Raw genomic sequence first — 144,179 nt, forward strand, 5'->3', positions numbered from 1 at the left:
AGCTTCATAAGCCTAAAGCTCTATGGGAACCCCCCCCAGTTTATGCTGGTTCTCCTGTGTTCTTAACTAACTCCTCTCTGTACCAGATGTGAGCTGGAAAGGATGTCCCTACCCTAGGGATGGAGATAGATACATTCTGGGCATCCCACATTAACCCCACTAATAATAACAATACGTGATAGTAAGATCTACATTTTTTAGACCAGTTATCGCTGGAACTAAGAATTTCTACACTGAAATGAACAAACAGTTCAAGCATGAAAAATGTTGGAAACCTGCTTAACCTCCTACCTCTTCGATTAAGTTCCCTTTCTAACTCAAATTTCTTTCTTTCACAAAGGTTATAAATTTGAATTCATCTGTACATTCACATACTTTTAAGTAAAAATAAAACATAGCACCTTCACAGTTCCACATGTTCCCAGAACTTCTGCTAAACTCAGTGCTGTCAGTAAGGCTCGCTAAGAAGCAGTTCATTGACCCTGTAGGGCAGGAGTAAAGTTATCACTCAAGTTTTTTGTTAAGCAAACATCACTCAAGGTCAGTACAAAAATATTTATTGATAAAAAATGAACTTGTACTTCAGTAACTTCTTGAAAGTTCCAGGAGCTTTTCTGTTGTCACTAAATTAAGCCCTTGATTTTTCACATTAAGGAGGGAAAGAAAAGAAGCTCAGCATGTTAGTTGAAGCAGTTTCCTCCCAATCACGATCACATTATGGATCCCACGCATGAAGAATACGTGGAGCTGTCCAGTTGGAGTCTTTGGTTCTGAGAGAGGTACTCTATGGGCTGCTGCATTGAGGACGATTTGCAATTTTCATCCAACACCTTTGCATTGAGTGGTCTTGCTGTGAAAAAGAAAATACCTTATTTTCAGTTTAAATAGGACCATTCAAGGATACAACAATTATGTGAACTGTTTTTAAAACCGAGATGCAAACTTCCTTGTGCACTCTAAAAGGACAGTGAAGATACATTTTGTTACAAATCAGTATTCTGTATCGTAAAAGTACTTCCTGTATCTTAATGCTTGCTTGCTTTTAAATGGACAACTACAATCCCACCTCATGACAAAACAGAGGAAAGGTAAAATAACGTGGCCTCCATATTAAACCTGAATATTCATTTGGAGAGTTATGTTCAGTTGCACACTTGATGTTTATAGTTTATTAATAAATTGGCATATAAAAATCAAAGATTCTCCTGATCAGTGCCTAAAATTACGATGGGATTCTTCAAATATGAATACAGTTGTCCCTCAGTATCCATGGGGGATTGGTTCCTGGACCCCCAAGGATACCCAAATCCATGGATACTCAAGTCCCTTATATGAAATGGCGTAGTATTTACATATATTTTAAATCATCTCTAGATTACTTACAATACCCAATACAGTGTAAATACTATGTAAACAGTTACAAATACAACATAAGTTCTATGTAAGTAGTTGCTGGCACATGGCAAATTCAAGTTTTGCTTTTGGAACTCTAGATTTTTTTTTTTTTTCCCTGAATATTTTAGATCTGAGGTTGGTTGAATCCATGGATGTGGAACTCGCCAACCGTATACAGACATAACCATCCTATCTGGAGGTTCAGTAAGTGTTCACTTCAACAGTATACTTTTGTATAAATACTCAGTTTTTTAGATACATATGTGTTATCTCTAAAGGCTTGGGATTTTAAGAAAAGAACCCTTACCTTTCTTTGAGTGCTCGTAACTGATGTGTAATCTCTCAGTTGTACTATTTCCCTCTCTAGTAATCAAGATGCTTCTTTTTTTTTTTTTTTTTTTTTATCCTTCATATTGTTTCACTTTATTCATAGCACTCATCACCATTTGGTATATTATGTACTCTTTTGTGTGCACGTGCCACACACACACACACACACACACACACACACACACACACACCCCCCATACCTAGTAGAATAGAAATTCCATGAGACCAAGAGCTTTGGCAATCCCCAAACCTAGAAGAGGGTCTGGCACATGATACATATCTGTTGAATCAAAGAATGACCCTAATAAGAGCACACATTCCCTCTTGTTCTCTTTTTTTCCCTCAATTTCATGCCCAGAATTCCCATTGGGTAAGAGTAAGTGGCTACTGAATGACACAGCTTGTTCTGCAAGAAAATCACTGCCCTCCCGCCCCACAAGTTACTCCTCCTATTAGCCTTCATCTGGGTAAAGGGCACCATCACCGAGAATGCAGAGTCACCTATGACTCCTCTTTTCTCCTCATCCCCTTTGTCAGTGTATCAGCAAGTCCTAGAGTAGCAACCTCTTGGACACATATTACTATCCCCTTCTCCAGACTAAACCCTGATTCTCTTTCACCTCGTCTCCTAACCTATCTCTTCTCTTCATCTCTTGACCCATCCCCACTTCCCATCCTTTTCGTACACAGTAACCAGAGAGGGCTTTTTAAATCTACCTAAGATCATATAACTACCCTAAAAGCCCTTCAGTGTCTCTACAAGCTTCCTGTTATGGGCCCCAGAATTCTGCATGATCCAGCCCTGCTCACTTTTATACTCATCCTTTGTCACTCTCCTTTGCTCACTTTGCTCCAGACCTCCTGGTTTTCAGACTTTTTGAGGAGCCCAAGTTGATTCTGGCCTGAAACTTTCTTACTTGCTTCTTCCTGCTCCTTTGTGAATGGCTGGTTCCTGAAGATCATTGTTTACATCTCAGCCCGAATGTCACCTTTTTAGAGGGGCCTCAACAGACCAGTCTGTCTGCAGCAGGGCTCCTCAAGCTATTCTCTGCCACACCACCCCGCTGAACACCTCATAATTAGCAATAATTTTATTTAGTTGTCCGTGGGACAATTCTTTCGACTGGACCCTGAGAAGTAACTCTGTTGGTAATGGTAACACAAGATGCTTCTTTTAGTTTAGCTTTGAGCCAATATTAGAGGCGAAACCCTCCACCTCCCTCCTATTTGGTACCCTCTCCTCCTGTTCCCCTTTCAGCTTAAAGGAACTGATTTCAAGCCCCTTTTCCAGAGCAGCGCTAAGCTCTCCTTCCCCCACCTCTTCTCTTATGCTCCCTCATAGCAGAAGAGGTAGGAAAATAAAGTTCTGAAGCACTTTCTCCTGCTATTAAATGAACTGAAGACAGGATGAGGCATCAACAGATAATAATTAGTGAAATTTTACACAAAACGGGAAAAAAACAGGCTGAAAACAGTCACATTTAGCAAATACTTAAAAAACCACAACCATATCAAGCTTTCTGTTTTTTCCATACCTTTATATTAAAAACTTGAGATTTATTCTCGACTTCCAAGGTTTGTGCATCACTTTCTTTGCAGTAACTTTCTGCTCCAACCGTATCCATAATATTGCTTCCACAAGTCTGTGTATTATAGCCACTATCCATCTGACAGGAATGAGAAGGAGAGAGAGAAGAAAAACCACCACAGGTAACATTGCAAAGTGGAATTCACTTGACCACAAAATTTATTTTGAGGAACTTTCATGTTTAAATAAGTAAATTTATTTTAAAATATTTATATAAACTATGTTATATATGTGTAAGATATGGCTTATGCAATTATATATAAAGACAATATTTTAAAACATTTAAATGAATCACTATATACTATCATTCACAACTGAATGACACAATTTAATATTGTATTAACAATACAATTTAATATTGATCATATTGAATGAATTTTAAAAGTAAACATAAAATTGCTTGTTCTTCAAAGTAGTTACTACAATTCCTTCTAATAAAACATATCTTGGGGCTTCCCTGGTGGCGCAGTGGTTGAGAATCTGCCTGCTAATGCAGGGGACACGGGTTCGAGCCCTGGTCTGGGAAGATCCCACATGCCACGGAGCAGCTGGGCCCGTGAGCCACAATTGCTGAGCCTGCGCGTCTGGAGCCTGTGCCCCGCAACGGGAGGGGCCGCGATAGAGAAAGGCCCGCGCACCGCGATGAAGAGCGGTCCCCGCACCGCGATGAGGAGTGGCCCCCGCTTGCCGCAACTTGAGAAAGCCCTCGCACGAACCGAAGACCCAACACAGCCAAAAATAAATAAATAAATAAATAAATAAGAAAATCCTTAAAAAAAAAAAAAAAACATATCTTGTAATTTTCTTTATTTTTTTAAAATTCTAGGCTATTTTATTTATTTTTTGGCTGCGCCACACAGCATATGGAATCTTAGTTCCTAGACCAGGGATCGAACCTGCGCCCCCTGCAGTGGAAGTGCAGAGTCTTAACCACTGGACCACCAGGGAAGTCCCTGTAATTTTCTTGAAAGTCAGTGTACAAGGCACTAAGAACATACTTCCCTGTTACTTTGTGCTCACACCCAGTAGATGAAAATAAAGATTACAATCAACTTCTTCCACCTCATTTACCAAGCTTGTCTTAAATGGCTTACTTGCATCTCTAAATAAAATTTACCTAAATGGCAAGCTACCGTTAAGAGGATTCAAAACAATACACATTTTTTAAAAGGTGGCTTACATTATACTCATACCCATCGTTGAAATAAAAATCTTACCTTCATAATAATACCACGTATATAATGGCTCTAGATGTTAGCTCAGCTTTTCATTTTAATTAAAATTGTAGCATTCTACCACACACTGTTACAGCCCAAAAGAGCAAAAGAAAACAAGGGACTAGCAAACTTCAGTTTTGGTACAAATATGACAAATATTTATTTCATGAGGGCCTAAAAAAGCACCAGCCCTGTATGGCGCTCCATGTAATATTCTTATGTTCTCCTTGCAGCACCCTATTAACTTCCCAAATAGGGCTAAGGCTCAGAAAGGGTAACTTTCACAGTGTCGGAATGAGATGACGAAGAGCTGAGGCCCCACTGCCCCTGCCCACTCACTGCACACTCCACACTTACGTGCACAGTGACGAACACCAAACAACACAACCCACAATGCAGTCATCTCGCACTGACGCCCTTTTATGCAAATTATGACCAGCGAAGGGAAGACTACATCTGCCCCCAACACAAACAAGAATAGCCTAGAAAGTGCATTCTATCATCATCTTAAGAAAAATGTTCCCAGTTTTCGGGAATGGATGCATACTTGTTTACTCCTGGGAGCGATGTTCCATTTGAACAAAACCCTTGTGGTGCAGGGAGTACGGTACACAGGGGGTCTGTCCCACTCTCTAGGAAGAGAAGGATCATGGGTGCCCCTAACATAACACGGTGGCTTACCACACTGGCTCCCATCCAGACCACTACTAATGTCAGTGCCTACTATGTGCCAACCAGACAACACAGGTCAACTCGTTACCCGCCACAGGCGTCAAGGGAGACAACATGGTATTCCAAACTCTGGAAAGCCAATGTGACTGAAACAGAGAAGGCAGGGAAACAAAATGAGGCTGGAGAGTAAGGGAAAGGCCAGACCATGCAACGCTTTGCCAGCCACTCTACAGATTTTTAAATTAATACCAAAAGCAAAACAAACAAACAACAAAGCTTACAAATTTTAAGATGCAGAAATAAAAACTCAATGGAAGGGTTATTGTATGAAGTTGAGCAAATTTCCCAAAAATTAGAAGAAAAGGGAGTTAAAAAAGCTGTGAAAAGATTTTTTTAAATTGGAGAATCAAAAGGAGTTCCAAAGAACGGTGAAAACGATAGAGGAGAAATCTAAGATATTATTCAAGAAAAGATCCAAGAAGTGAAGGGCATGAGTTTACAGATCATATGGGCCCTCTGAGTGCCCAGTACAACTGATGAAAAGGAACCCACACCAAAGAATCACTGAAATTTCAGGATCCTTTACTTCAGAAAGGATTAAAAAGAGACCATATGCAAAAGATTAAGTATTAAAATGGTTTCAGATCTCTCACCAGCAACACTGAAAACAGAATCAACGAAACAAAGTCTGAAGGAAAATTATTTACAAACTCAAATGTGAGAGAATAAAGAACATGTGATTAGACGTGCAGTATCTTGAAAAAGGTACTCTTCCTCAGAAAGCTACTGGAAAATGTGTTCCAGTCAAGTGAGAAGTAAACCAGGAAACAGAAGAACGGGGTACAGAACATGCGAGAGGTTAAGGGAATTCTCAGGATGATGAAGGGATACTCCAGGAATACAGCTGTGTACAATGCTTGGAGGCCAACCCGTCACAGTAAAGCAAGTCAAAAGGCCCTGGGAAAATGTGACTGTCTTTGAATGTTTGGAGCTACCCCTGTGGTAGGAAAGAATGTATAGAAAACATTTTTAAACTACAAAATGTTCTGCAAACAGTACACATTATTATGATAGGACCCAAAGGATAAAACTGAAACTGACTGGTAGATACCACAGAGAGAACCATAGTTCAGCTTGCTAGGGAAGAGGCTTGTAAATGGTGAGAGAAGTCCTCTAAGATAGGCTGGGATACCCCTGCAGGTACTCAGGCAGAGAGTGATGGCAATTTATAATGAGACAGGCTTCCAAGGGGTAGTTGGACTAGATGATGAATGTGTATTTCCATCTAAGTATTCTACAATGATTCTATAGATGCTCTGAAAAAAAGAGGCAGTAAGAAAAAAGGAGAGCAAAAAAGTTAACAATACCTTTAAGGCGAAGTTTGACTGGATGTGCTTCTTAGGAACCAAATTTAGAAGCTGGACTATGTAAAAGTGATTCTAGTGTACTTTTTTGAGCAACAATCCTAGAAGTCAGGATAGACAACATAGGCATAAAATATGAGCAAAAGATTATATGTAATTTGGGATCATTTAAAATCCCTCCATGAGTTTTACACTTTAGCATGTCAAAACTGACAGCACTAAAGCATTATAGAGTTGTTGTGAGAATTAGATGAATTAGTATCTATAAAGAGGTTAGAAGAGCGTCTGGCACACTGGAAGACTGTGTAGTATTAACTATTACTATGGGCCAGTATAAACTTGGATTAAAGAACATGGAATCCAGACTGCCAGGATTTGAATCTTTTGACTCCACCACTTACTAGCTAGACAGCCAATTGACCGAACCTCTCTGACCCTCGGTTTTCTCATCTGTAAAATGTGGATGATAGTATACCTATTTCACAGGACCGTTGTGAAGATTAAACAAATTAACATGTGTAAAGTACTTGGAATAATGCCTGACATATTGTAAAAGCTACGTAAGTGTTAGATATTGTTACTATGAAATGGCAGGTAGAACTGCCTTTCTAGTTTAAAGTTCTTTCAAAACTCTCAACTCAAAGAATATGACAATTAGTGGAACAAACGTCTGTCTGAAAGTAAGTGCTAGCTGTGAAGTGTATTTGTCAAATGAATCATGCTTTCCTGTTGCCAGATACTGCAAAATTGGAAATGTACGATTACATGAAAAATGGTGGTTACAAATCACATTTTTTTAAAAGTCCAAAAGAAATATACATAAAAGTGCTCTAAACTGCTTTTCCTAAATTATATAAAGGAAAAACCAAAACTACTGTATTTTTAGAATACAAACACTACACCAGAAACTGAATTCTTTTGGAACTAGCTCCACAGGAAAGAGAGGTGAACCCTGAGAAGTTGCCGGATTCTAGCAGTTTGTAAAAAACAGAGCAGCTTGATTTCTTTTCTGCTCTCTTATTTTCCTACTCCAAATAAATATCAGTGAATGTGAATATTAAATATATGCATCATCAGTCCAAGTTAAAAGAACTAACCCTCTTGATATCACTTAGTACTGATTAAAAATACATAGGTAATGCCGTAAGTCTCACATACAACCCATTTTCTTTCTCACTATTATCTTACAAAAGAAAGGATGAAGAACACCAAGGGACCAAGGAAAGGACTCTAGAATATTCAACTACCTTACCTGAATGTTACTGCTTTCACAAGGAATGACACTGCTTTCTGCGAGAGGTGACATGCACATGTGAGAGTTTTCAATACTGAAGGCGATCCCACTCACAAAGTCAGTCATGGGTAAACTCCTATTATCAACGGGCTCCTTCATCCAAGTGGTCTCATCTGCTATCTCTATGGGATCGACCATATCCACAGTGTTATTCTCCTTCTCACTTTCCACGTCCTGCAGCAGTGCCAATTCTTTCTCAGAAGCACCGGACTGGTTCTGGGTAATAGACATGGCGGTCACTACCAAGTGCGTGCCGTGTGGACAAACGTCACCATCCAGCTGCGGCAGGTGGACTCCAGCCGTGCCCGTGGCGAGGGAGGAGGCGTCTGTGGAAGGAACATCTGCCTTGTCTCCTTCATCTTCGCTGTGAGCCTCGAGAGCAAAAGGTACCCGAATCAGTGCGGGCCGATACTTAGCACCCCCTGTACACATCTCAAGTCTCATAGGAGACCAATTTTTAATTGGTGAGCAGCCATCTATATAAGGACTTCTGATACACGGATTGGTAATTCCATGAGAATTTGTTCCAGACGAAGCATCAGGAGAATGGAAAGTTAACTTCCTTTGCTCTAAAAGATGGGGAGTGGGAAAAAAAAGATTGGGAAGGAAAAATCACATCATGAAAATATGGACATGGGAAAGCCATTACTAAATGGTCATCATCATGTTTCATGCCAGAAAAACTGGATTTCTCTAACAGTGGTGTTGTTTCCTGAAGTGAAATTTTGGTGTTAAAAATAATAGCACAAATGAATGTGTATCCATAAATAGGGTGAGGCTCTTCAAAAATAATTCCTCTGGCACTTTCCCTTTTTCAGTTAAACAAAATATCTTATTCCCTGAGAATTATTTCTTCACAAGCATATTGCTACTATAACAATGTTGTTCACATCCAAGATAATAGAACAAACCAGCTGATAGCTGCAAATTAACAGCTGTACCTGGTAAATGAAATATGTAATAATCTATTTGTGTTTATGTAAAATACTATAAGCAACATTAAAAGGCAAACAAAAAACTGCAAAATAATATTTGCAACAATAAAGAGCTTAACAATGGTAAACGAAATGATCAAAATGCCTTAAAAGTTAATAATTTTTATAGCTTCGTTAGCTTAATAAAAACAAAAGTTTTAAAAAATGGGCAAAAGCATATAAACAATCCTCCCAATGGTAAATGAACATATGAAGTGTTTGGCCACACAAATAATAAAAAATACGGAAATTAAAGCAATGAGAGACCATTTGTTGAACAAAAACACTGAAGTCTGAACTAATAATCCCCCCAAACAAATGACCCATAAACATTTGGAAAAAGTTCAACATTGTAATAACCAAAGACAAGAAAATTAAAGCAGTAAGAGACCTTTTTGTAATGTACCAAATTAACAAACATCAAAAAGAATGGTAAGACCAGTGTTGCTAGATGGGGAAAAAAATGACTTTTCAGACACCACTGATGAAAATTTCAATTGGTACAACTTCTTATGAAAAAAATTTGATAAAATTCCTCAAGAGCCTTAAAAACAGTCATCCCTTTTCACCAAATAATTCCACTAACCTAAAGAAATAAATATGTACAATACAATGTACATACAAGGAAAAATTAGAAATAATTTAAATGTTTATCAGTGATTGAAAACAAAAGATACATCTGTGAAATGGAACATCATATAGTGATTCAAAATCATGGTTTCAAACAATAATAAATGACTTGAACGACCTACAAAAATACTCCTAATAGAATGCTTTGTGAAAAAAGCAGGATATAGAACTATGTGTGTGTGTGTGTGTGTGTGTGTGTGTGTTCATATATGTGTGGAGATATATACACACGTACACATGTACATATATAAAAGGAAGACTAACAAAAATAGTTTTCAGTTTTCCAATTTTATTTACTATGAATAGGTTTTGTAAACTGAATAATTTTCAAGAAGTGCTGTAATTTTTTTCAAGGAAAAACTGACATATTGCAAAGAAAAATATGTAAATTCCCACACACTACCTAAAAACTTTACTCAAGCAAATATATCTTTACACAATATCAATATGAATATCTGATTACCAAAGTCTGAACCTACACACTGGAAGGCATACCGAAACCAACTTATCTCTACGACAGCCATCTTTCTTTGATTCTGCTTGTAAGATGTTTGGTATAAATACTGCTAGTCAAATTACCTGTATCTGACATGACAGCAGAACTTTGCTGAGAATTTCAGTCTTTGAAAGTAAATTGTTCCTTTTGTTAAAAAAAAAAAAAAAAAAATCCAAGTTTCTAAATTTTAAAAGGGTGAGTGGTCATTTGGAGCTCTGTAGTTAGAACAAGCTAAAAAGAGACTCTTTAATAACAAATACTGACAATATAAAATTTTAATTGGGAGTTGTATTACAAGACATACCTGAGAGTGGTGTCTTTCCTATTTGAAATTCAATTGGTGAGAAAGTGGGTGAAGAAATAGGTGAAGGACTGGTTATGCTTCCCAAACTGTATTTTTTTGCACTACCCTGAATAGGGCTAGAAGAAAACTGCCCCTGTGATAAAAATAAATAAATAAAATTACACGGTTCTCTTCCTTAGCTCTGTTACACCAAGTGCTATTTATCTTTATTTTTGAAACACATTCATAAACTAGGTTGTATAACTTTGGTTATTCACCAGAAAGCAAGATGCCACCTTTGCTCTGTGGCAAAAGGCAAGACACCAAAAGGCAGGCCCACAGACACAGGAAACAAACTTATGGTTACCAAAGGGGAAGGTGGGGAGGGATAAATTAGGAGTTTGAGATTAACATATACACACTACTATATATAAAATAGATAATCAACAAGGACCTACTGTATAGCACAGGGAACTCAGTATTTTGTAATAACCTATAAGGGGTAAGAATCTGAACAAAATGGATATATATGGATGTATAACTGAATCGCTTTGCTGTACACTTGAAACTAATAAAACATTGTAAGTCAACTATACTTTAATAAGAAAAAAAAGGTAAAAACAAAAAATAAAACAAAAAATACACGCCAAAAGGCAAGGCATCTTGTAACGAGGATAGTTAAGAAGACTGTTCCAAAAATTCTGAAATAGAATATACTAGATAAGATAAAATATAAATGCACCGTATTTACACAAACCAAGTAGCAGTCTATGAAAAATTTTAAGTTAGTCCACTAACACCAATCTAGTTGTGTTATACTGAAAATCTTCTGTAATTCAGTAAGTACCTTACCCTGAAATTCCTTGAGACTCATTTACCTCTAAATACAAAATTGGAGGGTCTGACCAAAAACATTCCGATACCTAATGGCAAAACGTGAACTAGGCTAATCCGCATGAAATATAAAACCCAAAAGACAATCATTCCTCCTGACAGCAATAGGAGCATCTGGGTCCAAGATGCCTAGAGCCAACCAACCAGCCACTTGGTCCACTTCTTACCGAACTCGGGGTCTGCACAGGGCTCCTACACTGCACAGGAGATAAATCTATTGAATAAAAAACCTCAAGTGATGCTTCAGCACCACTACGAGGACTTCTGGGAGAAGCTGGAGGTAAGGAGTCAGAGATACTTCCGTTGCCATCTAAAAAGAGCTTTCTTCTGAGGGATGAAGAACTGAGGTTTCCAGGAGATTGATCTGCAAATTCATCAGCTCTAAAATAGTCACCTATATTTAATATTAACAGAATAAAAGGCAGAGCTAGTCATTTGGAAGAGCAATTATATTTCAGTTGTCTGATGTTTTAAAAACCAGTCTATATGTTTGAATTGTTTTCCAAAAAGAGGGCAAAGTTTAACTGCACAGGTGCTGCTTGAAATCTGAAACGATTCCTTCTTTTTTTAGTGCCTCTTTATTAGTATGGGTAGTGCCAATAAGATGTGCTCATGAATCGTTTATGTCTATAGTTAAGTTCACTATGATAAAAAGGCTAATTCAGGCCATATTAAAGAAAAATGAGAAATTTCAGGACGGCTTCCGCACTTCTTTAGAAAGAGGCATTGCCACAGATTCCCATTTACAAAAAGCCATTAAAACAAAACCTTTTATTTAAGTTATTAAAGGTTTAAACAAATACAATACTTACCTAATACCTTTTCTAAATTAAAATCCACAGGAAGAGACAGCAATGTCTGGCAAGCAGCTGGAAGCAAGCAGATAAACACAAACATGGTTAAATCAATGCAAGTGTATCCCAGGCAGTTTAGCATGTGCTTTCCCATCAACCGTCTCCCCATGATGCTCCAGACAAACTGAATTATTTACTTTACGCATCCCTTTCCGTAACATGCCACCTTCCTGTTTCCCACACTTTCCAGCACTGATGTAAACCTGTTAATGGTAAAAGTTAACTCCTGGTTTTGCTGCTGGCACTTGTATCAAAAAAGAAGCCAGCCTATATATATTTGGGGATAGATTTCCCAATATTAACAAATTTTCAGAAGAATGCCTTCCAAAACCAAAATTCCATTCACATGATTTGAACCACAAAATAACACACCATTGCCACTTCTCAAACATGGCTGGATATATCTATTCTAACTGTTTCTCAAGGTCAGCTCTCATATAGCTTATTCATAAAAAGTAAACAACTTCAATTCCAGAGTGAAGTGTTATCACATGTACTGAAATTAACATCAAATGTCGCTCAATATGGAACATACTTCTTTTCCAAGTTACATTCGTACTCACCGTTGCTTGTCTCAGAATGTATGGTCAGCTTTCTTCCAATTGGAGATTCATTATTGATGTTAATACCTGTAAATCATTTTAGGTGAAAAATCTTACATTTTCTGTTCTTCATTTACTTTAGGGTTACTTTTTCCAGAGTAAAAAAATGAAGTGTGGAAACTTTTACATTTAAAAAATAAATGTCTGCATAGGTAAGTATATAACTTGGCATGTTTCTGCTAAGTTTGTTTGTTTGTTTATTGATTGATTGATTGACTGTCAGCTTTGAGGAAGCATAAGGATAAGACTTAAGGATTACCACAGCAAGTAAGGCGGCACCAAGAGAGACTTTTTAGGGAAAGCAGCGTTGCTCTCCATGATGTCAACCTTAAAAGGTTGGGGACACATGTTAGTCAACGTCAATGTCCTCAAACAGATCCTCTGTTGCTTGATGCTTTTCCAAAATGGAAATAGATAAATTGTCGGAATTAAAGCGCCAGGCCATTCTGAAAGAAACTGAAATTTGATCAGTAAAACCGTGCTCAGTTTTTTTTTTTTTTTCCCCAAGAGAGGAGTCAAAAATATGGGTGCGAATAATTTTTTTAAAAAATCTGAAGTTAATGACTAATATTAAGCTTCTTAACTTGAAAAAGCACCAGGTAGCAAATAAATGGGTGAAAAAATAAAATAAAAAAATAGAATTCTAGATTCAAATGCCTTCTCTGCTGTAGGCAGTGTGACCTTCTAGAAGGCAAATGCAACCAAGGCGCTCTGCTGCGAAAACCCTGTAATGTCCTTGGTCTTTAGGCTGGAGTCCAAACACCTTAATGGTGTAAATAAAGCCCTTCCAAAACCTTGTCTCCGTCTCTAGCACCACTGTCTTCCAACCGAACATTATCTGAATACCTTAAAAAACAAACAGGTTCTCTCTCTCACCTCTAGGTATTTCTAATATTCTTTCCTCTCTGACGTTTCTGCCCCATTCCCCGAGTCCGGCTAACTCAAGTCTCCGCTTAAACTGTGTCTTCCATCTTAGATCAGACAGGAGCATTCTCACACCACTTTTCAACTGTATTGCAAGTGTTTTCTTGGTTGTTTCCTCTAAAAGGACTTCATAGATAACTTTAAGACCACAATCAAATGAGGAAAAATGGATGGATTTGATTACACCAAAATAAGAATTTCTAGGCAACCAAAGACATCAAAAGAAAAGTAGCACATGGGGCTTCCATGGTGGCACAGTGGTTGAGAATCTGCCTGCCAATGCAGGGGACACGGGTTCGAGCCCTGGTCTGGGAAGATCCCACATGCCGCGGAGCAACTAGGCCCGTGAGCCACAGTTACTGAGCCTGCGCGTCTGGAGCCTGTGCTCCACAACAAGAGAGGCCGCGACAGTGAGAGGCCCGCGCACCGCGATGAAGAGTGGCCCCCACTTGCCGCAACTAGAGAAAGCCCTCGCACAGAAACGAAGACCCAACACAGCCATAAAATAAATAAATTTTAAAAAAAAAGAAAAGTAGCACATATGTGACCGGAGATGACATGTGAAATGTTTAGAACTAAGATAAATTACTACAAATGTAACTACAAGGTATCTTAGAAAGAAAGAGACAACAACTCTAATAGGAAGGGATTAGAAATAGGCATCTTACAAGAGAGGAAATAAAAAGGCTGTTAATATATGAGAAATGAAAATTAAAACCATCATAGAATGTCAAACAACCCATGAGAAAGGCAAAGACGTGAGAGCCACGTACTGGCAGGGATGTGGGGATATGGGAACCCTAGGCACCGCGGGTGGCTGTGCAGACTGTAAGTCGCTCTGGCGAGCAGCCTGGCACCGCACAGTCAAATCAGAAAGCACGTAGCCTGTAACTCAGAAATCCTCAGCCTACGTATAGTTCCCAGAGAAATCCTCGTTCAAGTCCATAAATAAAAACGCAATGGGTAGTACAGTCATTGAAGCACCTTGCTGCATAAATACTGGTAACAGTAAAAATTGACAGCATAAGCTAATGTGTACAAACAAAGTCATTTTCCCCCCTGACTCACCATTGTCTTTGTTATTCTTCGGGTAAATAACACTGAGCACTTACCATGTGCTAGGTACATGATCTCCGAAGTATTATCTCATTTCATCCTTTCATAGGGAAGGAGAGTGAGGCACAGGAAAGCTAAGTAGTTCACACAGATACTAAGCTATACTGGGCACGACTCAAACCCAGACGGCATTACTCTAGAGTGAGGGTCAGCAAATGATAGCTCACGAGACAAACCGGGCTGGTTGCCTACTTTTGTAAATAAAGTTTTACTGGAACACACCCACACTCGTTCATTATCTATCATCAGGGATACACTTTCATGGTAAAGCAGCAGAGCTGACTGGTTGCAACAGAAACTGTATGGTCTGCAAAGCCTAAAATGTTTAATATTTGGTCCTTTACAGATAGAGGTTGCCAATCTCTAAGGTAGTGTTTTCCAGAACTTTTTCTGTGATGATGGAAATGTTCCATATCCGTGCGGGCCAATATGGTCACCACTAGGTGTGGCTACTGAGCACCTGAAATGTGAACGTATGACCAGGAAACTAAAATTTCAATTTTAATTTATTTAAATGTAAATAGCCACATGTGGCTAGTGGCTACCATATGTCAAGAACTGTAAAGGGTCTGACAGGTTAGCATGTCAACGTTGCATAGATGCTGGCTGAAGAAAGGAGGTTTCGGGTCACAGACAAAGGGACTTCATTATTCTCAGCACAGCAGGCAACATGAGCTGCATGTTCATGTCAGCTCCCTTTGCCCCCTCAGTCCCAAGGAAGGGACATGAAAGAGCCCAGGTGGATACAGCACACACAGAGGGTCTGTGCCCCAGCTGAAGAACCCTAAGCATGGGAAATCCCATTCTTTATAAGCTGCAAGCAAACCTGCCCCAGAGGGAGACGTTACCATTACTGTACTAGACAGCCAAACAAACCTACCCTCTGCTCCAGAGGGATACTCTGTCTCTGTTTTCCAAGGATATTCACAATACAAACATCCTTGAAAATACAGTCTGGATCAAAACCTGTCCGTGCCGCTCTTCATGAGATGTGTAGAAATGCGAGACCCAAGGAGAACCGAACTATCTCCCAACACCATCGTAGATAGCACAGGCCTGCACACCCCCTCCCACCCCCACCAATAAACCACTGTACTCTGTCGTCATGGGCTTGATGGTCACACCAAAGAGGCTGTATGTAGTATTTTTAGCATCTTCCTGATCTGCCTCACTTTAACTAAAACAGGATACTTCGAATATAAAATGATGTTATAAAAAAGATCACATAACAAGGTTGATTTACCTGTTCAAAAATCCAACATTAAAAAACAGGGGGGAAGAAACCTACTATCTATGAATACGTCACCTTGGATATAGAATTTTAGAGCTGGGAGGGATGTTAACACACAACCATCTAGTTTAACCCCTTGGTTTTACAAATGAAAAACTGAGGCCTAAAGAGATTGAAAAAGTTGATCAAGGTCACCCCTTCTGGTTTATAATACGGAAGGTCTACAACCCAGGTCTCCATCCACTACTGCATGCCACCTTTAGTTTGCAACGATTCAGAATCTGAACTGAGAAATGCTTCCTTTTAAATCCAGGTTCTGCCACTAACCTTTCTAAAACTAGATTTTCTCACTTATAAAATGAGACCAATAATAGCATCTACTTCATATGAGCTGTTGTAAGGAACACTGAAAGCACTTAACATTGTCTGGACACATGAAAAGTGCTCAATCCATTTTTTCTATATTGTGTTTTTGATAAAGAATGGAACAAATATTCCCTCTTATACTGAGAGCATAATTAATGTATGCTACACAGAAGAGAGGGCAATTCCACTGAAATGAGGGATGCATATAAACAAGTAATACTTGAACATTGCTCACAACTCAAAGGGCAGTGAGAGCAAATATAAGATAACCATTTCCTAGAGGTAGAAAAATATTTGAAAGATTACTGGCTTGCTCTTCAACTTCCTTTTTAATTTTGCAGATAATCAGCTGTATTACACTGTCCCAGAGGTCCTATAAATGCCCATCCTTCCTCTACTATTATAAGAAACCAGGAAATTAGCAAAAAGCAAAGCAATTTAAGGATTTCATTTTAAAAAATTAACCTTCAAAATCACTGCAAAAATTAACAGTTCAGCTCTATATTCAATACCAACTATTTCTGCATCTACAGATCCTCTGTAACCATCATTATAACTGATATTCACAATGATGATGAAGAGAAAGTTAAATTCAAAATAGAATGGCCAAAAAAAAAAAAGAATTTAGTAAATTTTAGTCAAGTTTTGAATCCTAACTCTTTAATAGTTAAATCCTCTGGTATCCAGAAATTTAATTTATAGCAAGCTTCCTACCAAAGCAGATAAACTGACACTCACTATATATTGTTTTACATTCATTGCTTTTTATTTTTATGATTTTTATTCAAACAATTTTTAACACACTCACATTTACTGGAATCATACTCTGAAAGCTGCTTCCCTTCATGATCAGTCCAAGGAGAGGGTACGATGACATCCTTAGTGAAAAACTAGGAAAATTAAAGTCATCAAATTAGGCATATGAAATATGAAAAGGCAGCTGTGTTAAATAGCCATCAAACATGTCACATACTGACTTTCTAGTTATATTTTAAAATGTAATACTTAAAAGCACAAATGAGCAAAGGTAAAATGGAAGAAATTTAAAGTATATATAAAGAAAAATTTTAATACTTCAAATCAACCACTTAAATTTGCAAATTAAGCTAAGGGTATTAATCGTAAAGAAAATATTTTTCATTTCTCCCCCAATTTTTTTGGAGACGAGGGGGAGGCTGACAAAAGGGAGGATGAAGAGGGAAGGAATAAATGGAGATAAATGTATACGTGGAAGCCGGTATCAATAGTGGGCTGGAGCTGGCGTCCTGACTCTCAAGATCTAATTATTAAAATTTCAGGAATTCTGTGTATCAGTTATCAAACAAAGCCAATATTAAAATTAAAATTAGGTAAACTTAAATAAACTATATTAAAAATAAAGGTAATAAAAACTCAAAATCATCATTTGCTAATTATTTTACTACATTTACCAACATCTATGCTCTTGAGGTTATGTCTTTTGTGTCTGTGTGGTAGAATGCCTACATATAATGGTGTACTGCTACATTTCTTTCCCCATTCAGCGAGGTCACATCACTAACTTGAAATTGGCCATGGTTGGAGTATTTACACTATGCACAGCAGCAATCACTAAAACTCATACTCCTCCCACAGTCAGAGGGCCTGCTGTTAATTTACCAGCACACCACTGGCCAGTATACTCAAATGGAGATACAGCATTTGGATAAATGTCTTTCCTCTTTCATTCTGGATATAAAATTAATCAAGCCTAAGACAGTAAGTAATACAGTATTTTCCCCTCCCCTCTCTATGTTTTGGAGGTAACTCAGAACATTTTCTTCATATTTTGCTATACCTATGACAAAGAACTAACTTCCTTGACTAAACTACCTATGAAAACATGAAGATGTTGAAAAAAGGAGGGGGGGAGGGGGAACAGAGATGATACAGACAATTCCCAGAAAAAAAGGAATATAAAAGACCCACAAACTCATGAAGCAAAGTATAAGTTCACTGAGAATGAAAGAGATACAAATCCAAATAACAAGATGAAAATTTTAAAGTAATAAGAGTAGCACAAATTAAGAAGTCTGATAACAGCCAATATTGCAGATATGAGAAAACAGGCAGTATCATAATGTTGCCAGGAGAGTAAATTGGTACAACCTTTTGGGAAGACAATATGACAAAATCTACCAAAAGCTGAAAACACAAACCCTCTGACTTAGCAAGTTCACAAAGATATATGTACAAGTGTGTTCACTGCAGCATTATTTGTGATAGAAAAAAACACTGAACACAACCTACACATCTGTCAATAGGGGCTGGATTAGGTTATGATACATTCATACAATGGAATACTATGTATGCTATTTACTAATAACTGGTACATGCAGATAATCAAAAAAAAAATTCTAAGAAATTATTAAGCAAAAAAGTAAGAGGCAAAACAGTATAAGAATGATGATCCTACTTATGTGCAAATATTTAAAGGACGTGCTATTATCATAAAACGAATCTGAAAGTATACTCAAGAAATTTTACAGTAATTACTTTTAAGGAGTGAGACAGGGAACAAGAGGCTCTTCATTTTCATTTTATATTTTTTCTATGCAGTTTGTTTTTGTTTTTATTATGTGCATGTATCTATTGTATTTCACATGTATACGTATGAATTTAATTTGTTGTTGATACATTAACTTCTACTACATTGGCCCTAATCTTCACTCTGAATTCATTTTATTAAGTTTTCTCCTGAATTTCCCTTTAAAATTAAGTCGAGAATTCGAAAGAGAAAGCATACTTCCCAAAATGTTGGGAAATGGGAAAGAGTCTGAGAATATTCAACTGGGGAGGAATCAAGTGACTGGATTAGAATGAAAATTTTGAAGTTATTAGATAGATTAAGAAGTAGATAACGTTTGTCAGGAGTAAAGCATATGAAAGGATTTCCTAAGAAACAGGCTATATCTGAAATATGGGGGCCAGCACATCACTGGATCTCTGAACATGCCATAGCTGAAGTCTTTTGGGGTGCAGAAGATCCAAGTGCAGCTAAGGAATAGAGGTGGGCGGGGGGGGGGGCTAGTGAGGGAAAAAGGAAAAACAAAAAATGCTGCCATGACATGAAGACTTTTGAGCAAATATCTAGATAGACAACCTTTATACTCTAAGAGTTCAGCACACAAAGAAAGCAAAAAGTGAAAAACTAAGTTCATTAGTTTTATTTAAAAAAAAAAAATCTACCTTTGGGATATACTTTTTCTATGTAGCAGTATATTATATTTCATGAAATATATTCTATGTCTTAAAAATTCGAAGAACTAACAAGAACAGAAGATAAAACTGTTACTGAGGCCAATCTAGACTTTCAAGGCTTGAAAATATTCAACTTGTTCTACGTAAACTCCAACTTGAAACAATGGTTTGTGCTCATTCAAGGCACAAGGAAGACCAACTGTGCTAGGCCGTGAGAATGAAAAGATGAACAAGCACACTACTGGCCAAATAAGAATTCAGTCTGGGGGAGAAAAGCACTCAACCGGTCATTACAATGAGAGGCGCTGGGACAGCTCAAAAACACTGGTCTTAGAGGAGCTCTGAGAGGGACTGGGGACGGGGAGGCTGGTGTGGGAGCCGGGACAGGACAGGATCTGAAGGAAGTCTTCCTCTCTTAGAGGTGCTGTGCACGCAGAATCGATGCTTAACTAGCTTCGTGATCAGTAACAGTTTTAAGTTACCTCTTCAATGGCTTTTTGTCTTTGGTCTTCCACATCTTTATCTATTCTATACAGAGATAAAGAAGAAAAATAACCATGCCATTACTTCAGCAGATTGAACATTCAAAATAATAACCTTTCAAAGAAATCGTTTCTTTCCCTGTTGGAAACTGGCAAATGTTAAGCTCATTTTACAAGAAAAATTGGGACCTTATCACATTTCGTAAATGACAGTATTTAGATATTCATTCAGCCTTGTGCTGTTAGGCCTACCTCTCCCCCCCCTTTCCATTCACAGCTGGAATGGAATAATATTTTCTTTTAAAAGGCTTACATTGATACAATTTTTAAATTACTATTAACAACGTAAAGAAAGTAATTTGAATAAACTTTGCCCTTTAATCACCACAAATTAAGAAGTATGTCACTCCACAGAAATCTAAAAATTGTCCAAATTCTTTTTCTTCAATTATAGCAAGTTTATCATAGTTGTAATTTTAGAATCAACTCTTACTCTGAAATAAAAGGAAAAGAAACTATCATCCTTACAGTTCTAAATAAACAGGCAAAATTATTAATTCTGAAATATCAACAATATAAAATTTGAAATATAAAATATAAAACTTTGTCCAAACAAATTCTTTTTTTCCCACTTTGATACATTATGCAATAATAGCACCCCAAATTTATCAGCTGTAAGATTTAATATAAATTGTCGGGTCTCAAGCACAAGGCATACACTTGCCAAGGACTCAGCAGTTAGCCTTGTAGGACCACTTCTTTTTTTTTTTTTTTTTTTGGCCAAGCAGCCGTGCAGTTTGTGGGATCTTAGTTCCCTGACCAGGGATTGAACCTGGGCCCTCAGCAGTGAAAGCACGGAGTACTAACCACTGGACCTCCAGGGAATTCCCAGGGCCCACTTCTTTAATCTGTTCCCAGAAAGAATATTTGCTTACCATCAATAAGTTGGTAAGACACTTTTTTCTCTCCAAATTTTTTCATGTATAACTTGCAGCTTAACAAAGCTTATAATAATGTACGTGTATTAGAAATTAAAATCAAGCGGATCTCTCAAATAAGGGAATTGTGAGAAAACAGACTGCAGTGATAATCCACATATCTCAGCTTGAACAGCCAGTTTGAGATGACTAACTCAGTTCTCTTCATCTTATTGTGGACATAAACAGGTCAAAATGACAGGGCATAACAATAACAGCGTACAGTATTAGTAAGCTCTGATCTAGCAATACTTCCGCTGCTTCATCAGAGGACTGTAACAACCTGAAATATTCAAGTGATGGCTAGAAGCAGGGAAAATCAGTTTGGCCAAACACTGTAGAGCCTGATCACGGAAGGTTCTAAGGAGTCATATAGGGCAGGGTATCCTGACCAGCATGATGCACGCAGGGTCCAGTATTACAGGTATGCCCTGAATGGACCCTTGGTGGGCAAGGCAGGGAGGAGCTTTCAGGACTGTTCACCTCCTGTATGGACAGACTCATTTGTTTACACCAGGATGATCTGCAGTTCTCATTTTTATGTGTAGCATGGCGTGAAAAAGGTGGAAAGCACTGAAAGAGGGAACTTGGGTTAGAGAGGAAGAGACACTGGAAGCCTTTGCTTATTTCTAAGAATGAATCAACATGTTTTAAGAGTATACTCACTATCCTTGGTAGAAGCCCTAACCATTCACTGAATTACATGAGGAAGTTAAATTCAATCAGGGTCTTTCCCCCTCTTCTACGTTACAGGTCTATCTACTGAAGTACACCAAGATTCTTTTCATAAACCTGCTCAAACAATACAGGATTTACTAGTAAGTACAGAAATGCTGTGTCACAACTTTGTTGACCACAGGGCAGGAAGAACCTCCTGTACTGCTTCAGTGCTCCCTACGGCGCCTCCCAGTGTTCAACGAATCTCTCTTGACTGTCCATGGTTCAATATACTGAAGAGAGGAGGCGAAATATAGCATACGGTTTGTGTGAAACAAAAAATTCGTGACACATTTGCTTTCAGGTATTCTTTTCACCTTCTCTCTCAAAGGTATTATCTAGTGTGAAGTTAAAATCTTTCATGCTCTATCCCCATTCTAGTCCCTTTCTACAGCACTTTGGATGTGCATTAATTAATTATGAGGGGATGGTCATCAAGCTACCAAGCCAAAAGAGGAAGGGGTAGAAAAGCCAGATGAATATTTGCAAGAGCATCTCAATACGTGTACATCTTTGTGCGATTAAATTCTAGTTAAAGGGAAAAGAATTATTCATTATCTTAGACCGATAACACGTGTACCTTAGTACCAAAAATTAAAAGCTGATCATATCAGGATTTGATTGTTTCAAATATAAAAAAAAAATCAAACTATAAAACTGACATCAACAAAAGAGTCCCTCAAACTATTACTGACTACTGCTATCTGTAATTTGTAATTACAGATGACTGCAGTTGGTAATCAAAAAGTATGCATGTTCCCCCAAAGAAGTGTATGGTCTCACTACATTAGGTATCATTAAGTAACAGGAGTCTAAGACACACTAGTACTTGGAAATCTACACAACACATCAACAAAAGCATTAGTTAGGGCTCCTCTGACTACTAGGCTGATAATGTAAATCAGATCCCCAAGTGTCAAAGCTGGATGATGTCTAGAAAAGCTCTCTCTGTTGATAATGGATACTCTTCCATTCAACGTGTCCTAATTTGGTAAAGGGACTTTCAGCTTCCCTAAATGTAGGTGGTAATAAAACAGCAGCATTTTACTCTATCCCATACCACCAAAAAGGAAAACAAAACAAAAATTCAATGGCAGAAGTCACAATCATGTACAAAGATACAGATTTCAAAATGCCCTTCCTTCTACCAAGGGCTGGGGAAGCGAAGGTGTCCCATAAGTGGCAGAGGGAGGAAATTGTCTCTAAAAGAAAAGGACTCCTACCCAGATCTGGAACTGTTAGCAAGGGAGTCTTGCTGGATGCAGTTCTTTGAGCTCACTCTTTATTTAGATAAGATAAATCTGTATCATAATTTTTCCTCCCTGATTTCTTTACAAATAAAAATATTCAACCTTGGAATTTCCTATCTCTCTTTACTTGAGAGTACATTATTACACTTAGGTGTGAAAAAGGAAAACTTACCGAGAACGACTTAAGTATAAAGCTTGACGATGAATGTCTTCTGGGTCTATTTCTACAGGATTTATTACGGCTAGTTGATCAATAGACCATCTAAATTCCCCTGGAGTCTTAACAAAAGAAAGCAATCTTATGAGTAAAAGTATACTAAAATAGTTCATCAAAACTAACTTCAAAACTAAGCTAACTTCAAATGTCAGCTTCAAAAATTAATGTGATTGGTTATAATATAAAAATATCTTACAGCTCATATTTTAAAATTTGACTTTACTACTAAATTAAATGGCAAATGGTAACCAAATCACAGTAAATCAACTGACTTGACTGTATCTCTTTAAAATATCCAAGTCTTCCCTCTGGGTGATTGTTTAAATTACATAATAATAGAAAAGTCACAGAGTATTAAAGGTATAGAAATTGCACAATTAACACTCAAGAGTGACGCAACATGACCAAGTAAAACTAAAAATCTCTTAGAGTTATCAAGTCTTTATTTTCACCAAGAATGAACTGAAATTAAACAAAGTCCTAACTACAGAAGTGCCTGCAAAAGCTCATAAAATAGGTGATCCTCAAAATAATTATGAGTGGTAACCAGTGCTGCTTTTCTATATTCAACTACCCAATAAACCAAAAAACTTATCCAAATCCTAATCTGTAAATTCAGAATATATTTTTGAAAAATCAGGCTTAAAAACCCAAGATGTCATGCATTCTTGCTTTGAGGATTAAGTTGCAGTCATTCTGTTATTTTTATTAAGACTAACTAAAATTTAATACTATTCAATTTAAAATCATGAGGTCAGATAATGACTCAGTATAAAGTGTATCACTGTAAAACTTTCCTCTAGTGCATAACTAGCTTCATGCTGATATGAATGTGTAGCTAGCATTAACAGCCACCCAGTTTAGTTTCCTAGATAATTTACTAAGTTAGAAGATCAGACTTCAGGGAGATCAGCTCGGTGCTTTGTGACCACCTAGAGGGGTGGGATAGGCAGGGTGGGAGGGAGGGAGATGCAAGAGGGAAGAGATATGGGAACATATGTATAGCTGATTCACTTTGTTATAAAGCAGAAACTAACACACCATTGTAAAGCAATTATACTCCAATAAAGATATTAAAAAAAAAAAGATCAGACTTCAAAAGAACTTCTCCACTGTAGCCAATAACAGTAAAAATAAGCTAAAGAGATGAAGCCTTCCCTAATCTCCTAAAGAGCACGTTCCCTTCCATATCATCCTTGTGTTATAGCACATAACATATTCTCTTGAAGTTGCCAGTTTAACTGAGTCTATCCCATTAGAGTAGAGGTTGACTTCTTTTTAAACAATCTGCAAGCTAAGAATGAATGGGTGACAAAAATCCAAAAGAATATTAGTCATTTACAACATGTGAAAATTAAATGAAATTCAAATGTCACTGTCCATAAATAAAGCTTTATTGGAACACAGTCACATTTATTGTTTACATACTACCTACGGCCGCTTCTACAATACAAGGCAGAGGTGACTAGTTGTAACAGCAACCAGATGAGTTGCAAAGCCTGAAATATTTACTATCTGGCCCTTGACAGAAAAAGTTTGCTCACCCCTGGATGAGAGTATAAGCTCTGTGAGAATTTGTGTTTTATGACCCTGACTTGTTCAAGGTGTAACCTCTATAGCTAAGAACTGTACCTGACAAATAGCACTCAAATAATGTTTGTTGAATACGGAAGAATAATTAGATGACATAGTTTCTTCTTTATTATGCATTAGTACACATATCATCAACCATATTAACTAGCAGCACCCACAGCTGTAGGAAGCTAACATGCTATCTGTTGAATAAAATAAAAAGAAATGCTAACTAAAAAAAAAAAAAATCTGGCTAAGTTATTTTTAGCCCAACCACTACATTATAAGGAACATTACAATTAAAAAGAACATTCCAGATATGTATGCTCCATGATAAATTTCCCATTTATCTTGTAAAGAAAGATAATTACATTTAAAGTTGTTTGGAAACACTAGTTAAGAATAACTTACTGGTAATTTTGTCGATTTAAAAACAGAAGGACTGGAGACAGTTTGTTCGTGGAGATTAGAATAATCACCAGGACTTTCAAAAGGATTTAAAACAGGAATTCTTCCTGGAGTTTCAGGTGTTATTTGCATTTTTGATTCTTTGACATCTCCCATAGCACAGAGAGAAAACTAAAAAGAAATCAGAAGTATGTATAATAAAAGTACAAAGTTCCATAGTCATTCATTTTGACAACTAAAAGGTATTCAACAAACACACATTTCACAAAAAGAATTAACTCAAAACCTAAGGCTCCTGGGCTTTTTAAAATAAGTTTATACAAATGTGATCCTCTAAATAACCTTGAGAGCTAGAGAGGTAAAGTACTAGTGATATAATTTTGCAGGAGAATTAACAAGTTCAGAGAAGTTAAGTGGCTTGTAAGTAGCAGTCAACCAAAGGTGAATGAGTTCAGGTCCGCCTTCGAGACAACTAAATGTTCCAATAGGCACAAAACCTTTTTCCACTAAAGAATTTATACCTACAGTTTTTTATTCATTATCTTAAGTCTCTACACACTTTGAACATAATTCGGATAGCCCAGCAATTCTCTAACAAACTGCAGTTACTAAACAATTATGAATAGCGAGCAAACAAGAGACCAGGAAGTCTCTGGTCTCTCTGTGCACGGGTGCCTTTCTTGCACGTTAGCCCCCGTCAGAAAAGAATGACCGATTAGGGCTAGGAAATTAACCGCTTTGGGTTGCCTCTTCTCAAACACCCTTAGCGAAAGGCTAAGACCCCCAGGATAGAAGGCGAGACTGCATTATTTCCCGTCAAGGGGGGCTACGACTAGAGAAAAAGAACCCACTCCTTGGAAGGCTGACGCTGCAGCTGGCCTCCTCAAGTGAAGAACAGAAGAGGACACTCACGCCGGTGTCATCCCCAACCCTACTCGATCACTCTTTCTTGGCGCCCCCTCTTCCGCACCTACTCCCTGGCAGCTTCCACTCATCCCGAGGCGAGTGTGCACGCCGGTCCGGAGCCGGGCTACGTGAGCTCTCCAATTCGAGACAGGAGGAAAGTCCAGGAACTACAAAGAACATACCTAGTGGTGTGTACAAATAGGAAGCCCCCCAAAGGGACTCCAAGGCGCTTCCGAGGTGCCAGTCCAGCTCCCACGACAGGCACAGACTCTTTAACTCCCCGCTTCCGCGCTTAGGCCAACCAGAGCACGGGCCTTGCGCTCGACTGGCCAATCGCGTCTCACCGCTGTCCGCGAACCAGCCAATCGCATCGAGGCCGCGTAGTAAATTCGAATGACAACTCCTCGCTTCGCATTCCTCCCGGAGTAACCAGGCTCCAAATTCAAATCAACGCAGCCTCACGCTGGCGAGGTGCGCCAGGGGCGGAGCCTGCCCGGCGTGAGCTGGGGACGCGCAGTGTGATTGCCCAGGAGAAAGGAAGGCGCTCCACTTCCGGGTCAGGCCCTTCGCTCGCCCCCCCCCCCCCCCCGTTGGCCTCAGCCATGGCGAGTAGCAGCGGCGTCGGGGCGGCGGCGGCGAATCTGAATGCGGTGAGGGAGACCATGGACGGTGAGTGCCCGTGTCGCCCCCTTTACCTTGCCTCGGTTCCCCGGAGCCCAGGCCCTCGGGCGGGGGTGGGCCCACAAGGACTTCTGATCCACCTCCTGCCTAGATCGGCATCTTTGGAGATCCTCCCAAGGGACCCGCCAGGGCCGCAGTGCTGATGGCCCCATCCTTGGAGAGTCGTCTCTTCGCTCCTGGGTAGTTTGTCGCGAGTACGGCGTTGCGGACCCACGTCAGCCCGGCGAGCGCTCCGTCCCTCCCGCGGCAAACCCCGTGCGCCGCGCACATCCCGCGCCCCCTCCCCGTGGTACGCCCACCTCCCCGCGTCCTTCCTCCAGCGCGCTCATTCCACGCCCCCTCCCGCACCCTGCGCGCCACGCCCCCCTCCCGCGCAGGGTCCCCGCGTCCCTCCTTTGGTACCGGCCTCGCGCTCCCCGCCACCCCGCGCCGCACCCAGTGCCCGGGGCGCCTCGAAAGCGCCCCAGACTGCAGGCCCTTTGCGGACAGTGGCCTCGAGTGTTTGGTCACCGCCACGGCCTTTGTCTCTTGCACTTCAGCAGACGCGTTTTAAATACCCCGTGGAGGAGCAAGTTGTCCCTTCATCAAAATTGCCCCAGTTTCGTCTTGGAGCAGGTGATGCCGGTGTCCGGGGGGCTGTGGGCGTATTTATGCGTTTCGGAGCTCGGAGCACGCGGGTAAAGCGTACCCGCAAGTAGTAGGGGAAAAAAAGCGTCTTGGAGTTATCCTCTCTCTTTCTCCTCTCTCATGCCGGCCTTGCCACTTTATACGCCTGGTGGTGGGCTTGGACAAGCTACTTAAACGTCTTTGAGCCCGCTTCTTTTTATTCTGTAAAACAAGTTTACTACCTCCCAGGGTTGTAAATATTTAAATAAGATAACCAGGTAAAAATATCTCGAAGGTGACCATTAAACGATACTTATTGTATTATTTTTCTGTATAAGACGTCATCCCACTTGCAGACGCTTTCGTTGTCCCCATTTTATTTGCATCGACCTGTATATGAGTGTTTGATAGATGGTAAACATTGGTGTTTGCACTTTCCAGGGGATACCCACATCAGCCTCTTATCTCTGTCAAAACATGGAATTCTCACTAAGCAGTGTCAGCCTTCACGTCGTGTCTCTGTCTCCGCCGTAGGCTCCACTTCCTTTTAGAGCCCCTCCTTATGGACTTTAATTAATTTATTTTTGGCTGTGGCCGGTCTTTCGTTGCAGCGCCCGGGCTTCTCTAGCTGTGGTTCACGGGCTCCAGAGCGCGCAGGCTCAGTAGTTGCCCTGCAGCATGTGGGATGTTAGTTCCCCAACCAGGGATCAAACCTGCGTTCCCTGCATTGCAAGATGGATTCTTAACCACTGGACCACCAGGGAAGTCCCCTTATGGGGACTTCTGATAAAGTTTCTGGTTTTTTCTGCCCTGGAAAAAAGTCTTTTCAAAGAATTATTTTTATTATTAGAGCCTTTGCATCTAATATTTTACTTACCAAGTATCTGCTTTGCCCTTTTTCTGAAAAATAGAATTTTGTTAATACCATATTCAGCCTGTTTTCCCATCCTCCTAGATGTATCACAGCTTATTAGTTTTATTTTGTAAGTAGATATATGTACATAGAAACTGTATGTGTACAACGTTATTGTCTTTCATCTTTGCTTGGAAGCCAGTGTGGTTTCTGAACAGGAAGGAGCATATATATGGCCGGATTTCTAGTCAATTTTCTTATGTTAGCTGTGCATAGGTTCCTTAATTATATGGCCACAGGATTCCATTTGGATAGAAAACTCTCATTTTCTCTCTGGTGGAACTCCTGTTATAGAAATGAGAACTGATCATTTGTATTGGTTGCATCATCAAGATTTTCACTGAGAGAACTTTGTGTAAAATGAAGATTATAGAGAGTGTAAGAACATGAAAAAGTGAAGAAAGACTAGGTTTTTTTTTTTTTTTAAACCAACATTGACGGAGAGAATGTGAATTAAAGAACACTGCTCCTCTACATGCAGTTTGCCCACAAACCAGAAGGTAAAAAAGAAAGGCCCCAGGTTGGCAGTGGTTCACATCTGTTAAATGTGACAGTTAGATCCTGTCGTGTCCATTGGAGCTCCAAACTTACAGAAAATCACTGCTATCATGCCATAATTGGGTCCAAAACAATCATTCACATAAAAATGTGAAGTTTAATTATCGCAAAGTTAATGAAAATATTTTCCATGCTGCCTGTAACGATTGAGGCACAATGGGAAACATAGTGCACGTGCTATTAATAATTGACCATACACTGAACTGAAAAAGTCCTAAATGCAGTCATTTCATAAACCCACCTTCCTCCACCCTCATTCTCAGAAATAGAACTTTAAATTGCCCAAGGGACTGGGCTGACCTACTCAAAAAAACCATTATTATTTGAAATTCTGTTAATGTGGGGTTTCCCTGTATTCAAATCTATCTGTCAGAGCCAATCTGAAGTGTTCAGAACTTTTTGGGTCTGAGTGCCCTCCTTCAAGATCTAGTATATTTCTCCTCATCCTCTTCTACCTGCCTCCCATCAGTATTAGAGTCAGCTAAGTGATTTAATATTTTAATTGATGTCAAATGATTTGCAGGGATTGTAGAATTCAGCTATGAATATTTGTAATTTTATTGTGAAATGAAAGGATTTTGATAAAGGTACTTTAGACAGGGGAGGAAGCAGTGGACTTTATTTATCTGCACAGATCACTCTGAAAGGAAGCTGATTGATCCTGGCCCTGATTCAGTATAGGGTCTATTGCATAAGGGCCTCCACTCTCTCTTAGTTCCTCAACATTCTCTTCCTGCATTTCCTTTTGAAAATATCAGGCTCTTGGAATTACCTTTCTCCCTCCTCTAATGTACTTAATTGCCCCTTTTGCTTTTCAGTGTTTTGAAATTTTAGATATTTTTGTTGATAGCTTCATACTTTAATTCTTATTTTCTTAAAGTTCTAGAGTTTTCCTTATGCCTCTAATTTTTTACTACTAGTAATTATGTTTTTGGCAACTGTGATTCAAATGTACCTCTTCCCTGCTAGAGGCTTCGATGTAATACAGTTGTGCCTCAGTATTTGCAGGGGAATTTGTTCCAGGACCCCACCCACCCACCCAATACCATAATCTGTGGATGCTCAAGTCCATCATATAAAGTGGCAGACTATTTGCATATAACCTCCGTACATCCTCTTGTATACTTTAAATCCTCTCTCAGTTATTTATAATTCCTAATAAATGCGAATGCTATGAAAAGAGTTGCCTGCACATACATGGCAAATTCAAGGTTTGCTTTTGGGAACTTTCTGGAATATTTTTCCCCAAATATTTTCAATCCACAGTTGCTTGAATGCAGTGTGGAACCCATGGATACGGAAGGCCATCTGTTCTACTTTATGTATCAGATAGTAAACTAGCAAAAGGAGTGAAGAGAGTCCACGGTGTACAGGGCAGTGTCAGTGAAGCAAACGTGTAGCCCATGCTCCCACCATCAATCCCGTTGCTCATGTGAGACCTCCCCTTCCTCCTCCTCTTCACTAATCTTTTTCACTTCTTCACTCATCTCAGATTTGACCACTTGTCTTAAACTCTCCCGTCCATGCCGCCCACCAGTCTTTTCTCCATAATTGCAATAACTTAGCTGGACTCCCTCTCCACACGTGTTCTTCCCCCTTCCAGGATCCATTCTATGTTTTGCAGCCAAAATCTTTAAAAAAATGAAAATCTGATCTTGTCACACTCCTGTTTTATATCTTCTAATAGCCTCCCAAAGTTCTCAAATCTTTAATAGGGCCTTAGTGGATTTTCATGTCTGCCTCATCTCATATTTTACACGTATTCAGCCCCTTTAATTACATAGTCTTCACATGAGCCTTTCAGTTTGTGAATTTACCAAGGTCTCCCGAGCGTAAGACCTCGTGCACAATCTGTTTTGTTGGCTCCCAGTCTTTGCCCTTCCTCCTGCCTCTGCATTAGTCAGGTTAATTTCTAGTCACCCTCGAAGTCTAAGCTTAATTGTCACTTCTTCAGACAAGTCTTTCCTAAGTTGTGTCCTTCACAACTAAGTAAGATGCCTTGTAATTTGTTTTGGAAGTATGCTATCCTTTTCCGTCCTTTTACTTATCATAACTGGAATCAGTTGTTGTTTTAACATATGTCTCTTTTAGACTGTACTGTCCATGAGGACTGGGACCACATCTGTCTTGTCCACAACTACATTTCCAGCAGTAGCATAGTAGGCACAAAATACATACAGGTACCAATTATACAGTAGACACTACAGAAATATTTATTGACTGATGGCAGACAGTATGTGAAGTTAGGACGTAATGATCAAAGTGACTTTTAAAAGAAAGCTTAACGGAAGAGATACTAGTACTGAGATGGCCCTGAAAGACAACATGGAGTTGTATGCAGGGAAGAGAAAAGGCAGAAGAGAAAAGCATGAACAAAGGCATGAAGTCAGGAGTAATAAAAATATAAAGTATAAAATATTTATTAAAATATAAATAAAAAGATAGCATTTATAGATGAGGGTCTACCATGAGGAGAAAACTGGAGAGAGAGGAGAATTTGAGAGAAAACTGGAGAGATGATGATACAGTTGGAATAGGGTCAGAATGTGGGTTGTAGTTGTCTGTTGCCCTGTAACAAACCACCCCAAACTTGAGGGCCTAAAACCACAACAGTTACTTTTCTCTCACAGTCCTGGGTGTTGCCCAAGCTCATCTAGATCAGGGGTCCCCAACCCCCGGGCCGTGGACCGCTACCTGTCCGCGGCCTGTTAGGAGCCGGGCCGCACAGCAAGCGAAGCTTCATCTGCCACTTCCCATCGCTCGCTTTAACGCCTGACCATCCCCCCGCCCCCCAGTGGAAAAATTGTCTTGCACAAAACCGGTCCCTGGTGCCAAAAAGGTTGGCGGCCGCTGCTCTAGGTCGTTCTCCCCGAGAGTGTCTTGTGCATTGCCATCAGACAGTGCTGAGTCTGGAGTCATCTCAGAGCTTACTCACATACCTGCTGGTTGATGCTGGCGTTAGCTGGGCCCTCAGCAGGGGTTGCTGTCTGGAACATGTGGGTTTCTTCACACTTGGAGGCTGGTTCCAAGGAGGAGTGTCTCAAGAGAGAGCCTGGAGAGAGCTCTATTGCCTTTTTAACCCAGACTCCAAAGTTGTGCAGTGTCACTATAGGGAATGCCGTCTTCCACGAGCCCTGAGCTCTGTTTGCCAAGAATGCAAGGCCCTGACTGCTCTTTCCTCCTGCTGTTTCTCAGGGTTGTGTTGACAGTGAGCAGCAATGAGGGATGAAGTAACATCTACCTCCAGATAAAAAGCAGACTTGCTACGGGCTTATTGTAAAAGTTGGGATTCCCCAAGCTCAGTGTTCTTCAGCTGTGAATGTGGTCTGTCAATAATGATGTATTCCCTCACAAGGTCAGAGGAGAAAAGCTGCCTGGTCATTTCAGTGTTTGATGAAAAGTTATCAATAAGACTCAAATTTTTTTTTTCTGATTTTAAGGTCTTAGCCAAAGAAAACTACATTTTTAACATGCTAAAGTATAGCTACATGAAACCAGCACCATCCTTAACATTAATGTTAAGTGCATTTTAAATAAAATTGAAAATACCTGCTTTCAGTACCTTTTTAAAATATTGATATGAAAGATTTGCGAATAGCACAGGATAGGGGAAAAAAGACTATCAAAAAGGACATGAAACTGATATTTGTAGGTAGAATGATTATCTGAGTAGCAAACAAAAGAGAATCAACAGAAAAACTGTTAGAAGCTTCAGTAGATTTGTTAAGGTGGCTGGCTACAAAATAAAAATAAGTAATGTCCTAGAGTATTGGCACTAACCACTCAGAATATGCATGGGTGAGGTGGAAATCCATTTATGAAAACAATCCAAACAAAAAATTAAAGAAATTGATCATTCACTATCAAAATCAATGATGATTGAGCACTTGCTGCAACTTTCTGCTCCAAGCGTATAAAAATGCCAGGAAGTAACATTAAAATACAATGGTCAGCATAACCATCTTCAAAAACGAGAAAAGGAAGTCTCCATTGATTAGAAAGAGAGAGGTTCCCCCCAAAGAACGGAGCAGATGGGAACCATAGCAGGGGGTTGGGAATGAAACCTGGGGAAGGATGCCGCCCGGCCTGACGGAAGCCGGGGGCCCAAGTTGTGCCATCTGCCAGGCCAGGGACTGAGAAGCATCGTCCAGGTATCGTGTGGGTCTGGAGTCAGGATGCTTCCAGAGGGCTGAAGCCAGTGTGAGACCACGCATCCAAGAACATCCAAGCATGTCCAAGAAAAACCTCCTGTGGAAGATGAGCTTTCCGCCAAAAGTCACAAAGCACCTAAGGCAGATGAAAAACATAAATAAACAACTAACATGAAAATGAAAAAAAAGGGAAAGAGAAAGTAGTAGTAACAGCTGACCCTTTTATTGAGCACTGTCATACGCCAAACACCATTCTAAGTGCGTCCTTCAATCCTCACAACCGTCCTATAAAGTAAGTAGTATTGTTATCCCCATTTTCTAGAACAATGAAAGAAAGGCACAGAGCAGTTACCTTGCCTAGTAAGTAATGAAAGTGGAAAATGAACCCAGGTCGTCTGCCTCTGGAGAGCACACTCTTAACCACTCTCTTTTGCTGCTTGTTTATATGTGAAGCAGAAAACAGAAATCTCAAAAATGGCTAAAGATAAGAACATGTAGCCTCCAGTAGGTAAAGGCAGAAACAACAGCCACAAAATAAGGAGTGGTTATAAATAAGCGTTTAGCTGTGAAACCAGAACATGTGATTATGGGGGGAAATAAGAAATCTTAAAATAGAGTTATTGAAATAAATTCAGCAGATAACATGAGTAACAGCCTGAATACAACTGAAAAGCAAAGTATGTTGGAATATCAAAACTAAAGAAATGAAAACGGAAAGGGCTGTCAGCTTCCAGCCAAGATAGAGTAACAGGGACTGGATTTACCTTCCTACCTGAAACAACCAACAGAATCCAGGCAAAACATGCAGAACAATGGTTTTCAAGACACTGGACATCAGCCAAGGAAGGACAGTGATTCCTGAGAGGCAGGAAACAAACGAAGTGAGCCAGATAGCTGCCCCAGCTTCCTACCTTCAGAGTTTTCAGGCCACAGTGCGGTGGGGGGAGGGGAGTGACTCAGGCAGAACCCAGGGGGCACCCTGAGTTAAGCAGAAGGAGCTTAGGGTCCAGGGAGACCAAGGCAGGTAGAGTTTTCAGGACAGAGTACCTGAGAGGAAAGAGCCCGCGCCCAAAGAGAATTCTGGAGATCCGCAGAGGGGTCTCCCTCAAGTATTCAGCATAGCATTGATCACGTGTGCAAGGAAAGTACCCCAAAAGCTGGGGAAAGAGCCATTTGAAAGGGTTAAAGGGAACAGTACATTATGCTCACACAGAACTGGGAATAGAGCCTGTGTCTACCAGCCAGAGTGGAAAACTTCATAATTCACAAGACATTGTGTGGTATTAATTAGCCCTATGCTAAATGGGGCTCTGGTCCCGACTAATGAATCTTAGAAGATCCCAAAGCATCAAACTGTTTATAACCGTATCTCATTACAAAGCTTGAGAATATGTATAGAGATACAGAAATATCCAGCACCCAACAAGGTAAAATTCACAATGTCCGGCATCCAATCAAAAATTATTAGGTGTGCAAAACAGAAGAATATGACCCATGATGAGGAGGAAATTTTAATCTGTTGAAACAGACCCACAGTTGACACAGATGTTAGGATTAGCAGATGAAGACATTAGAACGGTACTCCATGTGTTCAAAAAGTTAAGTAGAGGAATGGAAGATAAAGGTTTTTTAAAAGACTCAAATTGAACTAGAGATGAAAATGAATGTAAGGTATGAAAAAGTGGGAATGGCCCGTATCATGAATATTGTAAAAGTTTTCAGAAGGACTTAGACTTAAGTTAATGGATGGCTTAATATTATTAACTTGTTCATTCATCCCAAAATAATGTGTTGTTTTCATACAATTCAAATCAGAATCCAAATGGTATATTACTGACTGAGCAGTTCCACTTCTAGGAATTTATTCTGATAAAATTAAGTTACTATGTGCAGATACTTATTACAATATTATTTTAATGGGGGAAACATGAGACCCGTCTAACAAAATAGCAGAGTAGTTAAGTAATGTATAATGTTTCCATAAAATGGAATGTAACATGACTAATTAAATTACATTGTAAAAGAATACTAAAAAGTGGACAAATGTTCAGAATAATCTTGATTATGATATATGGATTTTAGATAGATATTAAATGAGTGGTAGAATGTAAACCAAGATGTAGAAAGCAGTTTTGTGGAGGGAGGATGTAAATTTATTTTTAAGTTTCTAGAGCTAGGTAAGGGGAAGACAGTATTACATGCCAGTTTCCAAATCTAGGGATGCTATGCTAGTTCTCTGGTATTATGCAGTATTACATGAATTAAAAACAGAAGTATTAATGTGCATGTTTTAAAATGTTATAAGATTATGTTTTTAAAATTTTCTGTCTTTTTACAGTTCTGCTTGAGATTTCAAGAATTTTGAATACTGGATTAGATATGGAAACTCTGTCTATATGTGTACGGCTCTGTGAACAAGGAATTAACCCAGAAGCTTTATCATCAGTTATTAAGGAACTTCGCAAGGCCGCTGAAGCATTAAAGGTAGAGATTCATATTAACTCTCTAAGTAAAGATGCTTTTGATTAGAAAATGATTAATGATGAAGTTATGTGAAAGATTCTAAACATGATTAAGCTAGCATCTGTCATCATCAGGAGAAATTCTGACGGCCAGGAGCTTTGTAGCATATGTTCAGATCACAAAATTTGCTGCTATCTGGACCATGTTGTATTTTCTTAGAGGTTTCCAGTTGTGTTTAGAATTCTCCTTGTATTGTGGGTACTAGTGTGTCTGCCCCCAAAAAGATATGCTTAAGTCCACCACCTGTGACTATGACCTTACTTGGAAACAGTGTATCTGTAGGTATAATCAAATTGAGGTGAGATCATAATGGATTAAAGACCAATGTTCTTATAAAGACAAGGGAAATTTGGACACATATATACAAAGCGCACACCACGTGAAGACACAGACACAGGGGAGAATGCCAGGTGATACAGAGGCAGAGACTGGAGTGATGGCGTCTAGAAGCCAAAGGAGGCCAAGGATTGTTGGCAGCCACCAGCAGCCAAGAGGCGAGGACGGATGCCCTGCTAGAGCCTTCAGAGAGAGAATGGCCGTGCTGACACCTTGATTTTGGACTTCTGCCTCCAGAACTATGAGAGAATACTTTTCTGTTGTTTTAAGCCACCCAGTTGGTGGTACTTAGTTACAGCAGCCCTAAAAATCTAATACAGATTCACTACTGGGAAGTGGAGTGCTGCTGTAAGAAATACCTAAAAATGTGGAAGTGGCTTTGGAATTGGGTAATGGAGAGAGATTGGAAAGTTTTAAGATGCCTGATAGAAAAAGCCTAGATTGCCTTGAAGAGACTGTTGCAGGTGACTGTAGGTGTTATAGGTGATTCTGGTGAGAGCTCAGAAAGAAGAGAAGAACTTCAGTCATCTCAGAGAATACATATATCATTATGCACAGAATCTTACTAGAATATGAACGTGAAAGGTGCTTCTGGTGAGGTCTCAGATGGAAATGAGGAACATTAGTTATTGGACACTGGAGGGAAGGCCATCCTCGGTATAAAGAGCACTTGGCTGAATTGTGTTCTGCTGTTGAAAGGAAAACAAAACTTGTAAGCAATGACTTCGATGTTTAGCCGAGGAAATTTCCAAAGTATGGGAAGTGCAGCCTTATTTCTCCTTGCTGCTTACAGTAAAATGTAGGAGAAATGAGAAATTGTGGAAGGAACTGATAAGCAAAAAGGAACCAGCACTTGCTTTGGGAAGTTCTCAGCTTACCCAGGTAGCACGCTCTGGAAAGAAGGCCGAGAGTGTGGCTGGACAGCCTTTTGGTGAAGAGATTAGGTTGTGTGACTCAGATGCAGTCCACCATCTCAGCACGAAACCATGCCAGCTTGGACTGAAAGGAGCCAGTACAGGATGAAATGAAGGAAAGCTGCCAGACTTCTGGGATTGCACAGGCAGGATACTGGCTTCTGGAGCTACCTGGCTGTGAATGTATGCTCATCCTTCGAGAAGAGGGGGAGTGGCTCAGAGGCCAGGAACTGCTGAGGCCAGTGGGCTGGACCGCCAACATGGACCCAGAGGACCACCGTTTTTCAAATTCACATTCACCACCTTTTAATTGCTGAGACTGGAAACAGGAAAAGCATTATGTTCCCTCTCTTGCTTGCACACACTCTGATTTTAAAATCTCACGATTTTTATTTCCATGTTTATGTAACACTCACTCACCATGAATACTGAAACTTCAAGTCAGTCCCTCTTAAACCTTGTCCAAGGACAAAGTGGCTTCTCTCTACCCTTTCTTCTTTCCTTTGAGGATGTAGGCGTATAAAACCTGTAGCTTACCCATCTCAGATTAAGTTACTCTCCAATAAGTTCCAATAATTTGGGTCATTGGTTTTGTGCTTTTCAAAACTTTTTCATTATTAAATCTGGCACAAAAAGGTAAACAAGACACATTTACAGAGCAAAAATTTATCATAAAGAGAATACCTGTACAATTCTCATTGCCAGCACCCTAGAAGTTCCCTTATGCTCCCCCATCACTAACCTCACTTTCCCACTACCCACTCCAGTAACTACTGTCCTGATTTTTATGGTGGATACTTTCTTTTAACAGTTTTACTGACTAAGCATGGATCTCTAAACACCAGTTTCATTTTGTAAAATTTTTGAACTTGATATAAATGGAATCTTGCAGCACAGTTTTCTTTTTTAAGTGTAAAATTTATCTAGATTTTAGTATATTCACAAAGTTGTACAGCCATCACAATTAACTGTAGAACATTTTAGTCACCCCCAAAAGAGACCTTACACCCATTAGCAGTCATTCTCCATTCTCCCTTTTTCTCAGCCCCTAGGAAGCATTAATCCACTTTGTCTCTATGGCTTTGTCTATTCCACACATTTCATATAATTGTGACCTTTTGTCTCTGCCTTCTGTCACTTAGCATAATGTTTTCAAGATCCCTCCATGTCGTAGCATGTATCAGTACTTTATTTCTTTTTATTGTCAAATAATATTCCATTGTATGGATATACCACATTTTATCCATTCATCAGTTGATTGGCATTTGGGTTGTTCCCACTTTTTGGCTATTATGAACAGTGCCAGCACAGTTTTTTTACTGGGTTATTTCATTTGACATTATGTTTATGAGGTTCATTTCTGTTGAGTATAGCTGGAGTGCATTCCTTTTCACTGTAATAACCATGTTTCATTGTACAAATATACTATAACTTATTTATCCTTCCTACTATGAATGGATATTAGGTTGCTTCCAGTCGGGAGCTATTGCAAATGTGCTGCTGTTAGCTTAGTTCTCCACATCTCCTGATGCATGTATGTGAGCATTTCTGTTGGGTGGGTATCTAGAAGTAAAATTGCTGGATCATAGCTTATGTGTATCTTCCACTTGAAGAGGTAATGTCAAACTATACTAAAGTAGTTGTATGAATTTATATCCCCACCAGCAGCATATGAATTTCCCTTGCTTCACATCTTTGCCAACACTTATTATTGTGAGTCTTTTTAATTTTAGTTGTTCTGGTAGGTGTTTATGAGTTTGTCATTTTATTGGCATTTCTCTGAGTACCAGTGAGGTTGAATGCGTTTTCACATGTTTTTTGGCCATTTTCTTTTGTGAGATATCGTTTCGTGTAGCTTGCCCATTTTTCTGGGTTGTCTGTCCTTTTCTTTGTGGGTAGTCTTTCTTTAAATATTTTGGAAATAAACCTTTTGTCAGATATACATGTAAGGTTTCTGATTTTTTAATCAAAAATTTTAAATAATTATAGAAACTATTCAGATTTTCTGTTTTTTAACTCACAACTGTTGCTTTCATATGACAGAAGAATAACTGAATAATACAACAAGAATAGCTAATATTTATGAGTACTTTTCCTTTTGCCAAACCCAGTGCACTAAAGGCTTTCCTTGCATTGTTTCCTCTGTAATCACAACAAGGATGTGTATTACAGCTAGTAGTAGTTTACCGCTAAGGAACCTGAAGCTATGGTGACTGACTAACTTCTCTCAGGACTTACAAGTGGTTGAGTTGGGAGTTGAACTCAGACCCTCTGACATCAGAGTTGTTAACTGTTAAGTTTCTACCTACAGTAAGTTCTAAAAAATATCTGAGCCTTCTATTTAAGAAAGGATGAAAATGGTGGTTAGAACTGGGTCAGTGGGCTATAGCCCGGGAACATTCCCTGGCTTAGTGTTGTCTCATAACCCTGTTGATAAAAATAAAAGGTATCATAGCCTTTCATCACTACATTTCTGAAATTCCAGTGGAAGAGGATTTATTTAATATACATCTTCCACAACTATAAGAATGTTTGTTCACCTATGCTGGAGTTTGAAAGAGAATAGGGAGGCAGCATAGGAAGAGATTTTTGTATGTAATGCAATTTGAATGCTACTGTTAGCCTAGCAATCAGTTCAAAAGGTAGTTCTAAGAATGTACTGCAAAAAGTGAAAACCAATGCATTATCCTGATAAAAGTTCTTTGGTATATGTGGGGGAGGAGCTGTTTGTTAATAACAGTGCAGTATTGACAAATTTATATCCATGGTGTCTCTTTTTCCGTGGTTTTATTATAATGAATCATACTTTCTTGTTCTAGGCTGCTGAAAATATGACAAGCTGACTTTCTGAAGAAATTCTGGTGAGATATGTCAAGCTCTGCAAGAGGATTGAAGATTGCATTGTAGTTAAGAATGTACAATGAAATCACTGCATGTAGCAATGTGGAAACATTGTCCTTTTTAAAAGAATTATAAAACCATAGCTTTATAAATCAGTGGAAAGTGGCTTACAGAGAAAACTATCAGTTGTGTTTACACCACATCTTATCTTTTTTTAACAGTTCTAATGTTTTGGCACTGCTGTGTTCATATTTATGTATTCCTTATTTTATAGCTCTGATAGCTTTAATTTTCTAAGCTGTCTGTCTATCAGATGTGCACATCTGCTGTGCCTGGTTGAAGTATAGTGGAACCCTTCAGTAGTAATGTTGTAGTTATGACTTGTTGACATTTCCATTATAAACTTTAATTTTGAATTGTTTATGCAGAATAACTGTGGATTTATGTTGTATTAGGCTGGAAGTTGACAATTTCGGTTACCAGTTGTGGATTTTGACTTAGATTCATTATGCATATCAGAATCTTGTTTTTTATAAGAGCATGGAAAAACATCTGTTGTAAACTGCTCTTTAACAAAGAATATTTAGTTTTTTTAAACATAAGGTTTGACTAGCAGTTAATATTGTGAAGCAGATCATATTTGTATTGATTGAAAAATGAAACTTAGAAACAGATTTTAAAAGTAATGACAGTGCTTAGCTTACTATTATTTATCATTTGAATCATTTAAATTTAGTGAGAATATTAATAGAGAATGTTTTTCTTTCTAACTTTTATACTCTGTAAATCACGGCCTTAAAAATAATAATGCATAATGAAACAATTCCAACATGAAAAGTCTTTTTTACTTTCGTAACATAAAAATAATTTGAGTGCTAACTTAATATCCCTTGAGTGGTTATCTAGTAGATCACTAAATAGATGGTATCACTCAACAAATAATGTTAATTATTTTCTGAAGGAATAAAGGTTTCCAGTCATTAAACAAAAACGAAATAATCAAGTGTTCTGTATCAGGAATTCTAAATATGCCTTTCTAAGCTCATTTTTATGTGTCATTATTTTTACCCTGAAAGTTTTAACTAATTGAAGTGATGGTTCAAAATACATTTTAGAAAACTTAGGATAGCATGGATTCTGTTCCTATAACAGAATCTCAGTGGAATATTTTTCCCAAGACTAATACAGATTTAATCTGATTTTTTAAGACTTTGTTAGCTTCCCTTTAAATGATAGTATAGGGACTCCCCCGGAAATCCGGTCCAGTGGTTAAGACTCCACCTTCCAATGCAGGGGTTGCGAGTTTGATCTCTGGTCAGGGAACTAAGATCCCACATGCGGCGGGGTGCAGCCAAAATTTTTTTTTAAAAATGATAGTACAAGCATATACTCTTTGGTAGCATTTTTTGTTCTTCAGACAAACCAAAGTGATTTTAATAAGGCTTAATAATATTTAATGGCAACCTTCTGTTCTATTTTAAAAATCTAGTCTTTTGACCACTTTGACTTTTTTAAATACACGACATCTTTACCAAGTGCGCTGAAGGTCTATTATAGGGAGAACTGGTTGGGAGACAATAAAAGTTTTGATTGTAAGTCATACGTTTAATTAAAAAACATTGCCAATACTGCACGTTGTTATTTATATATGATCAGAAAAAGGACATTCTTGTCAAGTTCCAAAATTTGTATATACTTTTAGGTCATAAGAGTTAATAGTTTTATTTATGACTTTGTAGATTATGTTATTTATGTGTGAAACAAAGCAGGAAAATATATTGAGAAGGAGTTATGTTTATAGAGGACTTTCTTAATGTGTTACATTTCTTAAATGTAAACATATTTCTAATGCATACTTAAGTAATGTTTAAGGAAACCAAAGTAATGCATTGTTGTGCATGTTGGCAGTGTCAAAAATAAAACCATTTTGGTGGTATTGGCATGTACTTCTGATTTAAAATACGCTTCTAGGAATTCAACTTGTGTTTCTACAGGTATTTGGTAAATATTTAGATGCTTATTTGTTATGTGTGATTGAAGACTGTTTAAAGGTAGGCTTTATAATTTACAATTTAAAATTAGGCTTGAGGTGGTAAAATGGAGTACTTTTCCTCTGGTAATGAAAGCAGATAGCTATAACATTTCCCCAGGCTTGAAAACAAAGTTGGCATTTCAAATATGTGAGATTATATTTTTCTATATTTCAAATAAGAACTTTACATAGTAGACATTATGAAATTTACATACATGTTTCAAACATGCTATATATTTTTAAACTTATATTTAAATTAATTAAAATAAAAAGTTTAGTTTCTCACACTAACCACATTTTTTATTGTAGTACAATATACACAACATAAATTTTTCCATTTTGACCATTTTAAATTGTACAGTTCAGTGACATTAAGAACATTCACTTTAACACCTTCCTCAACAATAGAGCCAAAATCTTTTTAGACATGGTTTAAGTGACAGTTGGGATCTCTGTCAGGAAACTTTGGGCTGAATTGTGTGTTTCCCCAAATCTCTACATTGAAACCCTAACCTCCATACTTCAGAGTGTGACATATTTGGAGGTAGGGCCTTTAAAGAGGTGATTAAGTTAAAAATAGGTCTTTAGGGTGAGAACTAATCCAAGCTGACTACAACCCTTACAAGAACAGGAAATTTGGACACACAGAGAGACACAAGGGGGTGCATGCACCCAGAAGAAACCATGTGAGGACACATCAAGAAGACAGCCATCTACAACCCAAGGAAGGGGGCTTCAGAAGAAAATAAGCTGCCCAGGAACCTGATCTGGGACTTCAGCCTCCAGAACTGTGAGAAAATAAATGTCTGTTGTTTAAGCCACCCAGTCTGTAGTTTGTGATGGCAACTGTAACAAACTAATAAAGGAACAAATATTTATAAAGTGCCTATTATCAACAAACCATTGTAGTCGGTCTATCTGGGATTGTAAGCAAAAGCTAAACAAATTGGGAAGATGAAATAGGCTTTTTTTGTAACACAGCCTTGATGGCTGCCTTACCCCATGTTGGTGGAGAGGCACCCTGTGTTTAGTCCTGCTTAAGAACTCAGCTGAAAATAGCCCAGAGACCAGCCAGCCACTTGGGAAACCTGAATCTGAAATAGGAATAATTTTGGCTGGTGATAGTTCTGAAATAATAGATTTCTTATTTTCGAGGTACACGATCCCTGTAGTTTTGAAGACTGGCACAGTTGAAGGTTACCATTTAAATTAAAAAGAATCTCTGGGAAAGTCTGCATTTTATGTGGCAGAAGTGTGTATTTCACTAGTATTGAAACCTATATAAAGTAATAGAAATCGGTTGAATCACTTACATGCAAGCAGCCTGAAGAGTCTCAAGTGGACGGTATTGCTGAGAAATCAAGATGGTAGCCCACTGTGGATTAGGACGTCACAGAAGAAAGCAGATTAATACAAAAGTGCTTTGATATTCACCAGTGGCAAGGGTGTTTTTACACAAACTACATTAAATGAACAGTTGGAGTTTTTAAATAACAAAAATAGAAGATGGGTTTGCTTTTCTAAAGACTTAATCATTTGAATCATTGAAACATTTTTAAATATAAACAACAAATGTTTCTATGTCTATTTCTAAAAGCAAATATTAACTTATTTTTACAGAAATTGCTCTCAGAGGGAATCATTGAGATAATAGGAGAGAACAGGATTTATATGTTAGGGGAGAAGGCAAACAGTCTAGAAAAAGTAGATATTGTTTGCACATTTTTGGCGGTACACTAGTTAGCTGGTAATCTGTCCTTGAGTAAGCTGAGTAAAGGCATCAATTGTGGTTAGTTTTAGATGTTCGTGAATTCTCTAGAAAACAGTGAGCCCTTCCATCAGCACGTCCACCTTGCTGAGATCAGGTCCACACCACTTCCCTCATGAGGATGTGTTACCTGGGATACTTTTAATAATTCAAATTATACAAAATTCCGTATGGAATATTAAATTTAATGAAATTTCTAACACTTTTGCAAAGAGAAAGCAAACACTAAGCAATAGAGTGTTAGAAAACGACCTAGTGTGGTGTGTAGGCACAGAGGGGGAATCCATAGAAGTAGATTATTCTGGCTGAAATGGAAAGTTATATTTAGGGGGAGGTAGGAGAGGGCTGAAAAGACAGGATGAAGCCAGATTATCAACATCCCTGAACAAGTTCGACCTTCATTTCACAGGCATCAGAGAAAGGAAGAGATGGGGTAAACTCTGTTATGGAATTTGCTTTGCAAGTGAAGTGCAGGATAAGACCAGAAGCAGGGACTGGTTAGGAGGCTGTGACAGGAGACGGTAATGCAGGCCTAAGGTTCAAATCGGTAGATTCAAGGAACAATAAAGAAGAAAAACGCATGAGATTTAATGGCACTTTAGGGGGAAAATAGAAAAACTAAAGTGACTTGAGTTTTTAACCTGGGTAGCAAAGAGAATGATTTATCAGTAAATGGAAATCAAGAAGGGAATCTAATTTTTCTGGAAATGAATTTTAGGAATATCATATTGAACATATATATGAAATCTCACCCTTGCCTACCTCCCAGTCCCCTTACCCAAATCTATTCTTTTTTCTTTTTTTCCTATTCTTTTATTCTATTCTAGCATTTATCACTCTCTAATACAGTTTACTTAGTTGTGATATTTACTGACTATTGTCTGTCTCCTTCTACCTGAAGAAGCTCCACAAGGGCAGGGATTTTGGGGGGTTTTGTTCATTGGTGTGTCTCAAGCACGTTGAACTGGCATGTAATAAGTGCTCAATAAATATATGTTAGCTGAAAGCATGGGTAAACTCAGCACCCAAGAAACAATATCCACCATGCAGTTGAAAAATAATAACTAACACATATTGAGAACTTGTTCCATGCAAGGCATTGTTTGGTGCTTTAAACTGAGGCACAGAGTGGTAAAGAAATGGCTTAATCAGGAAAGTGGCAGAGCCAGGATTCCAACCCAGGTGAACTGACTCTAGAGCCTGCACACATCATGTGCCTCTCACTATATGTCACCATCTCATGGGGTGAAGAGGCAAGATGGGAGGGGCTGAAAGAGACTCGGAGTCAGATTCCCAACCGTAGTAGCTGAAACTGGAAGCAGAAGCTGAGAATATAACAAAAGACTAATGATAGATGCTTAGCTTCTCCAGGGTTCTTTTCCTAACCAGCATGCTATTGCTGATGTTGGTGGGCTTGTGAATTTTTGTGACATCATTGTGGATCTATATTATTGCATTTCAATAACAAGTTAAAACCATTCATTCTCCAGAAGTACTGTACTTGGAGAGCCCAGTTTTAACAACAAAAATCTCTTGTTTTATGAAATTCACTATTGAGCTCATATACACCAGGTATTTTAAGTGTTGTAAAAAAAAGGTGGTACATCTGACAGCCCTAAATAGCAGCCTCAGGAAGTCTACCTCTTAAGTGATGATCCTTCTTTGCCCATTAGAATAGAACAGAATACCGGGGTATCTTGTGGGTCCCCAGGAGCTGAATGGAAATGCAGGCATGTTATATCAGAAGCAGTCCACGTTTTCACCTCTAGCTACTGAAAGCAGTAGATTGCCAGATGCACACTTGAAAAGTTACATCAAAAGCCTTTGAAGAGGTGGTTATGATAATCTTACTTTCAAGAGGTAATTTTGGAAAACTATGTCACGTGTTAAATTTTTTAGACAGTCTACCTGCTCTGCTAGAAGTAAAGGGTCTTTTTACTGTAAGAGCTACAGCTTATACTTGAATGTGCTTATTGCTATATGTTGAAATATCTAAATAATGTAAATTTTATAAAAACAAATATAAAATATCTACTTCTGACTTAAGCTGAAAGTCCCAGTCTGTCAAACGAATCTAACATACCACCCACTTCAGTTTCACACCTTTTAGCACTGGAAGAAAACTGAAACTATGTGACTGCTCCAGAAGGAGACAGAATTTTTGTCTTCTCTCATTCTAGTTTGTATGTGTAGTCAAAAGATGTCTGAAGCCCCACCAGGAAAACAGCAGTGGAAACGGACCTGCTTGTGGGGAGATCATTGTATGTTTTATAAAAGGTAAATGATCCAACAAGGACCAACTGTATAGCACAGGGAACTATATTCAATATCTTGTAATAACCTATAATGGAAACGAATGTGAAAAATATATATATATAACTGAACCACTTTGCCGTTCCTGAAACATTGTAAATCAACTATACTTCAATTAAAAAAAAAAAAAAAGGTAAATGATCATGTTTCAGCAATTCAGTAAAATTTATGTCATGGACACTTAATTACATCTCTCTAGGCCTCCTGAATTTCTTCAGTTGTATCATGTGACCTTCTTCAATTGTTTCATGTGAGTTTTAGCCTAGAATCTCCAAAGCCTTGCCCCCAAAGTCTAGATTTCTTAGGGCATCTTCATGATTTTTACCACATGTGTATACCACTGAACTATTATTTATACCCATTTTTCTTTAAATAGGCCAGCTTAAAATAATCTAAATATGTTGATTTTTAAAATAAAAATTTGCATGACTACTAAAAAGGAAAACCAGCATCATTTGCCCTAGCTAGAATGTAGCTATAAAAATAATTACAATGAAAAATAAACATAGACTTACATCTTAGTTAGGTATTGTCTTCAGAAGCTGTGATACCGAGATTGGCTCTTTCTGTGATAGAAAAGAAGATGAACAAGTTTTAGAGGCAGAGAACTGAGTTATCAAAAAGATGAAAAGAGTTGAAAAAAATGAACTTCTTCACTATGGCATTTATTGCATTTGAAATGTACTGTCCCATGTACCACCCCCTTTGACACCCATCCTACATTTTGGAAAGCCACTATCCTAGGTAATCCCCAAGATTCATTTTGGCTCTAATCATATAGTTTAGCAGAAAGCTCAAGCTTTGGGGTCAGACAGGCATGGATTCCATATGCCCTATCCAAGCCTCAGTTTCTTCATCTGTAGGATGAGGATAATAATATAGTTCACAGTGTTACGAAGATTAAGTGGAGATATGTAAAATCCATAGCTTACCACCTGGCACCTAGTAGAAGCTTCATAAATATTAATTTTCATTTTATATTTTACATTAATTGGACTTATCTAGCAACCTAATTTCAGGAGCTGTTACCGAGTCCTATTTGCCACACGACAGGCCAATAAATCGAGAGATGAGATATTGGGGCAAGGAATAGTGACTTTATTCAAAAAGTCAGCAGATCAAGAAGATGGTGGACTAAGGTCCTAGAGAACCATCTTACCCGAGGTAGAATTTAGGCTTCTTTAATACTCAAAGGGGAGGGGGTGTGGCTGTTTGTTGCAAACTTCTTGGTCTGAGGTCATGATGTCCCTGTAAACCTCCAAACAAGACACATGTTATTCTCTGTTCTGCAACTTTTTATCTCTATAGGAATAGAAAAGTGTTATACACTTAAAGGTCAGAGCCTTGAGAACGGGCTATCCTGTATATTTCAGGCTATAGGCAACATTCATAACTCGAATCAAAAGCAATAGAATACAAAGGTTAAAGTAAAAGAAACGGATCTAATATGGAGTCAGATTTGTTCCTCCATATTGCAGAGTGGTTCAGTGGTTCTGAATACACAAATTCAAAATACACTCTTTTCTCACCAGTGGAATCAGACCTGATGTTTTCATAAACTCCTGCTTTTTATTTTTAAATTTTAGTTATTTATTTTTGGCTGTGTTGGGTCTTTGTTTCTGTGCGAGGGCTTTCTCTAGTTGCGGCGAGCGGGGGCCACTCTTCATCGCGGTGCGCGGGCCCCTCACTATCGCGGCCTCTCTTGTTGCCGAGCACAGGCTCCAGACGCGCAGGCTCAGTAATTGTGGCTCACGGGCCCAGTTGCTCCACGGCATGTGGGATCTTCCCAGACCAGGGCTCGAACCCGTGTCCCCTGCATTGGCAGGCAGATTCTCAACCACTGCACCACCAGGGAAGCCCCAACTCCTGCTTTTATATACTCTTTTTGGAAACATAGACAAAATGTATATAATGTAAGCATATGCTGTGTTTGTATAGCAAGGAAAATCAAGACATCCTAGCAATAAAACCAAAAGATTAATATGTAGCTAAATTTTAATGTAAAGACTTGCATAGCTAATTAGAGAAACGAGCCCATGAGAATGAGCATGTGTTGGGAGAAGTAAGGATTATGAATAATGTTTAAATCTCTATTTTCAACATAAAAGAGCTCGTCGTTCAGTTGCTTCTGATAAGCCCAGTGGGAATATCAGTGATCTTTGTTCCTGCTGAACACTGAAAATCATCATGTAAAATAGGAGCAAATAGCTGGCTAAACAAGAGCTTCCTTGGAAATCTACTAATAGAAAACTGTGGGAGAGAAGGGGCAGCCTGGGAGAGAGAGATCTGTAAGATTTCATATTAGCCCTGGATAAACACCGTTCCGGCTTTTACCCATCTTTACCTAATAGAAATGTAAAGGGCCAAGTTCCGAGAGAAAGAAAGACACAAAAGCATTTTGTGTGGAACAAAGACAGAAGTGCTTCAATTTCACAGAAATGGCACTCTGTATCCTGATCTGTTCTTACATTGAAATGCTACTGCACAAAGACCTTGGGGGCCCTGTGGTCTTAGGAGAAACTGGTGTGGACTTGACCTTTCAAGGTAGCAGCCAGTAGCATGACTTAGAAAGGAAGAGAGCTGTTGTGATGGATTATTATGACTCCTGCACTGTCACTTTCATCAGTTCGGAGCGGTTTTGGAATGTATGTTGGGATGTAGCCATAAATCTGGTTAACAAGGGAGCCCCTAGGGAAAATGACGTGTGGAAGAGAGAAGATGCTTTCACACCTGGGATTTCTCAGCTCCTTTCTGTTCTCCCTTTCAGCATTTTGTGCCAAGATTTCTTGTTTTTCCTCACAAACTCAGATCGGAGCAAAGGAATCCAAACTAGGATTTACTGATAATGCATCTCCCCTTTCTGGGGAAAGCCAAGTCCTAGAAGGACCATTCAGCTTGAAGGAATGCAGCCAGCTAGAAGCACAGGGCAGTAGGGGAGGGGACGAGATTGGAGGGTGGAGAGTTTTCAAGGTCTTTCGAATCATTTGACTGCTGGACACAGCACTACCTGAAGCCATCCAATGGAAGACCAACTCAGCATCAGCTGAAGCCCATCTCATGATCCATGAGTAACAGAAGCTAAAGATGGAGTGCTGCTCCCTCTGGCTTTGCTTGCATACCCTTGTCCTCAGCTTCTCATTTCAAACGTAATTCACTTCTCCTCCTAGTTAGCCCCCATCACTCAGCTGTCAAGCATCATGTGCCATTTCTCACAATCTAGCCCCTTGGGTAGCTTCTTGACAAATAACTGAAATCTAGTCTGCATTGTATTGGAAACAAGATAGGAAAAAAGTACTCTAACATTATTCTTCCAGAAAAACCAACTGGAGATGCTTTTTCATATACTATTCTAATGCATCAAGCAGGCTTAACATAGTGGTTAAATTATCAAGACCCATTCCACCCCCAAATCGGGATGGTCTTTATAACACTCTTTTTTCTCTCAAAAATTATTGTTTTATTACTATTAAATATTTCAGGCATAAATATGGTCTATGATATGACAAATAATTTTTGCCCTTTCCATAGATAAAGGCAGAAATTTTAACAGCTCCCTTTTCTCCTAAAGTTCTAATTTAAGATTGTCCAATGATTCAATAATCTAATCATCCTTACATTAAATATCGTTCTTCATAGTATCTCCAAGATTCTCACACCTCTCTCTCCATCCATATGTAGATGAACATCGATACCAGCTTGTGAAAAATGAATCCCTTGTTTCCTGGGGGCCATCTCACCCTCAGTGGAATTGCTGCTCTTGATCCTGGAATCCTAGCACCTATTAAAAAATGTAACATGGAGTGAATGTTCAATAAATATTTATCAAATTAATGATTTAACAATCATACGTAGTTGTTAATAAAGTTCACATGAAATCTTCCTTCTGTGATTATTAGTATCCTTCTTTCAACATAATCCTGAAAAGCCATTGTTGACTGGTGTATGCTGTCACTGAACTCTGACATTTCTCTGTTCTTATTTTAGGTTTATGCCCCTTCTCTGTCTCAATAATTCCCTGGCTTCCTGGTCAGATGGCATTGCCATAAAACCTTGTTGAAGGTATACCTTCAACAAGTTTAGTTGATGGAAGCAAGATAATTCTATTCTCCTCTAGTTTCCCCATGAAGCAGAATGTAAGCTTTAAGAGGACAGGCATGGGGGCTTCCCTGGTGGTGCAGTGATTAAGAATCTGCCTGCCAAAGCAGGGGACACAGGTTCGAGCCCTGGTCTGGGAAGACCCACATGCCACGGAGCAACTTAGCCCTTGTGCCACAACTACTGAGCCCACGGGCCACAACTACTGAAGCCCGTGAGCCTAGAGCCTGTGCTCCTCAACAAGAGAAGCCACCGCAATGAGAAGCCCGCGCATCGCAACGAAGAGTAGCCCCCGCTCACCACAACTAGAGAAAGGCTGTGCACAGCAACGAAGACCCAACACGGCCACAAATAAAAAAATTAAAATAAATAAATTTAAAATAATAATAATAATAGATTAAATAAAAAATACCACACCCTACAACAGCCAAAAACATTCTTTAAAAAAAAAAAAAGAAGAGGACAGACACTGTGTCTAGCCTGGTGCCTGAAGCATAGTAGATGCTCAATAAAAATCTTTGCAAATTTACTGCTAAAGGCCTTTCTTCCTCCCTTTCATAATGTCAGGGCAGTCTACAGAGTCTCAAGCTATACATTCTGGGGGAAAAGAACTAACAGTTTGGCACCTTCTATGTGTCAATAACCAGGCTGATGCCATACATACATTACCTTACGTCATTTTTTACAGCAACCTTGTGAAGTAGGTATTATTTCAATCACAGAGGTAAAGAAACTGAGGCTTGGAGAGGTCTGTCATCAGATAAATATGTGCACACGAGATTCTTCTTTCTCCTAGAATATTCGTTCTCTTCCTATTACGTGATCAAATCACACCCAGCCTTCAAGAACCAAGTTAAAAATGTTGGAAAAACGTCCTCCATGGGTCTCTTGTGTTTCTGTCTATCTTCTGAGGCAAGGTCTTGACAGCTTTCGTTCTGGGCCATTTGTCAAAGATGTTTGTACAGCAAAAAGCCTTGGAACGCAGACGGGATCTCCCTTTGGGAGAGAACAGATTTGTTTTCTGACCAGGATAATAAGGGTAATGTCTCCCTCCAGGACAAAGATTGGACAGGTTTGCTGGCCGCCTCTTCAGAGGTTTGGGGTTTCCTTAGCTCAGTGTCCCTCAGCTGTAATGCAAACCCACAGAGTACGCAGCAACCTCCTTTATTGCCCCCGTGGGCTGTGGAGGACAAAGGGGACCAATGCGGACACAAAGCTCCTGCTGCCTGCTGTTCTCGGAGCAATAGAGTCCGTTGCTTCGGAGCCAGGAGTTCTGTGGCCTCTGCCAGCATCTATGAAAATGTGGCAGACTAACTTTTCAGCTTGTAAATAGCGTAAAACCTCAAACTTTCCACAGTTCTTGACAAAGACCTTCTTCCTTTGGGAAGTCTTATCTAACCATGACAGCTTACAGTGATATCTCCAAAACACATTTGGCAGGAAACCAACCTGCTGAGTAATGTGTTGTGAACATGTTTTATTATCTCACACTTGATCGTGCTCTCCTAGAGGACAGAGACAGCACTTGCACTTCTTGATGAGTGTTTAGCATTTTTTCTGCACATAGAAATTGGCTCTCATTTCATTAATAGTAATTCATTAAAATGGACTGAATGTCTATTAAGTGTAGGACATGATGGTCAGAATATTTAGGTAATTATTTTCCTCACTGGTGCATAAGCTCCTTGAAGATGGACATAATATCTAATACTTCTTTTTTCGCCATTACAGTTCTTTGTCACTCGCTCTCTCATTCGACAAACATTTATTGACCATCTGCTAGGTGCAGGTGGTAAGTTCGTTGCTGAGTATACAAATGAATGAGAGACTCCCTACTTTCAAGGATCTCATGGAACCAGATCGTGCAGTACAAGGAGGAAGTCCAGTGACAGAGGAAAGTAAAGATCATCACGGGAACATGGCAAGGGGCAATCCAATGGGCTGTTGCTTGATAGCTTTTCTACTTTCCGGTATTTTCAGAAGCATATAGTGTTTGAGAAATACTCAAATAAATTGTTGGAGTGTGGACTGATAATTCAAACTGGAAACCTTGGTCTAATACCTGCTCTGAAACTTAAAACTTATAATAGCTCATCTAAGATGTGGCTGGTCTACACATCTGATAACATCATTATCAGATGATAATACATCATTATGTATTTAAAAAGATACATGTAACCAGTGTGTTCAAGTAAATGAACATACATTCAACACCTGGAATAGCCCCGAAGGCTAGAAAAGTGCACAAGGCATGTTCCCTGCCCTCGAGATGGTCACAATCAAGTGAGACAGACACAGAGAAACATGATCTTAAACTGGGCACGATGGCGTAAGCACTGAATAGATACTGAAGTTACTATTAGACTGTGGGGATTCAGTCTGCTGGGGACCAAGAGAGTTTCTTGCAAGGGATGGCATCTGAGCTGGTATTTAAAAGGGAAAAGGATTTCCACAGGCAGAAAACAGAAAAAACAGAAAAAACTTGAGCATAGGCACATTCTTTAAAATAAATAACATCAAAAGGTCTACAAGTAATAAACGCTGGAGAGGGTGTGGAGAAAAGGAAACCTTCCTACACTGTTGGTAGGAATGTAAATTGGTGTGGCCACTATGGAGAACAGTATAGAGGTTCCTTAAAAACTAAAAATAGAGTTACCATATGATCCAGCAAATCCCACTCCCAGGCATATATCCAGAAAAGTTGAAAACTGTAAGTTGAAAAGATACATGCACCCTAATGTTCATAGCAGCACTACTTACAATAGCCAAGACATGGAAGCAACCTAAATGTCCATCGTCAGATGAATGGATAAAGAAGATGTGGTATATATATGCAATGGAATACTACTCAGCCATAAAAAAGAATGAAATAAAGCCATTTGCAGCAACATGGACGGACCTAGAAATTATCATACTAAGTAAAGGAGGTCAGACAGAGAAAGACAAATATCATATGATATTACTTATATGTGGAATCTAAAAAAATGATACAAATGAACTTACTTACAAAACAGAAATAGACTCACAGACATAGAAAACAAACATATGGTTACCAAAGGGGAAAGGGGGGAGGGATGAATTTGGAATTTGGGATTAACAGTTACATACTCCTATATCTAAAATAGGCAAACAACAAAGCACAGGGAACTATATTCAATATCTTGTAATAACCTATAATGGAAAAGAATCTGAAAAAGAATATATATATATATATATATATATATATATAAAACAGAATCACTTTGCTGTGCATCTGAAACATTGTAAATCAACTATACATAAATAAAAAGAAAAGAAGATGTGGTATACTACATATGCAGTCATAAAAAAGAATGAAATTTTGCCATTTGCAGCAACATGGATGGACTTAGAGGACATTATGCTAAATGAAAAAAGTCAGACAGAGAAAGACAAATACTGTATGATATCACTTATATGTGGAATCTAAAAATTACAACAAACTAGTGAATATAACAAAAAAGTAGACTCACAGATATACAGAACAAACTACTGGTTACCAGTGGGGAGAGGGAAGGGAGAGGGGCGATATTGGGGTAGGGAGTTAAGAGGTACAAACTATTATGTATAAAATAAGCTACAAAGGTATATAGTACAACACGGGGACTATAGCCAATATTTTATAATAACTATTAATGGAATATAACCTTTAAAAATTGTGAATCACTATATTGTACACATGTAACATAACACTACTTTACATCAACTATACTTCAATTAAAAAAAGAAAATTAAATTAAAGAAAACTAACTAATAAACGAGAGTTCAGGGAATTGTTTGTAAGATAGCAACTGGAATGGAGGGTGTACACAGGACTATACAGAGAACTGAAAGTCAGAAAGGAAATTTTGTTCAGTGCCTTTTTTTTGATACTTTTTTTTTTTTTGGTTCTTTTGTTTTGCTTTTTTGTTCAGTGACTTTTACAGATACTTATTAGGCATCTGCTGGGGCAAATATAATATGCTCAAAGAGAGACAAAGATAGAGTCCTAGCTCACAGTCTAGTGGGGGGAGCAATAATCTAATCTAAACTATTAAATGCCAACAAAGCACCGAGCAGGGAGGGTTTTGAATGCCACCCTAAGATGCTTGGGTGCTCTTCATTGGTCACGGGATGCAGTGAATGATGTCATTGACCTGTGAGGAGGAGGGAAAATCTTAGCAGCTGTGTGAAGTTTGGACCAGAGGGTTGAAAGATGGAGGTGGGGAGAGCAGTGTGGAAGCTTCTGTGACCATCCAGGGAGAAATGGGAAGGGTCTAAATCAGATGAAAAGAGGAACAAAGATATGAGACACGTTGTGATGATAGAATCCACAGAATTTGATGATTGATTCAATGAGAGAGGTGGCTATGAAAATGAATGCAAGCCTTCTATTCTTGGCGACAGAGAGCAGGATGTTAGTGATTTATAACAGTGAACATTCACCAAATAAAATATCTTTGAGAAGATCTCAAAGGTCTTTGTACTAACTAACCAATCTCTATCATCTTTTTTCATTTAACTTTTTGTCGTTTTTATTTTTAAAGCAGAGGGGGTAAACACTTAGGACTTCTCAGGAAACTCTTACCAGTGATTTTTCAATCTTCAGGACTATTAGTGGATCATGAAATCAATTTAAAAAGTTATAAAATAATACCAAAAAGTGAAATAGAATAAAGCAGAACAGAATGTGAAATATCATAGTGATCACTTATATAAAGGTTACTGCTTGTGGAAATTTGTCTTCTGTTTTATGTACCTACACTGGGTCGCAACGTCAAATACACGTCTTAGTGTGAGTTGCAGTTTAAAAAGTTTGAAAGCCATTGATCTAGACAGTGCTCAACAAAACATCTCTCTAGTCTAAACCCTCTCCTCCAGTTTATAGGATTGGAGCAGTGAGACAGGAACAAAAAGGGATGTAGGGGAAAGAGGCATCTTTCATCACTTTGACAGTGAACGACGATCACTGTCGTTACATAAAACAGTGGGTGCTAGTACCTTGTTTGGAGTCGATGGCCTCTGTGATTATTATAGAAAGCCCGAAGCATCCCCTGCATTATTCTGTTTGTAGTTCCTTTGGCAACATGGGGAATGTTCAGGATTACCCCCGTTTGGTCCACCTGCAGATCAAACCAGAACCAGGGAGAGAACACATTATTTGTTTTCTTTTCTTGATATTTCAAATAAGACCTTGCTAAATAATTTGAGACAACAGAATTAAAAATGTAAATTATGAATCCTCATAGATTTCATTTTTCCACTAGATGGCAGAAAAAGCACTTGTAATGGAAATTACAGTACCATCTCTTTAATCAGTTCCCCAGACCTTTTTTTTTTAATAAAGGGAGGTGTATTTCATTTTAATTTGAACAGTAGAATCTGATTATAAGACAACTGATTATTTTATAACTAATTTAATCATATTAAGCTTAAAATTAAGGAGAAAACTTTGAATTCGTTTATGTTTATATATGTACATATATATGCACCCATCTCAATTGATATATACGTGATGGAATTTCATTGGCTTTAGAATACTGCCATGCTCTCTTTTAATACAAATTTAAAAATAAAAGGTAGTATTTAAATACACTTTTAAATTTATACAGAAACTTTAAAAATGGTACACATGGATATAATTAGGTGTACAATTGAACTATACTTAATTATGATATATTGAAGATAATAATATTATTACAAAGATTGATGATACACTCATGGTTATAAATTCAAAATACTTTTTTTTTTTAATAAAGAAAGATAATAAAAACTATGTTGGCTAGGTAAATACAGTTCAAAAGTTAAACATGGTATGTCGTTTTCTTTCTATGCTAATAATTTTAACGTGGCTTCTATTTTTTTACCCTGATTTCGTGTATTATGTTATCATTTATCAACAATAATTCTTTAGGGGTATTTGTCATTAGAGCACTTTACTAGGCACTTGAGAATAGTTTCACAAACAGTTGTACCCTTGCTCTGGTTCATTTACCATCAAAGAGAAAATTATTTTATGGACCTACAAAGAGCAAAATAAGTGAGTTACACAAAAGAGAATGTGTTGGGAAACACAGACACAATTTGATAATGTAATATCAAATTATAAAATACAAACTAGTTCAAAGAAACTTTTGTCCCTATTCCAGTCATTGTTTTCGCTACTGTTTTTCTTACAACCGGTTTTCAAAAAGTTGAAGACTGGACCATCAAAAGAGAGCAGAAAACAAGAAAGGATGGAAAATGGGAGGTGATGGAAAGGAGTGAAGTCCAATCACTGGTGTGGTCTACGAGCATCTGAGGAGTGCTTGTTCTCGGTCAGGCACTGGGGTGGGGATGGAAACATGGCTTCTTCTTTCAAAATGAGAGCAAGTAATAGAGAGAGGAGGGGAGATGTTAGGTGAGCAAATGGGAAGAAATAAAAGAATTGATGAGATTACATAACAGTTGCCATGGTGTTGTTGAGTTACCTCAGCTCTCTCTCCCAGCCTTTGCTGACTGCCTCTTCCCCAACCAAACAAAAACAAAAGGGAGGGGCTTCCCTGGTGGCACAGTGGTTAAGAATCCGCCTGCCAATGCAAGGGACACAGGTTCGAGCCCTGGCCCGGGAAGATCCCACATGCCGCGGAGCAACTAAGCCCATGCGCCACAACTACTGAGCCTGAGCTCTAGAGCCCGCAAGCCACAACTACTGAGCCCACGTGCCACAACTACTGAAACCTGAGCGCCTAGAGCCAGTGCTCCACAGCAAGAGAAGCCACGACAATGAGAAGCCCGCACACTGCGACGAAGAGTAGCCCCTGCTCACCGCAACTAGAGAAAGCCCACGCACAGCAACGGAGACCCAACACAGCCAAACATAAAAAATAAAATAAATAAATAAATAAAAATTAAACAAACAAACAAAAAAACCAACAAAAGGGAAACTCTGGGGCATGCTGGTAATGCCCACAATCTTCAGGAACCTAGGGATGGTCTTCTGGTGGCACGAGGGGAGCAGAGGTAGGAACCATATCAGCAATGTTATCTGTGCAGAGTAAGCGATACCCAGTTTTAGAGTCTCTAGTTTAGAAAACCCTGTGCTGTGCTGTTTGTGGGCAAAGATCTTGTTTTGAGTCAAGGTGGGTAAACAACTTTCTGGGAATAAGCAGCTCGCATGGTGCAGTAAGTTAGTTTCTAGGACAATGTAATTTTATTTTATTAAAAAAAATTTTTTTAATTAAAAAAAATCTTTTTTTGACTATGCTGCATGGCTTGCAGGATCTCAGTTCCCCGACCAGGGATTGAACCCAAGGCCACGGCAGTGAAAGCCCGGAATCCTAACCACAAGGCCACCAGGGAACTCCCCTGTACTTTTCAAATAAATTGTTTCTAAATCTTATTGCGTAGAAGACTATTTTTATGTCTGTTTCTTCGTAAAGGCAACTGTGGGTTAAAAACAAAATTTATTTGAAAATAAAAGGGAATTGGATTTGGGGTACTTAGTTACTAATGAAGAAAACTTATATTAGATTTTCAGGAGTATTCCCTCACAGAACCAAATTTTAATAAGTCCCACTGGTCCAAATCCAGGCACCTTGGGTCCTGCCACCTCCTGCATGTGGGCCTCTGCCCAGTCACTGGACATTTCTGGGCCCCAGTTTCTTAAATTATATATCATCCAGCATTAGACTTTCAGCTCTAACACTCTCTGCATGAGAAGAAAAGGAACTGTAACAGCTTACTGTTTCACTGAAACAAACCAAAAAAGAATTCTGGTCCAAGGTCCCAGTGCCAACCTCCTACCACAATTAGCCCAGCTTTTTAGGTCTTTAGTTCTCCTCGTGCTCTCCAATCAAAGAAATAGAAATCTGGGCTTTCTCTATAAACTCTGTGTTCTGCCCTTCCCAATGGTATCACTGCAAATGTCCCTATAAATCTACAACCCAAGCCGTAGAGTAACTTCTATGGGCTCAGGGCTGTATGAATGGCTCTCTCTTGCTGACCCCGCTCTGAGGAGACTCTGTCCCCAGAACACTGAGTGGTTTTTGTTTTCCTGCTGAAACCAGGGGAGATTGTGGAGTGGGAGTGCTCAGAGCTTACAACCCTGTAGATCTACACTCAGCACATCTCTAATGGGCTCCACACAATGACAGCTGTGACGAACACCATGGCAATTTCCCAGATAAGATTGTATCCGAGTAGGGGCTACATTTCCTTCAAAGTTGCAGAGGCCATTATTATTCTTTGGAGAGGAATTCTGAGGAGGAAATAGCTGATTTAAATGCCTGCTGTCAGTTGCCAGAGAAATTGTTACAAAATACTGCTATAATGATGTGGAAAACTGCCCATTGCATTGGATTCCACATTTTTTGTGCTCCCTCCTGTTCATCATCCGAGATCTCCCTCTTAGCCAACTGGGTGTGTGAAGACTGGTGCTCTAAAAGCCTCGTAACTTGGAGTCTCATTCTGGGTCCTTTGTCATTTCATATTATGGTTGCTCAACCATTTCTCACGACCTCTCAAGCTTTCATGAGGTCTTCTAAAAGACTGTGCAAAGCCCAGAAATACCCACCCAGCCTATATATTAAATTTCATTCATTCAACAAGTACTTGTAGGACTTCCCTGGTGGTGCAGTGGTTAGGAATCAGCCTGCCAATGCAGGGGGCACAGGTTCGATCCCTAGTCCGGGAAGATCCCACATGCTGCGTAGCAACTAAGCCCGTGTGCCACAACTACTGAGGCTGCACTCTAGAGCCTGCAAGCCACAACTTCTGAGCCCGCGTGCTGCAGCTACTGAAGCCCTCATGCCTAGAGCCCGTGCTCTGCAACAAGAGAAGCCACCGCAATGAGAAGCTCAAGCACCATAACAAAGAGTAGCCCTGGCTCGCCACAACTAGAGAAAGCCCGCACACAGAAACGAAGACCCAACTCAGCCAAAAATTAAAAACAAACAAACAAAACAAAACAAGTACTTGTAGAATACTCATTATTTTTCCACATATGAGAAGGTGGCATAAGTTAGTGGTCCCAAGCAGAATTTCTGGAGTCAAACCTTCTAGATTCTAAGCCTGGCTCCACCAGGACTACTAGCTGTGTGACCTTGTTATGTGACAGTTGTGTGACCTAGGACAAGTTACCTAAGTTTCCACATTTGTATAAAAGGCCCAATAGTAGTACCTACCTCATAGGGTTGAAATGAGGATTAAATGAATTCATATTTGTGAGGGGCTACAGATAATAATAGCTCATAGTAAGTGTTCATTAATATGTTCATTATATCTATAAAGAAGATAACAAATTTGTAGCCTAAGAGAAGACAGGTACAAGAGTAACATAAAACAAGACAGAGTTCATCCTAGAGACGAAGCAAACTAAGAAAAAGTAAAGGTGGAAAAAGTTTGATGGTATAAAAGTTCAAACTTTCAGACAAACACAAAAATACCATAAAAATCCACAGGCAACAAAACAGAGAAAAAACACTTGCCACACCTTCGGTTGACAACTGAAGTTGAATCTAGGCAACTGGGGGTGGGGGGAGGATATATACATGTGAAACCTTAGGACAGGAGTTTCAGAGCCTCAGAGGAAGATGCTGATTGCAGGTTAAAGTGTTTGAACTAAATTTGATTGAAAAGAAAGAGGTGGCAAAGTTTTCTAGAAACGGAATTGTTCCTAAGGAAGATTAATCTGGCAGCAGCAGGTCAGGTCGGTTGGAGAGTGAAGACCAGTTGGATGCTAACAAGATCAGGTGAAAGGTGGTGTCATCCTCCTCTGGGAACTCCAAGAAGAGGATGATCATAAACATTCTCTTGGGTCAATAAGTGCTTGACAATGACTGAGGTTTTCTGAGGTTTCAGAGCCCACATAATTGGAAAAATGCTGGTTAGTAAAGTTAAGGAAGATGGGAGCAGAAATGGGTTTGGGAGGAAGACGATGGGTTTGTTTCTAAAACTACGTAAGTGTAAGGTATCCGCTTTGAAATTAGAGAAAGAGAGGTTAACACGTGGTTGGAAATGCAAGTTTAGAACTCTAAAGAAAATATAAACCAAGAGATGTAGAATTAGGATTCATCCTAAAAGAAGCTGAGGCCAGGGGCATAGTTAAGATCACAGAGTATTTCCCCTGGGTGGGAGCGGAGACCTGAGGACCACAGTGGGAAAGGGCTTATTGAAAGTACAGTTTCCTAGACCCCATTCATTCTTACTTAACCAGAATTTGGGGATAACAGTAAGTACTCTATATTTTTAACAAGTTGTTAATATTTATCTAATAAACATTAAAGTTTAAGACCCTGCTTCGGAGGGTGAAGGATGATGAGAAAAAAATCAAGGTGGTTAAAAGGTAGCAAGTAAATCTGGGTGGTAGCATTAAGGAAGAAGGAACTCATGAGGATTGGGTATCAAATCTTCAACTGGATCATAGAAAAAATGGGAAGAGGCTTTTGGTTTGTGTTTTATTAGGAAACAATCAAAGACCTTCCTTCTCCACTAGGGTGAAGGACTGAAGAGGTAGAGAGAAAGTGGAGATGACTGAAGACATCACTTTCCTGAAATTTGAAAGCAGAAGAAAGAATAAGAGAAAATGTTGGCTTGTGGCTGTAACAGAATTAAGGGTGTGACTTGTATTTAAGAGTGAGTGGGGAAAGATAGACAAGATGAAAAGGCAGAGGGTTATGGACCAGATGAAGAAACAAGATAAAACCCCAGAAAAACAACTAAATGAAGTGGAGATAGGCAACATTCCAGAAAAAGAATTCAGAATAATGATAGTGAAGATGATCCAGGACCTCGGAAAAAGAATGGAGGCAAAGATCGAGAAGATGCAAGAAATGTTTAACAAAGACCTAGAAGAATTAAAGAACAAACAAACAGAGATGAACAATACAATAACTGAAATGAAAACTACACTATAAGGAATCAATAGCAGAATAACTGAGGCAGAAGAACGGTTAAGTGGCCTGGAAGACAGAATGGTGGAATTCACTGCTGTGGAACAGAATAAAGAAAAAAGAATGAGAAGAAATGAAGACAGCCTAAGAGACCTCTGGGACAACATTAAACACAACAACATTTGCATTATAGGGGTGCCAGAAGGAGAAGAGAGAGAGAAAGGACCAGAGAAAATATTTGAGGAGATTATAGTTGAAAACTTCCCTAACATGGGAAAGGAAATAGCCACCCAACTCCAGGAGGTGCAGCGAGTCCCATACAGGATAAACCCAAGGAGGAAGATGCTGAGACACATAGTAATCAAATTGGCAAAAATTAAAGACAAAGAAAAATTATTGAAAGCAGCAAGGGAAAAATGACAAATAACATACAAGGGAACTCCCATAAGATTAACAGCTGATTTCTTAGCAGAAACTCTACAAGCCAGAAGGGAGTGGCATGATATACTTAAAGTGATGAAAGGGGAGAACCTACAACCAAGATTACTCTACCCAGCAAGGATCTCATTCAGATTTGTTGGAGAAATCAAAAGCTTTACAGACAAGCAAAAACTAACAGAATTCAGCACCACCAACCAGCTCTACAACAAATGCTAAAGGAACTTCTCTAAGTGGGAAACACAAGAGAAGAAAAGGACCTACAAAAACAAACCCAAAACAATTAAGAAAATGGTCATAGGATCATACATATCGATAATTACCTTAAACGTGAATGGATGAAATGCTCCAACCAAAAGACACAGGCTTGAGAATGGATGCAAAAACAAGACCCATATATATGCTGTCTACAAGAGACCCACTTCAGACCTTGGGACACATACAGACTGAAAATGAGGGGATGGAAAAAGATATTCCATGCAAATGGAAATCAAAAGAAAGCTGGAGTAGCAATACTCATATCAGATAAAATAGACTTTAAAATAAAGAATGTTACAAGAGACAAGGAAGGCCATTACATAATGATCAAGGGATCAATCCAAGAAGAAGATATAACAATTATAAATACATATGCACCCAACAGAGAGCACCTCAATACATAAGGCAACTGCTAACAGCTATAAAAGAGGAAATCAACCGTAACACAATAGTAGTGGGGGACTTTAACACCTCACTTACCCCAATGGACAGATCATCCAAAATGAAAATAAATAAGGAAACAGAAGCTTTAAATGACACAACAGACCAGATAGATTTAATTGATATTTATAGAACATTCCATCCAAAAACAGCAGATTACACTTTCTTCTCAAGTGTGCACGGAACATTCTCCAGGATACATCACATCTTGGGTCACAAATCAAGCCTCAGTAAATTTAAGAAAATTGAAATCATATCAAGCATCTTTTCTGACCACAACGCTATGAGATTAGAAATGAATTACATTGATAAAAACGTAAAAAATACAAACACATGGAGGCTAAACAATATGTTACTAGATAACCAAGAGATCACTGAAGAAATCAAAGGGGAAATCAAAAAAAACCTAGAGACAAATGACAATGAAAACACGACGATCCAAAACCTATGGGATGCAGCAAAAACAGTTCTCAGAGGGAAGTTTATAGCAATACAATCCTACCTCAAGAAACAAGAAAAATCTCAAATAAAAAATCTAACCTTACACCTAAAAGAACTAGAGAAAGAAGAACAAACAAAACCCAGAGTTAGCAGAAGGAAAGAAATCATAAAGATCAGAGCAGAAATAAATGAAATAGAAACAAAGAAAACAATAGCACAGATCAATAAAACTAAAAGCTGTTTCTTTGAGAAGATAAACAAAATTGATAAACCATTAGCCAGACTCATCAAGAAAAAGAGGGAGAGGACTCAAATCAATAAAATTAGAAATGAAAAAGGAGAAGTTACAACAGACACTGCAGAAATACAAAGCATCCTAAGAGACTACTACAAGCTACTCTATGCCAATAAAATGGACAACCTGGAAGAAATGGACAAATTCTTAGAAAGATATAACCTTCCAAGGCTGAACCAGGAAGAAATAGAAAATATGAACAGACCAATCACAAGTAATGAAATTGAGACTGTGATTAAAATCTTCCAACAAACAAAAGTCCAGGACTAGATGGTTTCACAGGTGGATTCTATCAAACATTTAGAGAAGAGCTAACACCCATCCTTCTCAAACTCTTCCAAGAAATTGGAGAGGAAGGAACACTCCCAAACTCATTCTATGAGGCCACTATCACCCTGATAGCAAAACCAGACAAAGATACTACAAAAAAAGAAAATTACAGACCAATGTCACTGATGAATATAGATGTAAAAATCCTCAACAAAATAGTAGCCAACATAATCCAACAGCACATTAAAAGGATCATACACCATGATCAAGTGGGATTTATCCCAGGGATGCAAGGATTCTTCTATATATGCAAATCAATCAATGTGATACACCATATTAACAAATTGAATAATAAAAACCATATGATCATCTCAATAGATGCAGAAAAAGCTTTTGACAAAATTCAACACCCATTTATGATAAAAACTCTCCAGAGAGTGGGCATAGAGGGAACCTACCTCAACGTAATAAAGGCCACATACGACAAACCCACAGCAAACATCATTCTCAATGGTGAAAAACTGAAAGCATTTCCTCTAAGATCAGGAAGGAGACAAGGATGTCCACTCTCACCACTATTATTCAACCTAGTTCTGGAAGTCCTAGCCACGGCAATCAGAGAAGAAAAAGAAATAAAAGGAAGACAAATTGGAAAAGAAGAAGTAAAACTGTCACTGTTTGCAGATGACATGATACTATACATAGAGAATCCTAAAAATGCCACCAGAAAACTACTAGAGCTAATCAATGAATTTGGTAAAGTTGCAGGATAAAACATTAATGCACAGAACTCTCTTGCATTCCTATACACTAATGATGAAAAATCTGAAAGAGAAATTAAGGAAACACTCCCATTTACCATTGCAACAAAAAGAATAAAATACCTAGGAATAAACCTACCTAGGGAGACAAAAGACCTGTATGCAGAAAACTATAAGACACTGATGAAAGAAATTAAAGATGATACCAACAGATGGAGAGATATACCATGTTCTTGGATTGGAAGAATCAATATTGTGAAAATGACTATACTACCCAAAAGAATCTACAGATTCAATGCAATCACTATCAAATTACCAATGGCATTTTTTTACAGAACTAGAACAAATAATCTTAAAATTTGTATGGAGACACAAAAGACCCCAAATAGCAAAAGCAGTCTTGAGGGAAAAAAACGGCACTGGAGGAATCAGACTCCCTGACTTCAGACTATACTACAAAGCTACAGTAATCAAGACAATATGGTACTGGCACAAAAACAGAAACATAGATCAATGGAGCAAGATAGAAAGCCCAGAGATAAACCCACACACCTATGGTCAACTAATCTATGACAAAGGAGGCAAAGATATACAATGGAGAAAAGACAGTCTCTTCAATAAGTGGTGCTGGGAAAACCGGACAGCCACATGTAAAAGAATGAAATTAGAACACTCCCTGACACCATACACAAAAATAAACTCAAAATGGACTCGAGATCTAAATGTAAGACCAGACATTATAAAACTCTTAGAGGAAAACATTGGAAGAACACTCTTTGACATAAATCACAGCAAGATCTTTTTTGATCCATCTCCTAGAGTAATGAAAATAAAAACAAAAAGAAACCAATGAGACCTAATGAAACTTCAAAGCTTTTGCACAGCAAAGGAAACCATAACAGGACGAAAAGACAACCCTCAGAGTGGGAAAAAATATCCAGAAATGAATCAACAGACAAAGGATTAATCTCCAAAATATATAAACAGCTCATGCAGTTCAATATTAAAGAAACAAACAACCCAATCCAAAAATGAGCAGAAGACCTAAATAGACATTTCTCCAAAGAAGACATACAGATGGTCAAGAAGCACATGAAAAGCTGCTCAACACCACTAATTATTAGAGAAATGCAAATCAAAAGTACAATGAGGTATCACCTCACACTGGCCAGAATGACCATCATCAGAAAATCTACAAACAACAAATGCTGGAGAAGGTGTGGAGAAAAGGGAACCCTCTTGCACTGTTGGTGGGAATGTAAATTGATACAGCCACTATGGAGAACATCATGGAGGTTCCTTAGAAAACTAAAAATAGAATTACCATATGATCCAGCAATCCCACTACTGGGCATATACCCAGAGAAAACCATAATTCAAAAAGACACATGCACCCCAATGTTCATTGCAGCACTATTTACAATAGCCAGGTCATGGAAGCAACCTAAATGCCCATCGACAGATGAATGGATAAAGAATTTGTGGTACATATATACAATGGAATATTACTCAGCCATAAAAAGGAATGAAATTGAGTCATTTGTTGAGACGTGGATGGATCTAGAGACTGTCATACAGAGTGAAGTAAGTCAGAAAGAGAAAAACAAATATCGTATATTAATGCATGTATGTGGAACCTAGAAAAATGGTACAGATGAGCCAGTTTGCAGGGCAGAAGTTGAGACACAGATGTAGAGAACAAACATATGGTCACCATACGGGGAAAATCGCAGGGGGATGGGGATGGTGGTGTGCTGAATTGGGTGATTGGTATTGACATGAATACAGTGATGTGTGTAAAATTGATGACCAGTAAGAACCTGCTGTATAAAAAAAGAAAAAAAGGAAAAACAAACAAACAAAGAAAAAAACTAATACCAAACTTTCTTTGGGTTATTTGTATGGAAATATGTTAATATAAATGTTTCAGACATTAAAAAAAAAAAAAGAGTGAGTGGGACCTAATTACACTTGAGAAAGAAGAGGATCCAATGGAAAGGAGACAGCAGATCTGGAAGAAAGAGAAGGGATGGTGGGTAGAACAAGGTCATGGGAAAAGAAGGAAGGGCTAGCCTTCAAAAAGACAAGGAACACTTCTTTCTTCCTCTTGTTTCAGACGAAGGAAAACATATTGGGATGGAAGGCAGAGAACTCGAAGGAATTCAAGCTTATGTTCTGGATATCGAAGTAAACTGGTAAAGGGTTTAGAGGTGCGAATATGAGGGCACTAGATGAGGTGAGTAAGTCACTAAAGGCATTCTGACCAATGGTAGAGAATTAGCCCGTGTTTCTGGGTCTCTCTTCCACAATCATCCCTGGAGAAACTATAGAAGCTAGAGAGGAAACATGGTTTCTAGGAACAACCACCAAACTACCAGCTAAATTACCAGCTAACAGTGAGAAATCCCTAAGGAGAGAGGAGATGGTCTTAACAGATATGTGGCCTTACAGGAGGGGTGCTGAGAGTGTTCGTTTACTTTTTCCTATTTTCTCTTTTTCAGGTGGCCTTGGTGTAATCATAACCTGCCTGTTCTCCCTAAAAATCTGCAGCTACAAGCTGGACCGCTGGTGTCCAGGGTCAGTTATCTGCAGGTTAAAATGAAAGCAGGTGACCAGCTGCCCTTGGGCATTCACCCCCCATTCTTCCCCCTTCACTTTCCTAAGACTGCTGGATCTCTAGCTGAGGAGACCACCTCCCGCTAATGCTGATTTTGCCTACGAGTTCAAAGGTGAAATCTTGACCAGAGGAGTTGGCTGGTGGGATGGTGTCAAGTCACAGTCATCAGTAATGGTTTGGTGGTGTCTCGGGCTCTAGATGTGAATCAACATGTAACATTAGTTTTCAAATCTCGATTTACCCCCTTTGTGATTAAATAATTTGAAGGTCTGATTCTAAGGGTTTTTTGGATACATAGTTTAATGACCGCTATAGTTGAAATAACTCATAAAGATACTAGCTCATACTTGCAGAAGTGCAGCACTAATTAAAAATCATAGGGCTTCCCTGGTGGCGCAGTGGTTGAGAGTCTGCCTGCCAATGCAGGGAACACGGGTTCAAGCCCTGGTCTGGGAGGATCCCACATGCCGCGGAGCAACTGGGCCCGTGAGCCACAACTACTGAGCCTGCGCGTCTGGAGCCTGTGCTCCGCAACAAGAGAGGCCACGATAGTGAGAGGCCCGCGCACCGCGATGAAGAGTGGCCCCCGCACGCCACAACTAGAGAAAGCCCCCGCACAGAAACGAAGAACCAACATGGCAATCAATCAATCAATAAATCTTTAAAAAAAAAAAAATCATAATACACGTCTTAAAATCCCATTCAAAAGTGATGCAGACTCTTGCGGAGGTTAGAGCGGAGCCAAGGGCCAGATCCTACAGGACCCTGCAGGGGCCATGTGTCTGGGTTTTATTTCAAAGCTGATAGCAAGCCATTAAAGAAAATTAAGCACAAGTGTGATATAATTTGGTTTATATGTCAGTAAGATCACTCAGAGTTCTGTGAAGAAAATGAGCTGGAGGGGGACAAGAATAAAAACAGGGAAATGGTTAAGGAACTGTTGCAGTGCTCCAGGCAAAAGGTGCTGTTGGCCTGTGTTTTTTTTAATATGCAAAGATTTTTATTGGGGGAACCTCCTATGAAAGGTAATTGGGAGGGAGCCAGGAAGGGCTGGAAGAGCTATCAGAGCACCATGCAAGTCTGACCTGAGTAATGGGTAGAGGGAAGAAGGTTGGTACCATGTTGGCCTGTATTGACCTGGCAGCAGAAGAAAATGGAGAAAAACAGATACAAATGAAAAATTTTGGAGCTGAGCTGAACAGGACTCACTAAAGGATTAGATGGTGGTGGAAGTGGGGATGAAAAGAGGGAAGAATTAGGACTTGTCTATTTCTGTTTCTCAGCCCTTAGCACAATGCCTAACACATAGCAGATGCTCAATAAACATATTCAGGATTTGATTTTCTCCCCCCCCCCCCCAAAAAAAAGTGATGCAGAGGTTTTCACTGAAATTTAGCAAGAAATTTCCACCTTTTCTGCCGTTGACACATTGTTTCTGAAAACACTGGTCTCACTGGACCAAAATCAAGGTACTGGCAATGTTGCATCCCTTCTGAAAACTCTAGGAGAGAATCTGCTCTTGCCCTTCTAAGCTTCTAGAGGCCACTTGCATTCCCAGGGCTTATATCCTCTTCCTCCATCTTCAAAGGGCATCACTCCAGTCTCTGCTTCTGTTGTCACATCACCTTTTCTCTGATTCTGGCTCCTCCTGTGTCTCTCTTATAAGGAATTGTGATTACATTGGGCCCACGTGGATAAGCCAGGATAAACTCTCCATCTCAGATCCTTAACTTGTTCACTCCTGCAAAATTCTTTTGTGTTGTAAGGTGACATATTCACAGGTTCTAGGGATAAGGATGTGGATATATTTGGGGGGCTATTATTCCATCTACCACAGTGGCTCAGGTAAACTTGAGAATGCAGCCTGTGCTATGAGGGACCCTTGTCAATGCTCCGTACCCCAGATCTCCTTCTCCTACTCTCGGGACACCTTAAATGTCAGTCATGGCATGTGACATCTCTCATATGGCCTGAGAGGGGTGCTGCTGTCAATCTGTGCATAAAATACTGGCAAAGATAAATGTTTTCAGATCAAAATAAATACAAAAAGAAGTTCTATTTTTCATTCCCACACACCATTTGATTGTCTAGAGCAGCTTTTGGAATACAGTCATCCCACTTTGGTGATCAATGAGTACTATGGTTAATTTTATGTGTCAGCTTAGCCAGGTTAATTGTATCCAGTTATTTGGTCAAACATCAGTCTAGATATTGCTGAAAAGGTATTTTTTAGATGTGATTAACATTTAAATCAGTGGACTTTGAGTAAGGCAGATTACCCTGCATAATGTAAATGAGTCTTATCCAATCAATCAGTTGAATGTCTTAAGAGAAAAGACTGAGGTCCCCTGAAGAGGAAAGAATTCTACCTCCAGATTGTCCTTGGACTCAAGACTCCAACATCAACTCCTGCTGGAATTTCCAGCCTGCTGGCCTGCCCTGAGGATTTCAGACTTCCCAACTTCCTCAATCGTGTGAGCCAAGCACTTAAAATCAATCAATCTGTCCTCTCTCTCTCTTTGTGTGTGTGTGTGTGTGTGTGTGTGTGTGTGTATACACACACACACACACACATATCCTATAAGACTGTAATGTGTCTGTTAAGTTATATATAAGCTGAATACGCAACTGAAATAAGTTTCAAAATGAGTAGAAAATAAATGTTATCAATAAAAAATGTGTGTATGTGTTTATACACACACATTCTATAGGTGCTTTTTCTCTGGAGAACCCTAAATAATACAATGAGTTAGAGAAGCATTTTCAGCTGGTGGGAGGGCATGATTTGAGGCATTATAATAAATCCCAGGTTCAAGAGTAATATTAATAGACTTAGAATCTCAAAGTAAAATAAAATCTAGGCTCCCTTATACTTGCTCTAAAGTGGTTCTACCTTTTATCAAGTGAACCTGAAATATGGATTCAGTGGTAAGTACTGCTAGAGGGGCCTCAATTCTGGCAAGAATGACCTAAAGTATCATAGGTATGGGGAGTGAAAGAAATCTAGGAGGTTTTCTAATTTATCTCTCTTAATGGTCTTATTGGCTTTGAGTATTATTAAACCAGTTGATACCAATATTATAAATACCATATTTTCTTTCATACAATTGCTTTATAACGATTAATTAAAACGCTAAAAGCCCTGATATTAAGAAAAGAGAAACCATGACTCACTGACTTCTGGAATTGAATTAGACATTCACAGTAATATCACGTTATTTCAAGGAAGAAAGCAAGAAGAATGATACTTGAAATCATGGGAGGAGTGTGAACAGGTATAACATAATTGCTTGGCTTGGAATTTTGCCAAAAGACAAGTGCTAATAATTTTTGCCATAAAAAGTGCCAAGGATGCTCTTTAATGAAAACCACTATTGTGAATGTCTGTGTCTCCATCCCATCAGAAAGTGATATTGCTATCAAAAAAAATCCTCTTATATTTGAACATTTGTGAGATACTGACTCATAAGTGGTTTTCTGGATCCTTGCAATCAGTGGAAATATGGGCAGAAGTATTCTTTAATCTTTTAAAATGAAAGATGAGGAAAATATATGTAAAACAGGCACTTCAGGATTTTTCTAGAGCAGTTTGCTTTCTTTGGACTGGCACATATATTGGTTCTATCTTCTCTGCGCTATCCAGAGGTGAGAATTGGGACAGGAGGGTAAAAGAGGAGGTGTGGGTTTGAGGACTGAGCGCAAGGAGGAAGAGGGCTTGGGTCACATAGATTATCTCCTCCCTCTAAGTCCTTTTAAGGCCCACAGCTTCCTTATTCATTGTCTTAGCTTCCCTAGCCTATAATCCTCAGACTTTGGAGCCATATATCTTGTGTTCAATTTCCTATTCAACCATTTCACAGACAGGCAGTGTTGAGTAAGAAGTGAGTTCTTCTGTGTTGGTACCTGACAGATATGGATTTGAATCCTACTTCTACAACTTACCATCTACATTATCTCAATAATGCTGCACAACAAATGTCTTAGTCAGCTTGTACTGCTATAACAAGATTCTCACAGTTCTGGGCCCTGAGAACTACAGGATCAGTCAGCTCCTGGTAAAGGTCCTTTTTCTGAATTGTAGGTAGATGCTTAATTACTGTATCCTCACATGGCAGAGGGAGAGAGATGATCTCTCTCGTGTCTCTGCTTATAAGGTCAGTAATTCCATTCACAAGGGCTTCACCCTCATGACCTAATGACCTCCCAAAGGCCTCACCTCCAAATAACATCACATTGGGAATTAGATTTCAACATATGAATGTGGACTGGGGGACACAAGCATTCAGTCCATAGCAACAAAGTACCCTCAAACTTAGTGACATAAAACAGCAACTGATTCTCTTGCTCACAGGTCTGCAAGTCGGTGGCTCAGCTAGGTTCCGGGCTGCAGGCTACAGGTTTAACTCAGACTTACACTGCATGTCTTGATATTTCCAGGATTAACAGCTTCCTGGAGCAGGGGTTCTGCCCTGTGTATTTCATTATGCGGCCCAGGCTGAAGGGCAACATCCATCTGGATCATGTTTTCTCATGGCAGGTGGCCAGAATGCCAGAAGCAAGCCAAACCCATGAAGCACATTTAAGACCTCTGCTCACATCATGTCTGTTAACATTTCATGGACCCAGCAAGTCCAATATCAGAAATGCAGGGAAGTCTACTCTTTACAGAGTGGGAAGGGGAGAGATTATTTGCTGAACAATCATTTAAAGACCCTCTAACTGTAGTTGAATAAATAGCTTAATCTCAATCAGTCCCAGTGTTCTCATGTCTTATATAGAGATGATAATAATAGGGTTACTGGGGAAAAAATATAGTCTATAAAGAAAATGACACAGTTTCTAGAACAAAAAGAGCATTCAACATATGTTAGCTCTTATTATTAATTTCCTTGGAATGTGCACAGAGAAGTAAGAAAGTGGCAAAAGCAAGGTGATGAGGACTAGAGAAGAAATTAAGGCTTGACATCAAAGGTAGTAAGATTAATTTAAATTCTAAATTCTTTAAAAAGGTATAGGGAGAGGATAGTTTGTGTTTATCTAAATGGTCAATTCACAATTATGGTCACCCATGTTATTGTTTTGCTGTTGGACATTTGTTTCTACTGTTACGCTGTGTGTGAGAACAGCATGTACAACACGCTATGTAAAATGATAGACAAAATGTAGCCAAAACTCAACATCTTGCTCATTAGGCAATTTGGCAAACACGATAAAACTGTATATTTGAAGAAAACTACATAACACAGGAAAATGTCAGTAATTAAAACAAAAAACATGACCCGTAATGAATATGTTTAAGTAAGCAGTCATTTCTAGAATGCATGTGTGGTTTGCAGAAATCCTACATTAAAAAAAATTTTTTTGATGTGGACCTTTTTTTTTTTTTTTTTTTTTTTTTAATTGACGGTCTTGAATCAGATGCGTATGTTTGATTGATTGATTGATTGATTGATTTTGGCTGTGTTGGGTCTTCGTTTCTGTGCGAGGGCTTTCTCCAGTTGTGGCAAGCGGGGGCCACTCTTCATCGCGATGCGCGGGCCTCTCACCGTCGCGGCCTCTCTCGTTGCGGAGCACAGGCTCCAGACGCGCAGGCTCAGCAGTTGTGGCTCACGGGCCCAGCCGCTCTGCGGCATGTGGGATCTTCCCAGGCCAGGGCTCGAACCCGTGTCCCCTGCATTAGCAGGCAGATTCTCAACCACTGCGCCACCTGGGAAGCCCGATGTGGACCTTTTTTAAAGTCTGTATTGAATTTGTCACAATATTGCTTCTGCTTTATGTTTTGGTTTTTTGGCCCCGAGGCCTGTGGGATCCTATCTCCCCAACCAGGGATCAAACCCACAACCCATGCATTGGAAGGTGAAGTCTTAACCAGTGGACTGCCAGGGAAGTCCCTAAATATATATATTTTTTAATATTTGAGAGAAGATTTGGCCATTTTAACTAAACTGTTTCTCTATGTGGTTTTAAAAGAATACCAGAGACTCTCAATTTAAAATTATAACCAAAGTCACTAGATTGCTCAGAGCTGATTGGGTTATTTCTAGCAGACTGAGTTAGATCACACCACAGTTGACATGGTTGATCACTGCACAGTTTCATCATGGAGACAACAAAGTATACTGGGTTCACTCCACTTTGGCTGATGTGATTATTACACGTACATATGGCTTTAGTCTTGACATTTAATCTCCCAGTTCTCCAATAATACTTCCTTCCATCTGATAAAACCGAGTTTAAAAGCTAAGAATTCCTTAGTTCTACTGAGCTGGAAAATTGTCTCTTTGAGTGGCATTTAACTTCTCAGCTCTGATTTCCATAAGTAGGATACAGAGGTATTTGCTTATCTCTAATTCTGAGACCAACTCCTTCCATTAATATGCTGAATGACCTAAAGCTATTTTAGCAACAATAAGAAGAGTAACTTGCATATTTCCACAAGCAGGCCTCACACATGGTCCAGCTAGCAGGTGAGGAGAGGATTCACCAGAGCACCCAGCTTTCTTTCTGTAATTAGGCTCTCTCTGTCCTTAGTGCCAATGCACACATAGCTTAGTGTGTCAGCAGAGGACAGATCTGCCGTCTGTAGAAGTGAGCTTTGAGTGCCCACAGTTGGGGTCTTCATTCCTCTCTTTGATCAATATCTGTTCATCTGCCTGGTTCTAAGCTTGCATTCCTTAAAGACACAGGAGGCAGAGGTTACTATAACTGGGTGTCAGCTCTTTCCCAGTTAGGGGTTTTGCTCTGACACTTCCGATTTCTTGCTCTAGTCAACTTGCCTAGACAACATAGAAACCACGATGCTCCCTTCATCCCTTCTCTTTATAGCCTGGACCAGAACTGGCCCTTAGCAGCCAGTCTCTTGCATGCTTTCTCTCTGGACCTCCTATTAGCTCCACTTTACAGGGGAAAAGGATCTGGGGGCACTCAGTTCCAACTCAAAACAAAACAAGGAGAACAAAAAAGGGACTGAAGAATTCGTCTTTCCACCTCCCTGAAGTCCCCACTTTTGTTCCTTCACTCAGATAACCAGTGTTTATTGAGTACCTCCTATGTGAAAGTTGTGACACATGGCACTGAAGATAGAAAGATGAGTAGGACACTTTCGCTGTTCTCAAGGAACTCACAAATTTATAAAGACTAACAAACAAGACCTTCCAATTCAGTGTGCAACTGCCATAATGGAGGAAACATGTCTAGTTTGGAGGGATCTGGAAAGTTGTTTTCTGGAACCAGGGATTTCTAAATGAGACCTGAAGCCCAAGTTGGCCATATATATAGAGAGGTTTGGTTTGAAAAATCCATCCAGGCAGAGGAAAGAGCAAGTGCAAAAGCTTATATCATTTTTATTTCCATGCTGCACTGTATGTCCTTCTAGTCTGTCCAGGTTCTTTCCTAAAAAGAAGTGCCGTTCACCACTGGCAATGTTGTTTAGTTGAAGCAATGCATTCTAAGTCGTACACAAAGTTTTGGAAAACTGCTCTGCTCTCAAGTTAAATCTATTTATGCTAACCTTCCTCATAAGTTAGATGTAAAGAATAACTATACTAATAATGTCTGACAAATACTGAGGGACTACTATATGCAAAGTATTATTCTCAGAGTTGTGTGAGTGTTAAGTCATTTAATTCTTATGAAAATATTACGAGGATATATGCTATTCTTATAATCACACCAGTGTTATGAATGAGAAAACTGACACAGAGAGTTAAAATAATTTGCCTAAGGTAATTGCCTGGGTTGGAACTGGAACCCAGGATCAGAGTCTATGCTCTTAAGCACCATACTGAAGCTCCTCTCCAGAAAGGCCATTAAAGACAATTTTAAAGAAGAGTGTCTTGCCTCTTCAATAAGTGGTGCTGGGAAAATTGGACAGGAACATGTAAAAGTATGAAATTAGAACACTCCCTGACACCATGCACAAAAATAAACTCAAAATGGATTAAAGACCTAAGTGTAAGGGCAGACACTATCAAACTCTTAGAGGAAAACATAGGCAGAACACTCTATGACATACATCACAGCAAGATTCTTTTTGACCCAGCTCCCAGAGAAATGGAAATAAGAACACAAATAAACAAATGGGACCTAATGAAACTTAAAAGCTTTTGCACAGCAAAGGAAACCATAAACAAGACCAAAAGACAACCCTCAGAATGGGAGAAAATATTTGCAAATGAAGCAACTGACAAAGGATTAATCTCCAAGATTTACAAGCAGCTCATGCAGCTCAATAACAAAAAAACGAACAACCCAATCCAAAAATGGGCAGAAGATCTAAATAGACATTTCTCCAAAGAAGATATACAGATGGCCTACAGACACATGAAAGAATGCTCAACATCATTAATCATTAGAGAAATGCAAATCAAAACTACAATGAGATATCATCTCACACCGGTCAGAATGGCCATCATCAAAAAATCTAGAAACAATAAATGCTGGAGAGGGTGTGGAGGAAAGGGAACCCTCTTGCACTGTTGGTGGGAATGTAAATTGATACAGCCACTATGGAGAATAGTATGGAGGTTCCTTAAAAAACTACAAATAGAACTACCATACGACCCAGCAATCCCACTACTGGGCATATACCCTGAGAAAACCATAGGTCAAAAAGAGTCATGTACCAAAATGTTCATTGCAGCTCTATTTACAATAGCCAGGACATGGAAGCAACCTAAATGTCCATCAACAGATGAATGGATAAAGAAGATGTGGCACATATATACAATGGAATATTACTCAGCCATAAAAAGAAATGAAATGGAGGTATTTGTAATGAGGTGGATGGAGTTAGAGTCTGTCATACAGAGTGAAGTAAGTCAGAAAGAGAAAAACAAATACAGTATGCTAACACATATATACGGAATCTAAGGGGGAAAAAAAAAAAAAAAAGGCCATGAAGAACCTAGTGGCAAGATGGGAATAAAGACACAGACCTACCAGAGAATGGACTTGAGGATATGGGGAGGGGGTGGGGTGAGATGTGACAGGGTAAGAGAGTGTCATGGACATATATACACTACCAAATGTAAAATAGATAACTAGTGGGAAGCAGCCGCATAGCACAGGGAGATCAGCTCGGTGCTTTGTGACCACCTAGAGGGGTGGGATGGGGAGGGTGGGAGGGAGGGAGATGCAAGAGGGAAGAGAAATGGGAACATATTGTATATGTATAACTGATTCACTTTGTTATAAAGCAGAAGCTAACACACTATTGTAAGGCAATTATACTTCAATAAAGATGTTTAAAAAAAAAAATGGGTGGAAAATTTAAATAGACATTTCTCCAAAGAAGACGTACAGATGGCCAAAAAGCACATGAAAAGATGATCAACATCACTAATTCTTAGAGAAATTCAAATCAAAACTGCAGTGAAGTATCACCTCACACCAGTCAGAATGGCCATCATCCAAAAATTACAAACAATAAATTCTGGAGAGGGTGTGGAGAAAAAGGAACTCTCTTGCACTGTTGGTGGGAATGTAAATCGGTATAGCCACTGTGCAGAACAGTATGGATGTTCCTTAAAGAACTAAAAATAGAGCTACCATATGATCCAGCAATCCCAATCCTGAGCATATACCCAGAGAAAACCATAATTTGAAAAGATACATGCGCCCCAATGTTCACTGCAGCACTATTTACAATAGCAGGACATGGAAGCAACCTAAATGTCCATCCACAGAGGAATGGATAAAGAAGATGTGGTACATATATACAATGGAATATTACTAAGCCATAAAAAAGGATGAAATAATGCTATTTGCAGCAACATGGGTGGACCTAGAGATTGTCATGCTGAGTGAAGTAAGTCAGACAGAGAAAGACAAATGTCATAATGATATCACTTATATGTGGAATCTGAAAGGATGGTACAAACGAACTTGTTTGCAGGGCAGAAATGGAATCACAGATGTAGGGGAACATCTTGTGGTTGCCAAGGGGGGGAACGAGGGGGAGGGACAGATTGGGAGATTGGGATTGACATATGCACGCTACTATATGTGAAATGGATACCTAATAGGGACCTGCTGTAGAGCACAGGGAACTCTACTCAATACTCTGTAATGACCTATATGGGATAAGAATCTAAAAAAGAGTGGATATATGTATATGTATGGCTGATTCACTTTGCTGTATAGCAGAAACTAGCACGGCACTGTAAATCAACTATATTCCAATAAAATTTTTTTAAAAAAGAGAAAAAAAAAAAAAAAAAGAAGAGTGTCTTGATAAAATACTATATTGATAAAAACACCAAGTAAAAGAGTAACCTCAAACAGACACAGGGAGGATTAGATATTAAATGTTTCTAAATTCCCAGAAAGATGAAAACTTCTGTCTATGTGTTATTATGGCCCTAATAATAATCACTAATAATATTGTAAATTTCTTGCTGTAGTTAAAATGATTAAAAAGTCTCTACTGAATTGATTTATGCATATATATCACTCATTACTTACTAGATGCTCATTCATCTCAATTTGCCCTGGAGTAATGGAAACTTCTTACTAAAAATATTATCAATCTAACTATTTGGGAATTACACAAAATATATGTATAAGATATATTTCAATTGGCATCGAATTTTTAAAAATCCTGTATAAAGTATACAATACTAGTTGCCCACCACTTGCTTTTTCCCCCCAATATGCACGATGGTATACATAACTGTGCTTGTTTCTTCATCTGTAAAGTGGAGTTAATAATGACTACATTATTACTTTGTGAAGGTTACATGGCAGTGGAGCATGGAAGCGGTTGATAAACCATAAAGCATTATTCAATGCTGGCTTATCTTAGTCCTATGTTTGAAAAATTGTCTTTGTTTTTGATATTTGAAAATACTAATCTCCCTCAAACTCAGCTGAAGTGAAAATATATTCGTAATTTTCAATACCTGACAATATCTAAAACTTTTGCATAAGTTGACTTCCTTACAGATGTAAGCAATAGAGACGTGTTTAAGTTACACCAGGTTTTAGGCTTTTGTTGTAAAGATACGTGGAGAAGGAGGAAAACAACCCCACGGATATTGAAATGTCATTTAGGACCCAGGAGTGGTCCTGACCATCCAGCAGCAGCCCTGATGACACCATGACCCATGTACCTAGTGGCTCTTCCCTGGGCAATGAGTTCATCTTGCGTCTTCCTCTAGGGTTCACCATTTTGGTGAGTCATCAACACTCTGCCTCACTTTTGCAACAACTAATTAATCAGCTGGCTGGCTCTTTTCTCCATCTCAGGGTTTCTTAGGCATAGTGAGTACTATCTCAGACTTCTGCTTGCTGCCTTTTTTCTGGTCTCTCTGCACTTTCCTGCTCTCATACACTGAGAACGGGCTAAGTGGTGAGCTGGTTGGGTAGCTGCCTGGGGTACCAATCTTTAAGGATTGCTACCACATCTCTTGAAGAAATCAGAAGTGCGGTACCAGTTAATTCAGCTTTTCACAAGAGTTATCTTGCATGACTATTGAAATGTTTGGCTCTGAAGGAGATATTGGCACTTGTGTGGAAATTAAAACAACAACAACACTCCCCTTCAGTGCTGGACTGTCTCTGCAGCACTTGTGTTTTTACAACACAAGTGGCAAGTTCTAAGGTGCAACTACAGGCTGAGCCAACAATCCTGGGGACAGATAAGTGAGTCATCAGAAGTTGGTAGGTTCAGTTCTGATGAATTTTAATGAATCAGTTGAAATTGTGATGTCAACTAAAGCATGGCATAGTGCCATTTACCAGGACGTAAATCCTTTCTAAAAAAATCATTTAAATTTGAAAACTTTTATTGCCTCTAGGAAATTGGTTCAAGACTTTGCAAGAAAAATAAATAAATAACTAAAGAAAGAACAAGAACAGTGGACAAGCAGAAAATGGTTTGCTGATGTGAAACCTTATGAAATGAGAATTAAAAGGTAGAAATTAGCTGTTATTCTTACATTAATTCTGGGTTTTAAAAAAAATCACTACTTTTTTTTTTTTTAACACTATAAAGGTTGGATTTAGTCGTTGCAAAATATTTCAAACAATACAGAAGTGTAAACGTAAAAACTCTATCTCGGTGGTAGGTAACCTCCAAGGTGGCCCCCAGTGACGCCTTCTGGTATTCATGTCCGTGTGTAATCCCCTCCCCTTGAGTATGGGCTCTATTCTAATGAGTAGTAAATGGTAGAAATACCGGGATGTCACCACTGAAATTGGGTTATAAAAATACTGTGGCTTCCATCTTGGGTCCTCTCTAGCACTTTCTTAGGTGTGCTCTCTCTTGCTTGGTAGCTGTGACTCTCAGTGTTTAGGCGTAATGTGAAGACATTCTGGCTATCTTTCTGGAGAGTCCTCCTGGAAAGAGAGTTCCTGGAAGATGAGGAAGAACTGAAGCAGTTCAGGGGATGAGGGAGCTTGTAAGTGGCCCTTCTGAAGCCAACCAACAGTGGGTCTTCCCCAGCTGAGCCTTGAGGTGACGCAGCCAATCCTTTGGTTACACCCTGTGAGAAACTGTGCTAGAATCACCCAGATCAGATGCTCCATGATTTCTAGTCCACAGAAACTGTGAGATAATAAGTGTTTGTTGTTTTCAGCTACAGTGTCTTGAGGTAATTTGTTTATAGTAATAGATAAGTAATGTACTTTCCAATTTCAATCCCCAGAGGTAATCAATATCACAACCAGGTGCTTGTCATTCTATCCTTTTGTCTATTATATGTGATAGTTAAATATGTCTTTATGTGTACATATCCACACATACAATATGTTTCTTACAAAATTAGAATTCCTTTTGAAGATTTACTTTCCTATTTAAGCTTGCAGTATTGATAAGGGTAGGAAAGATCAAGAAAAGAAGAAAAAGAAAGAAAGATTTACTTATTCATTTTTTCCAAGACCTCATATCTTCAAATTTTAAAAGAGGACTTACAAGACTCCATTGCAATGCCTACTTACTTACATGAATGGTCTCAATGCCAAGACCTGCTTAAGTCAGAATGATTTGAACACCTCTCCTTGATATAGAAAGATGTTTATGAACATTTTCATAACAAAAAATTATAAAATAAAGGTTAAAATGTCAAATTTATAACTTAATACTTATTTATGTGTTAATTTATCTTCTTCCAAGGCCCTTGTAAGCTAATAAGCACCATATTCCTGTTCGTTTTCTTTCTTTTTTCTTTTTATTTTTTTTACTATTTGGAATATAATTTTATATTTTAAATTATTATAACAGGTCATGGTTATTGCTATGATTCTAATGAAATATGGTCATATTTATAATTTGTTCAGCAAAGTTCTGTGGAACAAATATATTACCCTGGCTGCTGTCCCTGAACACAATTACAATGAAGATATTATGAAATATGGCCTGCTTTGTGAAGACATATTTAGGAATCCATTTTCTGTGAATGCACAGCTTTGGAAAGTAAGTATCTCTTATGTTGAATATAATTTGGTATTTCCTTGGAAAACCAGGCCATTGTTTCAAACATTGCTGTTTTTGAGTTCTTGTGTATACTTCTTCCGTTTGGTCTTTCTTCTTCCTCACTGCTAGAAGTTGCTATTTTCAACATCTAAAATAATTAGTTTCATTAAATAATTACAAATTTCACCCCTTCACAAAACCATTATGTACTTATGGAAGAAAAAGGAATTAAGCAAAAGTGTAAAATAAGGCACTACGGAAAATCAGTAATCCCACCATCAAAAGTAACCTTTGTTAACATTTTTTTACATCTTTCTTGATAAACGTCTATGTGGACACATGTATGTATATGTAGATACACACACACACAGTCCTTTCTTTTGTATAAAAAGAAAGATCTTACTTTGTACCTTGCTTTTTCCCCTTAAATATATGTTTGGTATACTACTGAGTCTCTTCTGTGTCAGTGCAAATATCTCTATTTTTAAAAAAAATTGCTCATGTACTTGTTTTTTTCCCCTAAATATTTATTTATTTATTTATTTGGCTGTGCCGGGTTTTAGTTGCAGCATGCGGACTCTTAGTTGTGGCATGCAGGATTGAGTTCCCTGACCAGGGATCAAACCCGGGCCCCCTGCACTGGGAGTGCTGAGTCTTAACCGCCGGACCACCAGGGAAGTCCTCATGTACTTATTTACTGCAAAAGCCCAAATAATATTGAAATATGTATCACAGAAAGTAAATATCATTATATTCTCCTGTACCTTCACTGTAATCCTAGTGCCCAGAGTGAACTGCTTATATTTTGCCAAAAATGTCTAATCTAAATTTTTGATCAAGATTTCATACTTAGCTTCCAGTTACAGAAAACATAGGGGAGAGATGGATCAGTTGTATAACAAGTTGAATGACACAGAGGTGGGACTTTTTTTTTTTTTTTAAACATCTTTATTGGAGCATAATTGCTTTACAATGGTGTGTTCATTTCTGCTTTATAACAAAGTGAATCAGCTATACATATACATATATCCCCATATCTCCTCCCTCTTGCGTCTCCCTCCCACCCTCCCTATCCCACCTCTCTAGGTGGTCACAAAGCACTGAACTGATCTCCCTGTGCTATGTGGCTGCTTGAGGTGGGATATTCTAAATGACACGTGGCTCAGATCTCCTCAACCAGTGTCGTGGAAACAAAGGGAGACTGCTCTAGATGGAAGGAAACTGGACCTACATAATCATAATGCCAGTTCTTAGAGATAACCATAGTTACTAGATTGGTGTGTAGTCTTCCAGGCCTTTTTACACATATGTAACCCTTCTCCTACCTCATTTTTATAAAACCATAATTTTGACCATGCTCTGCATACTGTTCTGTAATCTGCTTCCCCCTTAGTCCTCATTAAACACTAGGCTTTGGAGATGTTTCTATTTATCTGCTTCTGAACTCTTTTAATGACTGCATATTATTTCCTTGTATGTTTGTATTGTGATTTTTTTTTTTACCAATATAGTTGTTTCTCATTTTTCTATATTTTAAATCAACTGCAATGGACATCTGACTGTATCTTTTGAAACACTTTTTACAGGATAAATTACTGAAAACAGAACTGCTAGGTCAAAGAGGAGTCATGTTTTTAGAGCTTTGTAACAATATTTATTTCTCCTGAGATGCCTTTATTCTTATTTCACCTATTTGATCTTTCATATAAATAGCAGACATTTCTCCCAGACTGTAATTTTGTAATCTGTCTTATACATTTGTTGAGTATGTCTTTTGCCAAACAAAAGGTTAATGTTTTTATGTAGTAAAATCAACAATTCTTTCCCTTTTTTTGGCTTCTGGGTCTTGTGTTAATAGTATTCCCTTATAATTTGAAAACTTAATCTGTAATTATAGATCTTTTCTGATTTTTAACATTGTATCTGCTTTTTTTCTTTTATTTTTCTTGAATAGACTTGTTAAGGGATTGTCTATCTTTTCCAAATATCAGTTTATAGATGAAATTATCAAGTCCAAAGTTTTTTTTTTCATTTATTAATTTCTAAACTGAGGTCCATTAATTCCTTTTTATATATTTAAAGGTATTTTTGCTTTTCTTCTAACTTCTTTAGCTGAGTGCTCATTTAATTTTTGGTCTTTTTTTGTCTTTCTTGGGTGATATAAACATCCAGGAGTATGACTTTCTTTTGAAAATCTGCTTTGAAGATATCTCATGAGTTTTGACTCATGATGTTCTCATTATAATTTCTTATTTGAGGCAGGATTTACTTAGGGAGTGTTTTAGTATTTCCTACATATAGAGTGTTTACATAAAATTTGCTATTCATTTCTAATTTTTTATTGTATTTTTACCAGGTAATATATATATGAACATTTTCCTGCTTTTGTGACTTCACAGAGATTTACTTCATTATCTAATTCATGAATAAATTTTGTAAAGTGCAGGGAGAAATGGAAAAGTTTATTTTTTGTTGTCAGGGTATAAATGTTGAGGTTATATAGTAACTTTTTATTGAAGATAATCAACATACTGTATTATATTGGTTATATAATAACTCATTACTTACATTATTTAAATTCTCTATTTTTGCTTTCTTTAGATCATAGAGGGCTTTGAATGAATCGAAAATTTAAAAATACTTTGAATAAACATAAACGTTAGCATTCTGTGTAATAGAAAATGCCCAAAGTAACTTCTTCCTAATTATATTTGAATCAAAAATATATACTTTGAAAATACAATTTATGAATGAAACTCTGAACAAGTTTATAATCATAGAGATTTAAGGACTTTGAAATCTATGAATTTAAGAATTGTTTTGCTGTCTTTACAGATTTCTAAGTGAGAATGTTTCTAACCCAATTCAAAAAGTATACCACATAACTAAGTCAAAATTCATCTTTTCTTCTATCTGTAGACAATCCTGATTCTCCTCTGTTGGTTTCCTTATATTTCACTACACTCAGCGTGTCCTGGATATTTGGTGTGGGTTAGAGAAAGAATACATTTGTAAAGAGTGCATACTGATGTGGTTATTTGCAGTGTAGTATTCTAAAAGGACAGGTTGACTTTGTTTTAATTTTTTCTATGATTTTTTTCCCTGTTGCTAAGTATCTAAAGTGGAATTGGATTTAAAGTGTTTTGTACTTTAAAATGTTAGTGGATGTCACTGAGCACTGAATCTCTGTGAAAGGCCATCACCTTTTATGATAAATGAAAATGAAAAACTAAATGTGAAGATGCATTATTAAGAACGAGCATTTATTTCAAAATGAACATTATCTTATAGTTCTGGAAATTGTGTAAATCAAAATGGAAGAAACTGATGTATTTACAAAGGTTAATATCATCTGAACACCTTTCTTCAGTAACTACCTTGACACACTGAAGTTTCTTAAATGTTTCCATATAGTTGACTTAGAGTCTTTAAATAAAAAGAAAATCACCAACCTAAGCAGTAATCTAAAACTATGTAGACTTTGTAATGGAAACAGCACTAAAGCTCAATTTGCTTTTTCTGGATTTTTTCCCAGTTTTATTTTGCGTGAGAGGAAATAACATTTTCTTAAGACTAACAAAACCATTTTTTTCTTTTGCTAACAAAAATAATTATAAATAAATGTCAGAACAGTTTGTTGATTTACAAATTTCATTGGATAGAAAACATGTGGATTCCTATAAAGCTTACTTTGTATCTCAGATACATTTATATCCTTAAAACTTTTTTACTAGTAAACTCCTTCAGAGAGTTCATATGTTACAATATTTCAGCTTATAAAAATAATTTTAGTTTAGTTCTACTGTGTTAAACTTTTCCTTCAAAATTTTCATTTGTTTCTTAAAGTGGAAAAATAAAAGCACATGTGTTTGTCTCCCCAAATAAAAATTGTGCTTGTAAATTATGGAAACATCTTAGTCTCCTGGATTTTTTTCCTAAAATATCTCATTTAGAAATAATAAGAGAAAAATAAGAAATTAAACCAAATTAAAAACCATCTTTGCACAAAGAAACAGAACAGCAACAAAAAAAATCTCCCCAAACTACCTCATCATTCAGTCAACATTCTAAGTTAAGTATGTTACGTGGAAAAGAATATGGGGAAGTGTGCCTAGAAAACAAATGAAGTGATACCGAAAAGTTTAAAGATGAAGTAAAATGGAAACAGTTTTTAACTGTTGATTTTGTCTCTGAATGTTGTAAATAAACAGTTATATAACTGTGTTTTTCTAGCCCTGTCTCCCTTCCTCTGATCTTTGAAGTGTGTCACTCTTTCATTTTGCCATTCAACAGTATGACATGCAAAAGCTTTGTTCAGACAGTTTAATTTAATCACTGCCACTGGTTCAACAAGATGATAAAATCCCCTGTGCTGTACAACAGCCAACATCCAGCTCACTGTTATCTGATACTGTTTGAAGCTTCTCTCATGAATGCATGCTGATAACACAAGAACTCCAAACATGTCATAAACAATATATTAATGCCCCAGTTGGAATTCCATTAGAATAAGAAGTATATGAAGTTTAGGCTATTCAAGTAGGCCAATGTAATAAAATGTAATTTGGACTAATCTTCCCAAAGAATGTCCTGTGTTTGAAGCTGACAGTCTCCTATCACATGCAAAAGTAATTGCTTGTTGACTGCACTGCAGACTTTTGAATCATGGCCTTTGTACTTCAAGCACCTTCCAGGTGTCTCAGCTAGAAGACAATCTGTCTCTTTGTTTAAATGGAAAGACATCTAAAGTATAAATAATAAAACAAACGGCGGGTATTTTAATGAATATTGCTCATCTAGATTGGAATTTGTGGAAATCTGAGATAGGAGTCGTTTAAAGTCAAAACACAACAGAACACATTCTTTGAAGTGTTAGTTTCAATGATCACATCTTTAAGTTTTTCTAATTTAGAATATATAAAAATACCACCAATATTTATGTATGAAAGTCTTGCTCAATTTAGAAAATGCAAAACTATTGGAGGAAAGATGAAACAATAGTTTGCAATTTAATAAAGCATCTATGAAGTGTGTTTTTTCTTTTAGTATTAAAAGTATTAAAACACATACATAGTGCTTACCATGTCCAGGCACTGTTCTAAGCGTCTTTTTTTTTTTTTTTTAACATCTTTATTGGAGTATAATTGCTTTACGATGGTGTGTTAGTTTCTGCTTTATAACAAAGTGAATCAGCTATACTTATACATATATCCCCGTATCTCTTCCCTCTTGTGTCTCCCTCCCACCCTCCCTATCCCACCCCTCTAAGTGGTCACAAAGCACCGAGCTGATCTCCCTGTGCTATGCGGCTGCTTCCCACTAGCTATCTATTTTACATTTGGTAGTGTATATATGTCCATGCCACTCTCTCACTTTGTCCCAGCTTACCCTTCCCCTGCCCATGTCCTCAAGTCCATTCTCTAGTAGGTCTACGTCTTTATTCCCATCCTGCCCCTAGGTTCTTCATGACCATTTTTTAAAATTTTAGATTCCGTATATATGTGTTAGCATATGGTATTTGTTTTCCTCTTTCTGACTTACTTCACTCTGTATGACAGACTCTAGGTCCATCCACCTCACTACAAATAGCTCAATTTCGTTTCTTTTTATGGCAGAGTAATATTCCATTGTCTATATGTGCCACATCTTCTTTATCCATTCATCTGTTGATGGACACTTAGGTTGCTTCTATGTCCTGGCTATTGTAAATAGAGCTGCAATGAACATTGTGGTACATGATTCATTTTGAATTATGGTTTTCTCTGGGTATAGGCCCAGTAGTGGTATTGCTGGGTCGTATGGTAGTTCTATTTTAAGTTTCTTAAGGAACCTCCATATTGTTCTCCATAGTGGCTGTATCAATATTCATTCCCACCAACAGTGCAAGAGGGTTCCCTTTTCTCCACACCCTCTCCAGCATTTATTGTGTGTAGATTTTTTGATGATGGCCATTCTGACTGGTGTGAGATGATACCTCATTGTAGTTTTGATTTGCATTTCTCTAATGATTAATGATGTTGAGCATTCTTTCATGTGTTTGTTGGCAGTCCGTGTATCTTCGTTGGAGAGATGTCTGTTTAGGTCTTTTGTCCATTTTTGGATTGGGTTGTTTGTTTTTTTGATATTGCGCTGCATGAGCTACTTGTGTATTTTGGAGATTAATCCTTTGTCAGTTGCTTCCTTTGCAAATATTTTCTCCCATTCTGAGGGTTGTCTTTTCGTCTTGTGTCTTATTTATTCCAGCTCTTTAAACCCCACAACCCTTCTAAAATTATTTATTTATTTATTTATTTTACAGGTAGTGCAAAGAGAGGCTGAGTAATTTGCTAAATCCTAGAGCTTTTGGTTGAAATGGGATTTAAACTCAGGCAGTCTGTTCCAGAGTCCGTGTTCTAACAATTATGCTTCTCTTGCACTCAGGAAGGGTCAGGCTTATTACAACATTAAAAAAAAAAAAAAAACTATTTTAAAATTTTATTTTGGTGAACGTTGAAAATTGGAGATGGCGGATTCACAAGAGTGCAAGAGTGATTGCAAGAGTGATCTAATATGGAAATATAATAATGTTAATTCCACGTGTAAATCTTGTCAGTGGTTCCCCACTTGCTGGCACTCTTTCCAGGGCGTGGAAGGACCTTTTACAACTCGAATTTTACCTTTTGCATTTATCCCGTGTGCTCTTAATTCTCCAGTGACACTGATTATTTGCAGTCATTGGAATGACTTTTTTTTTTTTTCTTCTCATTTTGATGAGCCTTTCATTCACTGGACAAAAAAAAAATTTTTTTTTGAACATTTATTATGTAATAGGCTCCATATCTAGGGATACATCAATTAAGAGAACGTGGAGCTTGCGTCCTAGTGCAGAAAGACCAACTAGGAATGAGCATCATAGATAAGTATAGTATGTTAGAAGCTGATAAGTATTATGGGGAAAAGGTTAGAACAAGGTAAGGGGAATTGAGAATGTGAGGTAGTAGTTTGGGAGGAAAGGTGAGGTGCAGTTTCATATAGAGGGTTTGAAGTAGGTCACCTTTGAGTAAGACTTGCAGAAGGCAGGGGAATTAGACACATGGAGATCTGGAAGAAAAGAGTTCCAGCAGAGGGAACAGCCAGTGCAAAAACCCTAATATGAAAATCTGCCTGTCCTGTTCTAGGAGCAGCAAGGAGACCAGTGAGGCTGGAGAAGAGTGAGTAGGGGCGAGGAGTCAGAAAGAGAACGGTGCTGGGAAAGGGAGCAAGAGAGATTGAGGGGATGAGTTGTGAAGGCCTTTTATACCATGGTAAGACTTTAGCTTTTACTGTAAATGGAGTGGAAGGCCACTGCAGAGGACTACTGTCATCTTACTTACATTTTAAAATGATAATGCTGGATGCTGTGTTGAGAATAGACCATAGAGTGTGGCAAAATTAGAAACAGCAAGACTAGGGAGAGGTAGGAATCTATTGCAGGTGAGAGACGATGGTGGCAGAGGTGGTGAAACGTCCATAGATTGTGGATATATTTGGAAAGTAGAGACAACAGCCTTTCCTGGTAGGCTGGATAGATATATGAGAGAACGAGAGGAGTCAAGAATGACTCTTAGTTTTCTGTTCTGAGCAACTGGAAAGATGGAGTTGCTAGTGATTGACACAGAACAGCTCCTGGTGGAGCAGATTTTGAAAAAGAACCAGGGTTCTGTTTTGGGTGTTCAAGTTCAGTTTTGCACATTCTGAAATGCTCTGTCTAATTTTTGTTGTCTGGCAAGACATTATTTGTATCTTAAGAATGATCTCAGGCGGCTTCCTTGGTGGCGCAGTGGTTGAGAATCTGCCTGCTAACGTAGGGGACACGGGTTCGAGCCTTGGTCTGGGAAGATCTCACATGCCGCGGAGCAACTAGGCCCGTGAGCCACAACTACTGAGCCTGCGCGTCTGGAGCCTGTGCTCCACAACAAGAGAGGCCGCAATAGTGAGAGGCCCGCGCACCATGATGAAGAGTGGCCCCCGCTCGCCACAACTAGAGAAAGCCCTCGCACAGAAACGAAGACCCAACACAGCCAAAAATAAAAAATATAAAAATAAATAAATAAATAAAAGATTACTATAAAAAGAATATCTCAGGCTTTCCTTGATCATTACCCCCTTTCTTGAGTAACTTGTTTTCTTCTGGACCCAATAGCATTCCATGTAAACCTCTATTAAGCCCTTTTCACCTTATTATACTTGATGGACATTGCCTTTCTTCCAGACTGTGATTCCCAATAGCCAACACTATTCCTGACATGTAATACAGGGCTCAACTAGTATTTACAGAATAAATAAAAAAATAAAAAGAATGAAGTCACTATATGTTCAAATAGTGATTTATAACTTGTGAAAGTCAGAAAATTGTAAAGAAAACTAGGGCTTTGATTTAAGCGAGGAAACCTGCACATGATGTACTCTTTTCCTAAGAATTCCCATATAGCTGACTGATTGCAAGGCCATACTTACAGTTTTGTGGATCTTTAAGAGATTCTACCAGTGTTTAAGATAAGGAATTTGCTCATTGTTCTAAGGCAAATCTTACAGTTTTCCCACATCTTTTAGCTCTACAATCTGTCACTTCCTGTTATTGGTTGAATTATGTCCCCCCAAGTAGGGATGTTGAAGTCCTAACCTCCCAGTACCTCAGAAAGTGACCTTATTTGGAAATAGGGTCTTTACAGAGGTAATCAAGTTAAAATGAGGTCATTAGGGTGGGCTTTATCCAGTATGACTGGTGTCCTTATATAAAGAGGGAATTTGTACACAGAAAGATACATTGCATAGAGGAAAGATGATGTGAAGAGACACAAGAGGACAACCTCACTACTGGAGTAATGCATCTACAAGCTGAGGAACACCAAGGATAGCTGGTAAACACCAGAAGACAGAGGAGGCAAGGAAGGACTTCCCTAGAGCCATCAGAGAGAATGTGGCCCCACCAATACCTTAATTTTGGATTTATAGTATCCAGAACTGTGAGACAATAAATTTCTGTGGTTTTAGGCTACGTAATTTAAAAAAAAAATTTATTAAAGTATAGTGGATTTGCAATGTTGTGTTAATTTCTGCTGTGTAGCCAGGTGACTCAGTTATACACATATATATATTCTTTTTCATATCCTTTTCTATCATGGTTTATCATAGGATATTGAATATAGTTCCCTGTGCTATACAGTAGGACCTTGTTGTTTATCCATCCTATATATAATAGTTTGCATCTGCTATCCCCAAACTCCCAAATCCTTCCCACCCCCGCATCCCTTCCCCCTTGGCAACCACAAGTCTGTTCTCTATGTTTGTGAGTCTGTTTCTGTTTTGTAGATATGTTCATTTGTGTCATATTTTAGATTCCACATATAAGTGAGATCATATGGTGTCTGTCTTTCTCTTTCTGATTTACTTCGCTTAGTATGATAATCTCTAGGTCCATCCATGTTGCTGCAAATGACATTATTTCATTCTTTTTAATGGCTGAGTAATATTCCATTGTGTGTATGTGTATACATATATATATATACATCTTCTTTATCCATTCATCTGTCAATGGACATTTAGGTTATTTCCATGTCTTGGCTATTAAGCTACCTAATTTTTGATACTCTGTTAATGGCAGACCTAAAAAACTAATATACATCTTCTTCACTTCTTCCCAGTGGCAGATAAATTTTCACAGGACCATACATTGTTATTCTACAGTGAAGCAATATAGCAGATGTTGAGGCACATGTACTCCAGTCTCTGGTTGTTTCAGTTCAAATCCTGACTCTAGTACTTACTGGTTGTGTGACCTTGAACAATTTAACCCCTTTGAACCTCAGTTTCCTCTGCTGAAAAATGGGAATAATCTATCTTAAAGTATTATTGTGAGAATTAAGTGGAATAGTGCATGTCGAGTATTTGGAGTGTGCTTGGTATGTAGTTCACACATAGCAAAGATTAGCCTGCTACAGTTCCTAGATGCACAAACGAGAACGACATAATTCACTTGGAGATGTGGATCAGTAATGGAAATGCCCCATCCACAACAAAAGGTGGAAAGTAAGATGTTGAGAACTCAGGTCCCGTTAACAGACTAAATTCATAGTTTATACTGAAAAGATTTTTTTTTTACTTATTTATATTTTCCTTTGCCTAGAAGATTCCAGTAAAACAAAAAAGGATTACACTTTCATTTTAAAAAATGACTTTATTAAGGTATACAAAAACTACAAATATTTAAAGGGTACTGTGTGAAAAGTTTTTGACCCATGAAACCATCACCACACTCAAAATGCTGAATGTACCAGTCATGCCCAAACATTTCCTCATCCTCCCTGGTAATTCCTCCTTACACCTTCCCACCCAGACTCCCGCACTGCCTCCCATCCCTGTCCCAGGCACCCATTGATCTGCCTTCTGTCACTACAGATTACTTTGCATTTTTTAGAGTTTTATATAATGGAATTGTACACACTACAGTTTTTGTCTGGCTTCTTTTACTCTGCAAAATGATTTTGAGAATCATCTGTGTTGTTCTGTGTATTAGTAGTATATCCTTTGTTTGCTGATTAGTATTCCATTTCATACTACCATTTGTTGAGGGACTTTTGGGGTAATTTTGATTTTTGACTATTACAAATAAAGTTGGTATGAACACTCAGGTATAAGTTTTTGTATAGACATATGCTTTTCATTTCTCTTGGGTAAATATCTAGGAGTAGAAAAGCTGGATCATATGGCAGGTGTCTAACATTTTAAGAAACTGCCAAACTATTTTCCAAAGTGACTGTACCAACTTACATTCCCATCAACAGGATATGAAATTCCAGTTACCCCATATTCTTGTCAATGCTTAGTATGGTTAGCTTTTAAAATTTTTAAATTTTACCCATTCTAACAGGTATGTAGTAGTATCTCATTGCAGCTTTAGTTTGCATTTCTGTAATGACCAATAATGTTTAGCATCTTTTCAGGAGCTTATCTGCATTCAGTATATCTTCTCTGGTGAAATGTCTGTTCAAATCTTATGCCATTTAAAAAATTGAATTGTTTTCTTATTATTGTTTTAAGAGTTCTTCATATATTCTAGATATGCAAGTCTTTATCGAATATATACTTTGCAAATATTTTCTCCAGATCTATGATTTATCTTTTCCTTCACTTAACAGTGCCTTTCAAAGAGCAAAAGATTTTAATTCTGATAAAGTCCAATTTATCAATTTTTTCTTCTATAAATCATGCTTTGGGTGCCATATCTAAGAAATCTTAGCTTAACCCAAAGTCACAAAGATTTCTTTTCCTAAATTTTCTTTTGGAAGTTTTATAATTTTAGTTTTCATATTTAGGTCTATGATCCATTTTGAGTAACACTTTTTATATGACGACAAAAAGATTTTCTAATTTGGACAACTAACTTACTAATATGAATTTTCTCTTTTGTCTGTGAGACCAGTAAAGCAAGAAGGGGCAGGACCTTCCTTTTATTTTTAAGCCCAATTGTTACATAGTGGAGCTAGTTTTAACAATGTTTTTCAATAACTGACAGTTCACCTAAGTTACCATTCTGTTTAATATTTCAGTTCTGTATACATCATGACCAAACTCACACTGTGGTCAAACAGTATATTCTCCAAAGAAAGCATGCCTCAGAGGAATTCTCATTGCCCATGGCACTCCTGGGCTGTAAAGTTTTGGATTTAAGTAGTACCTTAACTCTTAACTGTAAACTTTCTGCCTCTGCCTAAATGGATTCCAAGTGCCTTGAAAGAGTTAAAGTGCCTTTCTAAGAGTCTGAATGATGGCTAGGAAATAACCAGGGAGAATCAGGCTTAGATTTATTTTCTTAAGATACACTGTTTGTATATTCTCCTGCAAATTTCATTGAGGTACTGTGCAAACACAAGTCTTTAGTTCATTGCCTTCTCATAATGGATACACAGCAAAATTGGATTGAATGGAAAATAGTTCTTGCTTGCTCTGTATTTGTCTTTGAATCTAAGACTTTAGCTGGCTATCTCACTGCTCAGTTCTTCTTTTCCCTTACGAGTGTCCCTTGAGTACAAGAAGACAACTTTAGTGTTACTGATTTCAAGAATTTTGAGTAATAAAATTAGTAGTGTTACATATAAAGTCATTCTAATGCTGCTGTTTCCCATATTTTTAGCTTCCTTGGACTTTTTTTTTTTTTTTTTTTTTTACTCCATTACATCTTAGTGAACAAAACAAACTTCCTAATATACGTAGCTTTGGTCTTCTGAAATTCATAACATATCAACAGCTATAAAAACACTTTTCAGGAAAGAATTCCAAGAGATTGATTGTTTCACTTTCTCTCTTAGAAAAGTGACCATAAAAAATCAATCACAATTGTTTTATAAATATGCCTACTCTGCACCAAATTCTTGCTTCCTCTTTCAACAAAATTTATCCATCCATTAACTCACAGACAAGTAAACAAAAATGAATTGTCATTTGCATTATTTTATTAGTGTCATATGAGATTATGGCATATTATTGACTTCTTCAAGAATGTTTTACTCAAGGAGGAACAGTTTAACATGCACCAATCAAGGTCAATATTGGATATGCATTAATTTTTCCAAAAATGCTGCAAGGCAATTTTTCTCTACAAATCTCTGTTGTTATTGATAGTTCTATACAAAATTATCATCGTGGCCAAATGATAGTTTAGCTAAGCTTTAATTATAAAAAATGGATTCTTATCTGCTTTGCTACTTTGTATCCCAGATGTATTTACCCACCACTTAATTCATTTGCTCACCCATTCCCAAAGTAAGTCTGGAAAACTTGAAGCATTTTTGCTGACTCAATTTAATATCATCAAAATTTTTTTCATTAGGGATTCCTAGCAGTTTAGGGGTTTTTACTTTTTACCTTCAGTGGATCTGTGAGACTAATTGATACATTCTAAAAGCTGGTCAGTTGTATGATATGACCCATCATTGCTACCTTTTAGGGTATTTAAATCATTTGCAGAGGATTGCACTTTAAATAAAGAGATCCTAACATTCCCAAATCATATTTTGGGTTTAATGACTCTATGCAACTCAATGTTCAGTTAATTAATTAGTTCCTGTGTCACATATCAAGTGTTCTCACAAGAGTAGGTGCTCATGATATTGTTTTTGCTATTAATGATGAAAATATGAGAACATGTTAACTCAAGCTAATGTAGCATATACATTCTTTAAAATCCCTTTGTGTGTCTTATCTGGCTTAAGTAACCATTTCCTCTTTTAAGGGGCCTACTCTCATCTTTATCTCAAATGTGTTCTTTAATTCTGCTTGGATGATAATATTTAAAAAATATCTTTTCTCTTTGATTCAGTTTCTCTATCAGTTCAAAGTTTCTGAATCTTATTTAAAGGCCTCTCACATTTCTAATTATAAATACGTTTTTACTGAAGTATGATGGACATACACTATATTAGTTTCAGGTGTAAAACATAATGATTTGATATTGTATATATTGCAAAAAGATCACCACAATAAGCCTAGTTAACATTCGTCACCACACATAGTTACAGAATTTTTTTTTCTTGTGATGAGAACTTCTAAGATTCCTACTCTCTTAGCAGCTTTCAAATATGCAACACAGTTTACTACCTATAGTCGTCACACTGTGACACTACATCCCCATGACTATGTATTCTATAACTGGAAGTTTGCAAGTTTTGACTCCTTTCACCCATTTACTCACCCCCATCCCGCCTCTACCAACCGCCAATCTATTCTCCGTATCTATGGGCTTGGTTTAACACATTCTTTCCTTAATAACATAATAAGTTCCCCAAAGGCAGAGACCACTTTTTATTCTGATTAAAAAAAAAAAACCCACTTCATTGAGGTATGATTGACATACAAAAAACTGTACATATTTAATGTATATAGCTTGATGAGTTTGGAGGTATGTATACACGCATGAAACCATCACCACAATCAATGCCATAAACATATCTATCACCTCCAAAGGTTTCTTTCTACCATCTTTACTTTTGTGGTAAAAACATTTAACCTAATATCTACCTTCTAAGCAAATGTTTTAAATATCCAGTACAGTATTGTTAAATCCAGGCACCATGGTGTACATAGATCTCTGGAACTTCCTCACCTTCCAAAACTTGTACATTTTGACCAATACCTCCCCACTCCTCCCCACTCCCCCAGCCCTTGGTAACCACCATTCTACTCTCTGCTTTTATGAATGTGACTAGTTCAGATGCCTCATATAAGTGGACTCTTGTAGTATTTGTCCTGTGTCTGGCTTATTCACTTAGCATAATATCCTACAGATTCATCTGTGTTTCTGCAAATGACAAGATTTCCTTCTGTCATTATAATATTATGTTCCATTATAGGTACATGTTAATATTCCATTATATGTAAATAACATAGTTTCTCTATCCATTCATTCACAATGAACATTTAGGTTGCTTCCATGTGTCTTGGCTACTATGAATAATGCCACAATGAGCATGGCAATGCTCATGTTATATATCTTTTTTCTTTTTTTTAAACATCTTTATTGGAGTATAATTGCTTTACAATGGTGTGTTAGTTTCTGCTTTATAACAAAGTGAATCACTTATACATATACATATGTTCCCATATCTCTTCCCTCTTGCATTTCCCTCCCTCCCACCCTGCCTATCCCATCCCTCTAGGTGGTCACAAAGCACCGAGCTGATCTCCCTGTGCTATGCGGCTGCTTCCCACTAGCTATCTATTTTACGTTTGGTAGTGTATATATGTCCATGCCACTCTCTCACGTTGTCCCAGCTTACCCTTCCCCCTCCCCGTATCCTCAAGTCCATTCTCTAGTAAGTCTGCATCTTTATTCCCGTCTTGCCCCTAGGTTCTTCATGACCATTTTTTTTTTTTAGATTCCATATATATGTGTTAGCATATGGTATTTGCTTTTCTCTTTCTGACTTACTTCACTCTGTATGACAGTCTCTAGGTCCATCCACCTCACTACAAATAACTCAGTTTCGTTCCTTTTTATGGCTGAGTAATAGATCCCGATTTCAATTTCTTTGGCTATATACCCAGAAGTGAGATCAGTGGATCATAAATGGTGCTTCTTTTTTCAATTTTTTGAGGAATGTCCATACTGTTTTCCATAGTAGCTGACTCAATTTACATTTCCACTAACAGTGTATAAGGGTCCCCTTTTCTCCACATCCTTGCCAACACTGTTATTTCTTGTCTTTTTGATAATAGGCCCTCGGACAGGTATGAAGTGATATTTATTGTGGTTTCGATTTGGATTTCTCTGATGGTTATTAATGTTGAGCACCTTTTCATGTACCTATTGGCCATTTGTATGTTTTCTTTGGAGAAATATCTCTTCAGACTCTTTATTTGTTTTCTAATCAGTTTATTATTATTTTTTTGCTATTGAGTTGTGGAAGTTCCTTATATATTTTGGATATTAACTCTTTTTCAGACATTTGGTTTGCAAATATTTTCTCCCATTCTGTAAGTTGCCTTTTTAGTTTCTTGGTTGCTTCCTTTGCTGTGCAGAAGCTTTTTAGTAGACAAATTCTATTTGTCTATGTTTGCTTTTGTTGCCTATGATTTTCAAGAAATCATTGCCAAGATAACAAAAAATTTCCCTATGTTTTCTTCTAGGAGTTTAGTAGTTTCAGATCTTACATTTAAGTCTTTTATCAATTTTGACAATTTTGAATTGATTTTTGAGTATGGTGTAAGATAAGGGATTTCATTCTTTTGCATGTGGATATCCAGTTTTCCCAACACTCTTTATTAAAGAGACTATCCTTTTTTCATTGTTTATTCCTGTTGAAAATCAGTTGACCATATATGTGAGGGTATATTTCCGGTTCTGTTCATCTATTTGTCTGTTTTTATAATAGTACTATATTATTTTGGTTACTGTAGCTTTGTAATATATTTTGAAATCAGGAAGTTTGATGCCTCCATCTTTGTTCTTCTTCCTCAAAATTGCTTTAGCTATTCAGCATCTTTTGTGGTTCTATATGAATTTTAGAATTGTTTTTTTTCTATTTCCATAAAACATGCCATTGGATTTTGATAGAGATTGCACGGAATCTGTAGATTGCTTTGGGTAGTATGAACATTTGAACAATTATTAATTCTTCCAATTCATGAACATGAGAAGTTTTTCCATTTAATTGTGTCTTACAAATTTTTTTCATTACTGTTTTATAGTTTGCAGTGTACAAGTCTTTCACATCTTTGGCAAAAGTCAGACAAAGACACGAAAAGAAAGCTATAGGCCAATATCCCTGGTGAACATAGATGCCAAAATCCTTAACAAAATATTAGCAAACAGAATTCAACAGCATATTAAAGGATCATACACCATGATGAAGTGGGATTTATTCCTGGAACACATGGATGGTTCAACACACAAAATCAATGTGATACACCACATTAATAGAATAAGGGATAAAAATCACATGATCATCTTAATTGATGCAGAAAAAGCATTTGACAAAGTTCAACAAACTTTCATGATAATAATTCTCAATAAATTAGGTATAGAAGAAATTTACCTTGATATAATAAAGCTCAATATGAAAAGCCCACAACTAATTTCACACTCAGTAGTGAAAATTGAAAGCATTCTTCTAAAATCCAGAACAAGGTAAGAATGCACACTCTTGCCACTTCTATTTAACATAGTACTGGATATCTTAGCCTGATAAATTTAGGCAAGGAAAAGAAGTAAAATCATCCAAATTGGAAATGGATAAGTAAAATTATCTCTTTTTGCAGATGGCATGATGTTATATGTAGAAAACACTAAAGACTTCACAAAAACATGATTAGAACCGATAAAAGAATTCGGTAAAGCTGCAAGATACAAGATCAACGTACAAAACTCAGTTGCATTTCTTTCTAGTTTTTGAATTTTTGAATTTTATTTTATTTATTTTTTTATACAGCAGGTTATTATTAGTTATCCATTTTATACACATCAGTGTATACATGTCAATCCCAATCTCCCAATTCATCACACCACCACCCTCACCCCCTGTCGCTTTCCCCCCTTGGTGTCCATACGTTTGTTCTCTACATCTGTGTCTCAATTTCGGCCCTGCAAACCAGTTCATCTGTACCATTTTTCTAGGTTCCACATATATGCATTAATATACGATATTTGTTTTTCTCTTTCTGACTTACTTCACTCTGTATGACGCCCTCTAAATCCATCTACGTCTCTACAAATGACCCAATTTCATTCCTTTTTTTTTTTTTTTAAAGAAATTCACGGTCTTTTATTTATTTATTTATTTATTTATTTATGACTGTGTTGAGTCTTCGTTTCTGTGCGAGGGCTTTCTCTAGTTGCGGCAAGTGGGGGCCACTCTTCATCGCAGTGCGTGGGCCTCTCACCATCACGGCCTCTCTTGTTGCAGAGCACAGGCTCCAGACGCGCAGGCTCAGTAATTGTGGCTCACGGGCCCAGTTGCTCCGCGGCATGTGGGATCTTCCCAGACCAGGGCTCGAACCCGTGTCCCCTGCATTGGCAGGCAGATTCTCAACCACTGCGCCACCAGGGAAGCCCATCATATTCCCATATAGGTTACTTTTATTCCTCTCATTCTTATTAGTTTGTTTGGAAATACAGGTATCAATATGTAAAATATCATCTCCTTTAAAATACTCTGATATAAGATGACTTTGAGTTTGAAAGCAGTCTTCATGTTCTGTTTTCACTAGCTGTGTTACCTTAAATAAGTTACTTCATCTCAAAGGCCCTCAGTTTCCTCATCCATCAAATGGGGATAATACTAATATCAACCTCAGAGGGTTGATGTGAGGGATACATGAGCTACTTTATGTAAAACATGAAAACAGAGATTGTCACGTAGTATGAGCTTAATACTTTTTAACCATTACTATTATTGTTTGCTCGGGTGACTTTTGAACCCTTTAGGAAACTGCAAGAGAAAAATTGGAAATATCATATTTTAAGATTAAGTCTGAAAATTTAAGTTTTGAAATGAAAAGTTTAGGAGAAAATATCACTTTCACTTTCACTTTGGAGCTTTAATTTTCTGTAATATATATCTGCTCATACATATATGAGAGAAATAAATAATGAATTAGGAAATATAATATGAATGGGATCACATAACTCACAAATTGAATCTTTCATTAGGAAGTTATTAAGAAGGGACAAAATGTCCTTCATTCAAAAATAAAAAGTTAATGATTTGGGGGACCAAATTTTAATAGTGGTAACAGGTGAAGAACAAAACCTATATCATTCATTCATTCTCTCAAAAACATTTGTTGAGCACTTACTGTATGCCAGACACTTAGCTAGGTTCTGGGGTTAGAGGCTAAGAGTAATGTTGACCCTCAAGCAGCTCTTTGGGAATGAGAGCAAGAGAGAGAGAGTAACCAGTGGTTAAGGCATGGCATAGGCATTCAACATGGTGGCATGAGAAGAGAGGATGCCAAGGCTGACATGTGAAAACAAGCAGGAGTGAACTGGACAAATACAATGAGAAAGGGTCTTTCAAGATGAGGGAATAACGTGCTAAGTATGTGTGGGCCTAATAATAGCTGGGTTATTGAATATATGTGGAAAAAGTAGGAAAAGAAGTGAGAGGTTAAGGCAGGATGCAGACCAAGGGATTTTTAACTTGAATGCAGATCAAAAAGCATAGTGGTGAAGTGTACAAGTCGGGAATCCAACTGTCCAACTATGATAGGTTCTTATGCTGGTTCTATCCCTTACTGGCTGTATATAAACGTGGGCTGGCTACCTAACCCAAGCCTTAGTTTCCTCATTTGTAAAAGGGACGCAATAATAAGGCAAACTCATAGGTCTTTTGTGAGAACTGAATGGAACAGTTTATGTAGAAAGTGCTTAAGTGCCTGACAAAAAGGAAGTTCTCAATAAATATTAGCTATTATTATTATTATAGGCGATAGATTTGCAGGGCACAAGCAAAAGGCGTGATTCATTCTGCCAGATTTGTGCCAGGAAGTGCTTTATCATAGGAATTTGCCAAAGCAGAGAAAGGGAAAAAGAGGTTTGGCCATCAAGTCAGAGGGAGCAAAGGACACTCAGCGACGAGGTGTGAAAAGTTGGGGGTGTTCAAGGGAAGATCAGGAGTTTTCCGTGGTGAGCACAAAGTGGGGTGCGGTAGGAAATGAGATGGAAAGGTCAACAGTGGAATGCTTTCAAGCAGGTGAGTGGCCTGCTTAATTTTGAGCTTTAGAAAGGTAACCTAGCTGGCATTTGGGAGGATTGATGTTTAAGGTAGGAGAAAGCTGAAGGCAGGGAGACCAATTAGGAGGCTATTCTAACAGTCTAAGATTAAGGTAAGGCTTGGCTAAGCAGGGACAGTGGGGAGGATGAGTTTTTAGTCATCATTTTGGACACCGCTTAAACATTTTCTGCTCTGGGAAGCCTCACCAGATTCGTGGAAAGAAAGAGCTCTCGTTTCGTGCCACCGCGGTACCAACTTCTGTTACTGCCCCCAATCTCACTGGGTTCAAATAATTTGTCATTTTTTATGTCTCGTGCACAAAAATGTAAGCTTCTATCTTATTTATTTTTGTATTCTTGGCTCTCAGAATGGAGTAGGACTTGGTAGAATAGTAATAGAACAATAATTAGGCTAAATACATGTGTGGACTGATTTGATGCAGTGAGGAGATATGAAGGAGAAATTGAGGATGGCTTTGAGTTCTCTGGCTTATAAGACACAGTGCTCTTAAGATAGGCTAGGCTTTGCTGCAGTGACAAATAAGACCTTAAATATTAGTGACTGAACACAACAAGGTTTAGTTCTTCCTCTTGCAAATTACAAAGCAGGCCAGGTGATGTTCCAGAGTGCCTCCTCTCAGTTCTGTGACCCAAGGATGCAGGGTTCTTCCATTCTGTGGCTCTGCCATCTCAACCGTGGCTTCGAAAGTCACTGCTGAGGGGGGGATGACAGAATGGGGGTCTCACACTTGATCGTACTGCCTCCAAGTGGAAGTAATACATGTGCTTCATTCTATCATGCTTATAATTTTAAAATCCAGTGACACAACAAGCAGGAGACATATAAAAATGTCCTAAAAAACAAATATATGTAATACCTATTGAAAGATTAAAATCTGATTTTTAGAAAATATTACCTCTTTGGAAAGTTTGGTTTTCAAAAAGTTAGATTTGTTTATACTTCCTTAACTTACTCTCTCTCTTTTCTAAATTAGCAATGTTTGATAGTTCTAAAAATGTCTTTAATATTGATAAAACGTGTAATGGCTTTTTCCACTCCCCCTGGCTTACTCAGATTTCTATTGATGTACCTCAGAAACCTCTCTCCCTTCGGAAAGATTTCTCATGATTTCCTGAGTGTCAGGCAGGATTTTTGCTTGTTAGCTCTTGGCTTTAGTGGCTAAGTGTTTTGAATTTTGTATTGTTCATCTCTAGAGCAATAGATAGGTAAGTAATGTTCAAAGATCAGAAAGTACAGAAATCATCTGGCAATTTAGTAAAAGTTTATTAATTTAGGATACATGAGAGAAAAGTAAATCTGTCTTAATGATTAGTCTTCACACAGAATATTCTAGCCGAAATGAAGTTTTAATATCTTACAGACACAGTACATATAATAAACTAAGCTACAAATGGATAATACATGAATCATGGAAATTAAAGAAAAAATTACAATTTGCAATGTCTTTAATGCACTATATAGTAATATATCAAAAATATGTCTTTCAATAATTTCTAAAGTACACTAAAAGTATTGTAAAATTTGTGAGCCTTTGGTTTAAAATATGTAGTGCTGAGATGTACAAAGAAGTTATTTTATAATTTTTGTTAAATTAGAATCACATGCTTTGAATTAGAAACATCACAGATTACAACGAAGCAGACATTTTTACTATATTTGATCATTCTTTTGGTTACATTCAGGATATTAAGTTATGACTCATTTTGAGAAATCCAATGTCTAGTCCCTTTCATATTAAAATGCTTATGAAAAAAGGAAGATATTTTTTATTAAAACAAACAGATGAATCATGAATATCATATATGGCACAGGTATTTTATTTTAGCCTTTTGGAATGTACCATTGATGATTCTTAATGCAGAACAAGGATGTGTGGAATAGCTATTCAGCATCACACTTTTTTCATTCTCTTCTATAAACACAATCATTTTTGTAAGTGATTTTCAGAGCACAGTATCAATAAATGGAAACTGGAATTTTGTTTGATTTCCTCCAGGAAATTAACCAACAAGAACAATGTCTACACTCACAAAATAATGTGTGATGTTGAGGCCCTACTCAAGATAATTTAAGCTGAGCATATCACTCTGAAGTCTAACCTGAATGACTCAAATTAGCCTCTTATATTGACCTGATTCATCAGATATTACTCTGTTCTCCTCTTTATCCCATACCACCACTGTGGCTTTTAAACTAATTTTTAGACATTCTTGGAAAATTAGGATGAGCCATAAGAAATCGAAGGTTTCAATGTTTAAGTTACCAAAATAGCAACTTTGTATGGTTGACTCCAAATACTAGAAATTAACAAAAAAGAGTGAATTTGTCCTCTGTACTGGAGTCAGGTCTGCACCTTGACTCAAAATTCCCCAAAAATAGAGCCAAAGGAATTTCTATCCATGATTTATTTTTTTATTTTTTAAAGTCTTCATTGAATTTGTTACAATACTGCTTTTTAAAAACATCTTTATTGGAGTATAGTTGCTTTACAATGTTGTGTTAGTTTCTTCTGTACAACGAAGTGAATCAGCCATATGTATACATATATCCCCATACCCCTCCCTCTTGCATCTCCCCCTCACCCTCCCTATCCCACCCCTCTAGGTGGTCACAAAGCACTGATCTCCCTGTGCTATGCAGCTGCTTCCCACTAGCTTTCTATTTTATATTTGGTAGTGTATATATGTCAGTGCTACTCTCTCACTTTGTCCCAGCTTCCCCTTCCCCTTCCCCTTCCTGTGTCCTCAAGTCCATTCTCTACATCTACGTCTTTATTCCTGTCCTGCCCCTAGGTTCTTCAGAACCATTTTTCTTTTTTTAGATTCGATATATATGTGTTAGCATACGGTATTTGTTTTTCTCTTTCTAACTTACTTCACTCTGTATGACAGACTCTAGGTCCAGCCACCTCACTACAAATAACTCAATATCATTTCTTTTTATGGCTGAGTAATATTCCATTGTATATATGTGCCACATCTTCTTTATCTATTCATCTGTTGATGGACACTTAGGTTGCTTCCATGTCCTGGCTATTGTAAATAGTGCTGCAATGAACATTGTGGTACATGTCTCTTTTTTTTCTCATTTCAAGTGTATAATTCAGTGGCTTTAGTATATTCACAGAGCTGTACATCCATCACCATGATCAATTTTAGATCATTTTCATTACCCCAAAAAGAATCTCTCTGCCTCCTGACCGCCACCCTCTTCCTCTCAACTCCCAGCCCTAGGAAACTGCCAGTCTCCCTTCTGTCTCTATGGATTTGCCTCACATGTCTCTTTTTGAATTATGGTTTTCTCAGGGTATATGCCCAGTAGTGGGATTGCTGGGTCATATGGTAGTTCTAAAATAGCTTTTTAAGGATCCTCCATACTGTTCTCCATAGTGGCTGTATCAATTTACAATCCCACCAAGAGTGCAAGAGAGTTCCCTTTTCTCCACACCCTCTCCAGCATTTATTGTTTGTAGATTTTTTGGTGATAGCCATTCTGACCAGTGTGAGGTGATACTTCATTGTAGTTTTGATTTGCATTTCTCTAATGATTAGTAATGTTGAGCATCCTTTCATGTTTTTGTTGGCAATCTGTATGTCTTCTATGGAGAAATGTCTATTTAGGTCTTCTGTCCATTTTTGGATTGGGTTGTTTTTTGATATTGAGCTGTATGAGCTCCTTGTATATTTTGGAGATTAATCCTTTGTCAGTTGCTTTGTTTGCAAATATTTTCTCCCATTCTGAAGGTTGTCTTTTCATCTTGTTTATGGTTTCCTTTGCTGTGCAAGAGCTTTTAAGTTTCATTAGGTCCCATTTGTTTATTTTTGTTTTTATTTCCATTTCTCTAGCAGATGGGTCTAAAAGGATCTTGCTGTGATTTATGTCATGGAGTGTTCTGCCTATGTTTTCCTCTAAGAGTTTTATAGTGTCTGGCCTTATTTTTAGGTCTCTAATCCATTTTGAGTTTATTTTTGTGTATGGTGTTAGGGAGTATTCTAATTTCATTCTTTTACATGTAGCTGTCCAGTTTTCCCAGCACCACTTATTGAAAAGGCTGTCTTTTCTCCTTTGTATATTCTTGCCTCCTTTATCAAAGATAAGGTGACCATATGTGTGTGGGTTTATCTCTGGGCTTTCTATCCTGTTCCATTGATCTATATTTCTGTTTTTGTGCCAGTACCAAACTGTCTAGATTACTATAGCTTTGTAGTCTGAAGTCAGGGAGCCTGATTCCTCCAGCTCCGTTTTTCTTTCTCTAGATTGCTTTGGCTATTTGGGGTCTTTTGTGTTTCCATACAAATTGTGAAATTTTTTGTTCTAGTTTTGTGAAAAATGCCATTGGTAGTTTGATAGGGATTGCGTTGAATCTGTAGATTGCTTTGGGTAGTATAGTCATTTTCACAATGTTGATTCTTCCAATCCAAGAACATGGTATATCTCTCCATCTGTTTGTATCATTTTTACTTTCTTTCATCAGTGTCTTATAGTTTTCTGCATACAGGTTTTTTGTCTCCTTAGGTAGGTTTATTCCTAGGTATTTTATTCTTTTTGTTGCAATGGTAAATGGGAGTGTTTCCTTAATTTCACTTTTAGATTTTTCATCATTAATGTATAGTAATGCAAGAGATTTCTGTGCATTAATTTTGTTTCCTGCTACTTTACCAAATTCATTGATTAGCACTCGTAGTTTTCTGGTAGCAACTTTAGGATTCTCTGTATGTAGTATCATGTCATCTGCAAACAGTGACAGTTTTACTTCTTCTTTACCAATTTGGATTCCTTTTGTTTCTTTTTCTTCTCTGATAGCCATGGCTAAAACTTCCAAAACTATGTTGAATAATAGTGGTGAGAGTGGACAACCTTATCTTGTTCCTGATCTTAGAGGAAATGGTTTCACTTTTTCACCATTGAGAATGATGTTGGCTGTGGTTTTGTCATATATGACCTTTATTATGTTGAGGTAGATTCCCTCTATGCCTACTTTCTGGAGAGTTTTTATCATAAATGGTTGTTGAATTTTGTCAAAAGCTTTTTCTGCATCTATTGAGATGATCATATGGTTTTTATCCTTCAATTTGTTAATATGGTGTATCACATTGATTGATTTGCATATATTGAAGAATTCTTGCATTCCTGGGATAAACCCCACTTGATCATGGTGTATGATCCTTTTAATGTGCTGTTGGATTTTGTTTGCTAGTATTATGTTGAGAATCTTTGCATCTATATTCATCAGTGATATTGGACTGTAGTTTTCTTTTTTTGTGGCATCTTTGTCTGGTTTTGGTATCAAGGTGATGGTGGCCTCGTAGAATGAGTTTGGGAGTGTTCTTCCCTCTGCTATATTTTGGCGGAGTTTGAGAAAGATGGGTGTTAGCTCTTCTATAAATGTTTGATACAATTTGCCTGTGAAGCCATCTGGTCCTGTGTTTTGTTTGCTGGAAGATTTTTAATCACAGCTTCAATTTCAGTGTTTGTGATTTATCTGTTCATATTTTCTATTTCTTCCTGGTTCAGTCTTGGAAGTTTGTACTTTTCTAAGAATTTCTCTATTTCTTCCAGGTGGTCCATTTTATTGGCATATAGTTGCTTGTAGTAATCTCTCATGATCCTTTGTATTTCTGCAGTGTCAATTGTTACTTCTCCTTTTTCATTTCTAATTCTGTTGATTTGAGTCTTCTCCCTTTTTTTCTTGATAAGTCTGGCTAATGGTTTATCAATTTTGTTTATCTTCTCAAAGAACCAGCTTTTAGTTTTATTGATCTTTGTTATCATTTCCTTCATTTCTTTTTCATTTATTTCTGATCTGATCTTTAAGATTTCTTTCCTTCTGCTAATTTTGGGTTGTTTTTTTCCTTTTTCTCTAATTGCTTTAGGTGTAGGTTAGGTTGTTTATTTGAAATTTTTCTTGTTTCTTGAGGTAAGATTGTATTGCTATAAACTTCCCTCTTAGAACTTCTTTTGCTGCATCCCATAGGTTTTGGGTTGTCGTGTTTTCATTGTCATTTGTTTCTAGGTATTTTTGATTTCCTCTTTGATTTCTTCAGTGATCTCTTGGTTATTTAGTAGCATATTGTTTAGCCTCCATGTGTTTGTATTTTTTACAGATATTTTCCTGTAATTGATATCTAGTCTCATGTCATTGTGGTCAGAAAAGACACTTGATATGATTTCAAATTTCTTAAATTTACCAAGGCTTGATTTGTGACCCAAGATATGATCTATCCTGGAGAATGTTCCATAAGCCCTTGAGAAGAAAGTGTATTCTGTTGTTTTTGGATGGAATGTCCTATAAATATCAATTAAGTACATCTTGTCTAATGTGTCATTTAAAGCTTGTGTTTCTTTATTTATTTTCATTTTGGATGATCTGTTGATTGGTGAAAGTGGGGTATTAAATTCCCCTACTATTATTGTGTTAGTGTCAATTTCTCCTTTTATGGCTGTCAGCATTTGCCTTATGTATTGAGGTGCTCCTATGTTGGGTGTGTAAATATTTACAATTGTTATATCTTCTTCTTGGACTGATCCCTTGATCATTAGGTAGTGTCCTTCTTTGTCTCTTTTAATAGTCTTTATTTTAAAGTCTACTTTGTCTGATATGAGAATTGCTACTCCAGCTTTCTTTCGATTTCCATTTGCATGGAATATCTTTTTCCATCCCCTCACTTTCAGTCTGTATGTGTCCCTAAGTCTGAAGTGGGTCTCTTGTAGACAGCATATATACAGGGTTTTTTTTTTTATATCCATTCAGCCAGTCTATGTCTTTTGGTGGGACTTTTAATGCATTTACCTTTAAGGTAATTATTGATATGTATGTTCCTATTACCATTTTCTTAATTGCTTTGGGTTTGTTATTATTGGTGTTTTCTTTCTCTTGTGTTTCCTGCCTAGAGAAGTTCCTTTAGCATTTGTTGTAAAGCTGGTTTGGTGGTGCTGCATTCTCCTAACTTTTGCTTTCCTGTAAAGGTTTTAATTTCTCAATAGAATCTGAATGAGATCCTTGCTGGGCAGAGTAATCTTGGTTGTAGGTTTTTCCCTTTCATCACTTTAAATATGTCCTGCCACTCCCTTCTGGTTTGCAGAGTTTCTGCTGAAAGTCTATCCATGGCTTTAATGGGACAGACAGCAATACTGGTTCTGTAGATCAGCTAAGGCAATGCTGCAGTTATAGTAAATGGTGTAGGACATTAAGGAAACAAGGATGAAGGCGTAGTCACCCTTCACACTTCATGTTTACTAATAGTTATCTGACCACCCTCCCCAACATTCATACTGAATTCAGGTAGGAGGGAAACTGTCAAGCAGGCTCTCTCCTCTGTTCCTGGAGAGCAAGTGAGTGTTAATCAGCTGTGGGCGGGGTGGTCCTAGAGTGAAACTCTCCTGGTCAGTGGGAACTCATCTAGAAAGTGAGCCCCGGCAGTTCCACCCTGATTCCTTTTAATGTCACAGTTCATTTGCAGAGCCATAACTGGAATCAAGAATTAAAAAGGCTTGTATAAAAGTCAGTAACATTAAACCTTTAAGACTCATGTTTCATGTGTCATAAAAAGTCTATGAACGGGTTTTATATTCTGTACAGTGTTTTAGTACTTTCAATCACTTTTTTTTCAACATAACTTTTGTGAACACTTTTATAGCCTCTAAATGAAAAACTAAACTATGTGTCATTCAAAAAAAGTTTTATGGATCACAGAATTTAATAAAAGTACTACACCATAACAAGTGCCTGATAAACCTTTATTAAAATTCATTAAAAATATTGAAAAATATTTTAACAGAAATTAGACCCCACATTTTGGTAAACAGGACAATCACTCTTAAGGAAATCTACTTGTTTAACACAAAGGCAGATTCTTTAGTGGGGAAATAATGAATTTTAGGAATAAATAATCTGCTCTTCACCATTAGGAAAATATGTCTGTGTTTGTGGTAGGAATAATCCTCTTAGCTACCTGTCTGCAAAACTCTTCAAGAATTATGGTATATGTAAGAGTTTAGTATGTACAAATAAAAATAAAAACAATGGAAAATATTTCTGATAATATATAATATATAAGCTGGTATTTACTTATATTATAACCACATTGGGGCATTGTCCTATTTGCAGTTCTCAGAGGCCAGAGAGCAGATAAGACTATGATTTTCTAATACGTTTAGGAATTCACACTGTTAGGTACATTTTCTTTGTATTATTTTCTGGGTTCTTATATTAATTTTATAACGGCTACATAATATTTCATACAGTTCTATAGTTGCCTCCTTTTCTATTTTGTAAATAATACTGTAAAGAAAATATTCACGTCTATGTGTTTTTCTTATATTTTATTTTTGCCTTAGGATATTACTATTAGTAATTTTACTGGATCAAATTGCATGAACATATTTTTAATCTTGTAAAATACATTGCCAAATTACTTTTCAGGAGGTTTGAACAAATTTAAATTGCTCCCCTCATTGTATCAGATACTAGTTTAAAAATATTTTGACCAAAATTAGAGATTTTCACTTAAACCTTTGCTAATGTAGCATGTGAAACAACACCTTGTTTCTCTAAAAGAAATTTTTTTTGACATACGAAAATCTGTACATATTTAATATATACACTTGATGTGTTTGGGGATAAGTATATACCCATGAAACCATCAGCATAATCTATGCCATAAACTTATTCATCATATCCAAAAGTTTTCTCCTATCTTCTTATTTATTATTATTCTTTTTTGTGATAAGACATACCATTTTATTATTTCTATAGGATCATGTGTATATAAAGGCTCAAATGCATTCGTGAATCAGTGTGCATAATTTTATCTTATATATCTATATACCTATTTATACATATAGATATATAAAATACTCAAGAATCTAGAAATCATATAGATATATACATGTATCTATACCTATATCTACATACATATAGATATATAGATACACACACACACACACACACACACACACACACAAAGGAAAACATTGAAGTTTTTAGGGGAGGGTTGTTTGTTATTTTGGAGTGCCAAAGTTTTCAGGGTGTGTGTGTGTGTGTGTGTGTGTGTGTGTGTGTGTGTGTGTCTATAGATTTGAAATCTGAGTGGTAGTTGATATTAGACCTCATCTATTCTAGCACCTCAACATAATCGTGTATTTACACTGCAACACCCCAAATAAAGTACCCAAGTACCCTCTATTTGTACACAGGCCTTCACTGTGGATCTCCATTTATGAGGTCTATCATTCCAGGCAAAAGCATGTCTGGTAAAGATTCCCAGGACTAAAATTCTACCATGCTTCTCTTCTCTAAGCAGTGTTCTTGAATGCTTATATTGAAATTTTGGTCTCCACTTTGAAGTCTGAAAGCACACTGGCAATGGCGTGACGGTTTTCTGAACCTCAATATCTGGCTAGTTTCAGAAGACCATGTGTAAGTGAAAACAGGGGTGCCACTCCATCTCAGAATAAGAAAGAACTGACACTGCTGTGATTTTAGTTAGCAGATGGTAGTTGAACATCATATTTCTTAGATGTTGGCTAAGTTTCCTTGAACTCTGTACAAGATTAAAGATTTCTGTTAGTGCCTATATTCATAAGTTCTTTGGCTTTTTATGACATCTACTTTATACTAATATCTTTTTCAGCAGCCTTTAATACAGTCTCGTAACACCTTTTAATATCAGCACGGCATGTATCAAGAAAAAAAAGACTTGAAAAAGAGGCAATAAAGGGTGATTCACCTAGCTTCCCTGTTTTAAAAAAAGTCATAACTTTTGGGTGGATTATTTGTAGAGAAAACACTCAAGGTTCACAGTGATTTCAGGTAGCATAAACCTAACCTATTTCTGTATTATGTTCTAAGTTTCAGTGTTAATGTCTGTTGTCCCGACAGCAGCCATAATTTATGCTTTTAATTATGCTTTCTTCAGCTGTAAACTCATATTGTTTCTTTACAGTAATGAAGTCACTAGGCAGCAATGTCATTGTCATAAAGTGATGGGACATAATGAGAACATGATTGGAAAAAAATCATGGGCAGAGAATGACAGCATATTTAAAGGTGAATGGGAAAAATTCTGTACATAAATAAAAACAATACAAGAAGATGTGAAGGTAAAATATATGATTAAAACCTTACAAATACTATATATTATTTCTATACACTGAAGTGACTGTTTTTTGGCTTTCTGTTGAAGTTGTAGCATCAAAAGGGTGGGCCAACTTCCAACCAAGCCCAAGCCTTCAGCTACCAAACACAGATGGTTCCACCTCATTTTTAAAGACCCCCAGAAAAGGAGATTGTATGATCTTTCTCGGTAATCCACTTATGAACATATTTGTAAGAAATTCTCTCTTGAGCCCAAAGTATTCATGCTGCATTTTCTCTTACTCAGCTTTATTTTTTTTTTAATTGTTTAACAAGTCCTGCCAATTTTGCCTCCCAAATACCTTTGCAATCTCTCACCTGCTTTCTATTCTGCTTTTTTCAAAATTCCATCCCATTTTGTTCTTCACACTGCCACAAAAGTAGTCTCTCCAAAATGGAACCCCTACCCTTTATTCCGTTGCTTAAAATTCTCTGAAGTTTCACCTTGCCTTTAAATAAAATGTGAACATCTCAATATGGCACAGAGGCTTTTCATAACATGGACCCTATATGCCTAGCTACTTAATATTTTGTTTTCTGGAAAATCAATTTTTGTCCCTTTTATTTTTCATTATATAAATAATAACAGCTGACATTCGCTGACCACTAAGTGCCAGGCACGCTGCTAAGCAATTTGACCTATTCCTGGGCTTCCCTTTGGTATCACAAATTGTTATGATCTCCCAAATATAAGGAAACTGAGTTGACTTTCTTTTTCTTAGCGATATATCTTGTCTGTTGACTCTCTTTCAAGCACCAGGGATAAAATAGTGAGCAACAGAAACGAAACTCTTGCCTTGATAGAGCTTACATTCTGCTTTTGTTTCCATTCAAACAAATTTGGTAATTACTGGTCTGCAAATGAATACGGAGATTTTTGCCACAAGGAGGATGCATGATAAGGAAGATGAATTTGCGGTGAAGGAAGGGACAGTGGGGTGGGCAGGGTAATGGGTGGAAGGAAATAGAAGGAAGAATAATTGTGGTTCAGTGATTTAATCTGAAGAAGTTTCAATCTGAAAAAGTCTATGAAGTCAGAGAAGGTGTGATTCCCCCTTGACCCTCACCTCCACATATATTCCATGTTCAAGTTACATGTAATTATGCACAACAGCCCGAACTCCAAGGATCTCTTGAGCCTCTCTGCTCTGTGTCACATTGTACTTACATCCATCAAAACAAGCATCATACAACACTGCCACCAGAGTTTCCTCAGCCTCTGGGCACTAACCCTCGTTAGTTAAGAGTAGCATTAATTCAACTCTAAATCCCCGGTAACCCATGGACAGCCTCCCCAGTATCCTGAAGATTCTCTGGGTCTGTCTGACATCCACTTACCTGCAGTTCCCTCCCATCCAGGCTCACCCATATCTGTTGTTCCACAATTCTTTCGATACTTGCTTGTGGTCTTACCACAACACTTGGAGATGCAGAGTGTTGTTCCCTGGACCTGCCCAAGCTGTAAACCCTGAAGGGGTGAAAGTGGTGAAGAGGGTCCTTGGAGCCCTCATCACATGGAAGCTGAAGCCAGGCTGCCCTGCCCCACTCTCAACGCATGGCCTCCTGTTGACCAAAGCAGCATGGCTGATGTCCTGAGGGTCACAGAATGTCTAATGAAGACAAGTCTTTCTGCTTTTACCTGCAGCATAAGATGTAGGATAAGATATTAAGTTCCTTGCTGTCCTTTCCAACTCCTATCCCACCCACAATCCCCCTTGACCAAGCTTCCCTGCCCCTCCAAGCTAAGCCCTAAAGCCACTTTCCCAGGCTGCTTGTTCACCCACTGACCACTCATGCTTAGATGGGTCCAAATCCTTGTTTGGAGTCAAAGCACCAGCCCATCTACAACCATGACTTTTCTGTTGGCTTGTCTCTTGATAGATTGGAAACTCCTTGAGGGAAGAGAAGTATCTGCTTCTCTCCAGACTGTAACTGTGTCCCTTACTCTGCTCCTCTTTCTAGTCTTTCCCTTTTTCTCATTGATTTACTCAGATGTGATGGTTAATTTTATGTGTCAACTTGCATTGGCCATGGTACCCAGATATTTGGTCAAACACCAGTCTAGATATTGCTGTGAAGGTATTTTTTAGATGAGAGTAACATTTAAATCAGTAGACTTTGAGTAAAGCAGATTACCCTCCATAACGTGGGTGGGCCTCGTCCAATCAGTTGAAGACCTTAAGAGAAAAAGAATGAAGTCCTCCAAGAAAGAAGAAATTCTGCCTCCAGATGGACTTCAGACTCGAGCAGCAATATTACCTCTTCCCTGGGTCTCCAGCCTGCTGACCTGCCCCATAGAATTTGGACTTGCCAGTTTCCACACTTCTGTGAGCCAGTTCCTTAAAATAAATCTCTCTATAAACACACACATTCTATTGGTTCTCTTTCTCTGGAGAACCTTGACTAATACACCAGACTCCTTTCCATGACCCACTTTTTTAAACCAGTTGGGACTATGAAAATTCAACCTCCCACATCTATTCCTTCTTTCCTCTCTCCCACCCACCTCTTTCCCCTTTCAGCCTATGCAAAAGTTTTTGGACTTCAAGTATTTACTTGAGACAACTAAATTTTACCCTGAACAAAGTACATTTTTCTTGTAAGAAGACAGTACAAGAATTAAATAGTCACAAGGAGGCAGCACAGTACAGGACTTAGAGTACAGACCTTGGCTCTAGACTCCTTGGATTCGAATCCTGTCTCCCATGTACAAATGTGTGACCTTGGATGAATTATTTAACTCTTTTGTTTTTTAGTTTCCTCATCTGTAAAAGGGGATAAAAATAATTCCTGTCTCATAGAATTATTATGGGGATTAGGAGGTAATAGTTGCAAAGCACTTAGAGCCAATGCCTGAAATGTGGTAAGTGCGAGCAACAAACGTTGGTGGCATAAATAGTGATTTTATAGCTCCCATTATAAGCTATTTAACTATGGCTGAGGACCAAGCTGGATCTGTTGATAATGATCCATCATTTTATGGTATATTCCCATGACAGTAGAAAAGAACAAAATTGTTTGTTTATCTTTCTTTTCTGACTATAACCATCATATATTTTTATCTGTAGAGAAGATAGAAATACAGAGACACAAGGAAGAAATTAAAACATCTACAACTGAACTCTGCAGATCAAGGACTAGCAAACGTCTTCTGTCAAGGGTCAGATGGTTGATGTTTTAGGTTTGTAGGCCGTGTGGTCTCTGTGGCGACCACTCAGCTCTGCTGTCGTATTGCAAAGGCAGCTACATGAATGGGCACAGCTGTGTTCAATAAAACTTTAAAAAAAACAAGCTTTGGGTCAGATTTGGCACCTTGGGCCATAGTTTGCTAACCTACTTTACAACAGGTTATAAATTATAACCTGACACATTAGTGAATTTGTTTTCTGTCTTTTTTCTATGCGTATCTATGTTTAAATCATTGTAAATATAAGTTGCAGTCCTGCCTTTCACTGAATATTTCTATTGTAAATAACTGATGAAGAACTTTAAGCATATATTTGGTTTTGGCTTCTGCTTAATTCCCTAGGATAAATGAAATGCGCCAATGTGAGTTCTTTCAGAGAAAACTTGGAGCCAGGACAGGAAGGGGAGAGCTAGGTTGAGTGCTTATAGGGATGTCATAGTGGGCTTAGTGGGCTGTCCCCCCAACTCCCCCTTGCTCAGAGACTTGCAAGGGGCTTTGTGCTGTCCTGCTGCCTGTTCCAGCACCAGGGCTCAGCTGCTTGTCAGCTCTGAAGTTGGTTCCCAAGGGCCTGGGTGTCACTGGCTGAGATGGGTGGTTTCCCCAGTACAGGGATATTCAGGCGGTGGGTCTGCCGCTTGGTCACCACAGCAGAGAGCATGCTGTGAGGTGGGCGTTCCCCCCACCCTTGTGACTGGCAGTAAACCAATCTGATGTCATGGAGCTTGGTCTAGGTAGGATTCTGAGATCACCTGTGGCTGTCGCTCCTCCCCACCATAACCCTGTCTTCCATGGAAGCGACCCTTGACCATTCTACTTAAAATAGCCATACACCTCTGCTCCCTTCCCTGCCAATTAAAACAATTTCTCCATCGCTCTTACCAACATCTGACATGTTACTTAATCATTTGCTTGCTTATTGTCTATCTCCCCCCACCAGAATATCAGCTCCAAGAAAGCAGGGATTTTTGTCTCTTTGGGTACTGCCAGGGACAAACTAAGCATTCAATAAACATTTGTTGAATGAAAGAATGAATGGGTCATACTACCAAATTGTTTACCAAATCCTAACTATCTGGAATTATTTTTCTAGAAAGCTAAAGAAATTTACACTTCTACCAGCAGAGGATGAACGTGTACTTCTTCCAACGCCTTCGTGAACGTTATGTGTAATGGTGTAAAATTTTATTTTGGTCAATTTACTGTAAATTGCTTTTCTTTGATTACTGTGCATTTCTTTTCTTTAAATTGTTTCTTTACATCCTCTGCCCATTTGGAACAAATTAATTGAAACCCAGAAAGTTTCATTCTAGAGCTCTTTACTCCCTTCAGTTTGTCTAATGAGTTCTACATTGGATTTGTTGGGAGCACGAACACAGGTGTTCAGCTGCTTGTGAGGGCGTGGAGGTCATCCTTCCCAGCTTAGAAAGTCCATTTTAGATCTGGCTATAAAAGTTATGAATGTTCTGATTAACTTTATGTATATGTATTAAAAAGGGTGGGATTTGGGCAGTTTTCCAGAACTTTCAAATACTAAAACTACCCTGGATTCAACTTTTTTTTTTTTTACTCGTAGGGTACCTCTTAATGATCTAGACAAAATTTCCACTTCACTTTTTGACTATTGACTGATGCCATATATACATACGAACAGGGCCATTCTAGAATAGCTTAGAAAAAATAAGAGTGATCGTTTAGGTGATCACAGTCTTTCTCTAAGCATATTCAAGTTTAAAACATGAATCCTATTTAAATTGATAAACCATTCATTATTTCAATTATTTCTCAAATACAGTCTCAATCCCTACTGAAAATTCATGGTCAAATAGGTGGGGGCCGGGTGGTATGTAAAATAACTGCTTCCAATGTATATTTTTAAGAGCATACCTTCAATAGCATTACAAATACATGTCAGAGACACTAGAAATTCTAAAGATGAACATTTCTGCTTATATGTGCATTTCACTTATCTTAAGTTAATAAAATACATTATTTGAGTAGAGGGACATGGGGTGCGTGAGAATGAGAGCAGATATTTACGTGGGTTTGCACTTTTAAAAAAAGCATGTCTAAAGCCTGCTCTTTTTGTGAGCAAATCTCTTTTTCTTCCCTTGCTAATAGATATGTTCTTAAAATAGAGACTTGTAATTGAAGCTTGCAAATAGCATTATAAAAGAAATAAATATTTTAATTTTAATAGCAACTATAAAATTTCTATAACTCAGAAAGCTGTACATCTTTATAATAGACCACTCACTCATCCATACTTAAATTTCCATGCTTGTTGAGTTTTTCCTTAAAGATAATCCAATAAGGCTCTTTGCCTATAAATTATGCATTTATCTTGTAACTAATTAAAATGATTTGACCATATATCCTAGAATGTTAATTGTTTGTTCCTCCTTATTCTTTTTACATATCAGGAGACGATTTCAGTCAATCATTAATGTGTTTTTCTTTGTTTAACCACAAAATATTCATTTGGAAAGATATTTCTAACCGAGTCATTACTTTTAAAGTGACTTGTACACATGCCAGTTTTTCTGCATGTTTTGACAAATGACACATTTCCTTTGGTGCTTCCTTGTGGGTAACAGTGTGTGAGGATGTGGTGTTGGAAAAATTTATTACAGTTATTTTGTAGTTGATATTAAAGCATGTGATGTATTATACCAGGTGTCTGACCTTTAAAGATCTTAGGACCTAATTCATTACAACATAAAATTTACATAGTATTCAACTTTGCTGCAGATCTTTTATGAACAAGTCATGGTGTGTATTATATCAGGACGGAGAGGAAAAAGTCAAAGCTCGTGCCAGGAATTGAGGTCTGAACCCCAAGCTTGGTCTGTTTGTGGTGCTTCTGTGAATTTAAGTGAGAGTGAGGTAACCACCTAACGGTCACTCAAAATTAAATCGGGGAGGAAAAGGCATGGAGTACAAAGTGGAAATTTTGTGAATTGGGGAAGCATATCTTCTGAAACTCACTTGGTCTTCTCTAATCTGTGGTGCGATGAAAACATCTAAGAGAGGTTGAGGAAAGGCAGCCCTGGAAAAGTATCTTTAAGGAGTTAAGTCTGTGATTCAGCCAACAAAGTAATACTTACTTACACAATGATTTTTCATGTCTGACATAAAAATACAAACTAAGAAGTTAACATAAAAAATTATTATGAAATACCTTAGGGGGAAAATAAATGTATTTGAAATAGTGTATATCTAACAGTTTTTAAAGGAAAAAGAACTTGCTGCCTATTGTAGCAAATTCATCTTAAAAGATTATGATTAATAATAATAATCTTAAAATTAATCTTAAAAGATTATGTGTTTTTGGAAATCAGATAATGCTATTTTAATTCTTTTAAATAGATTCACGATTTCCTTTTCAACAACCGCTAGAATAACCTTATTCTCATAATTTACTTTTATCTTATTTGGGTTTTATATTTTAAAAATCCATTAAATTAGAAAGTCCTACTTTAAAAAAAATGCATATATCTACACAATGGCAGTGGGAATATTCATTTGTAAGGTCCTGTTCCACTATGGTTTCATACCACTCAAAGATCCATAAAGCTGATTGATAATAATATCTTTCCCTGAGGAGACCATGATAGTATGACAGAAAAATAAGTCTAAATCCATCTTTTTATAGAGACTATAAAATAATTCGAGTTAATGCTAATGCGTTATTAATAACAATATAATCCAAACACTATTTAAAGATTCAGTTTGCTATCAAACATAATGTTTCCTTATTCTTCAGTTTAATTAGCAAGGAGGAAGCATTTTAATCTGAAATACTCATTTTCTAAATTAGTTTGCTGGAAGGTATAGAAATATGCTTGAAAGCTTTTTAAAAAAATTTTATCTAATTTTACATAAACGTGTGGAGGCAATGGAAACAGGACAAAATTTAAAAAGCCGTAAGTGTTGTAAGGGTGAGTTGCTTCTAGCAAATGCAAACTAATCACTCCGACGAATGGCACACTGAGGAAGTGCTGTGTTTTCACAGTAGAGGGCGCTGTCTTCTAGTTCTACCTCCAGCTGAAAGAGAAGGTCACTCAGTCTATTGATAAATCACACCGCCGTGATTCCTAACTGACAGCTCAAACTAACATCAAGCTGGATGAGGGAGAACAAAAGGCCATCAAGCAGCCATTTTCTTGACACTTTTATTCAATCACCAGCAGATTGCTTACGACAGCAATAGCAGCTGTTTTGTCTTCATCTTTCCACATTTGATAAAAGGTGTCAACTCAAATTTTTGTAAATAATTCACTTACCCCTACTGCACACACCGGCACTGTTCAGCATATGTATTTTGTGTGAGCTGATCACTGAGGCAGGTCAGAGCTCAATGACATCCGCTGAAGGTCATCTGTGAGCTAAAAGGAAGTCTCGATAAAACTATACAGTCCCTCAAGGTCAGAGATAAGAACTACGGGTAGATATTTGTGATGGGAACAAAAGGTTAAACAACAGGGAGAAAAAGTATGAAAATGCTTCCTTTAATATACCAGTGGTTTTCTTTGTTTAAGAAACCTCATTCCTAGCTCCTTGGTCAATTATCAGTGGAGGGTGTTTGTAAAGCCACCTAAGAGATTAAACATCTAAATTGTTCTTTCAAAAGTTTGAAAAAAAATATTATTTGTAGCATGCTATTCATCATGACTGTACGGCAGCCAGTGCTGCAATTCGTTTCTATGTTCTTTTTAAAAGAATCATAAAAAGAGTGTCAAAAATTAATACAGTTAGATAGAATTTCATTTATCTAGTTCATTTAAAATTCTACCCTGAAATGCATTTAGGCTTGAGAGCTGAGAAAAAAAATAGAGAAAGAAGGTGTTTTATATCCTAAGAGCTTCATTTGCTTTAAGGGCTTAGAGAAACTAATAGAGAAATCCTTGAATTATTGCAATAAGATACTCTATCTGTTGTTGGCAGTAGCTAAAAGTGCTGAGATTAAAAATGACACATCCTTCAATGCTGGGTTGTTTTTTCAGTTACATTACTCACAAAATAAATCTAAACAACAAATGGTCACTATTTGGTTTATATTTTCTAATAGGAAAAGTCCATGCGCTTTTGAGATCCTGTCTTAGTTCCAACTGCAGGGGGATTTATTACCTGTAATTGATGTGCACAGAGATCAAAGAGCAGCTTCCTTACATTTTCTCTATTCTTTCTCCCTCAGAAATCAGGGGGCAATAACTCTTGCAATTTCATTAGAATGGGTGTAAAAGAACAAAATGAACCTGGGTAAGGTACTGCCACAGTAATCCAGGGCATTAAAAACATTTAAAGAACCCAAATGAGTAATCCAGTTTCTGACGGAAAGTCAATTCCCACAAGAAGAATTAATATTTTCACATTAATAAATTATCAGACAAACTAAGATTTGGAATAATGTTTTAATCTTCTGAATTTAAAAGCTCAGTGTGGGACTTCCCTGGTGGTGCAGTGGTTAAGAATCCGCCTGCCAGTGCAGGGGACACGGGTTCAAGCCCTGGTCCGGGAAGATCCCACATGCCGTGGAGCAACTAAGCCTGTGTGTCACAACTACTGAAGCCCGTGCACAACAAGAGAAGCCACCGCAATGAGAAGTCCGCGCAACGCAATGAAGAGTAGCCCCCGCTCGCCGCAACTAGAGAAAGCCCGCATGCGGCAACGAAGACCCAACACAGCCAAAAATAAATAAAATAAAATAAATTTATTTAAAAAAAAAAAAAAGCTCAGTGTTGCTTTCTCACGTTCTCTCTAGGTTATCATACATTTGCACGTTCTGTTACTGAGCATCATATGTCATTTTATATTAGAACTTGTCTTATGTATAGTTCTTATCTTCTCAACTGGACTGTGGGAAGGCAAGGGCAAGAAACATCTCTTAATAACTGCACAACATTAATACTTCCATATTTTCATAAAGCATACAAAGTACTTGCATATCATCTTTGATCTTCCTAATAATCTCATGAGGGGGTCAGATCAGCAATTATCATCTCCATATTGTAGATAAGGAAACTCAGGTCCAGACACGCACAAGATAACCCTGTATGTATGTTAGTGGAAGCAGTACTCGACCCTAGGACTTCCAGCAGGTACCCCAGTGCTCTTTCACATAATCTCAATACAGACGGACAAACAGATCCCTAGCGAAGGGTCCCAAGATGGAGCTCAGTGCTGGCACATGGCAGACATTCAGTACACTGTTAAATAAATAAGTAATAACTGTATGTATTTAGGCCAGAGATACGTACATTAGCAAACCCAAAAGTGTTTGCTATTTTTATTGATAACAATGATTTAGTCGGTAGATCAATTCCAGAGTAAATATGTCTTGTGGGCAAGAAAACTAAAAGAAGTGTAATCTCTTTGGTCTGGAGGCGCTTTCACACTGGTCAGGGGCTGGTTGTATTTTCGCGGTAAAATGCGGATAATGATCACAGTTTTATTATCTCATTGGATTGCTGTGAGGATCAAAAGAGACTCTGTCTGTGAAAGCGCTTTGTGAGCTGTGAAGTGTCATATATACTTGTGAACCGCTTTGTTGTGACGAAGGCAGCGCATGACGACTGCCAGGCGAGGGTGATAGTGAGTTCAGAGGGAGATGAAGCTCTTCCCAGAGGCCTGTGGGATAGTTTGAAAGCTTGATGGTAAAAGGCATTTCAAGAAGGCAGGGAGATGTAAACCCAAAGCCAGAGGCAGAAAAGAATAAGACGTGTTTAAAGGAGAATGAGTCGCCCGATAGGAGTGTTTATAGAAGGGAATAAAAAGATTTATGTTTGGAAAGACAGGTTAGGGTGTGTTTGGGGACGTTTTGCAGTGTTGGTACCAGCTGAGGGAATCTGATCTCAAATGGAAACATGCAGTTTATTGTGAGAATGGTGATTACTTTCCATTCGGTTAACTGCATATGAGGAAATCAGAAAAGACTTTTAGAGAGCTAACCAAATTCTTCAAGAGAAAAATGACTCTTATGCACACAGGGAACGTGTAATTACGGTGGTTCTCCAGATAGTGAATAATAATAACAATAACTTACCTTATTGGGTACATGCTGTATGTCTCATGTTGTTCTAAGCAAGTTATTTACATTAACTCATCTAATCTTCATAACCGGAGAAAACATTCCCATTTAACAGGTAACTGTGCCCTTAAAAGGTTAAATAGCTCATCCCAGGTCACATCACCAGGAAACTGCAGAGCAGAACTCAACCTCAGGAAACCTGGCCTCAGAGCCTGACTCCAATGCTGTTGTGGTCCTGATGCATCGTTAAGTCCAAAAGCACATCGCAAGTAGTGATATCAGGTGTGTTCACTTGGTGAAAATGGAAAATGCAAGGCCACATTGCAACTACACAACTACTTGTTTTCCAACACGGAAAAATATCATGAAAGTTGTTATGCAATTTTTGGTATGTATGTTATACTTTAATAATGAGTTAAGTTAGTGCTACAACTAAAAAAATATTCTATGTACCTACAGAAGGAAAGAGTGTTAAGACATATACAAAAAGTTAATCTGATTATCTTTGTTTATGAGGAATAGGAAAAATTTCAATTTTCTTCATTTTAGTTGTCTCTGTTTTCTAGATGTTTGACAATTATCCTGTAAAACTTTTGTAATAAGAAATCTTGTTTTAAGCGAACAAGGAAAATTTCTGGTGAGGAGGAAGTGAAACGAACATTGATTTAACAATAACTGAGTAGTATCGTATTTATTATTTATCCAGTTCTTGAAATAACCTTTGGAAGAGTTTGGTACTATTTGTTGCCATTTAAACATAAAATGAATTTCAGAGAGGTAAATAACAAGCCCACGTCACACATAGCATTCAGCACACAACTAAAAGACACAGGATCTGAATCTAGGACTGATTCCAAAACCCAGAAAAAAATAGAGAAGAGAATTCAGGCATGGAGAAAAGAAATTCTAGAAGATGAGTTCTAATTTGCTGTAGTAAGACAATTAATCATCTTGAAAATTTGCTAAATAGAAAGAAAGCAAAAAATAAAGGTTTCCTATTATACAAAGGCCAGTATAGCTTGAAGCTTAATAAGCAGCTTATGAATTCTTCAGTATAGCTTATTGAGAAGAGGCGATAGCTTAATTTTCTGACTCATCATTGGATGCCTTGCCCAAACAAAGCTGAATAAATCATCAGATCTTGTGCATGACCCTGGGAAGTCTGATTCAAAGATATTATTTATTCTCTATAAAGTTCTTTTGTTTGATTTTTCTTTCATTTTATTTTGTTTTACCCAGTCCCCCTTTTTTTTTCCTAACAACGATGCCCCATTTTTTTCTGGACATTTTACAGTAACTAATTATATTGGACATGAAGCAACTGTGTAATTGCCCAATTTGGAAGAACTAAAATGACCAAAGCAGTTAAAGATTTTAAGTGTTTTCTGAAGAAATGGGCAGAGAAGTGAAGAAAGAGACAATGGATTCTGGTGAGTACAACAAGAAGGGGAAACCATTAAGCTTTCCAGTTTTAAAACAGACAAAGCCAGAAACTCAATGGCATGTAACCTTGGCCAAATTACTTGAACTCATTGTTTTTCCGTGAACCAAGTGTAAAGTGGCATAAAAAGACGTTCACCGGGCCACAAAGACTCTATATTTGACTTGAGGTACGTGAGGATAAATAAATTATGTCTTTATTAGTTCAGGCTGAGACAAAAAGGTGAAATACAATTCTCTGCAAAAAGGTGTTTTAAAGGTTCATTCCGTTTTTTCTCCCACAATTTTTCTCATCTACCCAGGTGACCACTTCACAGTTTATTGCTGAGTTCTTAGGAGCTTGGGTAGGTGGCTATAATAATAATAACAATAAACATGGATATTTTTCTTTCAGTAGATAAAAGTGCAGAAGGGAAAAACCTGTTTTTTAAGTAACAACTTCCATGATAATTTTCTGTGTTGGAAAACAAGTAGTTATGTAGTTGCAATGTGGCCTTGCATTTTCTATTTTTATATATGCCAGTATTTGTTGTTTTCTTACGGTTATCTCTGAAATGACTGATTCTGGGAAAACACAGGGCAAATTCATAAGGCTGATGTTAACTCCTAGAAAATTCCAGAATGTATGGCTAAACAAATGGTTTTTGAGTAATCGAAAAACAAATGGTTTTTGGTAATTCTTAGAACTCAACAAGACTATCTAAGAGTTAGTTATGTCAAACAAATGTTTTAACAGAACATGTGAGAGTCTCCTAAGATATTCAAATATTCCTGCCTTAATGAGCCTTTATTGATCACCCTTTTAGAACTGTAACCTTTGTTAACATTTTGTATTCTCCACCCCTGCTTTGCTTTTCTCCTTAGCACTTTCTGTCATCTAATGCACTATTGTTTTTTTATTTTTTTAAATAGACCTTTATTGGAGTATAATTGCTTCACAATACTGTGTTAGTTTCTGTTGTACACCAAATGAATCAGCCATATGCATACATATGTCTTCATATCCCCTCCCTCTTGAGCCTCCCTCCCACCCTCCCTACCCACCTCTCTAGGTCATCACAAAGCACCGAGCTGATCTCCCTGTGCTACGCTGCTGCTTCCCACTAGCTAACTAATGCACTATTTTATTACTTATTTTGTGCTTTCCTCTACAATGTAAGCTATGTGAAGAAAGTTTCTCCCCACCTCCCCCAATCCTGTTCTCTTAGCTGCTGTATTCTCAGTATCTAGGACAGTCCATGCTACATACTAGGTGCTGAAGACAGAAATATCTCTGCAAAGATATTGAAATACAGACTGAATGATAATACTGTTATTCGGTTTGAAAGATCAATGTCCTAAAGACAATCTCAAGGAAGGTCTCGGATGCACTAAGTACTTTATAGCTCTGAGGATTCTCACCAAAGGCTCTTGAAAAGATAAAAGGCAGGCTTAGGAAAACTTTTGACACACCTAAGCAAGGAAGAATTGCTATACAATGACAAAACCAACTTTAACTTGATTTTTGAGGGGCTAACATGCTGAACTCAAGCAAGAAAGCTAAAGCACAATAGAAAAAAGATATAATCTTATTTATTGAATTGAAAGAGCTGTATAGCAGTGAATAATTTACTTAATTTTCCAAGACCTGAGTTTTTTCTCCTCTGCATTAGATAGACCTGACTAGACGTTACGTCTCCTGTAGGTACTGAGGTTTCTTGATCTTCTGAAGCTAAGGACTGGGCAGTCAAATGGAAGTCATGGCAGTTAACCAGTGGAGGGAGAGGGACAGAGGTGCCAGTTATGGGAGCTGAAGGGACAGGGCCAATAAGACAAGGGCCAATAGTGGTTGAAGGGATGGATGTAGCTGAGCAAGCTGAGATAGAGCAGTGGGTGGAGGAAGTAGAAAAGGAAGAGGAAGGGGACTTCCCCGGTGGCGCAGTGGTTAAGAATCCACCTGCCAATGCAGGGAATATGGGTTCGAGCCCTGGTCCGGGAAGATCCCACATGCCGCGGAGCAACTAAATCCGTGTGCCACAACTACTGAGCCTGCACTCTAGAGCCCAGGAGCCAAAACTACTGAGCCCGCGTGCCGCAACTACTGAAGCCCGCGCACCTAGATCCTGTGCTCCACCACAGGAGAAGCCACCGCAATGAGAAGCCCGCACACCGGAACGAAGAGTAGCCCCCTCTCGCTACAACTAGAGAAAGCCCGCGGGCAGCAACGAAGACCCAACGCAGCCAAAAATTAAAAAATATATAAATAAATGAAAAGGAAGAGGAAGAGAAAGTGGCAACGTCTTTGTCCTCGTCTCTGTGCTCTTAAAACCGTTCCTCCCCTCTCTCATTTCTGCTTTGATAGGAACACATTATCTTTGGGGAATAAGGCAAAACAAAGCAACCCCCCCCCCCAAGCCTTTTTTAAAAGATTTATTTTATTGAAGTATAGTTGATTTACAATTTTGTGTTAATTTCTGCTGTATAACAAAGTGATTCAGTTATACTACATATACATTCTTTTTCATGTTCTTTTCCATCATGGTTTATTACAGGATATTGAATACAGTTCCCTGTGCTATACAGTAGGACCTGTTGTTTATCTATTCTACGTATAATAGTTTGCATCTGCGAACCCCAAACTCCCAATCCAACCCTCCCCCACCACCTCCCCCCTGGCAACCACAAGTCTCTTCTCTATGTCTGTGAGTCTGTTTCTGTTTTGTAGATAAATTCATTTGTGTCATATTTTAGATTCCACGTATAAGTGAGATCATATGGTATTTGTCTTCCTCTGCCTGGTTTACTTCATTTAGTATGATAATCCCTAGGTCCATCCACGTTGCTGCAAATGGCATTATTTCGTTCTTAACTCCCCAAATCTTGAATAAAGCTGGGAATGGGATTCCACTGGCAAATGGAAACAATTGCTGTCAGGAAAGTTTTGTGCCAGTGCTTCAAAATTTAGGTAACAAAACACATACTCAAATGAGTTGGCGTTTCTATACATGATAAAGACCTGCCTCTCAGGTGGAACATGTCCGATTCTATTAAGGTAGCTATTGTTTTGGTTGTGCAGATCAGTGGTCCTCAAACCTTAGTGTGCGTCAGAAACACCTGAAGGCTTGTTAAACACATTGTTTTGGGTCCTACTCAGAGTTTCTGAACCAGTACGTCTGGGATTGGACTCAAGAATATGCATTTCTAACGTGGTCTCAGTTGATGTTGATGCTGTGTGGGTCTGGGGACCACACTCTGAGAACTATTGTGCAGGCTGCGTTCTGCACTAGGGCGCCTGGCCATGGGGCGGTGCATGGAGGATGAAATCCACAGGCTGTCTTGGCTGGAAGTCACACCCAGGAACCCCTGCAGCCCCGCTTTGGTTTAAGACTCTGTTATGCTTAAGTATGGAAAACGATATTAAACTCACTGTTGATATAACCCACTACCCCTTTTCAAATGGGGGAAATAGACTCCATGAGGAAAACATGTGGAGTGAAATAGGCTTTCGTTGAAATTCTCTTTCATAACTGCTACCATTTCTCGGTGAAGAGAAAGGGAAAAATAATGTTGGTCCTCAAGTTGAGAGATAGATTCTAGACCCTGCATTGACTTTAACCAGTTGTGTGGTCTTAGACAAGTCACTTAATCTCCTGGATTCAGTCTTCTCGTCTGTAAGATGAAACTGTCAGTCTACGTGATGTTTAGGATCTCTTTCTGCTCTAAAATTCATTTTGTATGATTCTAAGTCAGAGGAGGCATCTACATCACAATGGCAATTGACCAGTTTATCTTTGTGGCAATTGTATTGCTTTGGAGAGTTGTTCTTTATTAATTAAATAAGGTCTTAGTGATATTTTCTTGAAAATTGAATGCAAAGTTTCTAACAGTACCTAACACACAGTACTCAATAATATTCTATCCTTTCCCTTTCTTTTCTTTATTGCTAATGTTAATGATTCCTTGGCAAAATTTAAGTATTTTGTTTTTAGTTCAGATTAGAAAATCTGTCATTTTTAGGGAAATGTAATAAAAATTTAGACCCTTCTTCGGTACTTACAATCCTGTCACTCGCTCTGGTTGTTTATGTGTTTTGCCACCAGATAGCAGAATTACTCTTGTTATAATCTTTTTATGACTTAGGTGTGTTTACTTTTTGGAGATTCTTTGATAGAGAAATGTGGGAGAGGAAGTCCTCTTTACTTTTATCTGAGGACAATTGGTAGTGGAGAGAAAAGCCTTCTTGAAGTGAATCCACTTAAAAATACTGGCCAAAATGAGATCAGGAAAAAAAGGTTTGAGTGGGCTTTATCTTGAAAAATAAAATTAAAAGTTATAAAAAACTATGTTCAATTGCTCTTATGTTTTAACCAAATTTAGATTTTATTATATTTTGAATGGTGTACCAAAAAATGAATCAAGTTTTGTTTTTTTTTTGTTTATTTGGCAGAATCCAGTTTGTGTTCTGTTGGTTCAGTTCTGTCTTGGCTTATTTGCATAGTATACTCATAAAAGAAATCTTTTTGTAAAGTTATTCAAGGACTTTATCAGTGTTTGCATAGGCATCCCTTAATTCTTTGACATTAGAATCCATCTCTTTGGAAACACATTGTGTCATCATACTTGTTGAAATTTCTCTTCTTTGATTGTTGACTGGTTTAACTCTTTCCAGTTGCTTTGGTCACTGGCTTTGCATGTGCTCTGAACAGTCTTAGGACAGCATTTTCCTTGACCTCATGGAATACTGGATTTTTGGTAAGATTTGCAATTTTATTTGGTTGTTGTTTACAAAAGCATGTTAACCTGAAATATGGGTATAGACATTAGTGTTTTGGGAAAAAGGATTACTTTTCTAGGAGGGGCTTTATTTATGTTGTATTTAAACAATCAGCCTAAAATCTGTGTGAGAGTGTGTGTGTGTGTGTGTGTGTGTGTGTGTGTGTGTGTATACTGTATAAGAAAACATACAGGCTTTCAACATATCTTTGTTTCATAGTTTTAAAGCATTTTCAAATTCAGTTTTGTTTCCATTTATCAAAAGCATACAAAGGCCTTATCAGTAAGGTTAAGCCCAAACTCAGTGGCTTAAAACAGCAACCACTTGTTCTCATGTATTTGCAGATTGTCTGGGTATTAGCTGGGATAGAGTGACTATAGGTAAGAGGGATTTTTGAATGATGATTAGTTTTATAAGAGGTCAGTTCAATAGGAAATTTTTTCTGGTGTGATATATTTTCTTTCTATGAAGCAAACTTCAATACTGTCTGAGTTCTAATCCTGGTTCTGTTGCATACTAACTGTGTTATCTTGGATAATTTACTTATCTTTCAATGCCTTCATTTCTTCATCTGTTAAGTGGGGATAATAATAAGACTCATTTCATTGGTTTTTATGAGGACTGAATGAGGTAAGCAACCTAGTACATGTAGAGTGGTTACTAAATGTTAACTTTTATTGTTATTAAGAGAAAAAGTTCTCTTACCCAAGATAATCACCGTTAACTTTTGGTACCTGTCATCTGTTCTTTTGTCTATGCATAATGCATATGTGATCTTATTTCTTACAAAATTTGGATGCTAGTATATAAACAGCTTAAAAACCTTTAAAAACAAAAAAAAAAAAGAAAAAGAAAAAGTTCTCTTATTATGATTAAAAGGCTAATGAGCTGGGTAGAGGGGCAGGGGAAAAGCGTAGAGCTGGAGAAAGAAGTAGGGTTTGAATTTATCTTTAGTTCTCCTATCATGTAAATCAAGGAAGTTGGTAGAATGAACATTTTACTTTATTTAATAAATATATTTAAAATATGTGTTAAGATATTTTCTTAATTAATAATATAAATATATTGCATGTTTAATAAATACAGTGCCATTTTCTGTGTGCCTGACTCTTTCCAAGAACTTAACAAATATGAACTCATTTAATTCTCATATCAACCCTAGGAGATAGATACGATATTGTCTCCATTTTATAGACGAGGAAATCCAGGCACAGGGCAGAGAGGTCATAAACATCCCCAAGGTCACACAGCTGGTGAGCGGCAGAGCTGACATTCAAAGCCACAAGGGTCTGGCTGCAGAGTCCGTGGTCTTAAGGCTGTGGGGCTTGTCTATTACAGTGAGTAGCATCTCAGCAGACTGAGGTGGTAGATGGTCCACAATAGAGATATTTAACTCAGGGACAGTGTTTTGAGGACTTGGCTTTATTCTTTCCTTCTGAACCTGAAGGTTTGAAGCTGTCCTCTTTCCTCTGTCCATTTGTCTTGCATTCCCCCCTCCTTGCAGCTTACTCCAGGATGGGAAAGAGATTCCACGAGCATCAACTGCCGGCTGCTGAAGGCTCACTTCTTACAGACGTGGAGACTTCCGGGGCTCGCTGACTTTTCATTCTCCTTCATATGAGGGGGGAGAATCCGGATCACCATATTCGGTTGTTTTTGCTCTTCAGTAATAAGATTTTTATTGCTAACTTAAAGAATATGGGATAACTGAAAACAACCTAGGTTTCGCATCTAACTCTATTCTGTACAAAGAAGAACACGCCATGCTAATAAATCTTCCGTACAGAAAACACATCCACACAAGGGAAAGGATGATGTTTGTAAATATAATTGAATTGAACTTGACTTTCGTGCCTTTTGGGGGGCATAGTTCAGACATGAGGAGTATGCAGTTCTGAAATGCTATCCTGTGGGTCAGCATTACAGGTAATTGCCCATTTGAGTTCTAAGATGATGACTTATAATAAACTTAGCTGAAGCTCTGAAATGCTCAGCTACATAAAACTGCAATTGTCATGGGCGGGCTGGTCAACATGCTCAGCGATGCTCCATATTTGAAATTACGTATTTTTATTTGGTTTTGTTTACATCTCAACTGAAGCAGCTCTCTTCGATCCAACCAAGATAGGGTGGTTTTTATTAAAAATTTAACACACATCTCCTAGCAATATTTACTTTAATGTGGTAAATCAAGAAATTCTTCTTTTTCTGAATGAGATATGTTGGTAAGATAAACTCAGTGCTATAAGACAAATATTAACTTTATAATGAAAACTGCAGAATGCCTTGTCTGGTAGGTCCCTTGTATCTGTATTTCTCTCAGGAGATGGAAGCCATCCATGCTTCTTGCTCTACCTTGCGTGAGAGGCAATGGTTTAGATTTCAATCCTTAATTATCTGTCCTAGCTCTCTTTCTAGTGCCATCTCATCCTGTGTGTTCTTCAACTTCTAATTTTAAAAATATTGAATATGTTTACTCGTGCAAAAGACAAGCTGATTTGAGAGTTACAAAAGTACAATCAGGTACTTTTGCATGTAGTAATCCATGGAGGAAATACAAACTTTAGTAGACAAAATTCATTGGTGAAAAGGAGTTTTTGGAAGTATTCAAGTTGAAAAAAATCTTCTAGGAACTCTGTGAACGCGACCTAAAACATTTCCAATTAGAAAATGTTTGAGTGGCGTGCAAAGGACACCTGTGATAGTTTTGATAAAGTTACTGTTTTAGAAAGAACTGAGATAGACTACTTTTTGCCACAGTGATTGTCCATGTACGGGTACCTTCACGCAGTGGCGCCAGCCATGAATCCTGTAAGTGACCTACTAATAACGGCAACATGAATGAAATGTGCTGCCTGGAAAATGAGGTTGCCTGGCTCTCATAAAATACCATTTTCTTTTCATAATTTATGAGATGTATTGTCCAAGGAGATGAAGTATTTCATGTTGGTCAGTTTGGGCTCTGCAGAGGCCTAATACTATGTGGAATATTTTAATGGTTGACTGATAAAACATTATTTCCTGCAACTCTGCCCTTTGTTGATTACAAACATCAAGGCTACAAACAACTTCTTACTTGGTTTCTCTCTCGAGTAGTTACAAATGCTATAACCTAAATAAAGCAACCAAGTGACTACATTTTTACTGTGTGCTATTTAACCCATGAACAATTCAGAATTAAAGATGTGGTCCTTGCTTTCAAGAGGCTGATAGTCTTGGAAGCAAAAGATTAGATCCTTGTAAAAACTATGTTAATCAACCAATTCCATCAATTTTTTTTTATGTTGAACTGGTTGTGATTTGCTACACCAGTTCTTCTTCTTTTCTTTTTTTAAATTGAAGTATAGTTGATTTACAATGTTGTGTTAGTTTCAGGTATACAGCAAAGTGATTCAGTCACAGACATATATACATATGTGTATATATGTATGGAATCTAAAAAAATGATACAGATGAACTTACTTACAAAACAGAAATGGACCCATAGGCATAGAAAACAAACTTATGGTTACCAAAGAGGAAAGGTGGGGAGGGATAAATTAGGAGCTTGGGATTAACAGATACATGCTACTATATATAAAATAGATAAACAACAAGGACCTACCGTGTAGCACAGGGAACTATATCCAGTATCTTGTAATAACGTATAATGGAAAAGAATCTGAGAAACAATTCCATCATCTTTACATAGTTAATGCCTATAGGGACTCATACTCAGAATAAATACATTTCTAATCTTCCCTTGAAACTCATGTATGTTGAGTTACTAGCAGGAAACAGGTACAAAGATTAGATCTGAAATGCTTTGAGCATTTAGAGCTCATCCAATGTGTACAATAGATGGCAGAAAATTTCCATCTTTAAGAAAATAATGTGTGCATTTTCAAAGCAGAAGCGTGCTCAAACTATATCCATTCTTTGAGATTTGCAAGGTTCTTTACAAAACATGAGTCATATAATCAAGTTTGTAAATAATCTGTGTAAAAGAATGTTGCCAAAACTGTATTTGACATCCTCCGTGTGCTTGATCTTGCTCTCTTTTGACACCTACCACATCCTGTCTGTCCAGGCTCTTTGCTTTCCTTCTGTGACAAGGCAAATATTGGCAAATCCCTTTTCACGTTTCCATCCCAAGCCTGTAAGTGTTATGACAGGAGTAGTTGGAGTCTCAGTCAGAATAAGACAGGGGAGGGCACAGGTGAATACAGGATGTGTTCTCATTGTGTCGGTACTGAATTTCTAGTGGGGACAGAAAGTGAAGAGATTTGGGATCACGGATAAGGTTACAGAGTGGTGGCTGGGTCGGACTGGACCCACTCACGTGGCGATGTGGATGACCATCATGCTGCAAAACATCCTTTATTTTATAAAAGAAAGTTTTCTCTTTCTGTTTCTCTCTTCCCCACCATACCCCCAGTTCTTTCTGGGAAAAACCTATTTGTCATTTTGTAGGTCCAAAAAAAGGTCCAATATCAGCAATTTCCAATGTTTCCAATAGAAGACAATACACTGTCTGAGCTGGAGACAGATTGAATTTTTCCTACCATCTCTGCCCCTCCTTTGCGGTGTGACCTTGGGCAAGTCTCTTAATCTGGATAAGCCTTATTTTTCACACTTGTAAAATGGGGCAAAACATACATTTCCTCATACAACTGCTGGGAATATCAGAGTATGAATAAATAATGCATAGGTATTTGTGCCTGGCATGTAATAAACACAGTCTAAGTGGCATCTAGGACCTTTCTTATTTATTGTTTCCGTTTCTGAGTCTAGCATCATCCATGCTTGTGTTAGGTGCTCAGTAATGTTTGTTGAATTAAAAACCAGCCAAGTTGAAGCCTATGGTTATGGTAAATGCCCATCAAATACTTACTGCATGAGCGAGCGGTTCTTGTCCCAGATCAAATGGTCCAGAGAACCACCTGGGAGTTACTCATTGCAGAGTTAACTCTGACAATTCTAGCCTGCGGGGGTTCCGCTTCAAACAGGGATTCTCATGAAAAGCAAATCAAAAGTGAATTTGAAGGGGAGGCAAAATACATTATTTCTTATTAGGTCTGCTGTTTGATTTTCATTAGGCATCCTGCCTGATTCTTATTAGGACTGCCCTGATTCCTTTTAGGTCCTGGTCATTTAGGGTCAGTGCTCATGTGCTATATAATGATGTCATTATTTGCCTTTATTGCATACATGATGTAGGTAATGATTCAGGGTTTATTCCAGAAAATAATCCTAAACACCTAATGCTGATTGGTTTAATGATACAAAAAGTAATTTGGAAAGAATGGAAGGTTTCCTGGGGCACAGCTGATGATGTGAATGTGAAAAGGCTTCATTTCCCACACTTAAAGAATGGAAACAACATGCAATTATGTGGTCTTCAATGAGGTGTTTTCTTTGAAATGGTAGAACTTGGAAACTCTCCATATGAGAAAGGTGGAAAAATTCAAGTCACTGTGCCAGGGTCAGTTTTCTTTTTTTACTTCCTTTATTATTGTTATATTTATTCTTGGCTATAAACATATGCCTTCTCATTTTTTTCCCTTTCTTTTAATATGAAAACCTAATGGGGAGACTGATGAGATGGGCCGAGTCTGTGAAATTAAAATGAACTTTGCAATTTTGTTTATCAGCTTGGGGTCAATGACATAGAAATTCTGTATGTTCTAAATGTAAATATGAACATGACTTCCATGTGCTGAATTCATGTATGCAAAAGGCAGGCCGTTCCCACTCCCTGCCATCACCCACCACCTACCAGTTAACAATTAGCTAGTTAAATAAACCACCTTGGGGTTCTTCGTGCCTGTTCTGCTCGGCACCCTGTGGTGCCAATCCAAGCTCTTTAAGAGAGATTTGAGCTCAGATCTAGTGCTTGTGATACATTAAGACAGGTGAGAAACTGGCCATTTCTTTTTTTTTAAAATGTTTTCCTTAGAATGGGCTGGACTAGGAGAGCACACGAGTGATCCCAGTACCATAGACATATTTCAAGTGCCACCTAAGTACCAACCTCACTGACTAGATTTTTTTTTTTTTTTTTTTTTTGCCATGCCGCTAGGCTTGTGGGATTTTAGTTCCCTGACCAGGGATCGAACCTGCACCCTCAGCAGTGAGAGCTCGAAGTCTGCTGGACCGCCAGGGAATTCCCCTGACTTGAGTTTTTAAACTAGCCTTAATTAGGTGAGTTAATGACCCACTATTTCTATTATTTTGATTTTCAGAATTGCCCTTATCTCACAATGCCTGATTGCTACCCCCCCACTTACCCACTGCTTGCAGTTACATACTCTTATCTGTCTTACTGGATGTTGTTTTATTCTCACCGTTTCTTTGTTCTTACCAACTCTTGAATTTTTTTTTCTCATGGCTATTTTCCCCATTAAGGTTATTTTTATACCTGGAGGGGGAGATTATAAATATGGCAGTTAAACATAAGGAGCTCAGTTTCTCCTATTCACTCTTTGCCTTCTCTGAGGAGGCATTGTCTACACCTCTCCTCTCTCCTGTCCTTTACCAGACACCAAAATGGCCTGTTCCCCAAACTTTATCAACTCCCTTCTCACTTGGTTTTAAGCTTGGTATTCTATCACTATTTGCGGTTGTCAAAAAGCAGTTTTCCCCAATTTCTATATTTGTTCTTCAACGTTTGGGGACAGAAAGGCAAAGAGCAAAGTGAGCCTAAGAGAAGAGAGAAAAGAGAACAGACTCAGGGGAGCTGAGTGCAAGCTTTGACCTTGCTGGTTTGCTGGACGTCCTTGGGCCAGACCTGATCACTCTTGGCTCATGGTCCTCACATGCAAAGTGAGGGGCTCAAAATAGAACGTCCAGGGTCATTTCCACTGGAGACTGGATCATTTCCTCACCTATAAAATGACCATACCATTAGCGCCTGACTTATATAGTATAGACTTAGGATTGAATCAGATTTTATGTGTATGTTTTACATGGTCTCTGTCATCGAGCAAGAGCTCACAAAGTCAATAATAGTAAACCCTGCAATAGAGCTAATTGGATACAATCCTCTGCCCAGCCCCTTTCTCAACTAAAATTGTTTTCTTCTGTGGGACAGAGTGAGGGAGGAGAAAGTAGGGAAAAGAGTTCTCAGGAAGTTCCGTGAGAGAGTAGGTCTCTGGGTCCCCAGTATTCTTCTAGCCCATTCACCTTGGATCAGATCAACAAAACAGTTTCCAACGAAGCTGCAGAATCCTGGCATCACTGTCGCCTGTCTTGGGAGTTCCAAACAGCCAGAGTACATAGAATCAGTGTGCAAGGCAGAGTGGACAACCCCTCCCAGACAGCAGTGAACAGCAGCTAGCATGAGGTTGGATTTGAATTATGTGGCCAAACCCTGGAAGAACCCAGCTAGCTGTGCAGAATCATCTCAGTTACTTGGTTCACTTTGCAATAACAAGACGCTGCATTTTGTAAATTTCAGGTTCTTAGATCCCATTTACCATATTTAGTTTATTTCTGGGTGAAATACATCTATTCACAGAGAAAGCTATTATATATTCCCCCAATCCAAGGCCCTAAGTGTAGATACCCCCTTTCTTATAGTTGTCATGCCTCATTTCTTAGGTTTAGAATCATTCAAGACTATTTTGTTTCCAAGTAATAGAAGTCTAACTCAAACTGGCTTAAACCTCAAAGAGGATTTATTGGTTCAAATATTTGAAAAGTCAGGCCTAGCTGCATCCAGGGACTCAAAAAAATCAATTAGGGCTTGGTCTTTTTCTCTTATTCTCTGTCACACCTCTTGTCCAAACTTTTCTCTGTTAATTAAAGTCCCAGACAGGTTATTGCCTTGTGGTAGCCTAGGTAAACCCAGCCCTTCATTCTACCAGCTTCACATCTAGCAAATATAGAACTTTTCTTCCATAATTGTGTCTCACTGTACTGACTAGGGTCACATAACTTTTCCCCATCCAAACAGTCTGTCCAACTGGATGGAAGATATTGAACAATCCAGTCACCATGCCACTCCTGGTTTGGGGTCAGCCCTACCTGGTCCAAATGGGCTACGGTAGGGACAGGATCGTATTCCAAAAAGAAAGAGGATTCCTTTAACACAGTCCTCTTCTGGACAGGACTAGGTACCCATCACACATCTCTTTCCTGGAATTTGGTGCTTAAAATAAGAAACAGACTCACAGACATAAAAAACAAACTTATGGTTGCCAAAGGGGAAATGTGAGGGGGAGGGGTAAATTGAGAGTTTGGTATTGATGTATACACATTACTATATTTAAAACAGATAAACAACAAGGACCTACTGTATAGCACAGGGAACTCTGCTCAATACTCTGTAATCCTAAATGGGAAAAGAATTTGAAAAAGAATAGATATATGTATATGTATAACTGAATCGCTTTGCTGTACACCTAAAACTAACACAACATTGTAAATCAACTACAGACCATTATAAAATAAAAGTTAAAAAAATAAACCATAGAGAAACCTAAAAAATAAAAAATTTAAAAAAAGAAAAGAAAAAGCACTTTCAATTGTTCAGTTGAATATTCAGAATAAATCCTAGTTTCTAGGTTGAATGCCCTGCAGAAGCTGGCATTTAAAGTGATAACTAGAAACATGGGAACATGCTAGTGTATAACGATAGGTAGAAAAATATAAAACACAAATGTTTTATGTACATAAAGGTCACAGTTACATAGATAAAGCCTGGAAGGGAAGTTTAAAATATGAAAATAGTTATTTTAGTATTAGAATGTTTATAGTTTTCCCTTTAAAAAATATCTTTATCTACACGGTTTTCAAAAAACGAAAAGAGAAAGCAAAGTGAATGAATGAAAGTTGACCTCATTAGACAGAATGCGTGTGTGTGCAGTTCGTCTTGACATCATGACAACTGCCTTCAGCGTATTCGTAGGAGCTTCGAGAGAGATTCCTGTGTCCTTCATAGCATAGTGCCTGGGTCAAATGTTACACTTTCTCTCTTACTAAAGACTGGCCCTGCATTTCACTGATTTTTTACGTTACCAAGATATTACACTTATTCAATCTTACTAGATGTTAATCCTTCACATTTTCTCGCCTTGATATCCCTCACTTTGATTTCTGTTTTCTCCATAGCATAGAATTAAATTATCCAGTCTCTTTCCCTTACCCTTGCTTCAAGGTTTCACCAGTCAGTTATGAGTCCTGGATTAGGGCGTTTGGCGATAGGCAGCTCAGGATCAGAATGGCACCCCTGCAATGCCACCGGGTTCCTGGGCTCTCTACATTTTTCCATTCTGCCATTCTGACTTAAGAACCTTGAAACGTGAAAGCCTGACTATTACTATTCTTTGATCATTTGTCTATTTATTTATTTATTTATTTATTTATTTATTTATTTATTAAACATCTTTATTGGAGTATAATTGCTTTACAATGGCGTGTTAGTTTCTGCCTTACAACAAAGTGAATCAGCCACACATATACACATGTTCCCATATCTCCTCCCTCCTGCATCTCCCTCCCTCCCACCCTCCCTATCCCACCCCTCCAGGTGGTCACAAAGCACCCAGCTGATCTCCCTGTGCTATGCGGCTGCTTCCCACTAGCTATCTATTTTACATTTGGTAGTGTATATATGTCCATGACACTCTCTCACCCTGTCACATCTCACCCCTCCCCCTCCCCATATCCTCAAGTTCATTCTCTAGTAGGTCTGTGTCTTTATTCCCGTCTTGCCACTAGATTCTTCATGACCTTTTTTTTTTTTCCCTTAGAGTCCACATATATGTGTTAGCATACTGTATTTGTTTTTCTCTTTCTGACTTACTTCACTCTGTATGACAGACTCTAACTCCATCCACCTCATTACAAATACCTCCATTTCATTTCTTTTTGTCTATTTATTTTTATTTAGGGTTCTTGATATTACCCATTTTAAAGAAAGAAGAGGACAAGTCAACTGATTTTATGAGTAAGCCATTCCAATATTTAGAAATTAAATCTCTAGGATATTTTTCTTTATTTTCAAACTAATTTTGTAATCTATGTTTTTTCTTTCTGTTCTCTCTTAGTTAGAATGGAAGAAGAGTGTATTGTTATTCATGGGAAAATTCTTAAAGTTTGTTATTATTTGTTCTCTCTACATCATAATTTTCCTGTTGAATCTTAGTCCGTATTCTTTACCCAGTTACTTGCATGAATTCCTCTGTACCCTCGTCTATCCTCAAAATCTATCTTTATGAGTATAGATGTGACAATGGCACTTTGTTATTTTAAAACTGGGTCCCACCACTTCCCCAGGTGTCTGAGTGTGGCCTCGTCACTTATTGATCTGAGTTTTTGTTTTCTCAGCAGTAAAATGGGGATGATTGTGTCTACTTTTCATGGTTGCGGAAGGTATTGAGTGAAAAATATTAGATTGATCATAGCAACTTGACTATATTTGACCTACAAAAGTGGTAATGTCAGGTGGCTAAGCACAGAGCCATAGGTGGTGTTTCCGTAAATGGTATTTGTCACAGTGATAGGGGTAGAGAGCACAGAAAGTTTAGGAAAATAAGAGGTCTACTTTGCAGTTCCAATACGCAAAGCCTTGGTATCATTCAGTCCAAGTTAAAGAGGACAGTTCACCCTGGCTCAGGGCCAGACTGAGGCAACATTCAGTGGTAAGCAGCTCTTAGCAAGTTGGAGAGGTCAGGCATTTCTTGTAAACAGAGAAGATACATGCAGTCTTGGATGAAAACCTTGAGGGGTAGATGAGAGCCTCTGATGAGATACAACTTGTCCTACCTAAAGCTATAGAGTTCTCTAAAACGTTCTCACCCCAGCAATATCAGGTATTTTAGGGACCATCTATGGCATTCATACTGAAGGACTTACAAAGGGAAATGAAAAAGCTCTTGCACCGCAAAGATTCATTAGATTGAAATAAAACAGAAATGGCAGATGAAATACAATTAGTAACTCTGTGTGGTTCAGAGAGGAAATTTGTGCTTACGTGTTGAGCATTTGAGACAGAAAGGCTGAGACCTCTTCAGTGTTAGCATGTCAGCGTCAAGGTGGGCACGTGAGCTGTCCAGCATGAGATGAAGATGCGACACTCTTCTGTCTCTTCAATGGATTCTTTAATTCAGTGACGAGTGTGTCAATGATCAGCAGCTAAAGTTAAGAGTTATGACAACATTGAGTAAAACCATATAAACAATCACTACTGACAGTCCTAGCTGCGAGGATGTGTCTGGGCATAGGGTTGGCCATATAAGAGGAAAAGGGATGGGTGGTGGACATGGATGAGGCATGGAGGTGATGGAAACCAAAGGAGTCCCTTTTCTTGCTACCTTTCTTTATTCACAAAGCCTTCTCAAGGAAAGACTTTGAAAGTGGAAGAAGAGGGACCCAGAGAAAAATGTCCTTTTCCCCCTCTATTAAACCTTTGATTTGCATCCTTCTGTTCAGTAAAGAACTTTTTCACCAGTACCTCATTTGAGCCATACAACAATCCAAAAACATAGACTGAATGAAAGTCATTGATTTCATGTGACAGATGAAGTAACTAAGCCTCAAGAAAATTTAGCGATTTGCCTGAGGATGAGCTTAGATTGTAAATTGGGTCTTTCCGTCTCCCAATATATTTCTGTTTTCACGAAGGAATTTTATTCATGTGCATTATTTGACATTGAACTACTCTTTTTGCTACTTTGTGCTATTAATGTCTATTAAAAGGAAAATTGGAATCTGGGCCGTGGAGCAGTATAGGATTAGAAATCAAACAATATATGTCTAGTTAATTCAGTGAATACTTGATTAATATTTGGCAGTTGCATTTTCATTACAATAATAATTAATTAGAATTTCTAGATAAACAACTTCACGCAATTGCTGTGAGAATTAAATGTGATAATGTATGTGAAAGTGTCTACCACGGTGACTGGCAGTTAGAAGGGACTCAATTAGTTGAATATGAATCTTATCAAGACTCATTTTCATGAAGATTTCTTTGAGGTAAAACTTTACTCTTTGTTAAGAAATGAACAATGGGGAAGAACCGTAGAAGGCTACCATTAAGAACTAACTTCTGAAAAGCAAACCTCAGGATTTCAGTTTGGAATCTCTCCTACCTCATCACCATTTCAAAATCTCTAAGATGTAACTTGTAGTCCTCCCATATAAATTTTTTCTCTCATTCCTTCTTTTTGCTAATGGTGTCAACTAGCCTCAAAGTCATGAATCCCTTTGATGACGGCAACATTTGTTGGCTTTTATCTTTTAGATAATGGTCACAACAATTGCTTCTTTTATTTGTTTGCTTTTCTCTCTCAATTGTTAGTACCATTAAGGTAAGAGTCCCTATGCTATAATTCTGTGTTTCTAGTAGAATCTAAACCAATCCTAAAAATATTGTAGTAGCTCAATAGATATTTATCAAGTTGAAATGGATTGAACTAGACTCTACCAATGGGGTTTTGTTTTGGGGTATTTATAATAAGCTTGCACAGAGCTGTCACCAGGTGGCGGCAAACATGGAAAGCCAAAGGTTTGACTTTGTTCAATTAAAAAAAAATTGCTCGTCACATAATTTGCATATAATTTTAAATTATGACTTAATACAGCTTCCTTAAATTTTTTTTAACCTTTCCAGTGTGTGTGTCTGTGTGTGTGTGTGTGTGTATTTTAATTGAAATGCATCTTGAATAATATCAATGCATTAGCAATTGTGTAATTTTTATGGTTAGGGGAGATGATATACAATCTTTTGAGAATTAGAGATACTTCAGGGCATAGTTTTAAATAAATGTATTTTGGGTTTAAAATGAAGAAAGAATGCTAATCTTCATCGATATTTTAAAAGGGGAAATGTGTCCCAAATAGTCAAAGCTCCTGTGAAATTGGGAGCCAGGTAAGTTTTGTCATAAGCTGTGTAGAAACCTTATCGTGGTATGATTTTTTGGTGAAATTTCTGTCATTGGTCCTTTTCATGAATATTTATTCAGATCCCAATGGAAATCATTGCTCATCTAAAAGGGAGTTAACAATCCTTAATAGCCTCTTCTGATTTGATTGATGTTTTTGTCACTTTCCTTGAAGTAAATAGGTTCCATTAGCATACCAAATATGCTATCTGTCCTTTTACCTCTACAGGCACTTAACTGACCACTCACTTAAGATTTAAATATCCCACCTAGGGTTTTGTTGTCAGTTCAGGGTCAATGTTTCCAGGGAGAAAAGGAAAGACCTTTATTTAACTAGTGAACAGTTCCAAAATGTAAGAAAAATAGTTTTCTTGGTATTAAAATCTACTCAAGTTAGAACAGTTATTTATTCTGCCTTCAAAGTATGTAAAATGTCAAAATAGTTGAGATTATTGAAATCAGTGTGTATTGAGCAAAACAAACAAACAAAAATACTTGGGAAAATTGGGAAGTGGTTAAAACATTCAAGAGTCTTGAATCAAAGAGATAAAAATAATTCTTAAAACCAAGGCATGGCATCTGGAGCTCAATAAATCTTAGTAAAAGACCTATTCATACATATTCTCCCAGAGTGTAAATGGATCCCAGAGAGACGTGTGGAATTGTGGTTACTTTTTCAGGCCACTGAAGTTTAGAGTTAATTAAAGGGTATGGAGTGGCCTGGAAGAGGTCACTCTTGGGACAGCCCTAATTTTTCCAAGGCACTTGGGTACCATTCACATAAGCTCAGGGCCAATAAGAAACCAGAAGTGCTCTACACCCTCAGTTTAACATATTTCACTTTCCCCCCGACAGATTCCTTTTTGAGTAGATTTCATGGAGATTGTATATTTGCTATCATCATATATTTGTGATCCCAGCTCATGATATAGAGATCAAGAGGGGGATGTGGATGAGTGTGAGGGGAGATGAGGGGCAGGTCAGAGGGGCCCAATACATCAATTGATAGGATGGATAGGCTTTTGATGGTCTGATGCTTTCAGGTGTGGAGAAACAAGACTAAGTTCGTTTATTTGACCAGTTGTTTACAAAAATGTTCCTTAATGATGCCAAACTCTTAAAATGCCTCAAGGTAATTGATTTGAGTAATTTTTTAAGTATAGAGAAGAAGAATGGTATGTATAACAAACAATTCTGTGCTTCAAGTTGTAAGCCTTTGACTCCCAGTTCTGACACTTTAATGTAGATACTCTCTGAATTTGTTTCCTTTCTTAGGGAAAAAAGATAAAAAAGAAAAGAGCTGTGAGCACAATTTGGTGAGATAATGTAGAACATGAAAACACTTTACAAAGGTAAATTACCAATCAAGTAAAGAGTACTGTTGAAATAACTTTCTAGATCCAAGATGGAGCTGCTCCTGCCTGGGGTGCCACGTCAGCAAACCGAAACTTAGATGACTTTCAGTCCCTGTAAATGCTCCCCTTGACCAGAAACGCTGTCTATCCAATCAGCCAGTCCCCACACCTGGAGCCCGCTCTGGGCTCTGTACTTATTTCCTTGTTCCTTCTCACCCCAACCAAGGTTGGCTACGTGGCCCCAGCCAGAAATATATTTTCTATTTTTCTCTCCCTTGTTCTTTATTCCTTGTCCTGTACAAGCTTCCTGTCTTCTATCCCATTTTGCAGTTCTTCAAATGGAGACTGTCCACTTCATAAAGTGTTAAATAAAGTTTGTGTCACCGAAATTGTCTTCTTTAATCAAGTTTTAACACGACTATTTCAAACATCTCTTTGTTTTGAAATAACAGTAATTTCAGATTTACAGAAAAGTTGCATAAATCAGTACAATCCTTTCATATACTTTCACCCTGATCCCCAAATGTTAACATTTTACTACTTTTGCTTAGTCCTTCCTTCTCTTTTCTGTCTCTCTTTCTGTCCCTCTTTGTCTCTCTCTATGGATTTTTTTCAGAACCATTTGAGAATAAATTGTGGGGGTAATGCCTCTTTCCCCCTAAATACTTCAGTATGTATTTCCTAAAAGCAAGAACATTTTCTTACATAGTCACGGTACACAATAAGGAAATTAACAGTTAATATAGTACCATTATCCAATTTACAGAGCTTATTCAAATCTCACCAGTTGCTTTCTAATGTCTGAGATTTACTACCACCAAATGGCCAGCAATTTTAGAAATGTGCACTGGAACACATCTGATTCCTAGGAGTCAGAGAAAATGGGAAGGAAAAATAATGAAAACAAAGTGTGGCAGTTTTACTTTCTGAATAAAAGCCCACTTTTTTTTTCTTTAAAACATTCCTTCTGAAAATACTGTGTCCATCTTCGCATAGAGGGTCAACACTGGAGAAGTGATGACAATTTACCCATTAATTCATACTTCATGAATTCAGCAAAATTCAGTGAATTTATTGAATCACCACTATATGCCAAATAACTCTGCTTAAGTATTAGGAAAACTGAAATATGGTTTTGCCTGAAAGGAGTTGCAAATGCTGTTGGGAAGATACTCTTTTCAATATGGATAAATAATTGATTCAAGAAAACATGAAGGGGAGAGAAGAAAAGAAAAAAGAAGTTTCTCCTTCACATGACTTTAGATACAAAAGGGAGAATATAATTTCATGAGTTGTGTTGCCAAGGATTGGGACATGGGTGAAGGATTATTTGTTTCCCTGACATAGGGAACACATATGTTTAAGTCCTATAAATCCAGAAATAGAGTATTAGTTCACTTTCTACCTCTCTATTATTTGGAATTACAAGCTTATCTGAATCAATAGATTCAGATTTTTTTTGAAATATGGATAAATATTATTTTAAAGATTACAGCATAATAGACATAGAATGGAAATTTTTCTAAAAAATTTCACAGTTCCCCTTTATTTTTGAAATTAAGGTAATCATTCCTTCTAATTAAATTTCCTTAGTCCACATATTAATTTAGATAGAGTATAAAATAAAAGGGGAAATATACAGAATAATTTTGAGACATACACATCTCCCATAGGTGATACATACTTTGGGAAATATTATTCGGATATAGTCATTTTTTGCAAAGACTAAGCAAGACACATGTGCTAAAATAAAAATTGAAGCAAAAAAAAAAGCACTAAAACCAAATTCAACTAACTTACTTTAATACTGATGGTGGATTACCTTAAGTTTTTTATAATAGTAGACAAGGGATGTATAAATATAGATACTTTTCTTTATCAAATTTGGGAGACATATGATTATCTTTCAGGTATGAGGTATATTTCCACCTGGTCAAGTATCTCTAAGGGCAATGGTACACAGGAAATCAAATGGTACACACATGGGTAGTATGATGAATAAATAAAAAGGAACTATCCAGGTATCTTTTAAGCCTAGAATACTGTCTTAGACATTAGGTACCTCAGAACCAGTAATTTGAAGAAAAATTGCAGTTAGGCCAGGGGAAAGCAACTACAGTGATTAAGAGAAGGAAGGGATTAATTTATAAGAAAAGATTTAAGTAGACAAATGTATAGCTAGGCAAGTAATGACTATGGGGTATATTATAAGATTCTACAAACATTTGAAAGTTAAAAAGGTGGGAGTAGAATTATTTAAAATGATATAAAAGAGTAAGTTACCAGGAGTAATGTAGTCAGAAGAACTCTTCAACATTGAAAATCATTAGTTTTTGGAAAACTCTTCTAATAGGAAGTTAAAAGTACCTGTTCTTTCTGAAGATTTGAAACAAGGTAGGAAATGATTCTTGATTGTGAGTAGTGGTTTTCTGGCAAATGGAAAGACTGATCAAGTCATTTGACTCTCCATCCTTCCCCATGAACAAAAAAGTCAAAGATATTAAATCCGAGATTGGTTAACATAGGGTCTACCAATTACTCAAGAGCTCACATTAATCTCTAGTGCCCCAATAACATTTTTAGATAGTACTACATAATTAAGTTCTCTATTATATGCTAACTTCAGCTGTTTATTATCTTTATTTGGGGGGGTAATAATTGGTTTGAGCCTTCGTATTTTCATTCCAAACAGAGCCTGGCAATGTTGGGCACCCATTATGACCTCAACACATACTTTATTAAGTAGAAAGCTGTATTTACTTTGCAAGCACGGTGTTTATATTTGAGTTGATTCCATAAAATAATATGAGATGCTTACTTGTCCCACCTCTGATTTGGAAGATTTGTTTACGTGTATAAAAAGACTTTTCCACTGCTTCATGCTTCACAAATTGGCTGTCAAATAAAAAGGTCTATCTGAGCTATTCCGTCCTTTCAATTCCTATTTCTGTCTTGGTTTAAACCCTTTTCATTTGCCATGAGTCCAGTGCAAGAGCTCACACTCTCTTTCTAACTTCATTGTTATCCACTTTCTATTCCTCCTCTACCTTGTTGCCAGAGACATCTTTCTAACGCAAATCTGATAGTGTCTTTTGTTGGCTCAAAAGTACTCAGTGGATCACAATTACTTACAGGATAAAGTTTGAACCTATTCATTCAAGTCCTTCGAGGATCTGTCCTCAACTTACTTTTTCAGCCTCATCCCTACTTCCTGGGCTTCGGATCCCAGAGACTACACAGCCCTTCTCGCCCCCGCCTCTGTTCGTGCCATTCTTTTTGCCTAAACCTTTCTTACCCTCCATATTTCCACTCAGATCCATTCAAGAGAAGCTTCATAAGAGACTAATTATTCAAGTTTTTGACTTTTTGGTAGCATTTATGTCACTTACGTGGCTTAAATTAGTTTTGTGTCTCCTTTTCCCATGACGATACATTTCTTCTGGGACAAAATCTGGATCTGATTCACCACCACACTCCTGAACATGTGGTCTTGTATATTGTAGGTTCTCAATAAGTTTTTATGGAATGACAGAATGCTCACCATCTTCATGTGGAAGAAATTCCAGAAACTAACAATATGGCAAAACAGATGGGTTTTTCCAACTATATTGGATTTTCCTAAACCCTGTAATAGGGCAAGGTATAATATGCAACTTTTTTTTAGGTTTCTTTAGGTAGTTTTCAGACTTGACTCCATTCAAGCAATGTAAAAGTGAAATATTCTATGACAAAATTCCTCCTCTACAATATTCTGACTCCTGAGCCGTGAGCTTTTCTTTTCAGCCATTATCAACACCAGACATACTATATAATTATTTAATTAATTATGACTTCTTTTCTATTTTTGCACTCTGAACTGTAAGCATCATGAAAGTAGTGCTTTGTTTTTGTTCCTTGCTTTATCCCCACTGCTCTCAACAATGCTTGACAAGAGCAAGTGTTTAGTAAGTATTTGTTGAATATGTAAGTGAACTTACATTGTGTCATTTGTGTTATTAAAAGAACTACTTTTTTGCTAGGGTTGATTTTTGGACCATTAAGTTAAGCATTTTATAAAGCACAAAGCTTTGAGTCATCCAGAAAACTCACACTGATTCCTCAGAATTTTTATTTATATGTAGGAAATGGTTGACCACTGTTCATGAATGTTAATAGTAGTTGTTAATAATGGCAGTCTTGCAGCACAGAAAAATATTAAATATTTATCTATAAGGTTTTATACTTGTTACAGAAAACAGTACAAACATGAAATCCAACTTAGCTCCCCCAATAATTCTTTGGCTTTGGGGATAATAATGAACCTAATTTGACACTGTTTTTGGCACATTGTTGTACATCATTTGTTTTTCATCATCCTAGTTTTTTCACTGTCATTGAAAAAGTTGTTCCAGTTCCTTTTGGAACTAGAATATCTGCCAACCTGTGGTAGAATCTCTAAAAGGACTTAAACACATTTTAAGAGCTGGGCATGTGCAGCTTCAGGAGGAAAAGACAAATGCATACGTGCCTTAAATTGTATAGGCCAAGGATTGAGCCTTTGATCTTAGACTGACAACTTGTACCAGACACTGGCCTCACCACCCGCATGTGTACATAAGGATTTTGTTAAAGGACTCTGAAAGTGAATATATTCTACTAGCTCCCTTAAAAAAAT

The 144,179-nt window shown here is 37.8% G+C and overlaps 2 protein-coding genes across 6 annotated transcripts; one reads left to right on the plus strand and one right to left on the minus strand.

Moving 5' to 3' along the window:
- Positions 1 to 540: 540 nt before the first annotated feature.
- BORA (BORA aurora kinase A activator) lies at positions 541 to 26,968 on the minus strand. 4 transcript variants are annotated; one of them, XM_057532685.1, is made up of 12 exons: positions 26,674 to 26,967; positions 25,076 to 25,243; positions 23,048 to 23,154; positions 19,932 to 19,977; positions 17,039 to 17,120; positions 12,555 to 12,620; positions 11,950 to 12,006; positions 11,305 to 11,531; positions 10,265 to 10,397; positions 7,819 to 8,429; positions 3,261 to 3,392; positions 541 to 850 (listed from the first exon to the last, which is right to left on the minus strand). In XM_057532685.1, exons 1-12 carry the CDS (start codon positions 26,809 to 26,811, stop codon positions 785 to 787), a joined length of 1,833 nt encoding a protein of 610 aa, XP_057388668.1. In that variant the 5' UTR covers positions 26,812 to 26,967; the 3' UTR covers positions 541 to 784. The 4 variants fall into 4 exon arrangements, with proteins under 4 accessions (XP_057388668.1, XP_028023279.1, XP_057388669.1 ...); XM_028167478.2 differs by lacking the exon at positions 26,674 to 26,967 and adding an exon at positions 26,161 to 26,422; XM_057532686.1 differs by lacking the exon at positions 26,674 to 26,967 and adding an exon at positions 26,043 to 26,178.
- On the plus strand, positions 26,425 to 49,371 carry MZT1 (mitotic spindle organizing protein 1). 2 transcript variants are annotated; one of them, XM_057532688.1, is made up of 4 exons: positions 26,558 to 26,647; positions 35,226 to 35,371; positions 39,480 to 39,521; positions 49,293 to 49,371. In XM_057532688.1, exons 1-3 carry the CDS (start codon positions 26,581 to 26,583, stop codon positions 39,501 to 39,503), a joined length of 237 nt encoding a protein of 78 aa, XP_057388671.1. In that variant the 5' UTR covers positions 26,558 to 26,580; the 3' UTR covers positions 39,504 to 39,521; positions 49,293 to 49,371. The 2 variants fall into 2 exon arrangements, with proteins under 2 accessions (XP_007186259.2, XP_057388671.1); XM_007186197.3 differs by lacking the exon at positions 49,293 to 49,371 and having other exon boundaries at positions 26,425 to 26,647; positions 39,480 to 42,963.
- The last annotated feature ends 94,808 nt before the right edge of the window (positions 49,372 to 144,179 follow it).

Source organism: Balaenoptera acutorostrata, chromosome 18, assembly GCF_949987535.1.
Source record: "Balaenoptera acutorostrata chromosome 18, mBalAcu1.1, whole genome shotgun sequence".
Classification (NCBI taxonomy): domain Eukaryota; kingdom Metazoa; phylum Chordata; class Mammalia; order Artiodactyla; family Balaenopteridae; genus Balaenoptera; species Balaenoptera acutorostrata.

What these genes read in the sequence shown, in the direction of transcription:
- BORA (XM_057532685.1), bottom strand. Translation starts at nt 26,811, where the DNA reads ATGGGGCCATCAGCACTGCGGCCCTGGCGGGTCCCTTGGGAGGATCTC. An exon ending in ACATTCTGAGACAAGCAACG is followed by an intron (nt 12,007 to 12,554) that starts GTGAGTACGAAT and finishes GCTTGCTTCCAG; the next exon opens with CTGCTTGCCAGACATTGCTG. An exon ending in TAATTTAGAAAAGGTATTAG is followed by an intron (nt 11,532 to 11,949) that starts GTAAGTATTGTA and finishes TATTAAATATAG; the next exon opens with GTGACTATTTTAGAGCTGAT.
- MZT1 (XM_007186197.3), top strand. Translation starts at nt 26,581, where the DNA reads ATGGCGAGTAGCAGCGGCGTCGGGGCGGCGGCGGCGAATCTGAATGCG. An exon ending in GGTGAGGGAGACCATGGACG is followed by an intron (nt 26,648 to 35,225) that starts GTGAGTGCCCGT and finishes GTCTTTTTACAG; the next exon opens with TTCTGCTTGAGATTTCAAGA. An exon ending in AGGCCGCTGAAGCATTAAAG is followed by an intron (nt 35,372 to 39,479) that starts GTAGAGATTCAT and finishes TTCTTGTTCTAG; the next exon opens with GCTGCTGAAAATATGACAAG.